The 127,933-nt window shown below is 41.6% G+C and overlaps 6 protein-coding genes across 11 annotated transcripts; 4 read left to right on the top strand and 2 right to left on the bottom strand.

The window, feature by feature from the left end:
- Nucleotides 1-15,490: 15,490 nt before the first annotated feature.
- plg (plasminogen) lies at nt 15,491-38,037 on the top strand. Its single transcript, XM_054760883.1, has 19 exons — nt 15,491-15,647; nt 19,441-19,576; nt 22,122-22,228; nt 23,377-23,491; nt 23,575-23,714; nt 23,781-23,901; nt 23,984-24,102; nt 24,194-24,356; nt 30,121-30,245; nt 30,316-30,475; nt 30,553-30,740; nt 30,807-30,955; nt 32,225-32,318; nt 32,387-32,501; nt 34,648-34,722; nt 34,806-34,946; nt 35,040-35,146; nt 36,030-36,175; nt 37,645-38,037. The coding sequence occupies exons 1-19, from the start codon at nt 15,599-15,601 to the stop codon at nt 37,804-37,806; spliced, it is 2,412 nt and encodes an 803-aa protein (XP_054616858.1). The 5' UTR covers nt 15,491-15,598; the 3' UTR covers nt 37,807-38,037.
- On the bottom strand, nt 24,138-41,855 carry slc22a2 (solute carrier family 22 member 2). 4 transcript variants are annotated; one of them, XM_054760888.1, is made up of 11 exons: nt 41,264-41,855; nt 41,019-41,122; nt 40,798-40,952; nt 40,559-40,727; nt 39,179-39,293; nt 38,997-39,100; nt 38,704-38,918; nt 38,525-38,633; nt 38,356-38,468; nt 38,191-38,290; nt 24,138-38,127 (listed from the first exon to the last, which is right to left on the bottom strand). In XM_054760888.1, exons 1-11 carry the CDS (start codon nt 41,660-41,662, stop codon nt 38,028-38,030), a joined length of 1,683 nt encoding a protein of 560 aa, XP_054616863.1. In that variant the 5' UTR covers nt 41,663-41,855; the 3' UTR covers nt 24,138-38,027. The 4 variants fall into 4 exon arrangements, with proteins under 4 accessions (XP_054616863.1, XP_054616862.1, XP_054616861.1 ...); XM_054760887.1 differs by having other exon boundaries at nt 38,704-39,100; nt 41,264-41,779; XM_054760886.1 differs by having other exon boundaries at nt 38,356-38,918; nt 41,264-41,779.
- A 1,925-nt stretch (nt 41,856-43,780) lies between these two features.
- On the bottom strand, nt 43,781-88,610 carry igf2r (insulin-like growth factor 2 receptor). The gene is made up of 51 exons (XM_054760882.1): nt 88,347-88,610; nt 85,552-85,691; nt 80,718-80,836; nt 77,421-77,519; nt 77,211-77,343; nt 73,981-74,092; nt 73,796-73,904; nt 73,560-73,719; nt 72,207-72,399; nt 72,027-72,130; nt 71,770-71,934; nt 71,517-71,663; nt 68,002-68,154; nt 66,877-67,014; nt 66,646-66,796; nt 66,261-66,429; nt 66,047-66,162; nt 65,804-65,963; nt 65,545-65,721; nt 65,379-65,474; nt 65,190-65,291; nt 64,916-65,078; nt 64,659-64,835; nt 64,435-64,581; nt 64,174-64,352; nt 63,878-63,965; nt 62,486-62,695; nt 62,273-62,403; nt 62,085-62,188; nt 61,846-61,979; nt 61,503-61,699; nt 61,302-61,428; nt 61,099-61,230; nt 57,419-57,578; nt 57,235-57,343; nt 57,046-57,127; nt 56,825-56,958; nt 56,606-56,752; nt 54,257-54,415; nt 53,961-54,171; nt 53,722-53,874; nt 53,396-53,630; nt 53,184-53,320; nt 50,304-50,421; nt 48,076-48,222; nt 46,282-46,466; nt 45,759-45,945; nt 45,541-45,681; nt 45,397-45,466; nt 44,702-44,956; nt 43,781-44,619 (listed from the first exon to the last, which is right to left on the bottom strand). Exons 1-51 carry the CDS (start codon nt 88,484-88,486, stop codon nt 44,470-44,472), a joined length of 7,452 nt encoding a protein of 2,483 aa, XP_054616857.1. The 5' UTR covers nt 88,487-88,610; the 3' UTR covers nt 43,781-44,469.
- Nucleotides 88,611-88,908: 298 nt separating this feature from the next.
- On the top strand, nt 88,909-95,251 carry LOC129171847 (zinc metalloproteinase nas-14-like). 2 transcript variants are annotated; one of them, XM_054760890.1, is made up of 13 exons: nt 88,909-88,950; nt 90,190-90,250; nt 90,317-90,370; nt 90,448-90,486; nt 90,565-90,606; nt 90,676-90,714; nt 90,790-90,836; nt 90,917-90,992; nt 91,072-91,186; nt 92,897-93,069; nt 94,484-94,565; nt 94,660-94,781; nt 95,126-95,251. In XM_054760890.1, exons 2-13 carry the CDS (start codon nt 90,214-90,216, stop codon nt 95,164-95,166), a joined length of 867 nt encoding a protein of 288 aa, XP_054616865.1. In that variant the 5' UTR covers nt 88,909-88,950; nt 90,190-90,213; the 3' UTR covers nt 95,167-95,251. The 2 variants fall into 2 exon arrangements, with proteins under 2 accessions (XP_054616865.1, XP_054616864.1); XM_054760889.1 differs by lacking the exon at nt 88,909-88,950 and having other exon boundaries at nt 89,710-90,250.
- Nucleotides 95,252-96,033: 782 nt separating this feature from the next.
- ttll2 (tubulin tyrosine ligase-like family, member 2) lies at nt 96,034-105,551 on the top strand. 2 transcript variants are annotated; one of them, XM_054761895.1, is made up of 5 exons: nt 96,034-96,331; nt 99,280-99,556; nt 100,933-102,074; nt 103,103-103,207; nt 104,849-105,551. In XM_054761895.1, the coding sequence occupies exons 2-5, from the start codon at nt 99,335-99,337 to the stop codon at nt 105,132-105,134; spliced, it is 1,755 nt and encodes a 584-aa protein (XP_054617870.1). In that variant the 5' UTR covers nt 96,034-96,331; nt 99,280-99,334; the 3' UTR covers nt 105,135-105,551. The 2 variants fall into 2 exon arrangements, with proteins under 2 accessions (XP_054617870.1, XP_054617872.1); XM_054761897.1 differs by lacking the exon at nt 96,034-96,331 and adding an exon at nt 97,557-97,691.
- An 8,484-nt stretch (nt 105,552-114,035) lies between these two features.
- LOC129172727 (12-(S)-hydroxy-5,8,10,14-eicosatetraenoic acid receptor-like) lies at nt 114,036-119,396 on the top strand. Its single transcript, XM_054762758.1, has 2 exons — nt 114,036-115,105; nt 117,711-119,396. Exons 1-2 carry the CDS (start codon nt 114,563-114,565, stop codon nt 118,173-118,175), a joined length of 1,008 nt encoding a protein of 335 aa, XP_054618733.1. The 5' UTR covers nt 114,036-114,562; the 3' UTR covers nt 118,176-119,396.
- Nucleotides 119,397-127,933: the final 8,537 nt, after the last annotated feature.

The following is a 127,933-nucleotide window of genomic DNA, read 5'->3' as shown; positions in this document are numbered from 1 at the left end:
TCTTATCAAATGCACTTCTGCCACCTGGTGGCCGTTTTAATGGCTTAAAACTACTCTACAGCCGCATGCATTAGTGGGGAGTCGCGTCATCATCTCTTTTAGCCTCTCACGTAAAAAAACCTAAAAGACGTATAAATACGTCTCTGGGATCGGGCGTTCGAGTTTATAAAAACGTATAATTACATTTTTGGTATTGAATGAGTTAATAAAACCTCCACAGACCGACCCCCCTCACCCCTCCTTGACAACATCAAGTGTCTCTTGAAGGTAAAAGCTTCTCCTTCCTTCTTGTCGGAGCCCACCTTCCTTCCTTCTGTGATCTCCACCATGAAAGCAGATCAGAGGCGACCCGTGCGCTCGAGTTTCTGGTCTGCGATGTTTGCACAGCAGGCAGAGCGTGACGGCCCTTCCACAATGCAGGAGAAAGAAGAAGATCTTTCTGCTCCACTCGCACACATTCTCCACATTACTAGCCGTGCCCAGAAAGGATTGTCTATGTCAGGGGTGTCCGAAGTGCGGCCCACGGCTGTTTTTGCCCACCCCACGTTCTAAAAATATAACTTACAAAGAAATCAGCAGTAATTTTACAAGAATTAAGTCAAAATATTAAAAGAAAAAAGTTGTAATCTAACAAAAAATAGTCGTAATTTACAAGAATAATGCTGCAGTATCATGAGGAAAAATAACATCATTTCAACATTTATTTCCGTGGGATCAAGTTGAAATATTAAAGAAACAAGATGTTTTTTCATAAGTCATAATAGCATGAGAAGCTAAACAACAAAAAAAGTTAGGTTGGAAAAAAAAAAGATCATGGAAAAAAACAGCTGTAATTTTATGAGAATAAAGTCAAAATATTATATATATTAAAAAATCGTATTCTAACAAGAAAAAAGTCAGAATTTTACAAGAATAAACTCGTAATGTTATGAGGAAAAATGTCATTTTAGTAGCATAACGTTGAAATATTAAAGAAAAAATTTAATTTTTTTTTTAAGTCATAATATGAGAAACAAACAAAACGACAAAGTTGTAATTTTTGGGAAATTAGGATGCAAAAATAGTTAAACTGTTACAAGAATAAAGTCAAAATATGATGGCAATATAGTCAGAATTATGAGAAGAAAATTCATAAGAATAAAGTTGAAATATTAAAAAAAGGAAAAAACAGTAGAAATTGAAAAAAAAACCAACAGTAATTTTATGACAATGTCAAAATATATTATAAATAATATATTTTAAAATTATTTATTAAAAGTTGTAATATTATATGAAACCAACAAAACAAGGAATAATGTTTTGGAAAATTAGGTTGGGGAAGAAGTGATAATATTACTGGAATAAAGTGAAAATATAGCAATAAAGTCAAAACTACAAGAAGAAAATTTACAAGATGAAAGATGAATTTAGAGATGCATCATATTTTTTTAATCTTGCTTCTCAAGACTGATCTTTTTTAAAAAATTTACTTTTACTTCTAATCTACTTTCTAAATATAGATTAAACTGTAATTTGTGCACACCTGGAGGTAAGAAGGACTGAAACAAATCAGAATTTGACCAAATATACCCGTTGATTTGTCCTATTCAAATATGGTGACATTCCTACTACCACATCATTACTATCAGGGGAACCACAGTATATAGCAGGGGGAGCCACCTGCTGTGGCCCAGCAAAGTGCACTATATGTGGACACATGCTCTGAGCAGCCAGTGTGATGCTACGGAGGTCAGGAGAATCGGAGTATAGAGCGGTAGGAGCCACCTGGCGTGGCCCAGCAAGGTGCACTGTATTCGGGCACAGGCTCCGAGCAGTGGGGTGACGCCACGGAGGTCTCTGGCAAAACTTTAACGGCAACGCCAGCTCGCTTCTACTTCCGCGACGAAGAGCTGCGGCCATGTTGTTTACGTAGGTGTTCTACAGCAGAAGAAGATGCGAGAGTCTTCGTCACATACCTGTACACAAGAATGGAGAGGCGGCAGTGCGCGGGGATACGACGAGAGACAAAAATAACGCGAGCAGTTTGTGAGGTCTGATTTTTTTCGAGTAGGCATTTCTGTGATGCAAATGTATTACTCTTTTGAACGCATATTGTTTTGAGAATCAAAACTCCTTACTTGTGAAACCCCAGCGACTACCCGGAACTACGTTCTTCATTACCGAACTCCGACCAGAACTGGACTTGGGAGACAAAGGGGGTGGTGAGTCTCTGTTGATGGACTACACTGCTGATGGGGATGTCATACAACTTCATGTCAAAAAATCCAAGCTATCCCTTGGAATATTTTCGTAGTTAGAGCATGGAAAACCTGTTTATGACCTTCTAAATGCTTTTTACAATTATTACATCCCTGTAGACATGAACTAACACCCTTGTAGTGACCTTTGTTTCCACCACAATGCTAATGCCCAGCCTACAGGATCATGGCATTGACACAAGAGACGGCTTTCACTTTACGCATAGCATGCTGGTGAGCTAACAAGTTAGCCTTCAATGTATTTATTCGAGACTTAAGATAGGATTTCAAATGGAGTGGGGAAGAAGGACAAAGGAAGAAGCCAAAAACTTACCACTTGGGAGGAAAACTTTTTTTTCACTCTATCATGTTGAACGCACCATGGCTGATGACATGCAGTGTGAAGGTAATCTAATCTAATCTAATATAATCTAATATAATCTAATCTCTCATCAATTTATTATGTCTCATCTATTAATAGTAAAAAAAAATTCATATTTAAGCAAATTCTCCTTTTGTCTCAATGAAGCATTTTTAAACATAAAAATGGTTAAATGAAATAAAATACAAGTATAAGGCATTCAGAAGACACATTCAAAGATGTTTATGTAGTGTTTTACACTGGTCGCTAGGTGTCAGTAATGTTACATTGATGCACAGAACAGGAAGTAAAGAACAACGAGGAACTCTCCCAATGCTAACATGTGAGTCTATATTATGTCTTATTTCATCTTATGTTGAGGTAATAGAAGTGTAAAGGTGACCATGGGGTGTTATTTCATGTCTAAAGGGCTCTAATAATGTTAAAAACCAAAGACAGACGTACCTGGGCAGGTAACCTGAGAGTAATCCCACCTTGACCGTCCTAATAGCCCTCAGCCCATTTCCTGCCCGAGTCCCACAAGTGTTAACAGGTACCGCCAGGCCTTGGGCTGTTTGTGTGTGTTCTTAATGGGGGGTGGGTTTTTGAAGAAGTGATTGGTGAGGTGTGAAGACGAACAAACCGGCTCGGACAGATGATGTACGAGCAGCTGGTGTAGACGGAAGAGTTGACCAGAAAGAGAGTTCTCTTTTGTTGCAGACTTTTTCAAAGCAGCCGTAGCCTGAAGGCGAGAGATTACTGGGTCAACACTTCAAATCCTAAAAAAGTCCTTCAAGCTGCAAAGAATGTGTACAAAGAAAAACACACTTAGGAGTAAACAACACATCTGATATGGTGGCTGACATAACAGCACAACACTGTTTGATTTAGCAATGAAACAAGAAGGTGTGTATTTATTTTAGTATAGACATTAAAATTGATGTCAGCATCGTCCCTCAGCAAGTTAGTTAATATCATAATGTAGTATCGTCCTGTAGCATTAATCATAGCTGTTGGGAGAATTGTTTAGTTTATCCGGCTCATTTCTGGGGCTTTTAAAATGATATTGGATACTTAAAAAAAAACAAAAAAAAACTCCATAAATATCAAGTTGTGTCCAGGATAAATCGGCATTCTTGTCCTCTGACATGGCCGACATGCTTGAATTCCGCAGGTTCCTTCCCCAACCACGCCTACTCTGTTGCAATTGGTCAGGGATTCACGGTCGCCTCCAGCCTCCATTACCATTCAGAGCTGCATAGCGAACGCCCCCCTCAAGCAGTTACATGCTAATGGCTAATTATCAGCAAAGAGTAAAAAAGAATTGGATGTAATTATGTATAATACGGTCGTCCCTCACTATATCGCGGTTTGTCAAAAAAGAATTAATAAATGATGGCCTATTATTAGTCAAAAACTATTGAAAGACAAGTCATGTAGTATTGTGGTCAATGGGCATCAGTAATGTTATGAGACATGACGTCAGATTACATTACCTTTCACACTGCATGGAGACTGGCTACTGATCTAGCAGAGCCCAGCCGACATGCCATGGCTGATATCGAGTGGGGGGAAAAAGGTTCTCCTGTCATTCTGTGTGGACGTGGTAAGTTTTTGGCTTCTTTGTCCCTCTGTTTGAAGAACTTTCTTAAGTTTACAATAAGTAAATTGGAGAGGCTAACTAGTTAGCTCGGTAGCTTAATATGCAAGCAGCAGCCATCTCTTATATCCCTGCAGTGATACCGTAGCCTGTGTAATTTTTCTTTTTTTTTTGGTTTAGTGTATTTGAACATGAAGGTTACAATGGAATACATCTCATGAATCATTCTTTCACAGTTCCACATGTCCAAAAGGAGTAGGAAGAAGCAAAGCTTATTTAATTGTACCCCCATCTATTCCACATCTTGTACAGTACATATTATTCACTTCCTGCATTCCATGTCATGTTTGCTATGATAATCAGAATAATAATATAAATAACAGTAAGAAGACAAAAAGAGTTATATATATGTATATATATATATATATATATATATATATATATATATATATATATGTATATGTGTGTGTGTGTATATATTGTATATATATATATATATATATATATATATACATATATATGTATATATATATATGTATATATATATATGTATATATATATATATGTATATATATATATGTATGTATATACAGTATATGTATATATGTATATATATGTGTATAAACTCCCAGATGTGTATTCTCCTAGCTTTACAAATTGTATTTGAATTTTATTTGAACACACATACAGTGGAATGGAATACATCACATACCGGTAGTACAATTCGAAGCTCCACATGTCCAAAAGGAGTAGGACGAACCAAAGCTTATTTAATCCTCCCCCCTCCCCATCCATTTTACATCATTACATTTTAATACATACAAAAATAATAAGTAATGTATCAATGTGGTAATATAACATTCAGGGTTTTCTCACAATCATAATAAAAGTTTTTTTCAAGGCAATCAGTTTGCATGTTTTTTTTAAGTAAGGATAACTAATGTATTTTACTGTGCATGGATCGTCTCGGGGTGGGGGACCCCTGGTCTAAAATGAAAGCGAGGGTAAGTTAAAAACACACCAAGCTCATGATGTGTCACTTCCACCTCATGCAGAGCAAGAGTAGAATATTTGAAACGTATAAATTGGATACATTTGAAACGTATAAATCGGATACGTCGCAAATGTAACATTTGACTCTCTTTAATGTTTTCAGCAGTTAATTGTTTGGACCTGCCTTTTATAGGAGTCCCCCCAGATTTTTGTGTTATACCAGCTGTGAAAAATGCTAAGTATCAAGACTTAATATTAAAAGAAACAAATACAATAAATTGTAATGCCAGCACTGGAGAGAACAATCAGCCCACCAGCCAAGGCCTAGCAAAGTCCAAGCTATCTCTAAAGTTAAACTGAGTTCCTCATCCTGCTGTTGAGGCGGCAGTGTTGCCAACTTGGCGATTTTGTCGCTAGATCTGGCGACATTCCAACATTCCAACCCCCCTTGATGACATATTTTCTCAAAAGCAACTTCTTCTGACCTCGTTGGGGAGTTTTCTAGTATGGTGAAAGCACGTATTCTGCATTTTGTTTTCCCACTGAGCAGCGGCAGGTGCTGTTGACAGGTCCGCCCCACCCAAAGGCAGTCACAAGCTGTCTGGAGCTCTATGCATTGAAAGTGTAAATAAATTGCAATTAGATTTATTCACCAGAAGAGTGCGATACGCACGAACCACACTGAGTCATGTTAATGTGAGCTATAGAATCTGTTATTCGCTGCTCAATTGTGCCAATTTAAAAAAGTTCTCAATAGCCAATGTGTGATGGGAGAACTTTGAGAGGCGCTGGCCAAGATTAAATATTAAAGTTATTTTATTTTATTTTTGATGAAATGATGGACAATTTGAAATTAACAAACCAAGAATCAAGTTTATTGTAGTTCTAAACGTAATTAAGTTGTTTTTACTCATTTTTTTTGTCTCTGCTATGAGGTTATGCTTTTTTTACAACATCAAATGCAACTGACATGCAAATTAGACTGACTTCTCGGACAGCCAATAGCTACTTTTCTTACCGAAAAGTTAGAAACAGTGTGAGGCGTCCCGAAGATCAGGAAACATCCTGTTAACTACTTGTTGGTGTTTTGGTCTGATCTGGCTGCAAACAATCCTAAGCGACTCAGTCAGAAGACAGAAAGGGTGACTGTGTGTGTGTGTGTGTGTGTGTGTGTGTGTGTGTGTGTGTGTCCATTCCTCCGTTCATCTGATTTCCTCCTTTGCTGTGGTCAAACGCACTTCAGCCACTAGAGGGCGACAGTCAGTTAAACACTTGCTCGTTGTTGCTTGTTATCATTTTGGCACTTAGCATCAATAAAAACTACATTTGTGAGTTAAAAAGCAGTTTCCAGCGTTGCAGCAGCGACGCACTAAATCATTTTGCAAGCGTTGTTTTCCATCAGCTGCCGTCCACCAGCCTCAGTGTTTGTCATCTCTCAGGCGTGACAAAGCAAAGTAACTCGATAGCCGAGCTGCAGCAGGAACTGTGATGAAAACTTCAAGCCGTACAAGATGAAGATAAATGTTGCGCCACACGTGAGAAGCAGGTCTCCTTCTCATACACGGTGGAAAAACGACATTTTTCAGTCTTAAAACTGAACACAGCAGCAAGAGTTGCACGTGAAGCGAGCCTCTTGAGCGTCCGCGTGATGACTGTGGAAGAACAGGTGGACATAGTTTGTGTCAAAGCCAGCCAGATTGATGGAGCAGGTCACAGCGCCAGCCCGGGTATTCTTACAGTAATGGACCAACACAGACAGCTGGACACTGTGTACTCGTGTGTATTAGTGTGTACTGGTGTGTCTACATGGAGATGCATTGTGCTGGAACAAGACAAGTTGTGACATGATGATGATAATACTGCATGCAGCAAAGGAAGATTACCGTAATATGTATAAGCCGCTACTTTTTTCTTAAACTTCGAACCCTGCGGCTTATACAGTAGTGCCCAGAAACATCCCATACGGGACAGGGCCTAAGAGACCAGGTTAACTTTAGGTTTGGGTTTAGAGTGAAGGTCAGGGTTAAGATTATAATTTGGTGTTAGGATTGTGTTCATTACTGGGGTTGGGGTCATGAGTTTTGTTTTTTGTTGGGTTTAGATTTATGCTTAGGGTTTTGGTAGGGGTGGACTTACGGTCAGAGTTTGGGGTTAGGGCTTTGGCTAGGGTTACAGGTATGGTTAGGGTTATGGTTTGGGTTACAGTTTGGGTTGAGGTTTAGGTTTTGGCAATGGTTCCAATTAGGGTCATGGTTTGGGTTAGGGATGGGGTTAGGGTTCATGTTAGGGTTAGGGTTAAGGTTTTGGCTAGGCTTACAATCAGGGTCATGGTTAACATTAGGGTTGGGTTTAGAGTAGAGAGGTTAGGGTTAAGATTAGAATTTGGTGTAAGAATTGGGTTCATGGCTGGGGTTGGGGTCAGGAGTTTTGGTTTTCGTTGGGGTTAGGGCTTTGTTAGGGATGGGTTTAGGGTCAGAGTTTGCGTTAGGTTCGGGGTTGGGGTGTTGGCTAGGGTGAGAGTTATGGTTAGGCTCATAGTTTGAGTTGGGGTTTAGGTTTTGGCTTGGGTTACAATCAGGGTCATGGTTTGGGATAGGGTTGGGGTAAGGGATGGGGTTAGGTTTCATGTTAGTGTCAGGGTTAAGGTTAAGGTTTGGTCTTGGGTTACAATCAGGGTCATGGTTTGGGACAGGGTTGAGGTTAGCTGTTGTGTTAGGGTTTTAGTTAGGGCCAGGTTAGAACTGGGGCTTAGTGTTATTGGTAGGCTCTTTCTTTCCAAGTGATGCAGATAATGAAAGAAATATCCGTGTTTGGCCAAGTCAATTTTATTTTGTTAACGCCAATTGACCACAGAAGAATATTGTCAAGGTACTCTCCTCATACACTGGGGGGAAAAAACCACAAGCAAACACGTTTGCAATATAATTGGCAGAGAGGAAACAAAGCTAAGCTGCTTAGCATCATCGTTGTTCCAAAGTGATGTGAGCAAGTCATCTCGGTGGTAAACGTAGTGAAGGAAATAGCAGCACTGTGTCTGATTTAGCGTGGGAGCGCACGAGCGGCAGCACAATGGAGCGGTCAAGGCCAAGTCTGTTAGAAGGACTTTAATCAAAGGAAAAATGTGCTCAATTTGACCAACAATCTCGTCAAAGGAAAGCGTTGAGGTGTTGTTGGACCTTCGGCCCGACCATAAAGAGGTTTTGAAGCAACAATAATTGAGTTTGTTTCACGTGAGAACGTCATGATGCTTCTTGTCTGGAGAATTCTGAGGCTTTGTGTCGCAAGTCAAGGCTGTTGGCTTGTTTGCAGCTCTTGTGCGATTGCTGCCGTTGCAGCCTGCAGGACTCACAAGACAAAAGACAAGCTCATCCTCAACAGTAAATAATAATAATTCCTTGAAAGATTCTCACACAAATATTAAATGGGTCTGCTACCTGTTGCTAACCTTTAGCCAGACATTTGACACCAACCTGGTGATTTTTGGGGTTTAAAGCAGAGGTGTCCAAAATTCTAAAAATATCATTTCACAAGAAAAAAAACCCAGCAAAAATCGAAAAATCTGCAGTAATTTTACAAGAATAAAGCCAAAATATTACGAGAAAAAAATGTAATCTAATGAGAAAAAGATGTATATCATAATTTGTACATCATAATGTACATACATACAGTACATACATGTATACAGATGCATACATATAGTACATACATGCAATACATACATACATACAGTACATACATAGATGCGTACATACATACATACATACATACAGTACATACATAGATGCATACATACAGCACATGCATACATACAGTACATACAGTACATAGATGCATACATACAGTACATGCATACATACAGTACATACAGTACATAGATGCATACATACAGTACATACATACAGTACATACAGTACATAGATGCATACATACAGTACATAGATGCATACATACAGTACATGCATACATTATGATCTAATGTCCTGTTTTCCCACATACTGTCCTGGCCATCCTGTTTTTTTTTTGTTTTGTTTTTTTAAAGTAATGAAAATTTTTGAGTTATGTATTCGTCCAGTATTAGAAAAGAGTATTGAAAAGAGAGCTTTTTTTTGGAATACAGAAGAGCCATTATTTATTTATCATTTAATTCCAGAGATTGTAAAGCCTTTTTGGACCAATGAAATGTATCAAAAGACATTTTTAGGCATAATAAAACATGTTGAGCAAGTATGAGATCATATTTTGCACTATAACCATTTTCTATCCATACAGAGGAGGCATACAGTAAATGTATTACATGAAAAGGCATCTTTGATTAAACTCCAGCTGAGTATCTCATTGCCAAGTGTCCTGGTATTCACTAATCGGTGTAGCCGCATTCATGTTTTGAATCTGGATGTGAAAAAAGTAATGTAAACCTACTGAACTGGTATCAAATAAACAAATAAGTCACACTGAAGAACTGCTAACACAGGCTAAATACTGCATTATCAGCATATAAATATATATAGATACGCATGTGTTAGAGCGGGTGAAATGCATCAAGAGGAGTTGGTTTCGTCACATAACATACGTAGCACCCTCTATTGGCCAACGCAGGAACTACACCTGCTGTACGTTTATCAAACCTAACAAGATTTTTCTTTTATTACTTCTTCTGTGGAATCACTTGATGATGTTTTCACTTATTTACATTTCACACAAGACCACCTTTTTATTTGATGAAGGAAGACATTTTGTTGGAAATGACACAAGAAAGTGACAAAGGATGAAGACAGCGTCACCTTTTTGAAAATGATACACTTCAGTAGAAATTCTACACTCCCAACATTAGCCATGCTTGTTCTGAGACTATCAAACACTTTGGGGAATAAAGTAAATTAGCATCATATACAGGAGATGAAGGAGATCCATGAGTGGCACTGGCACCCGGACAGGGCGTTCGAGTGCTGGGCCGCGGAGGAGTCCAAGGGCGACAACGTGGACGACGACTGACAGCTTACTTACTTACTGTAAGCAGGGGTGTCCAAGGTTTTTCCAGCGAGAGCAATATAGTGAAAATTGGAAGGATGCAACTTGGATGCCACTTTGATATTTTGTAATGTAGGTGTGCTAAGAAGTTATATATTATATACTGCTCAAAAAAATTAAAGGAACACTTCAAAAACACATCAGATCTAAACTGGGGGAAAATGATCTTGAATATCTTTCCTGATAAGTGGGTGATGTATTAGTAACAAAATGATGCCACATCATTTGATAGAAATGAAAATGATCTCCCTATTGAGGGGGGAAATCAAAGACACCCCAAAAACGAAAGTGAAAAAATGATGCAGCAGACTGGTCCATTTTGCTAAAATGTCATTGTAGCAACTCAAAATGATTCTCAGTAGTTTTTGTAGCCCCCACGTGCTTGTACGCATGCCTGACAACGTCGGGGCATGCTCCTAATGAGACTACGGATGGTGTCCTGGGGGATCTCCTCCCAGATCTGGACCAGGGCATCACTGCGGTACCTGGACGCATGGAGGAGATTCCAGGAGACAGGTAGTTACTCCATTGTTTTTTTTGTTGACGTTTTCTTGTTAAATTCTATTTTACAAATGTAAAATAGAATGTAAAAAAAAACAGTCATGGGCACCCAAATGCCCTGGGCCACACTTTGGACACCCCTGTCTTAGTCTCTAGTTTTCATTCAAAAAGTAAATATAAACTACATTCATAAATAGTGTTAGTAAGTACATACAGTATACAGTATGAGTGTCATGAAATGACCTATGAATGTTATCGCTAACCATGCATGTTTTGAATTCTGATGTTTCGGTACAGAGCCTTCACTTTGGTACTGATACCAATTTCCCCACACGGTGCACATTTCAAGTGAGACACTGGAAATCTCTTTGGTTACCAGCGATAGTGCCAAGGAGAAACCAGAGTTTGAAAACCCTTTTTTGTCATTAAAGTCTCCTGTTTTTGAACACTTGGTGAACGGTGAAAGTCAGTGTGCCGCCATTGACGGTAGGTACCATATAGGGCTGTAACGATTCCTTTGAACTCTTTCACTGCCAAAGACTATTGACTAAGTCTATTGACGTCTTTTGCTTTTTTCGTGGGAGCTACAGATCAAAGTCTTATTCCTCTTGTGTGTGAATTTCTGACTTGTAGGCAATGTATTTCTGTCCCAGTAGGGGGCAACAGTTCTCTTTTCCTCCAACCGGCAGCGACAGATTGTCTATGAAGAAGGCGGCTTGTGGGTTGAGAGAGGAAAATGGCGAAACACATGCAGAAATCAAGCGGAGACAAAAAATACAGGCAGCTGACACTGTCAAAGAGCTTGTCTGGCGGTGGATCTGCCTTTAGTAGTGATGCGATGGCGAAAGATAGAGGTGACATGGGTGATGTAGGTGACGTAGACACAAATGCAGTTGACAATGGCAGCCGAAACAACAAGCGAGTGGTTAGCGTTGCTGAGCCTGACACCGGAAGCAGTTCAGACTTGGGTGACTCAGAACCCGACCCCGACGAGTGGCTGCCGCCTGGATCGGTCAGCAGCAGGGATTCATCCCCACATCCAGCAGACCCCACCGTCAGTCTGCTTGAATTTGCTTCTCTGCAGAAAAAACTAGTTTTCTCTGTTTTTTGGTCAAAATCAGGTGTTTTTGATGAAACTACCCTATGTTCTACCGCCAATATCTAAAGACCCAAAAAGGCTAGAAACAAACTTTTTTTTTTCTGTTGAAAGAAGAGAGTCTAAAGTTTCTTTTCAATGTTTATGTAGTCCTAAAACTCTTCTTACAAATATTCTGTGGGTCTTGAAAGTTCAGCAAAAATGCCCAAAAACTCTGGCAGTATGGAGCTCTCTGCTCTAAACATGGCTGGCAGTCAATGGGTTAATAACGATTGGATTCGTATCACAATTAATGGTTGCCGATACGATTCAAGAACGATTTTGGTTCATTTCGAACGATACAATCCAAAACGATTCAGTAACTTTAAATCGATTCAGTAACTTTTTAGCCAAAAATTCAACCAGTGTCACTGTGAAATAAATACCTGGATACTGGACCGTTTCCTGGATTTGTGTTGTTTTTTGTAAGTGACTCAGGTATAAATTATTAATAATGCTGACATACTTAAGAATAAATTATCAATGAGTACAAAAAATTAGTTCATAATGCAATACAAAATTGGGATGAATAGAGGCTGGTATAGCTTGCCATGATGAAGTATTTACTTTAAATAGTGTAATCCAAACTTGCACTTTGCATCCAAAGGTGAGGGACGTTACGCAAATTCCTGAGCAAATGAATGTGGTATGGTATCTTCAATTAGGTGTTGCAACTTTCTCACCTGTACGGCCTGGCCTGATGGCAGAGGGGGCTTTTTCTTTTGTGCTAATAATCCTCCTGATCAGAGCAGCCATTTGAAAGAACGGTGCAGCAACTAGCAAGTAATGTGGCCTCCTTGCACCTTTTGCCGCTGAAAGAGTCGGGATGGATCCTCCATCTTTGATTTTTTTTTAAATAATTTTTATTTGAAACATTTATTTCATTCAACAAAGAAGAAAACAAACAATATTAAAACAATATGACATAAAAACAAACACTCTTCAAACCAGAATGAAAGGGAGCAGAAAGAAGACAAGTCTTATTATCGCTGCCCCTTTTTCAGCAACAAACGAGATCATATTTAAAAACAACAATATTAACAAAAAATATACATATATATTTACATATATGCAGATGGTTACGTATCTTCTCAATTACAACTCAACCAATTCCATTTCCCACAATAAAAATAACCATAGTATGACAGTCAATCCTAACTAACATATTTCATATTTCCTCAACACACTCATTTTAATCATTTTTAAAAATATGATATCAGACTTGGATTCTTTAGTTTCTTTATTCAGATTGTTCCATAAACTGACTCCTTTTACAGAAACACAACGTTCCATCATTTTAGTCGTGAATATTGTTTTGTTGAAAATCACTGTATCTTTTAACAAACACAGTAGACGCCCCTACAATGTAAATAATCCGTTCCGAGAACCTTTATGTTATAGGGTTTCTATGTTATACGAAGCCTAAAATACATGTAAATAGCCTAATCCGTTCCAAGATCTTCCCAAATTCACCCCTTTGGCCCTTCAAAATATTCAAAGTCCACCAAATATGGTGGGAAAATATAAGAAAACGTTAGCATAAACATAGTAGAGTAACATTCCAATATAAAATAAGGTAATAAATAAGATTACTGTAAATGAATAAAACTGAAAAACAAAAACAATCTTACCGTTAACGAGATGTCTTGATCAGGAGCGCAAGTGGAGACAGGAAGGAGGAGGAGGAGGACTAGCCTGAGTCGAAACGTGACTCAAGAGTGTAAGAGTCAGCTGGTCTCACAGACAAACGCACACACACTACACGATAATGCTGTGTGCAAAATTTTAATTTGTAACTTAATTGTTTAAGTTAGTTTAAGGGCGACTACAAAGAGGAAGGAGTTTGAAGGGAGAAGCCTGTCTCTCACACAAACTCACGTACGTGCTGTATAAGTCAGCCAATGAGATGAGAGCGTAGGCGGTGCCCCGATAATCATCCAATGAGATGAGAGCAGAGGCGGTGCCCCGATAATCAGCCAATGAGATGAGAGCGTAGGCGGTGCCCCGATAATCATCCAATGAGATGAGAGCGTAGGCGGTGCCCCGATAATCATCCAATGAGATGAGAGCAGAGGCGGTGCCCCGATAATCAGCCAATGAGATGAGAGCGTAGGCGGTGCCCCGATAATCATCCAATGAGATGAGAGCGGAGGCGGTGCCCCGATAATCAGCCAATGACAGCGTGAAGCATCAGAAGGCATCACCAAGTGTCAGTCTGAACTTGCACCGACTTGACGCTTTACGTTATAAGGAATTTCTTACGTAATACGATGCAAAAACTTTACATAAATTCTTTACGTGCAGTGGAATTTACAAAATAAATATTGAGTGTATGTTTTACAAGCATTTCCCCATACTTCAATGAAATAGGTCAGATATGGAACAATCATGGTGTTGTACAACATATACATTGCTTTGTTATCCAATGAATCCTTTACTTTATGTAACAATGCTACTATTTTGGATATTTTTACCTTTGTATACTGTATGTGTGATTTCCAACACAACCTCTCGTCCAGAATTACACCCAAAAACTTGGTTTCCCTTACTCTATTAATTTCAATACCATCTATATGAACTGAAGCACCAGAGTCTATCCCTCTGGACGATGACGTCACTACGCGTCACCGCCGCTCGACCGTAAACTACCGAGCATACAAAACGTCCATATTCTGCATATTGTCCCCATAAATGTCACTTAAAAAGAGTTTCAAATAAGCACTAATGAGTTAAATATGAATACTGAATGAAGTGAATCACCTGACCAAAAGAAGAAAAAGCGACTCAACTGTATTTCACAGGTCCCCTACAACTCCCATGACCACCACATACCCGGAAGACGATGACGTCACTGACACAGACTGAATCTCTTTTTCTTCTTTATCAAGCCTTTATCTTTAAAAGTGCTTAAAAAAACACACATCCATATAAAGCCTGCTGTGCTTTAATCCAATGTTTTATTTCCTAGTATCGATTCAAGCGATTGATTACCTTTTTTAAACGATGCTAGATCGATATTTGCCATCCAGAATGGAAACTTGCTAAACACACATCGACGTAGTTGGATCGTAGAAATATTAACTGATGCATCGATGCAGTGAATGAATCGTTACACCCCTAGTACCAAAGCGTGATGGTGGCGTCCCGTGTACAGTATGGCTATTTTTACGCTAAAAGCAAAACAGCGTAAGCGCAAAGCCGAGTTTGCTGCGAGGACAAGCAGCCGCGAGCATCTGGTTTTGTAATCGTGTTTGTGGACGAGGACATTGGTCCCTTTTGGCGCTGAACATTAACTACACGTATCGATCCACGTCTAGATGGACATCACATAGTGTTCAGCCATGAAAGTCACATCTAGTATAGATTGTGTCCCAGGCGCTCTTCAACATGTCTGAAGACTTTTTGATGAACGTCTCACACGGGATGAGTTCATCCACTCAACAGTCCTGATAGGAGAGGTCACATGACAAAGGATGGGGGTGGGAGGGCCTCCTCCTAGATTCTTTCTGCATCAGAAGATCTTCTGCGAAGGTGCAGAGCAAAAAGCCTTTGCAATTTGTGGTCATTGTCTTGAAAAGTGTTGCAAAATGTGCTTTTTGACCCGGGGCCCGTGTCGGCGTCCTTGTGGAGCCAATGATTGACTAGCGACTCGCTGTCCTATTTGACCTGCGGCACAGCGAGGAGTCCACCAAAGTAGCCTCTGGACTCAGCTGGCTGCGAGCCGCTAGCATCAGGACCCGGACATGGACCTGAACACTGCAGCTTTCCTCCTCACAGCGCTCGTCTGCGCCGGTAAGACACAAAGACACCTCCGCCTTCCTCGTCAAGACTTGGCGTTGTCGTCTATATTTCTATTTATTCGCCTTAAGCGCTTGGCTTAGCAACACCAATCAACAAATGATGTTTTTCCGAAGGCATGCTCTTTCACGTGAAAGTGCATCATCATTTCAACCATTCCTGCTGTTTGTTTGACCAAACGAACCATCCTGACAAGAATTTATTGGTCTACCGCCTCTGACATCATGAGCGTATTTCACACTCCCAACCAGCATAAAGAGTTACCACAGAATTGGTGTGCCCTTTTTGTTTGTTGAGAAAAAAGAAAATATTCTTTCTTGGCCTGATCCAAGCCAGCGTTTCATTCTCGGCAGTCATTACTTTTTTTGTATTTATTATGCAAACACAATATTAAAGTTAATTATTAATTAATTACAATTACATTTATAATATAACTGTAAATATATTATTAAATAAATTCTAATATTTAATGACATTATAAAAATAATATAATTTATTATAATAATAAAGTATTATAATGACTTTGAAAAGATAAAGTGAAATTCTAATAAAACCCTCATTAAAGTACAGTGTTCCTATTGCTCCATTCACCTTTCACGGACTCTCTTTTTCACTGATTTTTTTTAGTGCAATTTTAGTGCTTTTTTAAAATTAATTTATTTTTTTACAGTGTATGATTGCTGTTACAGGCCGAGCCTGGACCTTTAAGAAGAACTGCATTTGTGAGAACTTGAGTGTTGTAGTTGCAGCGGTGTCGCTATTCTCTCTCTTCCATCTGCACCGCCCATTGTCTTCTGCATCCTGATTGGCTGTAGACCATCGTCAATCAATCTCCTTCCTGCCGTTGCCTTTTGTTGTGGTCATGGCTACCACACTAGCTAACCGTGTAAGCTGCTCGCTAACAGACAATACTGTAAACCAGGGGTAGCCAACCTGTTGATCGTGAGCTACTAGTCGATCTTTTGGCCGGTCGATCGCGAGAACATTTTGAAAAAAATGTATTATATCAGTGCCCTCACCTCCTGGAGATCAACCAACAGGCACGCGTTTTGTCCACTGAACACGGGCCTACGCCTCGCCACTATCCAGGCAGCAACCCGCGAGCCCCAGCAAGGAGCACAGTTCCCAAAACCTGGCCGAAAGTACACTGGTACACTGGCTCGCCCCCCGCACAGACTCGCCACCCCCGTGCTAGCAAAAAGGTCGAGCGAGAGAGGGAGGGAGTGACAGCGCTGCTTGTGCACACAACAGTAATTATTGTAAGTTAGTAGGGCTTAAAGTCTGCCTTTGCTTCCTCAACGTTAGGGCACGAATATAACTCCATAGACATGCACCTCCAAAAAAATCTTTGAGCCACGACGCCCCCGCTCGTTAAGCGCTGACTATTGTAGCGCAATGACCAACCCCTCTCTTCTCAATCTGCATCGCTCGTCCACTACACTGAGCCAACAAGCCAAATTGTTGTGGTGTACTCGTGAAGCAGACCCCACAACCCCGACCCGGACCAAGAGCCACAAAAGTAGGGCTACCCAAAGTGCGGCTCAGGGGCCATCTGCTGCTCGTGGCTCATTTGTCATTGCACTACTGCAGAAACAACATAAAATTAAAAAAACAGCAAAATTGATAAAAATACAGCAAAAGGCTCAATTAGAAAAAGCTGAAATGTTGAAACCAACAACTAATAATAACAAAAAGCATATATATATATATATATATATATATATATATATATAGTCAAACCTGTCTTAGCGGCCACCTTTATAGAACGGCCACCTGCCTATAGCAGCCACTGAAAAATCCCCCGCAGCAAATTTACATGTTATAGACCCTGTGTATAGCAGTCACCTGTCCAACGCGGCCAGCGGCCACCCATTTTTTCCCCGCTGTGGGATAAATAAAGTAAAAATAAATAAATAAATAAAGTACAAATACAAAATACAATACAAATACACAAACTGTCAGTTGTTCAACATAAAAAAGCCGTCTTCTTTTGAGCTTGCTATTTCCTGGTCAAACATGTAACTTTAAGAGCATTTGCACCAAAACATTACCACAAAGTAGGCTGGGAACAGGACGTGCTCCCAGCGACGCTACAATAAAAAAAAAACATACGCTAGCATGCATGCGGCAGCGGGAGCAAAACTGAGATTGGTTGTACTTAATTGAAGTATTTTAGAATGTACTCACGTTATTTTTCATCAATCCTCATCCACAAATCCATCAAAGTCCTCATCTTCTGTATTCGACACAAAAAAAGCCGTCTTCTTTTCCGTTCGCTACTAGTCTGTTAACTTGTCAGTGTTATTCAGCTCCGAAGCAAAGAAGGAAACTTCTCCTGTTGCTTCTGCCAACTTTATTTATTGAACGCGGCCACCAGACAGCAGCTCAGAACACACACACATCTCTCAGCATCGTCTCTCCTTCCTGCTTGCCCACAAGACAAAGGTTAAACAAGCCCCACTACATAGCTGTCCAGCCAATGCCTGTAAGAAATGACACCGTTTATTTCCTGGTGTGCACTGGTCAATACTGTAATGCCGCTTGTTGTGGGGAAGGAGAGACTCACGTCGCCGATGCACTTTAATGGCTTTATTAACAGCGGAGAACACTGAAGGACTTTACATCCACGCCAACATAAACACACGTCCCAACTCTCTCGAAACTCACAGCTACCACTGAGCCTAGCTCTCCTGCTCGGGACGCCCACCGTCACTTCCCGTCACTTCCTGATGAACTAAAGCTGTAATGACACTCTGCCGTATAAAAAGTAAAATATTAAAAATAAGCGTAAGACATTACTAGCACAGCTTTGTTCTGTGGGTCGTGGATATATTCTATCAGTTATTATTAAGCCTCTAGCTTCCTTTTAGTAAGTAAAAACCTTGGCTATGATTGCACTACATTGTCATGTAGACCTACAAAGTACACTTGGAAGAACAAGAGGTGAATAAATGTATTGCAACTGATGTGAAACTGATGAGGGGTAGGATTAAATAAGCTTTGCTTCTTCCTACTCCTTTTTGGACATGCAAAACTGTGAATTGTACTATGTGATGTGCTACTGTTTGACTCATGCATGTTCAGGATGAATTAAAACCATGAACCATGATAATAACAAGCCTAGTAGTGCTGTACAACTTTTATCCGCAGTCCGCAGTGCCCTCTACAGTCAACATTATTATTTTTTTCCCCTTTTTTTTCTTTTTTTTCCTCTACTAGTCAACATTCAAACTGGACGCCAACCTGTGTATAGAGGCCACCTGTCTATAGCGGCCACTTTTGCAGACTCCCTCTAGTGGCCGCTATAGACAAGTTTGACTGTGTGTGTGTATATATATATATATATATATATATATATATATATATATATATATATATATATATATATATATATAAACAAGGATACAAAAACGCTACAGCCGAACGGCGCCAGGACGAAGTGGCACAGTCATAGGAGTGAAATAAACGTTAGTCACTTAATTTCTTGTATCCAACTGAGTAGGTTGATCATTAAAACTTAAGTGAAATTTTAACTTTGAGTGTTTCAACAAGAGAGAAATGTGGAAAATGTTAATGCCTGCCTGAGAAAAGTGTATAAAGTGTATGGTGAGGGGTTTTGCAGCCTTAAAACATATATAACAATTGTAAAAAAAAAAAAAAAGTTGTCTACTTTGCAGATTTCACTTATTGCGGGCTATTTTGCCAACCTATCCCCCGCGGAACACTGTATTTTGAGTTTTCACTCCAAATAAAAGACATGCGTGTTTTGAATAATTTTTTTGTCCAGCAGGTGGCACAGAGACGGGAAGCTACACCAAAACCGAGGGAGCGTGGCTAATCTCTTTGAACAAGCGTCAGTACTCCGTCAACACCGTGGACGAGTGCGCCGCTAAGTGTGATGCCGAAAACAGCTTCACATGCAGGTACACTCTGTTACCTTTTAAAGGAAATCGTTTTCAAAATAATGTAATGAATGGAATATTTTAGGTTTCCCCACAGGGCTGCAATGTATTTGTGGCAGGGTAAAATTTGATATGCTTTTGGATGGGGGTAGGGCTGCTTGTTGAGAAGAGCCAATATGTGCTTTCATGTTAGAGCAGGGGTGTCAAAAGTGCTGCACGGGGAACATTTATTATTACTGTTACATGCAGCCATATTATTTAACAAGAAAAGTAAAAAAAAAACAAAAAAAAACAACAGTAAACAAGAAAAATTAGCAATTTTATGAGAATAATGTAATATTATGAGGAAAAATAACATCACTTTAGTAGCATAAAGTTCAAATTTGAAAGAAAAAGTAGTGAGAAAAAGAAAAAAGTAATCACTTTCCAATAATGTAATATGAGGAAAAATAACGTCATTTTAGTAGCATAAATAGTCAGGAAAAAATATTTATTTTTAGAAAGTCATAATATGAGAACAAACAAAACAACAAATAAATTTGTAATTTTTTAAAAAATTAGCTTAGCTAGGCTGTTTATCACCTGATCAAAAGTTTAAGACCACAGGCTATAAAAGCCAAAATCTGCTCAAAATGTTCATTTTCTGTCAGGCATTCACACTGTCATGCCCTCCTGATGGCTAAAGCTAAGAAGCTTTCTCTTTTTCAACGTGGTCGGATTGTCGAGCTGCATAAGCGAGGCCTCTCGCAGAGTGCCATTGCTGCTGAGGTTGGGAGCAGTAAGACAGCCATTCTACATTTTTATGGAACATTATGGAACAAAAAAGTCAAGTGGTAGACCCAAAAAAAACACACCTGCACTGAGCCGGAAGATCCGATTGGCTGTCCATCAAGACACAGGGCGGTCTTTGACCCACATTAAGGCCCTTACTGGTGCCGACTGCAGCGCAATAACCATCAGACCACATTCAAAGACCTCGTCTCCTTCAACGCCACAAAACTGCCCGTTTAGACTTTGCCAGGGAGCATCAAACATGGGACATTGAAAGGTGGAAAAAAGTTGTATTCTCCGATGAGAAAAAATGTAACCTTGACGGTCCAGATGGCTTCCAACGTTACTGGCATGACAAGGAGATCCCACCTGAGATGTTTTCTACCCGGATCAGTGGAGGGGGGTTCATCATGATCTGGGGTGCTTTTTCATTCAGTGGAACACTTGAGCTTCAGGTGGTGCAGGGCTGCTTACGTGCAGATGTTGCAGCGGGCATCCCTCATGGCTGAGGGCCCTCGTCTGTGTGGTAACAGCTGGGTTCTTCAACAGGACAACGCTGCAGTTCACAATGCTCGCTTGACCAAGGACTTCTTCAGGGAAAATAACATCACTCTTTTGGACCATCCTGCATGTTCCCCTCATTTAAATCCCATAGTGAACATTTGAGGATGGATGGCAAGGGAAGTTTATAAAAATGGCCATCAGTTCCAGACAGTTGATGCCCTTGGTGAAGCCATCTTCACCACTTGGAGCAATGTTCCCACTAGCCTGCTGGAAACACTCGCATCAAGCCTGCCCAAACCAATTTTGAAGTGATTATTGAGTGATGGTCTTAAGCTTTTGATCAGGTGATAAACAGCCTATTTCAGTTTAATTGTTGTTTTCAATAAATTACTTTTTCAAAATGCTTTTTGTCTCACTCCCCCTTCTTGTTTTTTTTCATATTGTAGCTCTACTTAAAACCTCATTAAGATCCAAATGTACAAAATGCAAATTCTAGCAATTTTTCAACTGGTCTTAAGATTTTGATCAGGAGTGTATCTAAACGTATCTCAAAATTACTACGCTAAATGGGCACCTGAATGTATCACGGCAGCCGCTTAGCTTTGGGAGTAGTTGTCTTCGCACGGACCTTGTTTGATGTTGAAGCAACAGTGTGCGTCTATAAATGTGAGTCACTTGTTTATTTCCCACTTGTTTAATGTTAGACGCTGTTGTACCGTGGTAATATAGGAAAGTTGGTTGCCTTTTCCATCCAGCCGCCGATTTGGTTGCTGGCTGCTGGGCTAGTTAGCCTCGTTAGCATTATCACTAAATGCCTTGTCAGCTTGTTTGGACTAAATATGCCACCTTATATTGTTAGCGTGCCTTTTCAATGTGCTTATATAGTGTACTGCTAACTATTATTGGCTTATAAGTGTTTATGTTCACTGGTACTTTTTTTTTTGTATGTTTGTTCCCTTGTAGAAAACCACACACACTCAGCACATACATATACACACACCCACCTACCTGCGGCGTGTCACGTGGCTACAAATACATATAAGAAGACACAAATAACACGACACGAATGTGCTGTGTTAAGAAGCAGCGTTCCGATGTCCTCTACTGTACGGAGTTGGAATAACACGCTCCATTCACAGACCTAATGTGTTTATTTATAAGCGAGGGCCAACAGGTAGTGACAAATCACAAATTTGTGGCGATTCAAAATAATGAAATGAAAGTATGGGAGGAAACACGGGTATTTGTAAATGTGCGGGAGAGGTTAAAAGTTACGAAATTCCTCTGGCAGGTCGTTCATGTACGTGGAAAGGGATCAAGAATGTTGGACGGCCGGAGCAAACTCCAAAACAGAGTCGGTTCTTCGCAGAGCCAGCGCAGCTTTATATGAAAAAGGAGGCAAGTGTTTGTTTTGCACCTCTTCACTTAGGAATATTTAGTCGTATTTCATACAGAGCAGTGATTTCATTGCTATGTTAACATGTATAACAAGTGTCTTATAGTCTTAGCGCTGGTTTGGGAGCTGGTGTCCATCCTGTTGCGTTCTGTTCAACTTATAGTGGATGTGACTGAAATGTCTTGATATTATATACTATATTCTGCTTAGCAACAATTACAAGTTTTTTGTTTTGTTTTTTTAAATAATCATTTTTTGCAGTTAAATGAGTTTTAATATTATTTGTTTTAAATGTTGAAAATAAGCAATTTTGTTAAAATTATATATTTTTAAGTAGACAAAACAAAGCTGTAATTAGCTTTAATGAGGTTTACCTAAAATGTTAGCAGAAAATACGAATTCAAAAGGCATAATGATACAAGAAATTGTACATTTTTGGAGGGGTAATATACAGTAGTCATTTTTGGATATTATTTTTTGATGAGTTTTACAATTTTTCCTCTTAATACAAATATAATATAAAATTAAAGTTGTATTTTTATGTGAATTTTTTAAAGAAAAAAAATGTAATTTTATGTGCACAATTTAATCCAAACGCACTTTAAAATAACAAAATGCAAATATCATGATCGAAATGTTAGAAGATACAAATATTTAGTTCAAAAGAAAGTGGTCATTTTCGGTGTCCAAAGTTCTATTTTTTTTCATTACATTTGCTATTTTTCTTTTTAAAATATTGAAAATAAAAAATAAAGTGTTAATGTAATGAGAAAAAAAAGTTTTTTTCAGCGGATATTTTTCATGGATGGAAAACAATATTTTTTTCTTTTTCACGATTTTAATACTTTTTTTTATTACTTTTTTTTTTCCCAAATTCACTTTAAAATAATAAGAAGCAAATCTAATGATTGAAAACTCATAGTCTTATGAGACAAAAGTATTTTATTTTAGAAGAAAGTAGTCATTTAGCAGCCTAAAATTGTATACTACCCCTTTTTTCCTCAATGTAACATTTTTCTTTTTAGTGTGGCCCTAAAACTTTGAAGTACACATGGCAAATGACAAGTTTGTTGTGGTTTGATGAGAAATAATAAACATTTTCCTGTTATGTATCATATTATTATCTTTCTGTCATTTCGTTGTCTTGTAGATTACCTCCTGGAGTGTGTGAAGGGGATCGGGCAGGACTACAGAGGGACAAAGGCCAAAACAAAGTCAGGAAAGGAGTGTCAGCGCTGGGCAGCTAAATTCCCACACAGGCCGAAGTAAGCTGGAGCTGAGGTCGCACGTGTTTCATCACGTTGTCTCCTCATGTTGTCTCCTCACGTGTTGTCTTGTCATTGTCCAGCATCACGCCAGAGAGTCACCCGCTGGCCGACCTAGAGTCCAACTTGTGCAGAAACCCCGATGGAGACAGCGGGGGGCCCTGGTGTTACACCACCGACACCAACACCCGCTGGGAGCACTGCGGCGTGCCCAGCTGCACAGGTGGGACGCTCACGGCTTTGTGCATGTGTGCGAGTCAACACGAGTGACGCCATTGTGTCCTGGCAGAGGAGTGCATACACTGCAGCGGCGAGCACTACCGAGGGAAGGTTTCCACCACAGAGAGCGGCTACACCTGCCAGCGCTGGGACTCGCAGAAACCTCACAACCACGGCTACGTGCCCAGCGCGTGAGCCCCCGGAGACTCCCATTCCAAAATCAATAGATTGATGACAGCGTGCATTCATTCATGCTCCCCATGTGACCCGCAGGCTTCCACAGAAGTATCTGGAGGAGAACTACTGCAGGAACCCAGACGGAGATCCTCGGCCGTGGTGCTTCACAACCAACCCCACCAAGCGATGGGAGATCTGCTCCATCCCCCGCTGCAGTAAGCCCCGCCCCCTGTCAATCACACACATCGGAGACGAGCATCTGTGCTCATGCAGCAAATACGGCAAGGCTCCGTCTGTCCTCCTCAGCGTCAGAACCCCCCACCGTTGTCCCGGAGATGACCTGCACCACGGGCGAGGGCAGCGCCTACCGAGGCACCATCGCCGTCACCGAATCCGGCAAAACGTGTCAGAGTTGGTCAACTCAGACGCCGCACAAACACAACCGCACGCCTGACAACTACCCCTGCAGGTAAGCCGTTCAACAGTGAAGCTGCACTGTAGACCAAACTGGAGGTGGCCAAACTACTTCCAGCGAGGCCCACAGAGTGATTATTATATATATATACCCTTTCCAAAAAATTAGAATGTCATGCAAAAGTTGTTTAATTTCCATAATTCCATTCAAAAAGTTGAACTTTCATAGACAGGGGTAGAAATTGCCTAAATCCAGTGGAAGCAATTTGTTGCTTGTAGATTTTAACTTTACAAGCAAATTGATCATCTAAGAAGCAATTTTCAGGCAAAAAAAATCATGCACGTCATTATCATTGATGTATACTGTACACCTATTGCCTGTGATCGAATCCCCTGGTAATCAATCATGGTATGTTGTATTCGTGTAATATGCTGTCAAGAATAATTTGTCCATTTTTTCCAATGTTTTTTCATCAGCCCTTTTAAAGCCGTCTTCAATTGGAGTTGGTTTCTTGTTTGCTTCCAAATATTTGGTGTGCCTGGTTGCTAACGACCGTTGGTGGAGTGTTGATTTAATGTGTTGCTGTATTGCCTCCTTTTTCACCCTGTTGCTACCAGTCACAAGCGCCGACCCACGATCTGAACCAGTACCATGTTCCTTGCACACCTCACACCAAATTTCGTAAACACAATCGTCGTCCTTGACTTTATAACCAATGTCCGTGTTCAATTCTTTCTTCCACTTCCGAACTGTTTTTAACGAGCTGGTTATGGCGCCATGAGATGCACCAGGTCTCGGTGGCAGCTGTCGTCTATCACTCACCGTCGGCGTCCAGGAACTGTCAAGCCTGTGGAGGGGCTTGCTGAGGTTGAGGCCAACTGAGAAACCGCGGGCTTATCCAAGTCATCGGCCGTTGTTTTTTTGTTTTTTCGGAGGGTTGTTATTGTTGTGCCGCTCCGAGTGACATGAGTCCGCCTTGGCAAAATACTTAATAATCATCGTGTTCAGTCTGCAGATCGCCAGCTAAAACAGCAGCAGCAAATGACGATCTGCTGCAACACAGATTGTGATTGGATGGGAATATGTCTCACGACCAATCGGAGATCTACTTTCATACGCACCATGGCCGTAATACCGTAATACCGTGCTTCCCAGCGCAATTTGGTTTTCGCAAATTATATTGCGCCCTTATTCCCGTGACCAAACTGACCCGATGAAACGCAAAATAATTTTGACAGTTTTTGATTTTGACAGTTTTTGCACGCATTTAGCGTCTTGCGTCAGGTTAATTTCGGTCCCTGATAGATTATAGATTCAGGGCCCATAATTTAAACGATTTCAAGTGTTTATTTGTTTATTTTTACGTAATTTGGGCTTCCAGCTCATAAACCCCACGAAAACAGGAATTCAAAGAATTAGAATACTTCTCAGTTTTTGCAGGAAAAAAAAAGAAAGAAATTAGGATCACATCAAATCAATCAAAATATGGTAATTTCAAAACGATATGTCAATCTTCAATACTTGGTTGGGAATCCCTTTGCCTTAATCACTGCCTCGATGCGACGTGGCATTGAAGCAATCAGCCTGTGGCATTGCCTGGGAGTTATGGAAGCCCAGATTTCCTTGATGCTTGCTGTCAGCTCTTCTTTGTTGTTGGGTCTGGTGCCCCTCATTTTCCTCTTGAGAATACCCCATAGATTCTCAATGGGGTTTGGGCAGGGGCCAGGTCCTGCTGGAAGTTGAAATCTGCATCTCCATACAGATCCTCAGCAGAAGGAATCATGAAGTTCTCTAAAACATTCTGGTAGACTGTTGCGGTGACCTTGGATTTAAGAAAGCAGAGTTTACCAACACCTGCACCGGGCATTGCACCCCAAGTCATGACGGACTGTGGATATTTCACACTGGACCTCAGGCAGCTTGGGTTCTGTTCCTTACCCATCTTCTTCCAAACCCTTGGGCCTTGATTCCCAAATGAAAGGCACACTTTACTTTCATCGGAAAAGAGGACCTTGGACCACTGGCCAACAGTCCAGTCCTCCTTCTCCTTGGCCCAGTGGAGACGCTTCCTACGTTGGCTCAGGTTCAGAAGTGGCTTGACCCGAGGAACCCGACAGTTGTAGCCCATCTCCCGGATGCGTCTGAATGTGGTGGTTTTTGAAGCTGTGACTCCCGCCTCATTCCACTCTTCCTGGATCTCTGCCAGATTCTTGAATCTTCCCTGTTTGATAATCCGCTGAAGTCCACGGTCATCTCTTTTGCTGGTGCATCTTCTCATGCCACATTTTGCCCTTCCTCTAGACTTTCCATTGATATGCTGGACACAGCACTCAGTGAACAACCAGCCTCTTTAGCTATGAACTTTTGTGGCTTACCCATCCTATGGAGGGTATCAATGATGGTCTTCTGGCCAGTTGTCATGTCTGCAGTCTTCCCCATATTGAACCGAAATGAGACAATTGAACCAAACTGAAGCAATTTAATGACACAAGGGGAAGCCTGTGCAGGTGATTTGACTTTAGTAGATGATTAGTGTGTGACACTCAGTTTTAAACATTCATGCCCTGCAAAATTTGGGCTGATTTCTTCACAGTATTCAAATTTTTTGAATTCCTGTTTTCGTGGGTTTAATGAGCTGGAAGCCCAAATTATGTAAAAATAAACAAATAAATACTTGAAATCGTTTAAATTGTGAGCCCTGAATCTATAATCTATGAAAGTTTAACTTTTTGAATGGAATTATGGAAATTAAACAACTTTTCCATGACATTCTAATTTTTTGGAAAGGGTCTGTATATATATATATAAAAAAAAATTTTTCTTGTAAAATTGTGGCTTTTTTCAAATTTTATTACTTTTTTCTGTTAATATTTTGACTTAATTTGCGTTGTTTTGCTGTTGTTTTTGCTGTTGTTTTTGCTCATAATTATGACTTTATTCTCGTAATTTTGTAACTTTTTCCCTAACCTAATTTTCTAAAAAGTACAAGTTGATTCATTGTTTCATTTGTTAAGTAACATCTTATTTCTTTAATATCTCAACTCTATGCTACCAACATGACTACAGTATATCTCTCCTCATAATATTACGAGTTTATTCTTGTAAAATTGAGACTGTTTTTCTTGTTTGAACACACATTTTTTTGTTTTTATTCTCTTAAAATTACAGCATTTTTTTCATTTCTGCTGCTTTTTTTCCCAACTATTTAAACTTTCCTTTTGTAATTTTTTTCTCGTAATTATGACTACATACCCATAATATTTTGACTTTCTTCCTGTAAAATTGTAATTTTTTCCCAAAAATTACAGCTTTATTTTTTTCTTTTGTTTATTTCTCAAAATACCACTTAAAAATACATATATATTGTATATAACGTTTTTTTCTTTAATATTTCATATTATTTTTTCTCATAATATTACGAGTTTATTCTCGTAAAATTGCTACTTTTTTCTTGTTAGAATACAATTTTTTTTCTCTTAATATGTTTTTTTCCCCAACTACAGTAGACGCCCCTACAACGTAAATAATCCATTCCAAGAACCTTTTGTTATATGGATTTTATGTTATACGAAGCGTAAAATACATGTAAATAGCCTAATCCGTTCCAAGATCTTCCCAAACTCACACCTTTGGGCCTTCAAAATATTCAAAGTCCACCAAATATGGTGGGAAAATATAACAAAACAGCATAAACATAGTAGAGTAACATTCCAATATAAAATAAGGTAAATAAGGTATAACGGTCAATGGGGAACGGCCGTATAGTCTAGCAACATCACTTAATTTCATACCACCGTCATGCTTCTGGATCATTTCCTGCTTTGTTTCGATCGACAACTTTTCCCTTTTTTTCTTATCACTTACACTTGGTTTAGGGCCCATGACTACGGTAATTTGAACACAAAGAAAAGTAAACAAATTAAAAAGAGATTTCAATGCGTGCAAACTAGTTTAAGGGCGACTACGATGACGAACAGAGCAGCATGTCTCTCATAAACACACCGACGCGCTGGATTAGTCAGCCAATGAGATGAGAGCGTAGGCAGTGCTCCGATAATCAGCCAATGAGAGCATGAAGTGTCAGAATTTCTGCATATTTCTTACCACTTACACTTGGTTTAGAGCCCATGATTACGGTAATTTTAACACAAAGAAAAGTAACGAAATTAAGAAGAGATTTCAATGCGTGCAAACTACACTGCTCAAAAAAATTAGAGGAACACTTCGAAAACACATCAGATCTAAACTGGGGGAAAAATGATCTTGAATATCTTTCCTGATAATAAGTGGGTGATGTATTAGTAACAAAATGATGCCACATAATTTGATAGAAACGAAAATGATCACCCTATAGAGGGGGGAAATCAAAGACACCCCAAAAATGAAAGTGAAAAAATTATGCAGCAGACTGGTCCATTTTGCTAAAATGTCATTGTAGCAACTCAAAATGATTCTCAGTAGTTTGTTAACCCCCACGTGCTTGTACGCATGCCTGACAACGTCGGGGCATGCTCCTAATGAGACTACGGATGGTGTCCTGGGGGATCTCCTCCCAGATCAGGACCAGGGCATCAATGAGCTCCTGGACAGTCTGAGGAGCAACCTGGCGGCGCCGGATGGACCTAAACATAATGTCCCAGAGGTGTTCTATTTGTTTAGGTCAGGTGAAGTTTAGTTTAGATCTGATGTGTTTTCGAAGTGTTCCTCTAATTTTTTTGAGCAGTGTAGTTTAAGGGCGACTAAGATGAGGAAGGGAGCTCACATACAAACGTGGACGCGCTGGATAAGTCAGCCAATGAGATAAGAGCGTAGGCGGTGCCCCGATCATCAGCCAATGAGAGAAGAGCATAGGTGGTGCCCCGATAATCAGCCAATGAGAGCATGAAGCGTCAGAATTTGTGGATAACTTCCTGCTTCCTTTCGATCGACAACTTTTCCCTTTTTTCTTATCCCTTACACTTGGTTTAGGGCCCATGACCACGGTAATTTTAACACAAAGAAAAGTAATGAAATTAAGAAGAGATTTCAACGCATGCAAACTAGTTTAAGGGCGACTACGATGAGGAAGGGAGCTCACATACAAACTTGGATGCGCTGGATAAGTCAGCCAATGAGATAAGAGCGTAGGCGGCGCCCCGATAATCAGCCAATGAGATGAGAGCGTAGGCGGTGCCCCGATAATCAGCTAATGAGAGCATGAAGCCAGAAGGCGTCACCAAGTGTACTGTTAGTCTCTCTGTCGCTTTCACGGACTTGACGGTTTACGTTATATGGAATTCCTTACGTAATACGATGCGAAAAATTTACATAAATTCTTTACGTTCAGTGGAATTTACGTAAAAGGAGGTTTACGTTATGCGAGGTGCTACTGTATTTAAACTTTCCTCTTGTAAATTTTCTTCTTGTAATGATGACTTTATTCCCATAATTCTATAACTTTATTCCCAACCTTATTTTTCCTCATTACAACTTAAAAAAAATAAATAACTTTTTTTCTTTAATATTTAAACTTTATGCTACTGAAATGACATTTTCTTAATAAGAACTTCATTCTTGTGAAATTAAGACTTTTTCTCGTTTGATTTCAACAGTTTTCTCTTAATACTTTGATTCTTCTTTGATTCTTGTAAAATTACAGATGTTTTTTCATTATTGTATTTTTTTTTTGTTTTCTTGTTCAATTATATTTTTAGGGCATACCGCTGGTCACGTGCTACACTTTGGAAACCGTTGTTGTAGAACGTTCTGCAGCATGTGGCACCACACTGCCCCCAGTGGCCGGAAGTAGCTTTACATGTGTGTTGTTTCTTGTTTCCAGGGGTCTAGATGCTAACTACTGCCGTAATCCAGACAGTGAGAGAAAGCCATGGTGTTACACCACCGACTCTGAAACCCGCTGGGAGTACTGCAGTGTGCCCACGTGTGGGGATGGACCCGGACCAGGTACTGGACCCTGTGAGATGAAACAATACGGACTACTGACGTGATGCTGAGGCGTTGTCATCCGCTGCAGATGAGCCGGTGATTCCTCCAGAGGGAGATGACTGCTATGAGGGCAACGGTTCAAGTTACCGTGGGGTGACATCAGAGACCATCACTGGGAAGAAATGTCAGGCCTGGACCTCCATGAGTCCACACACCCACACCAAGACACCGGACAAATTCCCCGCAGCGTCAGTCGACGACAGCCTCCGGAAGAGTCTTTACATCATTTCCTGATTGTCGCTCATTGTCTCTTCTCTTCCATCAGCGACCTCCAGAGGAATTTGTGCAGGAACCCTGATGGAGACCGATCTCCTTGGTGCTACACCACTGATCCTCTAGTCCGCTGGGAGTACTGCAACATCGACAAATGTTCCAGTAAACCCCAAGAAGATGCCCCCACCACTGAACCCACCACACCCGAGAAACCTCCCACCCAGTCTCCAACCCAGAAAGGTAAATCCTTCTGCTTTTCTCTACGAAGCAGCTCCAACTTTTAGCAGCTTTTTCACCGTCTTTAAGACTGCAAGGTCGGGAACGGTACGGCTTACAGAGGGCCGACTTCCATCACCATCGTGGGCGTCACGTGCCAGGCTTGGAGCTCTCAGACGCCCCACCAACACAACAGATTCACCCCCGAAACACATCCCGACAAGGGCCTGGAGGGCAACGTGAGTCCTAATCCCAGAATCTTCTAAGTGTCGTTTGTTTCCCACGGAAGAGTGGCTCAAACTACTGAGCAAATCAATACTTTTATTATTATTATTACTCCAAAAATATGCATATTTAATCACATTTTTATTTATTGTTTTATTATTTGGATTTATTCGATTTATTTGTTTTTTTGTATTTATTTTATTATTTATTTGGTTTTATTATTTTATTTTTTTCATTTTCAAGCATAAAAATGGCTAAATTAAGTCAAATAGAAATACTGTATAAGGCATTCAGGAAACGCATTCAAAGACATGATGATATGTAGTATTCTACACTGGTCACTAGGTGTCAGTAATGCTACTGTAATGTTGGGTGAGACACAGGGTGTCTGAAACTACAGAGCAAATCAATCACTTTGAATCACGTGACCTATTATTAGTTTAAAAAATATGCATATTTAACAAATTTTTAAATGTATTATGTGTATTTGTTATTTATTAATTGTAATTTTTTTATTATTTTATATTGTTTTATTATTTTGTTATTTTTATCAATGTTGTAATTTATTTGGTTTTTGTTATTTTATTTTCATTTTTTTGCATTTTTATTTAATTTTAATTTTTTTTTGCCTAAATGAAGTACAGCATAAAAATGGCTAAATGAACTAAAATACAAATATAAGGCATTCAGAAGGCGTGATAATAATGTAGTATTCTAGTATTCAAGCAGCAGACTTGAATACAGTACAACAGGCTTTTATTGCAACTCTGAATTATACTGTTGCACTGCAACATAAAATATTGAGTTTGAGTCAATATAATGTCTTATTTGTGTCTTAAATGCCTTATATTCTCTTATTATGCCTACTATATTGGGTAATATGAGTGTAAAGGTCGACTATAGGGGTGTTATTTAATGTCTAGAGGGCTCTAATAATGTTAAAAAGTGAAGGTCATAGTTTTCTAAACCCCCATCTACCAAAATATTCCATCTATAAATAAGAAAGCCTACTTGGCGGAAATTCCCTTATCACGGTCAGCTCTGGAATCGATTAACCGGATAAAGGAGGGAGTACTGTACACTGTTAATTTAGGTATTTTGACTTCTAACGCGTGTTCTGTGTCCGCTAGCTTGTCTTCCACAGCCTTTTGACCACAACCTGAAGGGGGCGCCACACACGTCATTTAGTCATGTGGAAAAAAAAACAGTGTTGAATGTCTGCCATGATGTGTTTGGTCACACTGAGTCAGGAAAGTTGAGTTTTGAATTGTGTTCATCATCAGAGCTGCAGAAACCCGGATAACGACGTCAACGGACCGTGGTGCTACACGACGGATAGAAACACGCGATGGGACTTTTGTCAGATCCCCGACTGCGGTAAGTGAAGGCATCGCGTCTCCGTGACTAACGCACCCCTCCATTGACACCCCGCCCCTTCTTTGCAGCGAGCCTGTCTTGCGGGACACCCGTGGTCAAACCCAAGCGCTGTTTCGGTCGCATCGTTGGAGGCTGCGTGGCCAAAGCCCACTCGTGGCCCTGGCAGATCAGCCTGCGCACCAAGTGAGTACCATAACAATAACAATAGTATAGTGTAGTAGTAATAATAATAGTACCCCCATCATACTACGAGTTTATTCTGGAAAATTGTCTTTTTTTTTTTTTTCTTTCATTCAGTTACTTTTTCTTCTTTCTTTCAGCTTCTTGCGTCTCATAAATTTCAGCTCTTATTTCCAGCAATTTCAACTTTCCTCTGCTCGTAATTATGACTCGATTCCGATAATATTTTGATTTTATTCTTGTATTATTATAGCTTTGTCCCCAGTTTTCCTAATTTTCAAATACTTTAATCAAATAATTACTTTATTCTTTGTTTTTTCTCATATCACTTCTTTAAAAATATTTTTTTCTTTAATATTTCAACTGTGCTACTAAAATTAAAATTTAAAATTAAAATTTTCCTCATAACATTTCTGCTATTTTTTTTCCATTTCTGAATTTTTTTTTTTTTACAATTTTCCAAATATTTCAACTTTTTTCTTGTCAATTTGTTTCTTGTAATTTTGACTTTATTCTCATTATATAGTTATATATACTGTAATTATATAATAATTTTTTCTCAACCTAATTTTCCAAAAAAATACTTCATTTTGTTTATATTGTAATGTAATATTACGAGTCTAAAAAATATATTTTGTCTTAAATATTTAAACTTTGCTAATAAAATGACCTTTTTTAAAAATAATATGACTTTATTAACTTTTTTTCTTAATATTTAGATTTTATTCTTGTGTAAGATTTTTCCATTTTTGCTGTTGTTGTTTATTAGTTTTCTTCTTAAATTGCATGTATTTACAATGTGTCGCAGGCCAATAAAAAAACAGCCGCGGGCTGAGTCAGACAAAAACAAAAAAAACAAAAAAAAACAAGGGAATTTTTCCTAAAGGAAATACACTAAGTCCCCTACTAATGAACATCTGACGTGCAAACATTTGGAGATACGAACACAAGCAGACTGGTCTATTTTTTCATGTGTTTTGCCTTACAAGTCCATATTTATACTGTACATGCTTGACCAGCAGAGGGCACTATGACACTGCTAATGGGACCAACAGATACAGGAAGACGAGGAAGAGGAGAGAGGAAGGCTAAGAGTTTTATGATACAACCCAGACAGAGCGTGTGATTAAAGTTTATGAAGAGTTAATAGGCCTGCTTAATTCTACACCACCCACAGAACACTACATCTTTTAGAAGAGTCTAACGACGACGACCATTTGTCCTTTTTTTCAATAACTCCTCCTCCACGACAACGACGTATGCTCGACCACACCTCTTCAAAGGTAAATAACATTTATCATTACGTATTATTATATCATTTTTATTATTGTTTTTTTCATTAATTATCCTCGTTTAATATTACTACTGCATCCAAACTCATATTTACATACATACACATATACTGTATATGTATACACGTACATGTAGTACCTATATCATTGGTAATATTACCTTTTCCCCTACTTAAGACAATTCGACATAAGAACGGTCGTCTGGAACCAATTGTGTTCGTTAGTTGGGGACTTAGTGTAATGTAAATCCAATTAATTCCTTCCGGAATAAAATAAATTCCAAATTTCACAAATAGGACCAAGAGAGAGAATCATTATACAGTAGTTTTACATGCAGATTAAATTCAATAGTGTTTCTCACCATCTGCATTAAATTGCTCCCACTCTGAACTTTGTTTGGCCCCATGGCGGGTTATTTAGCAGCTCAACTCAATTAAAAAATGCACGGACAGTGAGTCAGCAGCATGTAAGGTGCTTTGTTTGGACACTGCATTTCCTGGAATCGTACAGTACAGTGCAAACGGGCTAGTTTGTTGTGTGCAATATTGTACAAAAACCGAGACAAATTTTCAGCAAACATTTTTGACAAAACCCAAATCATAAGAAAACTGGGGCGTACAAAAACTGAGTTGATGTTTGAAGTCAGATTGTAGCATAGATAGTCATGTAGGTGAATAACAGCTCTTCTTACTTTTGGTGAGTGTCATCATGATGTCCTCTTTGGCTGATACTCCTGAGAAATTGTAAAGACACAAAAAAAAAACATGTTTAATGGCAGATTCCACGTGTGACAAGACAAGTAGCTCGTCACTAGCTAGTATGGAAATACATTTCCAAGAACTTGTCTGCTCTTCCAGCACAGGAATCCACTTCTGTGGGGGAACTCTGATCAACTCCCAGTGGGTGGTGACGGCTACACACTGCCTGGATCGGTGAGTTAGCGTTATTCCAGCAGCATTATTCATGAAACACACACACGTCACACTGGCTTTAACGTGATCTAAACGTGCTGCAGGTCCAAGCGGCCCGCTGCCTACATGGTTGTCCTTGGTGTGCACACAGAGAGAGCTCAGGAGGCGTCCAAACAGGAGAGGGGGTTGGAGAAACTGGTGCTGGAACCCAGCGGGGCCGACATAGCACTGCTCAAACTGGACAGGTCAGTTGTGGACACGTGTGGTGAGCGTTGGTGGTGCTATTTAAGACCGGCGTGAAAGCATGAGGAGTAAAAGTGCGCTGCTGTGCGTTTCAGGCCGGCAGTCATCAATGACAAAGTCCTGCCAGCTTGTCTGCCAGAAAAGGATTACATCGTTCCCAGCGGAGCCGAGTGCTACGTCACTGGATGGGGCAAAACTCAAGGTACATGACACACTACACCGGGGGTGTCCAAAGGTATTTCCAGTCAGGGAAAAATGAAAGGATGCAAATTTGCCACTTTGATAAGTTATGTATTTAAAAAAAACACTGCATCTCGGCTTTGTGATGTAGGTAAAAAAGCATTGCTCTTTTTCCAATTTTCCAAAATATTTCAACATTCTTCTTAAGTAATCTTTGTCAATTTTCTTTTCGTAATATTAGGACTTTATTTCCATTGTATAATAACTTTTTCCCCACCTAATTTTCCAAAAATGGAATGTTGGTATCTCTCTCTTTAATATTCCAACCCTATGCTACTAACATGACATTTCCTCATATTATGAGTTTATTCTCATAATAATGCAACTTTTTTCCTCATATTTTGTCTTTATTCTTGCAAAACGCCAGGCTCAGCGTTCATAAGCTATAATAAGAAAAAGCACACAAAAAATCAGCGAAACCACAAAAGCCGAACTGCAATAGAGTAAGGGAACACGGTATTACGACTTAAAAAAAAAATAAGATATTTTTCTTTAATGTTTCAACCTTATGCAACTAAAATGAGCTTATTTTTCCTCATAATATTACATTACTGTAAAATTAAAGCTTTTTGGTCTTAATATTTCAACTTTATTCCTGTAAGTTTACTGCTGATTTTTTTATTTTTATTTTTTATTTTGTTGTTATATTTTTAGAATGTGCCACGGTTGGCAAATGGCATTTTTTGGCGATAGGAATGAAGTTTTTACAACTGAACATTAAAGACATTCAAAAGTAAGACCTTCAGGTGCACAAGCTAGCATCTCTTTACACGTGATGAGACGCTCGACATACCTTTAGCCAATCATGAGTATTTGGGAGCATTGACTGTTTGTCCGTGTGTCAGGTACGGGAGGAGAGGGCATCCTCAAGGAGACGGGCTTCCCCGTCATCGAGAACAAGGTCTGCAATCGTCCGTCGTACCTTAACGGCAGAGTTAAAGACCACGAGATGTGCGCCGGAAACATTGCCGGAGGCACCGACAGTTGCCAGGTAATAAAACTCCCCTAATGTTGTAGTAGTAGTAGCAGCACTTTGATACCGATATTGGCAGCAGCTCTTCCCTCACACTAATACGTGTGATGAACATATGATGCTTTTTTTTCTTTTTACTGTGATTCCACAAATAAACACTATTTGTGCACAATAAGACAAATACTGCAAATGGAAGTTATAGAAAAACTGACATATTTTAAACAAAATAGTCACAAAAAAAAATCATGACCACACTAAAATAACATGTTCTTCTACTATCAACAAGTAAGACAGGTTAGTCTGAAGACATTTACAAATAATCCAGCGAAATAATGCTGGCATTGATGCCGTTTGGAAAGCTGCACAGTTCGATGTGGCACAAACATCCGTATGAGAACAAAGTAAAGTGCAAAGTATGAAACGCTGGACTAAAATCAGTGAAATGTTAACTGGGCTCATTCAGCACATCTCGCATGCACGCAGCATGAAGGAAACAAAGTAATAAAGCTGGTGTGTCCAAAGTGCAGTGTGGGGGCCATTCATGGGCCGCGGCTGTTTGTGTTATTGGCCTTCAGCCCATTCTAAAAATATGATTCAACTAAAAAAAAAAAAAAAACAACAGCAAAAATGGAAAAAAACGTTAGTAGAATAATGTCATCATATTGTAAAAGTTGAAAAATTAAAGGATAAAGTGTGATAATATGTGAAACAAAACAAAGAATAAAGTTGCAATTTTTGGAAAAAGTTATATTGTAATAATAAAGTCAATATATTACAAAAAAAATGTACTAGAAGACAGCTTAACTATTTGTAAAAATACAAAAGTCTACTGTAGGAGAAAAAGTCCATGCTGATAATACGTTGTATGGTAGCAAAAGAAGTAGTAGTAGTAGTAATTGCAGTTCGATTATTGCTCCCTTGTTTTATTGCATAAAAAAAAATCAATTAATAAATTATCAGTTTCGTGGTTGACAATAGCATATTAGTCAAAAAATATCGAAAAAGGTATCTGTATTATTCCGGCTACTAGGTATCAGTAATTATTGAGTCATGACATTAGATTGCCGTCCCACTGCATGGACATGATAGTGAAAACAATTTCTCCCATTCCGTGTGGAAGTGGTAAGTTTTTGGCTTTTTTTCCCTTGCTTCCCCAGTCATTTTTAAACTCTTAAGTTTCAAAGGCAGTAAATGAATTGGAGGGTAACTAGTTAGCTCGCTAATGTTTAAAGCCCTGGCCGTCTCTCGTGTCCCTGCAGTGATCCCATAGCCTGCGCATTACAGTTGAGTAATGGGGTGTTATTTCATGTCTACAGGGCTCTAATAATGGTAAAAAAAACATTTAGAAAGTCATAAACAGGTTTTCTTCGCTCTAACTTATCACAGTTGGGTCTGGAACCAATTAACCATGATAAATGAGGGATGTCTATATTAGTAGTAGTAGTAGTAGTAGTAGGTATTCATGGTGTGCTCTTGTCTGCCTGCAGGGTGACAGCGGCGGTCCTCTGGTGTGTAAATCCAACAACAAGTTCATCCTGCAGGGCGTCACGTCGTGGGGTTTGGGCTGCGCCAACCCCATGAAGCCCGGCGTCTACGCTCGTGTGTCCAAGTTTATCGACTGGATCGAGCGAACCATCAGAGCCAATTAAAAGGGGAAGGGGGTGGGGGGATGGAAACGTTGAGCACTGATGTTGAAAGGAAGCAGAGGTATTTGATGGCCTGGTCTTCAATCATGAATGTCCATGGGCACATTAGAACACATCTTTATTCGGCAATCATCAACAACACAACTTAGTTATTTGTCTCATCTCACATGCTTTGTTTGGAGGTCATACAAGGTGAATAAATACTTGAGCAGAGGAGGAGGAGCTCAGACACTTGCCGGGTTTTGGTTGGTTGAAATGTTGGCGTTGGGGGCGGGGAGGAGGGTGTTCAACTGCTGGTTCTTCTGCATGCCTTTCAGCTTCACCCTAAAAACACAAAAGATCGGAGAGTGAGTACACGCCCACAAAAAGACACTTCCTGTCACTCACTTGTCAGGGAACTCGATGTCATGGATGGTCTCGGGCAGGGGGGCGCCTCGTGTTTCCGGAAGCAGCAAGACCAAAGCGCCGGCCAGGAAAGCCAGAATACCTGAACATTCCGAGCACGATCATCAACGCTCAGCTAGACGTGGAAGGTGGACGTGTAAAACCCACCAAAGATGATGAGGGGCAGCTCCAGCCAGATGACGGCCAGCCGGTAGAGTAGGAAGGGCGCCACGATGCCTCCGATGTCGCACAGCGTGGAGCACACGGACACGCCCAGGTTCCTGACGTCAGTCCACACATTGGCACACCTTCTCCAAAGTAGCACGACAAGGCTTACCTGACAAATGTGGGGTAGAGTTCCGTGTTGACGAAGACCACCATCTCGAAGGTCATGGTGATGCCCAGCCGGCCCACGCAGGCCACCGCCGTCTTCAACCAGGACACGCCTGCCGCGACAACACCAACCGTAAGGACATCCAAACATCTCCAATGAATGGAGCACACGGGTGTCCTCACTGTCAGGAAGGAAGGCGGTGATGAGGCAGGCGGCTCCCGCCACCACATTGGCGGCGGCAAAGGGGAGGCGGCGCCCGACGCGCTCGATGGTGAAGAGGATGAGAAAAGCGGCGGGAAACTCCACCAGAGCGGAGATGAGGAAGCTGATGTAGACGTTTCCTCCCAGGATGCCAAGCCGCATGATCAGACCCTGGTAGACCACCGCACTGGTGAACCTGCACGCAACGTTCACACAGCTGGACTTCATGGTCGTCATGAGTCGCTGCTGCCGGCTTTCACCGGCATGAACTGACCAGTTGTAGCTGAGGATGAACGTATGCTTCCTCATGTTGGGCGTTCTGATCAGGTCCATGAAGGAGGCGGTGGCCGAGGGGTCCGCGTTGTCATCCCTTAAAGTCTACAAAGTCAACATTGAGGACAACCTCTTCACCGCATTTCTACACGGAATATTACGTAACTGCAGTACTGACGCCACCTCGATGTTCTTGGACAAAGTCCTGTGGTTCTCCTTGGCCATGGCCTCCGTGATCTCCACAGCCTGTGACTTCCTGTTCTGGGACAGCAGCCATCTTGGAGACTCTGGAATGAACCTGCAAACATAAAAACAACAAAAACATTTACTGTTTGTTCACAATGATTTCATCAAGGAATGCCTTTGTGTGTACTACAAGCCTACACCTGCATGACTTCAGTAGTGTGTACATAATACCTTTCTACTACATACAGTATGTATGTATGTACCTTCCTGGTACTCCATGTATGTACCGTTAATTACGACAACTGTAGTACTACGCAGTATGTACACACTACTGTACAACTAAGTGACTTAGTAGTTATGTCATGTACACTTAGTAGTATGCACTATGTTGAAGCAGAAGTAGTGTGTGTACTACCAAGTGCACACTGCATACAACTAAGTGTATTCTACGTAGTGCGCACTACTAAACTACATAGTTACTTTGCAGTATGTGCACCCTACTAAACGTACGGTTTAGTAGGGTACTACGACAGTATGCAGCTATTTTGTATGTACTATTAAACAACTACTTGTAGTTTGTGTGTGTACCACTACGATGAGGAGTAGTAGTAGTACATAGTGTCATGTACACACTACAGTACTTTACTACTGCTGTGTTGTAGAAGTAGTACATAGTAGTATGTACAGTATATACTACTAAACTACTGCTGTGCTGCAATTGTATATACAGTAGTTTGCAGTATATACACTACTGTTGTTTAGTAGTCGTAGTAGTAGTACTACTACATAGTATGTACGCACCACTAAACTACTACTGTGGTGTTATAGTATATAGTTTGCAGTATATACACACACTACTGTTGCCTAGTAGTAGTAGTAGTAGTATGTACACACTACTAAACTACTACTATGGTACAGTAGTTCGTAGTTAGTGGTATATATGCACCACTAAACTACTACCGTGGCGTAATAGTATACAGTTTGCAGTATATACACACTACTGTTGTGTTGTAGCAGTAGTAGTAGTAGTAGTAGTAGTAGTAGTGGAAGACAGTAGTATGTACACACGACTAAACTACTGCTACGGTGTAGTAGTACATAGTTGGTATGTATGTATGTATGTACATAGTTTGTAGTACATACACACTATTGCTGTGTAGTATTGTGCACTTAGTATGTGCTGTGAAGTAGTAGTACATATAGTAGGTACTGGTATCCAACTACTGTAGTGTAGTAGTAGTAGTATGTGGTTAGTAGTATGTACTACTAAACTACTGCTATGGAGTATTAGTAGCAGTAGTAGTATGGCAATGGCATCATGATGATATCGTGATATGATGATGATATCGTAGTAGTATGACATCAGATGCGTCTCACCAGTAGTAGAAGACGTAGAGGAAGTAGGGCACAGTGATGACGACCTGCAGCCATCGCCAGTCAGTGATGAAGTACGCCAGCAGGGGGAGCACCAGGAGGCCCACGCTGAAGAACATCTGGTAAACCACACCCACCGTGCGCCGGTACTCCACGCCTACGATCTCGGTGACTGAGAGGGAAGAGCGGCACATTCACGTACGGCAACAGGAAGTTGGGGGGAGGGGAAAAGCAGTACCCACTCAGCACATATCCTGCCATCCAGCCTCCCTTCACGCCAAAGCCGAAGAGCATCCTGAAGATCAGCATGGACACGTAGTCGGGCGCCACGGCCACCAGGATCCCTGCGATCCCGTTGAACACGTTGGACATCAGGAAGCTCAACTTCCTGCCAAATCTGTGCAGGGAAGCCTCGTTAGTGATATGACACTCACGACCATGCATGGAGACATTAGTCGCTTACCTGTCGGCCAGGTAACCAATAGCGATGCTGCCCAGCAGGAAGCCGATGTTTAGCATGGCTTGGAACATGTCCATCAACCAGGCATCAGAGCACACCAGGTCAAACTGGGACAAAGGGGACGAGGTCAGTGACATCACACCAGAACCTGCTAGCATAACGAAATGCATCCAAGAACAGAACAGAACCGAGCCAGACAGGCTAAGGAAATGTTCTAGCTGTCAAGTCATGATTGAGAGTGGGGGTACCTCTGTCACAAAGGACCGCCTCCCCTCGTAGTCGTATTCCCAGCCGCTCTTGCAGGGTGTGGTGGGGGTCCCGCTCAGGTCCAGCTCTTGAGCATCGCAGGTGAGCGTGGCGTTCCAGTCCACGTCGTACTGCTCGCAGCTGCTGTGCTGTAGCTCGCCGGACACGTTAAGCAGCGGCGCCATCATCCTGCGACTGTCGGCCAAGCTCCGGCCGCACGCTTGCCTCCACTGCTCCACGCCGCTGTCCCGGCACCAGTGGTCCGGCGTGAAACCCTGGAACACGATGCCCACGTACACGCCGGCCCAGGGCATGGACACCACGCACAGCAGGGCGAAGATGCGCTTCTGGCTGCGCCCAAACTTGCCGACTTCCTCCAAGATGTCATCAAAGGATGTCATGGCAGCGGAGGCGAAGAGCACAAAGTAACAACTGGCCCGGTCCGTTTCATTTTTAAGAGGAGGGTTGAGAGCAAAGGTCAGCGGTTGTGCAGCAGAGCGTTACGCCATCCTCCTCCTTGGCCTCATGAACATACATAAACACACCGCAGGGACACGTGCACTGTGTCTACAGCTGAAGTCCATCAGGTTGTCAACCAGTGATGGCTGCAGTCTACTTTACTGTGTGGTGTTCTAGTGAAAGCACAAACGTGTCATTTATCTGGTATTTATTCAAATAAAGCAACAATCTTACATCCACATTCTTTTAAATAGCAAAAAAAAAAAAAAAAAAAAGAACAGACAACAAAAGCAGAATGATGATCAACATCGTACACAATCCTCACATCTTTCTTGTGCTTTTCTCCACCTTCTACCATCACGACAATCGTACCGCGCACTTGAGCCCCCACAAAGACGTTTGACGCAATGCAAATTTTTACAAAGCCAGTACCAAAGACGTGCTTGTCAAGCGAGATGATGGCAGACGGCAACGTTCACAGAGCTCCGCATGCCGAATGACAACACGATCAAGCCACTGGAGATCGACGAGAAGCTCATTGAAGCAATCGTGGCTGACTGAAACCTCCCTGATCCTGGCAGCCTGACAACACAAACGCCTTGCTTGTGTCAAATACTAAAGCAATGGCCGCAGGTAACACTTCTATTCTCCATCCTCAAATGTTTTGGACATCAGAAAATACCTAACATTCAACTACAAATAAAATGTGAAAGCGTTTTGAAAATCAACAACACACCAACTTCCCCCTAACACAAAGATTCAATTCTCAGTCATCCAGTCACTGAATTGACCAACTCAATGACGTGCTCGACAGGCTGAGACTTGCTGTTCGCTGCAAGAAGATCAGCGCGCCACTCTGGTGCAATACATGTCCTTCCCAAGTGCTTCGAAACAAACTAATCATTTTACAAATGTTGCCTTTATCAGGTTGATGATTGGCATGCATTTGGCTATGAAATGCTTCATTCCGGAAGAGGGAAAAAAAAAAAACTTGCCTAAAATCAGCAGGCCCAATCATCTCATCAGGTGCAGAAATATGGCTTCGGCGAGAAGGGGGCGGGCCTAAGGAACCACGGCCTCCGCTCTCAAAACAACTTCACCTTCCTCAACTGACATCCATTGGCAGAATCGGCTCACACACTTAAATAATCACAACAAAGAAATGACGCACAGAACGTACGGGATCCCAAACAAGACAATCCTCACGCTGGAAAGATGTAAACAGCGCAAGAAGACAAACACGCGTCTTCGTTCCCTTTAGAACAGGGGTGTCCAAACGTCTTCCAGTGAGGGCCACGTAGTGAAAAAAGAAAGGATGCAACTTTGCCACTTCGATATTTTTGGAAAGCAACACATGATTTGCGAAGACGTTTTATATCTTTCAAGAAAAACCTCATCTCAACTTTGTCAACGAGACGAAAAAGCCTATCATTAGTATCAACTTTGCTCTTTTCCCCATTTTTGCTGTTTTAAAATCTTCTCAAATAATCTTTGTAAATTTTCTTCTCAGAATATTATGACTTTATCTCCGTAATATCTGGACTTTATTTCCATAATATTATAACTTGTTCCCAACCTCATTTTCCAAAAATGACAACTTTATACTGTTTTGTTATAATTGTCATAATATTATGACTTTTTCTTTAATACCTTAACTCTATGCTACTAAAATAACGTTATTTTTTCTTGCAGTATTATGAGTTTATTCTCATAAAATTGAAAGTCTTGTCTCGTTCGAATACCTTTTTCGCTTAATATTTTGACTTTATTTTAGTAAAACGATGGCCGTTTTGTTCCATTTCTTCTGTTGTTTTTTGAAATTTTCCAACTAGTTCAACTTTCTTCTTGTATATTTGCTTCTTGGAATTCTGACTTCATTCCCCTCATATTTTGACGTTGTTCTCTTGATGTTGTAACTTTTTTCAGATATTCCAACTTTATCTGTTGGTTTGCTTTTCATAATAGTAGGACTTTTTAAAAAAACGTCTTTTTTCTTCAACAGTTCATCTTTATGCTACTAAAACAATGTTCTCATACAATCATGACTTTTTCTGGTTAGAGTACAACTTTCTTCTCTTAATATTTTGACTTTATGCTGGTAAAATGACTGCAGATTTTTTTTTTTTCTGTTTTCTGTTTAAATTATATTTTTAGAATGTGCTGAGGGCCCCGGGCTGCACTTTGGACACCCCTGCTTTGGAAGCTCTTCACTGACCTTCACTGCCTACGTCAGCTGGAGCTCCTTGTTTGACAGCCGTCATGACCCGTTTCACCACCGTGCCGCCTCGCCAGACAAGACGTCTTAAAAGTCCTAACAGGATGACCGAGAACAACCCAGATGTTTCCGTCCACTCTGCAAAGACACGGGCACACTTGCTGTGAGATCAAGTGCTGAAGGAAATGGCACAGATACAACCAAGTTCAAAAAGAAAAGTCAATGACATGTTGAGAAGAAACTTGTGTTTTTGGGTTGACTGGTGGCTTCTCGTCAGGCCTTAGCGGTCATTTTGAGACCAACGTGATCAGTGACGCCTTGTGGATCATTGACAAGACTCATGAGCCATGTTGAAGCACGTGAAATCAATCATCCATCAATAAATAAGGTGGCAACACGGTAGAGTCAGACTCCGTCAAAATGCATCCCAAAAAGAGAGGAGGAAAAGTGTCAGTATGCTGAGGGTGTTGCTATGGCGACATTCACTGAGAGAGAGTAGTCCTGATGGTGGGTGGGTGGGTGGGGGTTTATGCGTCACACCCTGAGGAGGTCCTCATCGCTGTCGTCGTCCTCCCGCCTCCCCTTGGCTACCGTGTCGCTGCGACCCGATGGCCGAGCTTTGCCGCTTTTTCTCTTCTTGTTGGGCTCGTCCAGGAGGCCCACCAGGTCCTCGTCGCTCTCCTCCTGGCCGGGAAAAGACCACCCAGGTGAGTGTTTTTCCTTTTTAAAACACTTCTGAATCAGCGCGTTGGACGAGGACGCTCACCTTCAGGAAGACGCTGCGATGGGCGGACGACGATTTGACCACACGCACGCCCGGGACGCTCAGCACCTCGTCCTCGCTGTCGTCTTCCTGCTCATCCAGCGAGAAGGAGCGCAGGCCGTCCGTGTTCACCGGTTTGGTCTTGATGTGACCGTTGCTGTGGTTACTTCGGACGTGGTGAGAAGACGCGGGCGGACCCTCGAGTTCCTCCATCAGCCACTCCATCTCATCCTCTCCTGCATCTTCGTCCATGTTGACCTAAGGAGCATCACACCTTCCTTCACCCACCCTCTGTGGACTTTAAACTTTGATTCATGTTGCGCTCCTTATCATTAGGTGCACGATAATTATCAGACCGATACGAGGGAATTAAGACACATCGATAAATCTGAAAATTGAAAAAAAAAAGCGATATCACCCATACTGTACGGGTGAGCAAATCAATCGCTCCTTTTTTCTGCTGCCTGTGACGTTAACGTCCTGTCGGTACTTCCCCTGAGCTCCCTTGTAAACAAACATTCACTTTCCGAGGAAGTGTTGTGTTCATGTCTCACATAAAATAAAAAACGTTTTCCTTTCATCTAAATTTAAAAAGGAGATATAAAAATCGGTTCCACATCGGGCTTGAAAAGCACACAGTTACCGGTATCGCTTTGAAAGAACAAGACTCATTTCCTCATTAGAAGAGCACACAGTACCTTAGAGTATTTATACGAGACTTGGTTGCCTCTCCTGCAGCATCCGGCAACCTTCTGAATCACCATCTCTCTGAAGTCATGAAAGACACGCATGCAAACGTTAAAAGAAGCCTATCAACTTGAGCACTTCCTTAGCGCCCTCACCTCCTCTCCCTCTTACACAGCACGAACGCCAGCAGACACGCCATCAGCCCCAGCAACAGGAGGCTCAGCAGCATCCCCGCCACCTGGCTCCTCCTGGTCCCTGGGACGCTGTCATCGTCAAGCCTCCCCGCGTCCACAGTCCTGCAAGACAAGCAAATCAACATGTCGGAGTTGTCTCAAGGGTGGTACGTCGCAGAGGGTCCAAGAGGTGTACTCACGTGAGGCCGCACACGGCGTCGGTGTGCCACACAAACAGATACTGGCATTCATACGTCTCCAGCATGAACTCAGGGATGCCCACGCCCGCTGACGGGTTACACTGGAACATGATGGTGGAAGACACCATTTGGGTCACCTCCCGCCCGCATGCAGACTCCGAGGGCACCATCACGTCCAGATTTCCACCTGACGTCAGTGATGAAGAAGGTATTTGATTGACAGCAGCGCAAACATGCTAAGCTACACGAGTACAGCCGAGTGCTAGCATTTTGAGCTAGTGTGCAACGTTATGTAATTGGATTCCATGAATTTTAAATGTGATGGTCACTTCCTTTAATGCTCTCCAATTATCTCCAAATGACATAATAAAAAAACTCCTTTTGACATTGATGAACAAAAGGATGATGGATTAACTTCCAGGAGGCTGAGCGTGCCAGATGTGATCATCCATGCAGAAGTTCTAAAGTACATATCCAGGCTGCAAACGTACCAGCTAAAGATGGGGGCAGGAAGGTTAAATACCTTTTATGAAATATTTGGCCTTGCTGGAGGAGCCAATTCGGCGCCTGTAGGCTCCGTTGAGTTTAACCTGGCAGATGTTGGCACCGACACAGCTGGGCAGGGAGCTGTTGGTGAGTCCAGACAACTGGATGTGGTAGATGTAGCGGTCACCATTGGGCCGGATGTCTCCAGAGGCCTGGTGAGGGCTGAGGACACGCATACAAAGTAAAGGGAAGGTGGAATCAATACAAAAATAAGGTTATCACTAGGAATGCCGCCGATACCGATCATCCAGGAGTGAAATCGGCCGATACTGATACAGATCACATAGATTAAGTGCAATTTTTTTATTTTACTATTGGCTATATCAGGGGTCACCAATGTTTTTTTCTTGTAAGAGCAACTTTTACAAAATGAAAATGGCCAAGAGCTACTCATTTTTGTAACATTTATTTTCGTAGCTTAGTCCAACCCAAACAAAGCCAATAAGCTTCTTTTCCCAGAAGATTAACAAAATGTTGGTATCCACATCTCACATTTTGTATTTCTTTCTAGTGTTCACACATTATTAACGGAAAACCTGAATGCAAAGCAGGCTTGCGGGCGCCTCATGTGGTACCCGCGGGCAGCACGTTGGTGGCCCCAACCATAAAATCACCTTCATTTAGACAAAACGTATTTGACGTATTTTTTTTAAATCACTGGTGAAACTTAGAGGATCCGACGCTTTCTATAAGGAGACTTTGGATGCGAGAGCACACAGCTTGATGGCGCTCCAGCAGGACCCCCCAGGCAGTCGGCAGACCCGGTTTCCTCCACTGCCGACGACAGCCGGCCATCACAGGTGGGACGAATCCAACCACTTTTCAGGCCATCCGCCTTAGACCTCCGACTGCCACGCACACACGGGCGAGCGTCAAGCATTTGGCTACATTAGCCGCCGCCCGACCGATGATCACAACGCGAGCCTTGAAAACTCATCACACCCTGCCAAGTGCCCGCCCCCCATATGTTGCACCAAACAAAATCTTTTAAATGCACTACCCTGGCGAGATATTTTCCGTGGCATGTGTTGCGGGGTGCAAAACTTGTATCGCTCTCACAACGACAGGTAAGTCCCACACGGCAGACATGTTTGTTTTGGCTTTGGTACGCCTGCGCAGGGTGAAGGGAAAGTGGGCGGGAGACGGTCGCTACAGGCTGGATGCTGCAGTAGTAGGGGGCGGAGTGGATCAGCGTTACAAGACATGTATCACACATGCCGATCACGCGCTTTTTCATGGAAATAATACTGATCGGTGGCCGATGGACCGGAGCACCCCTAGTTATAATAAAAACACCTGTTGAGCAGCTGGTCTCCTAATATCCATGACATCTGTATTAAAAGTATAGAAGGAGATACTCTACTTCACCGTGTTTGGGGATGTCCTAAATGCCAGCGATACTGGACGGGAGTGGGCCAGATCATGTCCAAAATCGTTGGAATTAATGTACTGTACCTCACCAAGCAATACTTTTTATACTATGGATCTACCCAAACGATTTTTTGGTTTGTTTAAATAAATCAACCTTGGCTGACTTTGTACTCCTCAAGCCAGGAGATTGATTGCACTATTCCTGAAAAAATGCTGTACTGTAAGCTATGACTTATGTTACTGGGGGAAGGACAGAGGGCTTTGAAGATATGTGGGCTACATCACACAATGTGCTGCACAGTCACCTGCACCGTGATGAGACGTGGAGTTGTGTGACGAGTGCAGTGTCATGTATCTTCATCAAGATATTGTTGGAAAAGATGGCAAACGCCTGCGCTACCTGAAGTAAAGCTCTCCCAGGCTGAGGGTGGTGCCGGTGTCAGGGTTCTGTATGGTTCCGTTCACCATCTCCACCTCACGCTGCTTGATGGCACACGCCCAGCGAGTCTCCCAGCCAATCACGAAGAGGCAGGACGCCGTGTTGACGCTGCACGCAAACATGTGGCATCAAACACTGTTCGGACTACAAATGACATTCATAATTGTATGATCCCATGCTTCGTAGACAATGAGGCCATGCCAATTCTTCCATACAGTCGTCCCTCGTTTATGGCGCTTAATTGGTTGCAGACTCGACACCGATAAGTGAATTTCCGCAAAGTAGGATTCAATATTATTGCATGGAGTATTTGCGTAGTTAGGGCATAGAAAACCTGTTTCTGATCTACTAAATAGAGTTTTAAACAATATTACAGCCATCTAGACCCATGTAGTCACCTTTACATTTGTGTTACCTAATATGTTAGATATAATCAGAGAAAATATGCCATATTAGACATAAATAAGCAGTTCCTTGCTTTCTTCTTCGGTGGCTGTTGACTCATCAGTGTATTGGTGGCTTTAAATGGTTCGTATTACCCGATATAGCAGACATAATAAGAGTAAATAAGACATTTAATATGTAACTCCTGCTTGTGTGTTCGTGTCGCAGTAAATGTGTTCCCTAGGGGACCTTTGTGGAAGGTGAACAGATGTGTAGAGGACAGGAAGTGATGTTGGAGGATCAGTGTTGAGTTTTACCTTGTCGTGGGCTATGGCCCCAACATTAGCCCGTGTTATTATTGATTATTATGTTATTAATATTGTGCCTGTTGTGAGAGCATTTAAACCTGCGATACACTCGTCCCTCACTCCATCACGGTTCAAACATTGCTCCCTCACTCTATCGCTCTTTTAAAAAAAATAATTAATTCATAAATGATCGCGGTTTGTGGTTGACTACGGCCTATTATTAGTAAAAAATAAATAAAATTAAAAAAATTGTACTTATTCTTGGTCTAAATTAAGCATTTTCAACCATAAAATAGCTACATGAACTAAGACACAAATACACGGCAGAATGAGCGTTGTGGCGCTGAGTAGTCGTCTCCCAACCTGAAGGTTGCAGATCCGATCCTCCGTCCTCCCATGATCATGTCGAAGTATCCTTGGGGAAGACTCTAGAGCCTGTTTTATGCTTTCCACCTCCGTGAGGTCCGTGTGGACAAAGGACGTCATTTTCACACCGATGTCCCCTCAAGCGGCCCTTTTCATGCAGGAAAATTCCCGCTCCACGCACCTCCCAATTTTTCTAACTACGCGGGCGGAGACATGAGTAAAAAAAATGGCAGGAGAGCAGGAGATCCTCGCCGCTGTTAAGTACAAAAACACCGGCAGTTATATGAGGCAGCCGACAAGGACGCGCAGTAGCTGAAGCATAAAGAAACACTGAAACAAGCTGTGTTTTAAGCCCAGTTGCTTGGTTTTTATTTTCTTTTGCTGTGTTCAGCGTGCCTGTTGTAAGCACATTCTCCTGCCGGGGTACAAGTCCCTGTGGCGGGGAGAATGACGAGCTGCACCTGCAGCACTCCTATTCAAGGGACGAGTGGACCACCTTCAATGTGGTAACAGTGGAACACATTTACCATTTGTGAATGAATGACGTGAATGTTGGCCCATTGCGGTGGCCCGCGATAGAGTGAGGGCGCAATGTTTGAACAGCGATGTAGCGAGGGACAACTGTACTGTAATGCTTCATAATGACACCATAAGGAGGCAAACTTTAACTTTAAAGGCAAACAGGCTTTGGGCATTAACTGTAAGTTAGAGAATGCTGAACTTGAAAGTAAATGAATGTTATCTGTAGGGTTGGGTATAGTTTACATATTACCCGATAACGGTACCAAATGTACCTCACATGTCGCTGGTGGGTACTGAGGAAGTGTTGCATGTTGGTGTGGATGTCAACGACGGAGGAGCGTGTGTGAGTTTACCGTGTTGGAATTAAGCACTGCTGTTGGCGTGTTAAGGTGTTACGTGGGCAATATGACCTTCAAGCATTTGTTGCAGGTGGCTGAGTCACGCATTCATCTGGCACCAAAAGCCACTTCGTTTTTCGGTCTGGTTACTGCCGTTTATGTTGGCGCTGGCGCCAAACAATACAGAGTTTGGGTACACATTAATAGTTATCTTAGAAGCATTTGGTTTGAGTTTGGGCCTATCCAGGGAGGCTGCATGTCAGGCATGTACCTGATGATGGTAGGGTGTCCCACTGTGGAGCCGCAGGTCAGCTGGATCTCCGTCTTTGCTGCCACGCTGTTGCCACACACGTCATCACCGGCTGAATAGCTGATGTAAATCTTTCCGTCTATAAGAGAAGGTAGAGGTGACATGCTTATATTTTGTATACACAGCAACTTGATCAGATCCCTTGAAGTGTTGCTTGTAAAGGGGTGATTCTTCCATAAGTGTTATACAGTATTAGATTAGACATATTAAAGGAGGACGCTTTACTCCCCCATCGCATAATCAGCTTCACAATCATTGCAAATTGCATATTTACAATCCAAAGGCAAAACTCGGAAATAATTCCAGGCTGCAGTCGTACTGAGCTAGCAAGCATTGCTCTGTGGAACACGGTGCAGTTTGATGAGGTTTCACTCATAAATGGATATTAATATCGGCAGAAAAACCGATGCTGATATGAGCTGATATCTCATTTTTAGGCTAATACCGGCCGACATCATCACTCTAGGGGTGTCTCAATCATATATTGATATCAGATATCAACAAAAAAAACGAGCATTGGATTATATTGGCCTGCATCTAAAATCTCCAATATTGGCACTCTGATACAAGCAGTCGATTCCAGACTCCAACGCAGCAGCAGCAGCTGGATACAACCCACGTCATCGCAACAAAAGCGTGTGCTAACATGTTAAGCATGGAGTAGGAGTGATGTCGGCGGTGTGTATTTTTCAGTCCGAAAAAGATGAGTGCAAAACTTGTCATGCACAAGCCGAATACGACCAAACTCATCGTGCATTTGAAGCAGCATCACATGGGAAACTCGGGTTTAATGGCTTAATTGAGCACCTCGAACATCGCTATATTGTGGATAAAACTACTGTATACCCTACATCAGTGGTTCCCAAACTTTCTACAGTCACGTACCCCTTCAGACATTTGACTTGAAGCCATGTACCCCCTGCTGCTGCACACTTAAAAAACATAAACCACTTTTACATTTCATTAAATTGATATGTTAAACATGATTAATTGGTTAATTTTATAGTAATTGTGCTTTGATCAATGTTTTACATGAGCACTGATACATAGATAAGATGTGACTTTCTCTTGGAGATGAATAGTATTTTAAGTATTTAAGTATTCGTCCTACATATCTTTTATTTCTGCCAGATGTTGGGATCCTTCCCTTTTTGAACTTGAGCTTCAATTTTGTCCACTTGCAATCGCTATGATTTAAATCTGCATATAAATTTGATACCAAATTGAACGGGAAAGTTGAACAAACATGATAAAACAGTATCCAAAGTTCAAAAGTACAATCAAGCAGCAAAAAGCCTCATTTTCAGGGGACTGTCCACTCTCTCATCCTGACACGCACATACATTGACAGGTTTTCACCTTGTGGGGATTGGAACACCAATATAAGTTAAACCTTCACGAGTAAACACTCTTAATACACAACATAATCGTCAAACTTAAGTGCTTATTCATAGAACTCACACAGCGCAATGAAACACTTCATGTCGTGTCTCCTTCCTTCTTTCTACTATGACCGCCGCTCTGTGCTATGAGGCGTTAAGGTGCGCTCGTAATTGTGAGTGTTAGGCGCTAATGGTGTTTCATTTTTATTCCCGTACCCCCAATTGGCGTACCCCACTTTGGGAACCTAGGCCCTACATGCTTTAAGAAGTAAATTGATCCGTTTTTATTGTTCTTATTGTTTTCTCTATGAGTAATATAATCTCATCAAGCCTTTTCTACCCTTCCACAAACAGTAAAACAGTTTTACAGTGTTCCCTCGCTACATCACGGTTCACGGTTTCATGGACTCGCTGTTTTGCGGAATTTTTTTTAGTGTTTTTTTCTTTTTTTCTTTAACAGCGTATGAACATGCATTGTGTTCTGCGTCCTGATTGGCTAAGGGGGAACCCACATGTTGTGTCTGCATCCTGACTGGCTAACGGACTGTAGATCATTGTCAATCAATCTCCTCTGTGCCTTCCTGTGCAGTACAGAATGCATTGGGCTTGCCAAATTGACATACAGTAAATGTTCCATCGCTAGCAGTGTGACTCTGCAGTGCTGTATGTTTGCAGGTTTTAACCCCGACAACACCCACAATGTCGATGAAACGTTCTGTACCATCGAAGGCACCTGCAGTCACACCCAAAAGGCAGAGGAGGATGCTAACCATCGCACAAAAAGTTGGGACATGCTGAAGGAAGGTAGGAGTTGCGGCGGTAGGGCGCCATTACGGAATAAATCAATCTTTGGTTCGAGGAGGAGGAAAATACAACGACAGGAGGAATATGTTTTAACAAGGATACAAAAACGCTACAGTACAGCGGAACGGCAGCAGGACGAAAAGGCTCTGGAGGAGTGAAATACATGTGAGTAACTTCAGAATTTCCTGTGTCCAACCTCGTAGGTTGATCATTAAAATTCAATCAAAGTTCTGAACTTTTTGAGTTAAAAAAAAAAAAGAGAGAAATGTGAGAAAATCCTCATGCCTGTCTGAGAAAAGTGTATAAAGTGCATGTTGAGGGGTTTTACAGGCATCATAATTGTAAAAAAAAAAAAATTATTACGTTGGCTACTTCGGGGATTTCACTTATTGCGAGGACTTATCCCCCGTGATAAATGAGGGAACACTGTATCGGAACACCCCTTATCACTTGTCCGATATTGTTTGTGTTTTTATTGTTTTTTTCTTGCTCCTGAATCACATTTTTCCATAGAGAGTGCCATTATGCAACGCAAGTAACGCTAACAGCGCTGTTAAACGGTGACATGGCTGTGACGTAAAAGAAACGGGAGCAAAAAGAGGTATTTCTATGTTGTATGAGGTAATCTAGCATAGAATATGTCATTATTTCCCACCAGTGTAGCTCATCTTCTGAGTGTAGACGCGGCCCAGCGTCTGGGTCCTTCCTGCCGCAGAGCGCCGACACACTGTGGCTCCCTCGGGACAATCTGTAAGTCCGCCGTGAATCCCCTGACACAGGTTGATGAAATAGCTGTGGGAGATGGAGATGGAGGGTGAGCCACAAGAAGAGCGTGCAGTAGATGTCTCATTGCCAAGACAGTCTTACGAGTCGCCTCGGTGGCTGAACTTCCACGGCTCAGTCAGGGAGGACAGGACTCGCAGGTCAAAGGTCTGATGCTGGCTGACCAGCTTGCACTCCATCTTCCGGGGGGGGCACACAGCGCTGGTACTCCACTGAAAGGTGGCTGAGCAACCTGCTGTTTCTGAGAGCAGCTGTGGGGAGCCATGGCCTGCAGAGGGGTCACATCTAAACAATATGGATGACTGCCGCTTGGCAGATGCTGCAGGGGAGAGAAAAAAATATATGAATAATATAAAAGCAGTCTTACTTCACCTGTTTCTCAGACAAAAGTAGATTTTGGGTCATTTCACCTGGCTCGCAGAACCCCCATTTCTTGTCCTGGTCATAATTGGCGGTGGTGGCACACCACTTCCTGCCATCGGTCCTGTCATCTGTGGTGCATTCAGTGTACAACCTCTTCATGGACGTGAAGGGGAACACGCAGGCCTCGCCCTCTTGTGTTACTAAAACACATGATGATGATTAGCATCATTGTGGAGTTGCACACAGTACAGCGTGTTACGACGCCACTTTTGTGGACAAGACACACCGGGAGGGCATGGATCGCCACCGCCATATTGCATCAGAACAGCCTGCTGCTCATGCTTGAAGTCCATCGTCATGGCCTTGCTGATGCCGAATGATGACGCCGATTTGTCGGAACCAGAGCCTGATACTCGGCAAACGGCGCTCCCTTTGCACGCGGGCTCAGCCACAGAGCTGCACACGTTGATGAGGTAGCTGCTGGAGCCTAGTGGGACCTATCACACACCAATAGCAACAATACCATCAACAGATACATTGCCCTACAGGACACAAAAAAAGAATAAACAAGTTTGTACTTACCTCCACTTCACCTGTGAGTGCCGACAGGTCAAAGGTGAACTGTAGCTGAGAGTCAGTGAGCTGGCATCCGCTTGTGTGGGTGACATCAGAGCAAACGACCGGCGTCGCCCATTCAAAAATGTACACGCAGCCCTGCAACCTGAGCATGCGAGGGGAGCCCTGGGAAGACAGAGAGTGGCAGTAAGTATGTGCCTGCTTAGGAAAGGTGTAGAGCAGGGGGGTGTCCAAAGTGTTTTTATTGGCCCGCAGCACATTCTAAACATACGATTTAAAAAACTAAACTAAAAACAACCATCAAAACTGGAAAAATCAACTGTAATTTTTCAAGAATAAAGCCAAAATAAAAAGTCGTGATCTAATGAGAAAAAGTACCAGAACAATGTCGTAATATTATGAGAAAAAATGATGTCATTTTAGTAGCATAAACTTGGAATATTTACTTTTTAAAAGTCATAATATTATGAAAAACAAACAAGCTCGATTTTCTCCGTGTACTCCGGTTTCCTCCCACGTTCCAAAAACATGCATGTTAGTTTAATTGGCGACTCTAAATTGTCCATAGGTATGAATGTGAGTGTGAATGGTTGTTTGTCTATATGTGCCCTGCCATTGGCTGGCGACCAGTCCAGGGTGTACCCCGCCTCTCGCCCGAAGTCAGCTGGGATAGGCTCCAGCATACCCGTGACCCTAATGAGGATAAGCAGCATAGAAGATGGATGGATAATTTAATTGGGGAACAAGTTATAATATTATGAGAATGAAGTCCATTTTGATGGGAATAAAGTCATATGAGAAGAAAATGTATGCAGATTATTTGAGAAGGAAGTTGAAATATCTTGAAAAAATAAAAAACAAAGCAAAAATGGCAGCCAAGATAGGACTTATACTGTACTAGTGGTTCCCAAACGTTTTACAGAGGTGTGCCCCTTCAGACATTTGAGTTGAAGCCATGTAGCCCCTACTCCTGGACACTTAAAAAAACTAACGTTTTTATGTTAATTAACTTAAAATGTTGAACATAATTAATTTGTTAATTAATTTTATAGTAATTCCGGGTCAAAAATGTGTGTTTTGCGATCACGATAAAGCAGTAACCAAGGTACAAATCTACATACAACTAATGTCAGGGCTCATTTTCTGGGGAACTCCCACTCACAGTGACGGGTTTTCACCGCTGTGCTGTGCAGGGATTGGAACACCAATATAAATGAAATTTTCATGATGAAACACACTTAATGGACAAAATATTGTATATTGTTCATATAATGCACACAGAGCAACAAGAACTTCATGCTCTGTCTCCTTTCTGCTCCATTCGGCATTCAGGTGGACTCCACTCGTAATTGTAAGTGTTCGGCACTAATTGTTTTTCATTTTTATTCACATACCCGCTATTACAATTGGTGTACCCCTGGGGGTTCGTGTACCCTACTTTGGGAACCTAGTTACTACACTTTTCCACCTATATGACAGAGCTGAGATGATTTTGCATGAAATATATTTAACGTCTTAACATATCTACATGTGTTGCTTTCATTTTTCACTCTGTGGCCCTCGTTGGAAAACGTTTGGAGACCCCTGATGTAACAAGAAAAAGTTGTACCAAGTAATACCAATAAAACTAATAATAATAATAATACACTTTGTCACCTAACACACAAAGCTGACTTGCAGATTGTTTTTTCTTTAAATATATATAACGTCTTGGCCTATCTACATGGGGTATGTTTTAGCCTGTTTTGCAAAATTATAAATATCAAAATGATTGCTACTCTTAAAAGTCTAAATTTCAAATGTTACTTCTTGTTTTGAAATGTTTGCACCTCACGGCCCCGCCTTATTTGGCTAAGCTGCTGAAGCCTTTTTACACTCCACCCAGAACCCTGAGGTCTGCAGAGCAGCTCCTGCTGGCCGTGCCCAGAACCAGGCTCACAACCAGAGATGGAGCCTATCCAGTGGCAGCCCCCAGACCGTAGAACAGCCTTCCTCTCCCTGGTAGATCCTCCCAGTCCTTGGAACAGTTTAAGTCCACACTGAAAACCCACTACTTCTCCCTGGCATTCAAATCTAGTTAGACAGGATGTCTTGCTTGATTCTATTCCCTTTTATTTCTCTTTTGAGCTCCTATTGTTATTTAGTATTTTCTTCACGATGCTGTCATAAATTGTATTTACTTACACTGTATTTACATTATTTTTAACTTTTATTTTATTTGTGTACAGCACTTTGGTCAACTGGGATTGTTTTAGATGTGCTATATTTGTTATATTTTATAATTGATTTTTCAGTATGTGGCCCACAATGGAAAAACTATGAACCCCCCTGGTGTCGAGGAAATAATGCACTGACCAGCTCCACGCCTCTCTGGCAGGTGAAGATGATGGTAGACGTGTAGTTCTGTGCTGGGTCCGACACACACTTGGTGAAGCTGGAGTAGGTGATGGACACATCGCCTGATGAGCTGATCTGAGGGCCACTGGTCATGCGGCCGATGTCCTTTCGTTTCAAGACAGCAATTACAAGTTTAGCATTCTGACAATTCCTCACATGTCCAAATTTGGGACTCACAATTGGGGGCCCATTGTCTGGGTCCATACAGACGGCTGCACCAGGAGGGCAGGTGACTCCTGGGATGGGGTTAAGAGGCTGGCAGATGTTGATGTAAAAGTCTGGAGAGTCATCGTTTTGATCCACATCGTCATCTAAAACAGGACGGAGAGAAAAAGATGTGAGGCTACAGGAAATATGGACCACATCAGGTTGGCTAGACATGACAAGTCTTCTCGGACCTGTGGCGGTGTAGTATCCGTTGACATGGATCAGAGGCGTCAGGTCAATAATGGCAGAGCCGTTCTGGACAGAACACGTTACCTGAGAGGTTGACATCAGGCGTCAATTAAGGTAAGCGGTGAGAAAATAACCAGAAACAGATTTAGGAACACACACATCTTTATCTATACACACGTAAATATACTCACAGGTTGTTCGCACACCAGCGGTGTGTGAAAAGCAAACAAGTGCGTGCAGGTGTCAGCACTGGAGTCGATAAGGACGGGTTCTGGAGGGGCTGAGCTCATGCTGGGTGGCCTACGGAACGCATCAGACATCTTCAGTTAGCCAGAAGTAGTGCTAGTTCAAGCGCAGAGGAGGAAGCGGCCATACTTGCAGATGAAGTGGATGACAGTGCTGTGTTGGCGGGCGGGGTCTGCAGGACACGGGCTTCCTCCTTCATACGTCAGCTCTACAACATGGTCCTTGTACGACAGTTTCCTACTGGACTGGCCGCCGCTGAGCACGCTGCTGCCATCTTTAATGCACACGGCTGCGACAAATGTGAATACACCTCAGTAAGAGTGTCACAATACACTCAACTCCCTAAAAGAGACTAAATGATATTTTGTCATTACTTTTAAGAAAACTACAAGGACAGAATATATGAATGTATACATTTTTAAATGTTTTATAACTTTGTATGCCTGACCTAAGCATGACACTTTTAACTGTTGAAATTTTTTCCACAAATTGAAACAAAAACTAAAAATGATAAAAGTTAAAATAATGACAGCAGTTGTCACTGCTGCTATTAGTCATTTATGTTGCTGCGTAGTTATGTAAAGGCTAGGCCCGTCAAAAATAGGGCGTTAACAGCGGTAACTAATTTATTTCATTAATTAAGTTACATTTTTTAGCGTAACTAACGCATGCGCATCATGGCGAGCACATCAACAGCAGTGCAATTCCAACAACATATATGTATCTCCAGCTCCAAACAAACACGTCTCGAGCCCGGAACGACACTTCCACATTGTCACTCGACTACCGCTAGATGCATTCACAGACAATCCGAACATCACAACAACGTCTTTATTATGGGTATACGTGTGGTCTAAATAAACAGAAAGACAAAGAAAAACAATAAGTGGATATTCTTTTCACTCACTGTACAACTCTTAATGAGCAAGTACAATTTTCTGCATTTAAGTATGCTTGGAAATCTGAGAAAATAAACTCAAAAAGTGAATTCAACTTGGTGGTACATGGTGGTGTCTTTGAATGCAACCCCTCTTTGCTCATAATAACACGGTTAACGTGTGAATCAAATGTTCTGCTATTTAAAAAAAAATAGTGTTAGGTAAATAGATTTTTAGGCATGTGTGCTATCTTTAAGCTTGATTTCAAGTTTCAGTTCATTTGGAGCTGTTAATACATACCAATATATTATAATCCTGTCCTGTCTTTTATCTTTCTTTCAATAAAATCCAGTAAAAATGGGCATATTTCAGACATAGTTGCAAATGGTGATTAATCATGATTACTTTGGAAACTGGGATTAACCTGATTAAAATGTTGTCAGGGAAATCCTTGCAGATAACCAAGACAAGTACTGGACTGTATAACTACTCAAAGGAACAGACTCATACCAGCCAAGATTGTCTTTCACTCGAGTGGGACAGCAGAGCTCATGTTTGCTCCTCCAGACTGTCAAAATTCCGCCGTCCGCGCCCGCTTTTTATTAAGTAGGAAGTAAAGTCACACAAAGAAATGGAAAATTACTGGAACAGGGTGAGGAGGGGGTCAGCTACAGGAGTAAGGTCAGGAGGGTGAGGAGGGGGTGCTGACCCATAACCTATGACCTTATGTTTAACACTAAAAGAAGTAGAGTTCCCATGATGTTTACAGTGCCGTTTCAGGAAGTAGTTAATTGGTATCTACTACTACGGACTACCATATGTTTTGACAGATGTCATATACGGGGATCGTCTTTTGACTGACAAATCCTAAGTAACTTTGATCAAATGTGGAATAACTTCAGCTTCTGCTTGGACATTCCTACCGCAGCAGCTGTTGACCCCAGATGGAAAATATTCGATTGAATTTGTCTGTGTAGGCTCTCAGTCGTACAGGAGTTGTCCATCGAGGAAAAGGCTTCTTGAGACGTCATCTGTACTTCTGTGAAGAAGGTGTCGGACATTTCGCTCCTCATCCGAAGAGCTTCGTCAGCGAACTAATAAGTGCTGGTAGCTTAGGCCTTAAATACAGTAAGAGTGGGCGGAATTGGTGTGCCAACACCCTCCTACTATTGGTTCCTTACACTAAGCCTGGGCGGAGTAGTGGTATAATCCTATCCTGCTGTTAACACCTCCGATAAAAGGGAAGTGTCGCTCCCTGAATTGGGTATGAACGACTCTGATACTGGCTCGTTAGCATCTATTGTTCTGGCTCGGCCCTGGCTTCACCTCATTCGCTGACGAAGCTCTTCGGATGAGGAGCGAAATGTCCGACACCTTCTTCACAGAAGTACAGATGATGTCTCAAGAAGCCTTTTCCTCGATTCAATTGAATTGTGAATTTGATCAGCTACTTTGATTACCTGTAAACTTTGAAACTGTGAATGTGGCATATTAATCATCAGTATTTTGTATAGTAGTTTAAAAGTCTACTGGTTAGATTTTATATATATGTTTTATACTAAGAGACAGATCATGTGGACTTAACTTGGGGTGCAACTTATAACTTGCACCCCATTAAATGTACAACGTGCATAAATATTAAATATATATTTAAATATATATTTTCTATATTTATAGTAGGAGTTAGATCTTTGGGACTTGGTCATTTTAAAAGTAGCTCGCAGGCTGAGAAAGTGTGAGCACCCCTGCCATAGCACAATCTCGCGAGGTCTTGTGTTACGAGATCCTGTCACAACCCTACACTTTAGCAGACACATATCACTTATGACTGTGGATGGTGGGGCAGTAGTGGTGAACAAGGCATCATGGGTAGCTTCCACGTGTTTGAAGTCGCCATTTAAAAAACAGCAGTGTCAAAGATGCATGACGTTATAACAGCTACTGAAACAGGAGTCAGTCATTTCAAATATTCTAGTACTTTGTTAGTCTCCCCTGATGTGCATTGTCTATTTGGTCATCCGAGCAGGACTAATCAGTAACTAGGACAGTGCTACACGTGCTTCATCACGCCTAAAAAAAGTCTGTTTGTTTTTTTTTAGAATTAGCAGTACAGTGCTACACTAAAGGGAAAAGCTCTGTGGTTATGCTTTTTTTTCGTTTGTTTGGACATAGTAGTCAAAGTACCTTGATGGAAATCAAAATACTTTGTAAGCAGCACGTTTGGCTGTAGGATGCATAAATTACTCCTACAGAGTTAAAGTCTCATCCGACTGCCTGCGTGGACGATTCAAGTAAATGCAAACGGGCAGGGAACTTTGAGCCCTTGAAGATTTTTTTTTTTTTTTTTTTTTTTTAAATAGGACCATTAAATATCAAATTGGGGGTGATTTGCAGATGGAGTCACCACAACATAAATGAGCTGATTTTAGAGTTTTAGATGTTTTCCATCCACCTTCTATCGCTTATCCGAGGTCGGCTTGCAGGGGCTGCAGTCTAAGCAGGGAAGCCCAGACTTCCCTCTCCCTGGCTACTTCGTCCAGCCCCTCCCGACTGGTCCCGAGGTGTTCCCAGGCCAGTTGACAGACCTAGTCTCTCCAACGTGTCCTGGGTCTTCCCTGAGGACTCCTACTGGTTGAATGTGCCCTGAACACCTTCCCAGGGAAGCGACCGGGAGGCATCCTGACCAGATGCCCGAGCCACCTCGTTTGGCTCCTCTCAATGCGGAAAAGCAGCGGTTCTACTCCGACTTTCTCCTGGATGACAGTGCTTCTCACTTTATCTCTAAGGGAGAGACAAGCCACCCTACAGAGAAAACTAATTTTGCCCGCTTGCATCCACCATCTTGTCCTTTCGGTCACTACCCAAAGCTTATGACCATGGAAATGTTATCTTTCAATAAATGCGAATATAAAGTTTGGCGGTGAGACATACCGGTTCCGGGGCTACATCCCGCATTGGCCATATCTCCACAAATGTTCATGCGGAACATCCTCCTGTGCTCATCATGGTCGTATACCGTGTAGCCTCCATCCCGGGTCAGTGTGTTCAGGTCAAACAAATGCCCTGTAGGGTAAAACCTTTATTAAGAATTACACAAGGACAAAAGTAAGAGGCATCTGAGTGACAAAGGTGACCTGTAGCGGGGTTGGCGACTCTACAGCCATCATGTTGGGTGCTGTTCAGGGGGCAGGCGGCGGCTGTTAACCACAGGAAAGTGTACAAACACTCCTCAATGGCAGAAATAAGGGTTGGCCGGGAGTCCTGAGAGGGTAAAGGACTATATGTTACATTGCTAATTAAGTCAAACAAAGCATCTCTATGCACTTTTAACGTACTACTTGTTCTCTGTCACACTTGAACCGAATAATGGTGCTCTTCTTGCGGACTCCGTCAGGACAGGAGTGGCCACTGGTGTACTGCAGCTTCAGCACACTCTTGTCCCACGTAGGACCCGTCTTCACTTCCCCCAAACTCTCATACTCATCTCCAACCTTCACGCAGGACGCAGCGTTGGATGGGCACTTCCATGAACCTACCAGGACATGAGAACACAACCTTTGCATGTATTTCACTGATAATAAAAGAAAATAATCACAGTTTGCAGAACTTTTCCTGCAACTATGCAACGCAAACTTGCACATGCCGTAGGTGTCAGAATGCGACAGGAGAACCACGCACCTCCCTGCGGCACCAGTGACCTGCAGACGTTAATGTAGAATCGTTTGCTGGTGTCGGCAGTCGATGGCTCCACTTCCCAGTTTTGAGTCTCCATGGCCAGAGGTGAGAGGTCATATGAGTGTCCCAGACTGTCACTAGGGACAGGACACGCCAACAACAATAACTATCAGCTATGAAAATCTAATACAATCAGTGCAACATGGAAATGGAGTGTCTTTGCTGGTTGAGCAGCATCTTACTGGTAGGAACAGCTAGTGCTTTTGACAGGAATACATGCAAGAGCAGTGGGCCAGGTAAACAGGTACGTGCAGTCTGGAGTCTCCTTGATGAACTCTGGTGCTCCCTTAAGCAACAAAAGCACATACATATTCATATTTGCTAAGGAGTAGAAGAACTGTGGTATTTGTGTTGGAAGTGTGAAACCCACGGGGTTCCTGTCAGGGTGACAGGAAAAGTAGATCTCTGTGGATCTTTGGTATATCTGGTGGCACTTCTCTCCATTGGTGTAGTTCAGGATGAGCTGATCTCCCACGTAACTCAGACGCTGGTTCGCCATTCCTGCACACACATAAATGATAATTACATACAATTCACACACCAAAGATGTGACAAATGTATTTACACCTGTGCAAATGGCCACCTGCTATCTTGTGGGAGCTTCCGTCCACTTGGCACGAGGAGACAACGTCACTTCCCGTGTCTTTGTCAGTGCAAACACCTCTCTGGAGCCCCGTGCAGACCGACAGGTGGTAGATGTACTTGTCACGTCTCACTGGGTAGTCTTTCCCCTTCAGGGAGCTCAGGTTGAACTCGTAGCCACTCCTTGGGTCACGGACACGACACTCATCCCCTGAGAAGACAAGCACAGAGCAAGCACTACTGTTTAATAGGGATGTGTACCAAAATTCAGTACTGTTATGGCGTAACCGAACTGAAAAACTAAGTAGCTATCGGTGCCTCATTTGGGTGTTGAATGAATAGAGACTCAGCCACCGGCAACAAGTGCATGAAGGTGATATTGTCTAAGTAACTGCTGTAAGTAATGCAACATCCCGACAGAGACACACAGAGTCTGGTGCAATTTTTAAACCTTAATGCTGACTTAATACACCAATAGCAGAGCTCAGTTCCAATACGCTAAACGCGTACACGTTCCTCCGCCACTCTCCACTCCATCACACAATACAACACTTCCTCATTATCAGCCAACGGTGAGCTGGGTACATTCACAATACATGCACTTTAAGTACTGCAAAATCTTGCAGATTTTTTGCACATTTGTGTTCAATGACAATTTGTTGTGGATTTCATTTCATATTGGTGATTTTATGACTTTGCTATCATTTTATGTATATTATTGTAAGTTAAAATTATTGTTAAGTATTTAAATTACTATTGTGTTCAAATTGCATGTCACAAAATTCTGTAAAAATAAAAAGGCACTGATTTTGGATAAAAGTATCATGTTTTCCATTTTTAAAGTACCTGTTCAAGCCAATGATTTACAAAAACATAACTACGTCTTTGGTATTGAATGAGTTATCAGTGGTTTTTCTGCAGCAGCTGGCTGCAGGTTTTTTTTCCCCCCTAATCGATCAGAATGTTTGGAATGCTGTTTAAGAATATTTAGAATGTAGTCAGAGTGCAGTCAGAATACCTTTTGAATCTTATTCGATATTTTTCCACTTCCAATCCACCTCAAAAGGTTTTTAGCATGCTAAAAACATTCGGGCCGGCCACCAGAATAGGCCCTAATATTTGGAATGCACGCAGAACGCAGTCAGAATTATTACAATGCACCTTGAATATCCAGGAAGAAAGCAAGATTTTTCATTCCGATGGCATTCTGGCTCATTCTGCGTCTAGTGTGACGAGGGTATAAGTGATTTATGACTGTACACTGCCATAATGTATGCTACAGTACATCCACCAACGGCGTTATTAGTTGTGTCTTGGCTTTAGAGGTCTGCATAGTAAAAGTTGGTGCTTAATTACTGTTTCGGTTATTCACTATTCTCAGAGTCTGACTAACCTTGGGACTTCCTGACGGGACAGGCCTCAGATGTCCTCCAGATAAAGACATACTCACAACCGTCCTGCCGGTCGAACATTGGGGAGCCCTGAAATCGCAAACCCACAAAGAAACAATGGTGATCTTTTAACAATGACAATAAGAACTAAAGAGGAGTTAAAAATTTGTCTAACAGGGACACTATCAGTTACATTTTCAGCTTAGAAGGAATAAATAAATAAAATATGAAGTGGTAGCTGACATAGCAATAACCTAAATGGCAACATTGCTGATCAATGCTGTAATTGATTACTCACAGGGCTGTCGTCACACAGCAGAATGATGCGTGTCGAGAAGCGAGACGAAGCACCGCAAGGGTCGCCGTTATGATAGAGGATGCTGATGGAGCCATCCTCCGCCACCTGGGGGCTGGCCTGGACCAGACCCAGGTTGTAACTGGTGCTCCCAATCACCTGGCATGCACCCAAAGGACCAACTAGAGCGAGACATTAGTGCATTTTTTTAAAAGACCAACGTTTGGCTGTGTAGTAGAATACAAAGACGACGTCGACACTGACCGGGACAGTCCTTCAGAGAGGGGAGGGGTTTGCAGACGTTGATGTAGAAGCTGCGTGATGTTACTACGTCTGTATCTATGGCAACCCAGGGTCTGTCCTCTCCGTCTCGGACCAGGTGACTCAGGTCATACTCGTTGCCATGGGAATCTAGAGGCCACACCGGCACGTTTACTGAAAGATGATCTTCTGAGGTTATGGTATGTGGGACTGCATTGTGTCCATACCGATAACGCGGCAGTCCACCGGGGCAGGGACGCAGGCCAGTGCGGTGGAGAACTCAAAGAGGACGTTGTGGACCACGTGGCTGGGCAAAGTGCTCAAGTCCTCCCGCAGCAGCTTCAGTGAGCCGGGGTGAGTGGTTTGATTGCAAACAAAATTAATGCTGAAGGTGTCCCGAGTTGCTGAAAGAGAAAAGAAGGAAGCAAACACTTTCAGAAAGAGAAACACTAATCTGAAACATTTGTGTATCGTATCACATTACCTGTAGAATCATCCCGAGGTCCCTTGTACGTTAGCTTCAGTAGGCCATCTGTGGAGTACTGCAGTGTCTTCTCCACCCCCACCGGGCTGACGGGATGCCCGTCTTCCATCTCACAGCCCGCCATTCCCGGCCCACATTCTGCCACATCTGCACAGATGTTCACCTACAAGATGGGACAGAGGTAATGTACTCTTAATGAAGTGCTTTCTTTTGCCAAGTGTGAATGCATTCGAGACTTGATGCAAATATTTTTGCGTGCATGTGTAGGTCATACCAGGAAGTCCTTTCCATTGGCTCTGGTCTTGTATCCAGTCTTGGAGGCCAGTGGCTGCAGGTTGAATTCCAAGCCGGTGTTGGGGTCCATCACAGCACAACTCTGAGGAAAAAAAGGTCCATCATTTTGCAGTGTGTCATCATTCCAAACTCCAGCAACCAGGTACAGTACGTGCGAGAAGCAACTCACATTGTTCCTGGTGGTGGTGATGGCGCAGGCGGCCCTGGTCTCCCATATGAAGTTGGAGGTACAGTTCTGGTACATGAGGAATCGCGGGCCCATTGACTGAGTGGTGATGGATACAAAGTAAGTAACTCATGCACGATGTTGGGCCGCCAACATAGCCTAAACGTACCAAAGTTCCCCTGGAGCACACCAGGTGGATGCGTGTAGAGTACGTCAACTTTTGGCCCTCAGACTCGCAGGGGGCGCCATCAGTGAACTCCAGCAGCAGCCGGTCCCGCCCTTCGATGATTGGGCGACGCTTGGAAATACCCATGTTGCTGACAGACACCACTTCCTTTGGATAGCCCTGGAACAGACCATTATTATCTTTTGAAGACAAACTACTATTGTTTATCGGTCTCCACGTCTCAAAGGACAGCAGTTCACACCTGCGTGGTGGTGTACTGCATTTGGCAGACAGAGGCGTGGCGGTCGCAGCCTGTGACGGCGTTGATGGGTCGACAGATGTTGATGTAATACTTCTTCAGGCTCGTGGTGTCAGACAGGTCCATGGCTTGCCAGTTGCCGGCGGAGGATGTGCGAGACAAGCTGAAGACAGCAGGCGAAAAGACTGATGGTTGGTGTACACCTGGTTTGAACATGAGCGCTTCGATAATAATTAATGGCTGTACCTGGATAGGTCATACTGGTCCAGAGTGTTGGGATCCGTCACCAAACACTCATGAGGCCTTTCAGGACATGCATACGACGTATACCAGCGGAAGTTATACGTGTACTTGTCCTCCACCTGCATTGAGTGAATATTATCACAAAAGATCAGAAGCTGCTTGGAAGAAATGAGAGGAAAAAAAAAAAACAAAGCAACATGCAAGCGAGGTGATCTACCTGGAATTCAGGTTTTCCGGCGCCGGCTTCATGGTCACAGAGGAAGGAGATGAGTGTGGATCGGAGTGTGTGTTGCTCATTGTTGTACTGGGAACCATTGGTGTAGGACAACTGGATCAGGCCGTCATAGTAGGACAGTCTGGAGTTTGCTTGCCCAAGACTCCAACTACTAAAATGGCAAAAACATAGAAGACATGTAAATAAGCAAATATAGAGGTCAGGTTGAACAATAGGATCAGAACAGGATTAGGATTGTACATCATCTTCCATATCCACCTTCTGCATACGTCTGAATTAAGATTGACGCTTCAGTTGCTGGGAAATTAAAAAAATATCTTCTGAGAAGACGTATGAAATAAAATAAGTACAAGTATATTTTATTTACCTTTTTTCTACTTGGCAAGCGCCTGCATTTTCAGGACATGTGGCGGCTTTCACTGGGCCGCATACGTTGATGTAGTAGTCGTAGTTGTCGTTGGTCAGGTTGTAGAAGCCGCCGTCGGCCTTAGAGAGCGGCGACAAGTCAAACGAAAAGCCTGGCAAGAAAAAGTGTTGAATGACTCTCTTCCCATCACATTCAAGATTCAAATGGCACACTGAAACGTGTGACGCCTACCAGCCTGTGTGTCCTCCACCTTGCAGTTGTCCCCCCGTGTCTTGGAGAGGACACAAGCGGCGGCAGTGTACCACTCCAGCTCATACACGCAGCGATCAGACGAAATGCTGCGGAGGACAGGGGCGCTCTCCAGATTGCCTGTAAAGACAGACAAAAGTTCAACAGATCACCAGGACAGTGGAACCTCCGTTTTCCTCATTAATGCGTTCCAAAAGGTTTGACAAAAACTGAAACGTACAAAAAGGGAGGCAATTTTTCCCATAGGAAAACAATTTTTGTTTGCACCTGAGAATTTCCAACGGTCGGTGAGGCCCCGCCCACAAACTGGTAGCAGGTTGGGGACACCTGCTTTACACCATCAACACATGTTAAAAACTTGGGCGTTATTTTTTATTCTGAGCTGAGTTTTTATCCACATATTCAAATATACCAAAAATTGGTTTTGTATCATCGTAACAATATAGCCCTAGTCTCTGTCAAGGCAACACTGAGATGCTTTTTATTGTTATTCTGTTTCTCTATTATTCTATTTATATTCTATCTTGTTTATTTATTTATTATCCTATTTTATCCTGTTTATTTAAAATTGTTATTCAATTTTATATTCTTATTTTCATTTTAAATTTTAATCATATGTTTATTATTCATTTTAATCTTATATTTCTATTAATAGTCCTATGTGTATTTTATGTTTATGAGTTTGATTAGTTTTATCTTCCAGTGTTCCTCAGAGGAGGATGCCTCCCGGACACCTCACTGCTCACTGGGGAGGTGTTCAGGCCACGTCCAACCGGGTGAAGGTCTCAGGGTAGATCCAGGACACATTGGAGAGAATATGTCTCTCAACTGGCCTGGGAATGCCTTGGGATTGCCAGGAGGAGCTGGACAAAGTGGCCAGAAAGAGGGAAGTCTGGGCTCCTGGTGCAGACGGCTCCTATCATAGTGTTTCCTCAACTGGCTCCTCTGTGCTCAGCCATATTTTCATATTTTAGATGCACACAAAAACATCACAAGCTGGGAGATTTTTAACTTCTGTTAGGATGTCAGGAGATAAGAGCAATTTGGCAGTTGGCGGCTCTGCACATAACACAGCATGATTCGTATTCATATTATTATCCAACACACCTGGTTTGCATTTGAGTGTCAGGATAGTTTGAATCTTTGTCGTTTTGCTGCATAAATCTCCATCAGTGTACACTAGTCTGATGTCATTTCCTTTTTCAGTCTTCTGGGGGGAGGAGAGGAAGCTGCCCAGGCTGATGACCTTCTGGTCTTTATCTAAAACACAAACACATTGACATTCAATATTTTCGGCAACAACAAATGATCTTGATGCAACATACTGTATTTTCCAGACTATAAAAGGCACTTTTTGTCATAGTCTGGTTGGTCCTTCAACTTATAGTCAGGTGTGACTTATATCAAAATACACTCCTGATCAAAATTTTACAACCAGTTGAACAATTGCCAGAATTTACGTTTTGTAAAGTTGGATCTTAAGGAGGTTCTAAGTAGAGCTCCAAAACATAAAAAGACCCCTAAATGAAAACAAAATGTTCACAAAATGAGTGAGTAAATGGAGCAAATGGCTATGACTTGTGGGGTTCCCCAGGGGTCAATCCTAGGACCTCTATTGTTCAATCTGTACATGCTTCCTTTAGGCCAACTAATACGCAGCTGCAACGACACTGTCCTACCACAACTATGCAGACAACACTCAAATCTACGTGTCACTAACGGCCGGTGAACACGGTCCTGCATATTTACTTTGTCACTGCATCAAACATATCAGTGTGTAGATGCAAAACAACTTTCTCCAGCTCAACTCAGACAAAACTGAAATAATTGTTTTTGGCCCACAGAAATAAGGAGAAAGTGTTATCAGTCACCTAGAGATGCTTTCTCTAAAACCTAATCATCAGGTTAGAAATCTAGGAGTAATAATGACCTCAGACCTGAATTTTAACAGCCACATTAAATCAATAGCTTTATACCATCTGAAACACATTGCCAAAATCAAGGGAATAGCGTCTAAGCCAGATTTAGAGAGACTAATCCATGCCTTTGTCTCCAGCAGGCTAGACTACTGTAACGGCCTTGTCACTGGGCTCTCTAAATGAGCAGTAAAGCAGCTGCAGTACATCCAGAATGCTGCTGCTCGAGTCCTGACTAGAACCAGGAAATATGACCATATTAGTCCAGTACTCAGGTCTGTGCACAGGCGTATTGTTGCTCAGAAAATAGACTTTAAAACAGCTCTGCTTTTCATGGTCAAAGTACATCTCTGATTTGTTGGAGTCACATAAACCAACTCGAGGTCTGACAAGTTCAGGAAGTTGTCGCCTGCGTTTCAGTTTTATGCTGCCAAAATCTGGAACAATCTTCCAGAAGATGTGCGACAATCCTCAACTTTGGCAATGCTCAAATCCAAGCTGAAAACACTTCTATTCAACTGCGCATATGACAACTCAAAGTATTTTAACTGCACTCTTCATTCTTAGTCTTTTTTGTTTTGGAATGATCTATGGAATTTTATGTAATGATTTTAGAATGATGTTATGTTTTTATAGAATGATTTTATGAAGTAATTTTACCCTTCTTTTCTGTAAAGCACTTTGAATTACCTTTTGTATGAATTGTGCTCTATAAATAAACATGCCTTGCCTTAATGAGCAGCTGTGCCATTCTTGTTAATCAGCTGAAAATGGGTTTGGGCATGCTTGATGCAAGTGTTTCCAGGAGGCTAGTGCGAATGTTGATCCAGGTGGTGAAGATGGCTACACGGAGGGCATCTATTTTCTGGAACAGATGTCCATTTTTGTAAACTTCCCTTGCCATCCATCCCCCAAATGTTCTCCATTGGATTTAGATGAGGGGAACACACAAGATGGTCCAAAATAGTGAGCTTGTTTTTCTGGAAGAAGTCCTTTGTGAAGTGCAGCGTTGTCCTGTTGAAAAAGCCAGTCATTACCACACAGACGAGGGCCTTCAGCCATGAGGGACGCCCCCAGCAACATCTTCACATAGCCATTTGACGCCCCTGCACAACCTGAAGCTCCATTGTTCCATTGAAGGATCATGATGGTGCCCGCCCCCACAAAACAACTCGGGTGGGATCTCCTTGTCATGCCAGTGTTGTTGGAAGCCATCAGGACCACCAAGGTAAAATGTTTTTCTCATTAGAGAAAAAAAACTCTCTTACACCTTTCAATGTCCCATGTTTGGTGCTCTCCTGCAAATTCCAAAAGGGCAATTTTGTGGTGTTGAAGGAGATGAGGCCTTTGAAAACCTTTTCTCTTCTTAAAAGCCTTCTCTGGCAGATGGTGTCTGATGGTTATTGGACTGCAATCGCCACCAGTAACAACCTTCATTTGGGCCGAGGATGGTCTCCTGTCTTGACAAACAGCCAATGGGATCCTCCGGGTCAGGATGTTTGAAGAAGTTTGAAATGACTGTTTTACTGTGTCCAACCTCATCAGCAATGGAGCGCTGCGAGAGACATTGCTTACGCAGCTCAACAATACCAACGCATTCAAAGAGAAAAAGCGCTTTTTTGATTTTGCCATCAAGAGACCATGACAGAGACACTAAATGACATTGTTGGCAACATTTAGACTTTTCAAAGATGTGCTCTCAAACATTTGATCAGCTGATTTTGATCAGGGGTGTATTTAGAGTATATATCATGGAACACAAGGGTGTCCAAACTTTTCCCAGCGAGGGCCATATAGTGAAAAATGAAAGGATGCAACTATGTCACTTTGGTATGCTAGGAAGTTATATACTGTATATTTCAAGAAAAACCTGCATCAGCTTTGTGATATAGGTGGAAAAGCCTAGTATTAGTATCAGCTTCACTCTTCCCCTTTTTTCCCCTATTTTTGTCGTGAAAATATTTCAACTTGCTTCTTAAGTAATCTTTGTAAATTTTCTTTTCATAATATTCTGAATTTATTCCCATAATATAACTTTTTCCGTAACCTAATTTTCCAAAAAATACAAAATTTTTTTGGTTTTTGCAACTCTTTCGAATTTTTTCTCTTAACATTTTGACTTTATTTGTGTCAAATTATAGCAGATTTTTCCATTTTTTTTTTTTTTTTTTTAGTTTTCTTGTTAAATCATGTTTTTAAAATGTGATGCGGGCCGATAAAAAAAAAAACAGCCGTGGGCCACACTTTGAACATGTTTTGAAATGTTAATTCATACTGACTGACATGAACCAGGAAGCGAACATTACTGTCAAGAGCCGTGAGAGGGGGCTCTAGGCTTGTGCCAACTACGGGTGTAAGCTGCTGCTGCCATCCAGCAATGCGGAATAAGATCGGGCGCTAGGTGAAGCTGCTTACTGCGAACTTGCTTGTTGGTCTCGCTGCCTTGTTATGTTAATTTAGCCTATTCGGCCTCCCTGGTATGTTCTTTATGCTGTTGTGTAGTTGAATAAGTTGCCTTTCCAGATTAAATGATTTGAATTTTGTGAAATAAATTTGAAAATAAATGGGCCATATACCTGTAGTACAGTGCGAATATTTTTTCTTCTCAAAACACATTTTTTGGCTGCAGCAACTTGTACTCTGGAGCGACTTAATGGTCCGAAAAATAGTGTATATGGAAATTTCTGTGTGAATCTCTCTTCTTACCTACGGCACAAAAGGCAGCGTTCTCCGGGCAGCCGGCGGCTCCTCCCTCCTGGATAACTTTGTGGCAAACGTTGAGGTAAAAGCGTTTTGAATCAAGTTCTGGAGATTCTGCATTTACCACCTCCCAGTTCAAGTTCAGCCCTGACTCTGAAACATTTCGGACACAAAGAGGACAACTTGTTTGATTTGTTTTCAATCCATCATTCAGTTCCTGTGCAGTCAGGTGGAATAAAAACTGAATTTCCAAACTCACCAGGGTATCTGGTGAGGGGTGAAAGGTCATAATGCTTTCTGCCATCGGTGACCCGGCACAGGAGATCCTCCTTCTCCTTGACGCAGGCGTGCGCCGTCTGCCAGTCAAAGTAGTATGTGCAGTCGGTCTCACCAACAAATACTGGAGCTCCTACACCCCCATTGGCTGAGCACAACACAGCCAAGCAGAAAAGGATAAGCTGCCCTGTTCCTGCCAACAAGCCACGCTTCATCTTATGTTGAACTCAAGCTTCTTACTTGCGTTCCTGTTGCATTCAAAGCTGATGATGGTCATCCTTTGGAAACCCGTGGAGCACATGGCGCCATCAGGGTAGATCAAAGTCAGATCTCCATCAGAATAACTAAATGAGATAGGAGGCATGTTAAAAGAGCTGTTTTCCAACGTGCATAAATAAAAGCTATTTAAGCACACATTACCGCAGGGTCTGGTTCTGGTATCTTCCAGCCACCTTTTTAATGTCACTTGTTTTCTTCACCTGGCAGGACGAAACAAACTCCCCTAAGCTGCTGCATTCGTCCGTGGGGACTTTTCCACACACGTTCAAGTAGTAGATGTAGCTTTCTGTCCCGTCACTGTTTGAAGAATGGGCGTAGTATGGATGGTCCGTAGCTAGACAAACGCACAGAACACAGCATCAACAAAACTGCATTTAGATTACATAATAGTGAGCCAAATTATTTTGAAATATGGGATTCATTCTATGAATTTATTATAACTATTATATAAACTTAAAATATATGTTTTCTCCCTTATGTGAATAGTCTTGTATGATTTCAAAGTGTTGAATTAATGAATAATGAATAATGGCTACTGTGTGGTGCTCTGGAGAACTTGTTGGGTTTGTGAGATGCAATGCAGGGTTAAGCCATTATGACTGTTAATGATTATTATTTATGATAATGGTAACAATGACAAGTGGTAAACAGATGGTTGTAATTTATTTTTATGTATTTTTGTGTTGTTTTTTGTTTGTTAGTGTTGGTTAAATGCTTAAAAAAACAGATTGTTGTTATTATTATTGCTGTTATTGTTTTAGTTATTTTTTGTTTGTTTTGTGTGGACTTTTTGGGTGTTGTGGGGCTGGGTTTGGGTTGGAGTTGGGGTTGTTCCTTTTTCTTTTGTTAAATAAATTGTTGCATTATTCTTAAAAAAAAAAAAAAAAAAACACACACACACACAAAACCCCCAAAACTGTCCATACGAATACAGATTTTAAACGCAAGGCCTTTTGACCTCTCGTCCACACACAAACGTCTGTTTTTGTCCTTGAAAACAAGCTTTCAGAAAAGTGGAGTGGAGATTATCAAAAACTTGACATGATCTCATGTTTTTCAAGCATATTTCATACCAACATGAACATGAAGTTATTCACTTATGGCTGGTAGACACATGCACGGGCAAAAAAACAAAAATTACACATTCATGATGTTTCCTGGGTTCCATGTGAGCCAGCACTGGTTTTAAACATATGATGTAATGTACACATCATCGTTTAACTAATATCTCACCATACTGATGAACAGAGGCATTATAATGCACGACCAAGGCAGCTGTGGTTGAGTTTTCAGGCTTCTGATTGGCGAAAAATGTGCATGCCACCGTGAATGTGTTTTTATGTGGACAGACAAATGTCTATTTTCATGAGGGTGTCACCTAATTGTTTTGATATTTTGTCTTCTAAGAGTAGTTCTCTCCCTCTGACGATATGCCAAGCTTCTTTCTGGAATCTGACAATGACTTTAGTGGACCAGCATCTCAGTGGTACTTACAGCTCAAGGTGAGAGGGGTCAAGTCGACGGAGATGTCATGCTGCTGGCTGGTGAGTTTGCATGTGTGGCTCTCCAAATAATCTCTGTGACAAGCGTACTCCGTGGCCCACTCCACCTCATAGCGGCAGTTGGCCTCCGCCGTCATCTTAGGAGTGCTGCCCTGTGACAACAAAAGAGTTAGGAGCAACAGGAAGTCTTATACGCAGCAGTTGTAAACGTGTGCGTGCGTAACCTACTGAATGTCTGCTTGAGGGACAGATGAAGGTGATGGTGACAGCAGGAGTGTGTCCGTTGCAGAAGACTGGAGGAGTGGCATCGGCACTCACTTGGTACTGCAACCTCAGTCTGCAAAAGCAGATGAAATGCTAAGCACTTCAAACATGATTGTAAATGGCACATGGCTCATGAGATCATCAGCTACCTGTCATTGGATAAGAGCTGTAAGGGCTGGGTGGGAGAGCCCATGTCGTAGGCCACGTTCTTGGTCACCAGGCAGGCTGCAGAACCTCCTGGACAACGTGCTTCTGGAGCGTCTGACAGAGAGCAAGAGCATGTGTGAGGCCTGGTTAGCCATGTCACTTCAAATACAATCTCAAGCATTTACACTCCTGATGAAAATGTTAAGACCAGCTGAAAAATGGTAAGAATTTACATTTTGCACTGTTGGATCTCAAGGAGGCTTTAAGTGGGATCTGGGGTTCCGGGAGTGGTAAAGACTACTCATAGCACGTAGGGCTGGGTGATATGGACCAAACCTCATATCCCGATATATTCGTGTAGAATATCGATATACGATATATATCCCGATATTTTTTCCACAAAGTGAGTTTATACAAAGTCAAAGTCAAATATGCGTGTGAAGTTGTTTCATTCAAATGTTTAAAATCTTATAGAAATAAATAAATATTGAAATACATATTGAAAGGGCCGCACGGTGGTCTGGTGGTTAGCATGTTGGCCACACAGGAACAGCCTGGAGATCGGGAAGACCTGGGTTCGTATATCCGTTCGGCATGTCTGTGTGGAGTTTGCATGTTCTCCGAGTACTCCGGTTTCCTCCCACATTCCAAAAACATGCGTGTTAGGTTAATTGGCGACTCTAAATTGTCCATAGGTATGAATGTGAGTGTGAATGGTTGTTTGTCTACAGTATATGTGCCCTGTGATTGGCTGGCGACCAGTCCAGGGTGTACCCCACCTCTGTCCAGGGTGTACCCCACCTCTTGCCCGAAGTCAGCTGGGATAGGCTACAGCATGCCCCCGCAACCCTAATGAGGAGAAGCGGTATAAAAAATGGATGGATGGATACTGAAAAAAGGTAAAATATAATCAAACATTTAGCTATGCTCAAATCCTTAGCACAAAATATGAGAAAGTGCCCTGTTTAAGCAGCAACTCAAAAATAGTAGTTACGATTACTTGTTTAACTTGTTTAACACATCGTTCTTCCATCACACGTTCTGACACACTGACAGGTAAGTGGCCAAGTCCGAATGAGGCTCGAGTGTACTGAGTAGTCTTTAATGAAGATTAAGAAACCCGGTCTGTAAAACATGGCGAGATCCACCCCAGCGGCATCGTGCCTTGAAGATGCATGGATCTCCACTATGTGTGTAGCGGGTGCTTTACTTTCACTTTTATGTTCCTAAACACCAGAGAACTCTCCAGCGACGCCAGAAAAAGTAGCTACATTTGTCACTAGGAGGGTTTGAAATGGCGCTGGGTCTAGCACGGAGCACGGAGCTAAGGAACGCTGACACAGCAGTGATGAGTGAGACAGACCTCCGTGTCAAGATACAAGAGAACAGCGTAAATCCAGTCTCTATCAATATGAACGATAATGTATTTTTCATACCATGCTTGAAAAACATATTTGATATTATAAAAATATCGATATATCGCCCAGCCCTAAAAGCACATTTTCAGGTCCTTTTTGTTGATAATACGGTCATATCATTCCAGCAACTAACAGAAAAAGGTCAAGTGGTAGACCCAAAAAAATGTCTCCAGCCCTCCTGCCGGCCCACCTCCCGGGCCGGTAAAGTGTAGTTTCAGCTCTTGAAAAAATGCAATTTCGCGACAGTGCCGGCACTGAAAAAACGTGCAAAATTGACCCCTCTGAAAAGTTGGGTTTTTTGCCATCTTTGAGTCCTGCCGGGACTCCCGATGAATATTTGAGCAGGAGGATCCCATTGGCTGTCCGTCACACATGGGACCATTCGGCCCAAATGATCGTTGTTACTGGTGCCGAGTGCAGTCCAATAACCATCAGATGCCATCTGCCAGAGAAGGCTTTTAAGAAGAAAAAAGGTCTTCAAAGGCCTCGTCTCCTTCAGCTCTACATGCTGTAATTGCCCATTTGGATTTTGCAGGAGAGGACCAAACATGGGACATTGAAAGATGGAAAAATGTTGTATTCTCTGATGAGAAATTTTTTTTACTTTGACCGTCCTGATGGCTTCCACCGTTACTGACATGACGAGGAGATCCCACCTGAGATGTTTTCCACACGGCACAGTGGTGGGGGCGCCACCATGATCCTTCAATGGAACAATGCAGCTTCAGGTTGTTCAGGGGCGTCAAACGGCAGATGGCTATGTGGAGATGTTGTATTACTGAAGGCCCTCATCTGTGTGGCTTTTTCCAACAGGACAACGTTGCACTTCACAAAAGGACTACAAGAGGAATAGGCTCACTCTTTTGGACCATCCTGCGTGCTCCCCTGATCTAAATCCAATGGAGAACATTTGGAGGTGGATGGCAAGGGAAGTTTACAAAAATGGACATCGTTTTTTTTGGGCTATGGTGTTCAAACTTTTGATCAGACTGTTGGACATCCTATTTCAGTAAATCAATTTACAATAAATGGCTTACTCCCAACATTTTTTCTCTCATTCCCATTTCTTCCTTTTGCATTTAAAGCTCTACCTCGAACCTCCTTAAGATCCAACAGTGCAAGGAGTAAATTCTTGTAATTTTTCAATAGGTCTTAAAATTTTGATCAGGAAATGAATGCCAAAGTCAAACCCACAGCACACCCGCTCAACCATTTGTGTGCGTAATAAAGATTTAATAAATGTGATCGCTCCTCCATCTATCATCTTCTATGCTGCTTATCCTCATTAGGGTCGCAGGGGTATGCTGGAGCCTATCCCAGCTGACTTCGGGCGAGAGGCGGGGTACACCCTGGACTGATCGCCAGCCAATTGCAGGGCACATATAGACAAACAACCATTCACACTCACATTCATACCTATGGACAATTTAGAGTCGCCAATTAATCTAACATGCATGTTTTTGGAATGTGGGAGGAAACCGCAGTACCCGGAGAAAACCCACACATGCAAACTCTGCGATCGCTCCTCTTACAAGTAATTCATGACAGACAGCACCTTCCACAGTAGAAACAAAAACGACTCGAAATAATATTGCATTTAAATAACTATTGCAGAATAGAAGTGATGAGACAAGCAAGCAGGCCATAGCATGAATGCTCAATGTTTGTGCATGCTAGCGGGGGGCCACGAGAGGGAGGGCAAATCACGCCCAAGTTCAGTGCAGCACGAATAACCTTTTGTTTTGTTTTTTTCCATTTGAAACACAAGGAGCGACAATGACTGACTGTATCTTAAAAAGTGCTTAGTGACTTACTGAGGCTACGGCAGATGTTGACGTAGAAGTCCACGCTGTCGTCGCCGTCGTCCACCAGGTAGCTGTCACTTATTTTGATGAGAGGGCTGAGGTCGTGCTTCTTACCGTCCGAGTCAAAGGCGAAGCAGGGCACCTGCATACAGCCGAGAAACGTTGAACACTAATATCTTAACCATTTCACATTCTGGGTTTGTTCGTGTGACCTCGTACCTCTTTGTGAGGCTTGAACTTGTCGCTCGTGCAGGCGGCGTAGGTCCTCCACTCAAAGTAATGCATGCACTGAGACACAGCCACAAATTCTGGGGTCCCCTATAAAGACAAAACAAGGGCCACAAACGTCGGTGACGTCTGACCTCTTCAACACTCCAAACATTTCTGTCCCCTAGTGGGGGCATGACAGAAAATAATTGAGAACCACTGGTGAAGCACACGACACACACAGCTAGTGAGTGCACACAGAGTGCAGCTGCGCCCCGCCTCTCCCCATTGGGACAAAGAGACTGAATGACTGACTGGAGGGCTTGCTCACTCTGTTCATTCTGCTAGAGAACCAACACGCCCAGGTGTTGTGACAGATGCACAGAGACCCCTTTTCCGCTGTGCCTGGTTCGGAGCTTTTTTGGAGCTGGTTCTCAGAGGTTTGCTTTCCCATTGTCATGGTTCCAATTGGTTCAAACTGAAGTTGTCTTTTTTGGTTCAACTCTGGCTCCAAAAGCTTGTTGGGCCGAGTAGGACGAACCGTTTGCATAGTGAGTTGGGCGGGGCTACCTAAAAAAAAAAGTCAGTGAATCACCTCCATCTTTATTACACTGCATTGCAAACTAACAATGGAAAACACTCCGAAAACATGGACACCAGAGGAGACCTGCTGTCTCTTGTCCATTTGGGCATGCAAAGAAGTGCAGAAGAAATTTGAAATGGTGACAAGAACCCGGCCAATGGGCTCCTGGAATGCACCAGAGGAGAGATGGCTGCTGTGGGTTTTTTTCAGTCTTTCAAACAAATAAATAACAAACTTAAGGAATTAAAGAAGGACTCCAAGAGACCAAAAGAAAGACCTAGGCGGGAGTGGCTGTGGTCGTAGGAGAGTAATGCCTTATTTTTTCCAATTTTGAGGAGCTCAACAAAGTTTTGGGTCACAAGGGGGGGTCAGCAACTGGCTGGTGAAATAAACTCCACCAAAACCCTGGAGGCCATCACAAAAGAAGACCCAGGCACAAGTCAGACCTGCATGGACGCCCGTAAGTTGTATCTGTTTTTCTAATGTAGAATTTATGTTCACGGCACAGGTTTGGGTGTAAATACTAGCCTGCTGTTAACGCTAGCATGCTAGCTTGCTATTGTTGAATGAATGAAAGCCTCGCCACCCTCCCCTTCTCATTTGTGCATACAGCAGTAAACTAGTTTAATTGTAAACCTGTTTCATATTAGGAAATAATAGATTCTGAGATGCATTGCGATGCGGACAATCACGATTATGAATTGATTCAAAAATGTCAATAATCGATGCTGACGGAACAAAAAAACAACAACAAAAAGACGATGAAGTAAAGAAGTGCCGCCCGGACAGTTAATGGTGGTGCACTTAAGATGCTACCAGAATGGCTGAGGGTAAATTCTGACCCACACCCCCAAGCGTCTGGAAGCACTTTGGCTTTCATGTAGTTAAAAGTAAAAATGAGCTGGACAAGAGCCAGACAATATGCAAGCTTTGTTAAACAAGCTTAAAATAAGCTGTTGCTGCCAACCAGAGAACAATCCAGCAGGTGACAACTAATTTTCCACCCAACTCAGAAAAGGCGTTGCTATGTCACCGTAACAGCGCACTTCATTACTGATGACTGGAAGCCAGCGTGTTATGTGCTACAAACGACAGGAATGAATGAGAGCCATATGGGTGCGAATACGGCTGAGAGGCTCAATAATATTGCAGAGGCATGTTGAATATTCATTTGTATTTTTTGGATTATTTGTGAATAAGCGCAACCTACTTTTTTTGGTTATTCATCATGTGCTGAAGTCTGCAAGTGTTATTCTTGTATGAGAGCTGCTGGTATAGTCATCTATATTTTGCATGAAAGATATTTTTGCTAGCTATTTTTGAAAGCTATGTTTGTCAGAGATTCTATGAAGAGCATTTTTGTTTGACTTGAGAAGTCTTTATTATTTATTTATGAATAATGGCAGATTTTTTTATGTTTGCAATTCAGAATATGCTGAAGTTTGTGTTAATTTTATACATGCCGCTACTGGCACAAGTTACTTTTCCTGCTGGTTCTGTACAATGGGAAATATGTCGGTAGATGTAACCTTCCAATTATTAAAATAATGGAAGGAATTCATCTGTTTCCTGTTTATTTTAACTGTGGATCATTACAAATATGCTTTGTTTTAGTAGTGCACAGTAAGTAAAAAAAAACAATTATATAGAAAAAATTACGCATAAAAAAATTGACAAGTATTGATCACAAAAAAAAAAGATGCGTTGAGATCACACTTCCACTTTCTGTCTTTTTTTTGTTGTTTCCTGACCGGAGGCGTAACCCCTGTGATGTCATGCCACGGCTCCCCAGGACAATAGAAAATGTAACTGGTGTTGGAGTCAGTTCACATGCAACATGGTTCCACCCTGGCCTCAAACTTAATGTAGCACCAACACCAAAGTTTGTTACAGTGGAAAAGGCGTAAGAGTGAACCCTCCTTCCATCCAGCCTGTTTGTTAGAGAGAGAGGAGGGAAACAAACACGCATGCACATGTCAATATATTGATGCCGGCAAAATGACCGACTTTGTTTTTATTTATTGTGCCGTTAAATGATTTATTGATTATCGTGGAAGGCCTAGCGGAAGCTGAGAGTGTAAAGTCGAATTTTCACCTGAGCAACTGACATTATTGATCTGTGCTCCACAGACGGACATGGGACAGAAGAACATGACATGAGTAATGTAACATGCAGGTCTAATTTAGACCAGCAAGACTCATACCAGGTCTAAATGTAGACTTTCTTCAGCTTCCTCACAGACACTTTACTTCCTTTCCTCACAAGTCAACTGCTTCTTGTTAGCGCTTTATCACATTTGTCAGCCTGCAGCGCTCTGTGTTGTCTTCGTGCTGCACTGCTGCTGATAAGCACCACTGCAGACTTCTACTTCTGGAGGCGCGACTTTCAGCACGCCGCCAATGTTCCCACTCGACCCACAAAGAATGCGGCATACATTCTGCAGAAGCACTTCTTTATGACGCGACAGGACGTGATAATTGTCTTTCCCGACACACTGCTAACATCCAAGCCACAGACTGAGACACAAGAAGTTAACAGGTGGTCGCTATTGTCACATTCACTTCCTGTCATTTTAGCGAAGTGGATGCTTTGACTTTCAAGGCCAACTATCACACATTGGTTTACTTTCTGTTTTACATATCATAAAGATTAATCAACTGACAAGATGCTAGCATCTATGGCCACCACAGCATAAAGAGAAGCATGTAAGTGTCTCAGACCTTACCATGGTTTTCCCACATTGGAAGCCGATGGTGGTCCGGATGTTGTTGTCACTTGCCGGACATTTAACCGTGCTGTTGTAATCCAACACGGTGCCCGACAGCCTCTGCAGGGACAGCTCACCTGAAGGGCAGAGGTGGAGAAGAGGTCATTGTGAGGAATTCTAAGAAAATAAAAAGAAGAAATGAGGACAGGCATGTTGGTGTGAGCTGGTAAGAAGGAAAAAACTAAGCATTTTGTCGCTCAAAGTCCGTCTACGGCACCCTAGAAACCCTCCAAACCAGCAGGTGGCACTATTCTCAGTTCTCAATGATGTCAGATTATGTCAGGGGTGTCCAAAGTACGACCCAGGGGCTATACATGGCCCACTGGTGTTTTTTATTGGCCTCTGGCACATTCTAAAAAAAAATTTTAACAAAAAAAAAATATGGAAAAATATGGAAAAATCGGCAGCAATTTCCCAAAAATAAGTCAAAACATGGAGACAAAAAATGATGATAAAAATGAGAATAAGTCATAATATTATGAGGAAAAATAACATCATTTCAGTAGCACAAACATGAACTATTAAAGGGAAAAAAATATGTTTTTTTAAGCTGTAATATTCTGACATGACAAGCAAACAAAACAAAATAAAGCTTCATTTTGGGGGGGGAAATTAAGTTGCAGAAAAAGTTAAAATATTAAGGGAATATCAAAATATTATGGGAAGAAAGTCATAATAATAATAATAATAAAAATTTACAAGAAGAAAGGTGAAATCGGTGGAAAAAAATGGCAGAAATGGAGAAAAAAACCAGCCATAATTTTATAAGAATGAAGTCGGATTTCAAAGAGGAAAAACATTTTAGGAGATTAAACTCGTAAATATTATGTGGAAACATAATGTCATTTTAGTAGCATAGAGAGGAAATAGTAAAAGAAAAATGTTACATTTATATTTATATTCAAAACATGTTATCAGTAAAAGAAAAATGTCATTTACATTTATATTCAAATTATGTTAAAAGTAAAGTAAAAGAAAAATGTTAGATTTATATTTATATTCAAAACATGTTATAAGTAAAAGAAAAATGTTATTGACATTTATATTCAAAATAGGCTTATAAGTCATAATATTATTAGAAACAAAAAAAGGTTAATTCAGTTTAAAACCAAAGTATTCCCACTCTGTGGCTGTCGGCTGTGGCATTTGCCTCAGAAACCATCGCTTCTGCGCCTTCATTCATGTTAGCGTATGCTGCTAACACTCTGTACCCACTCACTAGTAGCCCCGCCTCCACAAAGAGGCTGAATGAGATGAGGGCTCACGCTCTCTGTTCATGTCACTATATAACCAATGTGCACAGACAGATGCGGAGTGAACCCTCTTGTCATCCAGCCTGTGTGGTGCAGAGAGACAGCAGATGAAACACACATGCATACATGACATGTCAATTTATACAGGGCGTCGTAATTATCGTGACAGTCCTAATAATGACAAATAAATAATAATAATAAACTATGTTGATGATTTATAGACCTGCATGTCTTGAAAAAGAACATTCACACTCTCCTCCCCCAGCTGAGCCGCTGCCCTTTAAAAAAACATGTCTGGTGGACTATGTGGTCCCTGCTGCCATGCATCATGTCAACATGCACATACACAGCAGTGGGAAGCCATCTGCAGAATCAACAACACGCCAAGATGCTCTCATGTTGCTAAATAAGGCAACCAAAAACAGTGCAGTTAAATAAATATGGCTCACACAGTGCCAGTTAAAACTAGGTGATTTTTTCAGGGCATTGGTGGAGAAGTAGCAACTTTATTGGCGCGCTACGCTCTTTGTCGCCACATTAGTGTGAACTTTTGTCCTATATATCAAACGCAGACATCTTTGTGATAGGCCTTTGGTGGTCAAAGGTGTGTCATCGCGTTTGCTGCTGTGATGATAAGGAATGTTACATAATCCGGTGACCTGCAAAGCTACTGCGTCTGCATAAAAAGGCTCGGGTCCTCCTCAGTGCTTTCACCTCCACAAAAGTGGCTTTAGAAAGATGCATGATTATCTGACACTACGGGTATCACCATGCTTGTACTTTGCGGCGCTTATTAGAAACAGCTGTCAGTAGGATAACAGTACAACACTGCAAACTGTAACCACAATAATAAACACCCGTTAAACTACAAATGCATGGCTGTGGACTACAATGCACAACGTGTCTACAACGTGTCAACAACGTTGCGGTATCAAACAAGAAATAGATCATGTCATCACAATGGCCGGCCTCTTGGCACAACAACACAACCTACTGTGTGTTCTTGTTGGCCCGCAGTGAGACTAAAGAGCGGTAAATGGCCTTTGCTGTGCGTCAGTCATGAGACCCGAGGGTGAGGCTACACGCATAAAGCAATCTATGCCATAACATAATAAAATGTCAGCCTGGACGGACGACTGGGACAGTATTGCCACAGGACTACAATCTACTGTATATGTGTATATGTGAATGTATATATGAAGTATGAATGAAGTCATTGTCAAATGTGCATAATCGTCCTTGAGGCATTTGCAAAACGTGAGTAAAAAGATGAAAAGCAAAACACTAATGTTTACAACAGGGGTGTCCTAACTTTTCCCAGCGAGGGCCACATATTGAAAAATGAAAGGATGCAACTTTTCCATTTTGATGTTTTGTAAAAAACTGCATCTCAGCTTTGCGATAAAGGTGAAAAAGCATATTAGTATCAACTTAGCTCTTTTTTTTTTCCTTTTTTCATTTTCCACATACTTGTATTTCAACTGTCTTCTTAAATATATGACTTTATTCCCATAATCGATTAATTAATTGATTTTTATTTTGTGTTGTTTGTTTCTTATAAACCATTCATTCATTCATTTAATCCTCACTAGGGTCGCGAGGGTATGCTGGAGCCTATCCCAGCTGACTTCAGGTGAGAGGTGGGCTACACCCTGGACAGGTCGCCAGTCAATGGCAGGGCACATTTAGACAACCATTCACACTCACATTCATACCTATGGGCAATTTCATGTCGCTAATCAACCTAACATGCATGTTTTTGGAATGTGGGAGGGAACTGGAGCACCTGGAGAAACTCCATGCATGCACTCATGCATGGGGAGAACATGCAAACTCCACACAGAGATGCCCAAGCAGATCTCCTGACTGTGTGGCCAACATGCTAACCACTAGGCCACCATGCAGCCTGTTTTTATCTTTTTTTAATTTATTTTTTAAAGTCATAATGTTTCTTATAACATTATGACTTTTAAAAAATAACATATTACAACTGTATGCGACTAAAATAATTATTTTTCCTCTTATTATGAGTTTATTTTGTAAAATTGCACCATTTTGTGTTGAGAACTTTTGCCTCTAAATATTTGGACTTTATTCTTGTAAAATTACAGCTGTTTTTTTCTGCTGCTGTGGGTTTTTGTTTCTTCCAACTATTTCTTATAAATTTTCTTCTCGCAATTATGACATTATTCCCATAATATTTTGGCTTTATTCTCAAAACATTATAACTTCATCCCCAACCTAATGTTCCAAAAAATACTACTTTATTCATTGTTTTGTTCTCATAAAGTTATGACTTGAAAAGATACTGACTTTTTTTTAATGATTCTAATATTCTTGTATTATTTCAAATTGATGTTACTAGAATGACGTTATTTTTCCTCATAATATCACAATGTTGTTCTCATAAAATGTATTTTTCTTGTCAGATTCTAACTTCTCTTAACATGTTGATGTTACTCTTGTAAAATTACTGCTGATTTTGCCATTTTTGCTATCGCTCTTATTTTTTTTAATGTTTTTTTTAGTTTTAAAATTATATTAAATTAGATTTTTAGAATGTGCCACAGGCCAATTCAAAAATAAATTAATTATTTTAAAAAACAGCAGAGGGCCACAAATGCCACCCAGGCGGCACTTTGGACCCCCTCGCTCTAAAATAACTGTCATATCTGCATAACTGCGTTCACAAAAAGTGATTTAATAAACATGAAAAGCAAAAGAATGAAATGTTTAGAAGTACAAATGAACTTCGCTTCTTTTTGTTTTGTTTTTTTTTAAACGTCACAAACAAGACAGAGCAGCCTCTGAGGGGCTAGCCACGCGGAAACGTTTTCAGGTCAAAACGGCAAAGTATTTTATCGTTTCTGTGTGACTTGAATAAAGCGGGAAAATCTGAAAAGGCCGGCTTGTCGTTTCCGTACAGACGGCCAAACCCAGAAACAGAAACCACATCACAGACCCGTCACTGTCACGTGACCAGAAGTGAGCTTTGACAACAAGCCAACATAATATCTGATACAATCAATATTTCGACGGCCATGATTCCCCCCAGTGGACGTTCTCCTGATATTTGGTGGTCTTATTCTCCGAAATTGAATCGTAGAAGTAATTCCACTTCGTAGTAAGTCTAGATGAGTTTTGGAAACTGGAAGACGACGGATTTATGCACACGCGTCCTTTCTTCTTCTATGGTTTGGTGCGTCACATGGTTCCATCTGCGTGTCTGTTTAGAGCGCCACACGTAGGTGTGCTTTGTGTATTACATCCTTTTCACCCAGTGATCCGTTCCTGTCCGGATGCAACTATTTACTAATCCGGCACAGTGCGGACGCAACTTTTTTTCAACCCGCTTGTTAGCGCTTTGTCACATCACAAGTTGGCAACATCGATCCCTCCTGCTCCGTCCTCTTTATCTCTGGCAGACGAGTTGCGTTATATTGTGTTTATGAGCGAGGGCAAACAGGTAGTGCCAAACGAATGCATGGGAAGCACGGTACGGGGAGTGAAATGCAGAACAAGACAAGACGCAGACTTACCGACAGATTGGTAAATGTCACTGGTCAGGTCGTGGGCACAGACGGCCGTGCCGTCGCCACACATGGTGGACGGGGAAGAATCGCACAGCTTGAGCGTGTAGCTAATTTTATTATCCAGGTCCATGGCCTCCCATTTGTAGCTGCAAGAGAAGCAATAAAGTCAAGAGGATGATTAGATGATTATTTGGCGCTCGGGTGAAATTTCTTTTTGGTCCTGTCCGGCCGTTAGGGCGGATAGTATTGTTGATCTAAATGCCCTTACGCGCTCAACAGATTTGCTCTGCCAGGGAAAAGTGTAAGATCCTCTTCCCCTGTTATACAGAATTTATTTGACTTTATTTGATGTTTTGTTGTTATGCAAATTTGGAGCGGCCAGATCGGACCAGGAGGTGATAGAGAAGAAGAGAAAAGACAACAGACGGGTGGTGGAGGTACAATACAGCAACAGCAACAACAAATTTCAGGATGGGTGAAATTTCAGGATGAAGCTAAAATAACTTGTGACCTTTTACAGGTCAACTTCAGTTGGGCTACCTGAAACTTTCAGATGCACGTGTTCAACGGTTCAACCTTTCAGTAAGAGCAAGATGAAGAGGAACGTAAATGCCAAATCTAATTCAATTACTGATCCATTCAAGGACGCCAAATCAGTTCCTTTTAGACAACAGGAAGTTGAAAAAGTACTGAAACATTCAACAGCCCTTACAGTTAACACCTTAACATTAATTTCTTTTCCAGTTTTGCAAATTGACATAGATGTCCCAAGCTGTTCCGTACCTTGACTAAACTAACATTATGATATTTTCAGGGTTTCGGCTACATGTGATTGATCGTGGTGTACCGCCACGGTTTATTTGTTTAGTGTTTTTTTTTTTACTTGACAACAATGTTAAGTAATATATTGTATGTGAATGGATGCATATGCTATATAGATACAGTACATACTGTATGTAGCTTATTATTTACGCACATATTGACCACAATTAGTTTGGAAAAAAATATATCATAAAAATGTTTCTCTATGCTTTATTTTGATAATCATGCAACGGAATTCGCCTGTCTGCCGTGTTGGCACTTGCAACATGGCAAGTGGAAAAAGTTAATAAATAAATAAGTCGTACTATTATTGATAACATTTGTGATAATAAACAAAATTTGCTGTCACAGCAGCAGCATGACACTGCGGCAGCAGTCCGCCCTCCCATGCTGCCCACCGCCACAGCTTCAAAGAAACCCTGTAAATATTATATTATATAAAGTAAATAGTCACTCTTGACACATTAACATAAACAGTCTGATGCTGTAAACACACATCAATTCTACTTTGTCACATACTGTATGAAGAACAAATACAAGGAAATTATAATGTGAACATTTGTTGGAATTAGTTAGAAGCACTTTTAAGCACAGTACTTCATGTTATAGTCCAGGGGCGTCCAAACTTTTTCCAGCAAGCGCCACATACAAAAATGAAAGGATGCAAGAGCCACTTTGATATCTAGTATAATAAGAAGTTATTCATTCTTTCAAGAAAAAAACTGCTATTCAAGTGAATTTCTCTTACTGATCAATAAAGTATCTATCTATCAATTAGTATCCACCTTTGTCTTTTTTTCAGTTTTTGCTGTTTCTTTCTTATTAAATAATCTTCAGACATTTTTTTTCCTCATAATATGACTTTATTCCCATAATATTTTGATTTTATTCCCATAATATTAGAACTTTTTCCCCAACCCAATTTTCCAAAAATGACAACTTTATTTTGTTTTGGTTGTTTTTCATAATATTAAGACGTTTAAAAAAGTTTTTAAAAAAAATTATTTTAATATTTAAACTCTATGCTACTAAAATGACATTATTTTTCTTCATAATATTATGAGTTTATTCTCTTTTTTTCCTCTCATTATTTACATTTTTACTGCAGATTTTTCCATGTTTTCTGTTTTTTTAGTCATCTTGTTAAATGATGTTTTAGAATGTGCCGTGTGCCACAAATGGCCCCCGGGCCGCACTTTGGACACCACTGCTTTAACACATGAACAGTCTGATGCTGTAAACACACACCGATTTTATTTTGTCACAGATGGACAACAAATACATGAAAACCATAATGTGAGAGTTTGTTTTAATTAGCTAGAAGCAGGTGTAAGCACAATTTGGTATATTATAGCCTGTTGCTGAGTAAATGAACTAATTTAAGTAACTTTGTAACAAGTAACCTTGTTAAGTCTTACTAGCGAAAATGTAGTACAATTAGCATGATTGATCACGTTCCCAACCCTTCATATGGCTCAAAAGTTGATTGTGCGTCTTCTTCGGTCTAATCATCGGCTGGCTCAGGGACGTGTCAATATTTGCTCAGCAGGATCTCCTTTGACAGAGCAAATTAACATTTTGAAAGGTCACTGTCGAATAAAGCCGCGCCATAATAGGTAAGTGTCATGTTGTTGGCCAGTTAGCCATGGCAGTTTAAGCTAGCTCGCTGCTTTAGCTTGACCACAGGCTCAATAGATAATGACATGTGATGGCGATAAATAAAGCCAAAACACACAAACTGCGTTGTAGGATCACCGCGGAGGTGTCGGCGCAATGACAAAAGGATTCAATGAGGTTTAGAAATAAAAAGTTGACAAGACAAATACAATGGCTGACTCATGTTCACGAGACCTTTGAATGTCAAGAGACGCGCACTCATGATCAGCCGACATATTTAATATTCTGCTGATAAATACAAATGCAGACGCTAATATAAGCCAACATGGGCTTGTTTGTTTGCACAGGAGGTGTGTTTGTACCTGCAGAGATCCTGGTACCACAGGCTTCCCTCCGCCGCCGTCGCTGCTCCGCACTGGAGCTGCAAACATCCCATACACGCCACCAAGCAAAGCAGCCGCCCGAGAGGCGAGCGAAGCCGGCCTTTGTTCGGTAAAAACATGCTTGACTGGGCTGGATGTCTTGTAAGGAGCCCACTAGGACGACATGATAGGACAGAGGAGTGAAGCGGCGCTGAGGTGAATTGGAAGGAAGTGACTGCGCCACATGACTCCACGTCACATGACTGTCATGTTGCTGAACTGTGATGCCTTCAAGGACAGTGGGACACTCTCATAACTACTAACTACTGTTTTTTGTTTTGGTTTTATGGAACTCCAGCTCACATATTTGCGCAAAAGCACTCATCATCATTAAATGTATTTAACTGTAATAGCAATACGATAGAAATAGTGTGATAATAAGTCTTTTTCAATCACCACTGAAGTGAACAGCATTGATAATGCTGCGTTCCCGAAAACTCTGACATTTTTAGCTCCAAACTAGAACGCATTTGAAAGCCGCGCAAAGTCCAGGTGGAGTGTAATGCTTTTTCCCAATACTCCAGAACGCACCATACGGTGAAGGGTAAGTCTTTCAATGATCAAATTTGACCGAGTCGTAACATTCTAAAAATGCAAATTTACAAAAAACTAAAAAAAAAAAAAAAACGGAAAAAATTAGGAATCAAGCAGTCATTTTACAAATTCAAAATATTAAGTTTCAATCTTAACATTAAACATTTATTTTATTAAAAAAACATCATAATATTATGAAAAAGTTGTAATCTAACAATATTTTTTAAATGAGAATAGCATCGTAATATGTATTATGAGGAAAAATAATTTTAGCACCATAAAGTTGAAATATAAAAAAATGGCATTGTTTTTTAAGTTGTAATATGACAAAAAACAAAACAATGAATAAAGTTGTAATTTTTGGAAAATATTATAATGTTAATAGAATACAGTCCAAATATTATGGGAATACATTTATAATTACAAGAAGAAAATCTCCAAGAAGAAAGTTGAATAAGTTGGAAAATTTAAATAAAAAACAGCAGCAGAAATGGAAAAAAACAAGAATAAAGTCAAAATATTTACAGTAAAAGTCGCAGTCTAATGGGGAAAAATACTCAGTTTTACAATAATAAATATATTATATTTGGAGGAAAAATTATGTAATTTTAGTAGCACAGAGTTGAAACATTAAATCATTTTAAAACAAAAAAGTCTTAACATTCTGAGAAACAAACAAAACAAAACAAAAAAGTTGCGATTTCTGGAAAATTAGGTTGGGGAAAAAGTTATAGAGATAAAGTAAAAAGATTACAAAAAGAGAATTTACCAAGACTAGTTAAGAAGAAAGTTGAAATATTTGAAAAACAAAACAGAAACAGCAAAAATGGGGGAAAAAGAGCAAAAACAGAAGTGGATACTAATGATGGGCTTTTTCATCTACATCACGAAGCTGAGGTTCGTTTTTTTCTTGCGTCCTTTCATTTTTCAGTATGTGGCCCACGCTGGAAAAAGTTTGGACACCCCTGTCTTAAACTGTCAAACACTGAGGCTATTGAACTCTCCTGCCCAATAGCGACCCCTGGTGTCGACAATAACGCATGACCTCATTTCGTCTTACATTACAGTAGTTATGATCACGCGTCTGCCTAACCGGGTTATTAGAACTTTAAAAATGATTACATTAAGTTTTCAAGCCAACAGATTTTTTCAAAGCCAACATAATTTACAAATTAGAATTTTTTCAAAATATATACACATGCATTGGGAAATGGCTGTGATGATTGAAAATGGCTTCACCTGTTGCCAGTGTGAGGAGATCAGTTGGAGCAACATGTTCCTGCTGCTCTTGCTCGCGTGCACGCTGCCAGGTACAAACAATTTGATAGAAGTCTGGTCTCGTTCTTGTTTTATTAACTTGATTATTTGTGTTTCAGTCGGCGCTGTCCTCAGAAATGACACCCAGCATGCTAGCATCAGTCCCGCCACAGGTCAGTTTCCAAGCTTTAGTTGGATTCCATTGACATGCAATGTGCAGAATAGTCACTTTAAAAGTTCTTTTATTTAGGCAACGTTACCTCCGAGACTTTGGTGTCTCAACCAGAAGGTGAGTATATTTACTAAAGACACAGAATGTGAAAACACGAAAAAAATTGAGTGTATTGAATTAGACGTGTCTTTTTAGGCGTGTCCTTGAATGCAACACAAAATATGTCGCTCACCCAAGGTTTGACTCGGTTTCTATTAAACTTGGTTGTTTTAAAATTGGGATCTCAAACCCTGTCCTCTGTTGTAGACCCGCTGAAAGAGCAAGACAGTGCAGAGACGTTAGAAGGTAAACTTTTCGGACTTGGAAGTACAGTGTGCTTAAACAGGTTTTGTCATTTGTACGTCTGACTGCATGGCGCAGATCTTGAAAACGACACGGGAGTCCTGGAGGGGGACATTTTGACGCAGGTAGGACACCATTTCACCTGCCTGAATGTGCAAGAAGATCCTATGAATATTGACGACTCGTTTGCGTTTTGATTTGAAAGCCCCATGAGGACAGAAACGCCGTGAGCGTGGTGTGGTCGGACGCCACTATGCCTTACACCATCAGCCACAGCCTGAGTGGGTCCTCTCGCATTTGTTTTTCCACCGTTTTTGGGGTGCAGAAGGTGCAAAATGAGCTGTTCTCTCCTCTTGGCAGAACGACAAGAGAAGAACATCCTCAGCGCCATGAAGATGATCTCTGATGTCACGTGCATTCGCTTCAAGAAGCACAGCAACGAGATGAACTACGTCAAGTTCAAGAAGGGCAGAGGGTGACGTTACCAAACACTTTCCCCCCTTTTTCTTTGGCTACTTTTGACTGCCAGTGTATGGCAGCCCGTTTCTGCCACTGAAAGGAAAAAAAAATGGTAAGTCATAATTATAAGATACAAAGTCGAAATTATGAGATTTGGAAAAAGTCAATTATTTGATTTTAAGAAAATCGAAGTGACAAGATAAAAAGTCAGTCATAATTCAGTAAAACAAGTCATGACGAAAAAATTTGAAATTATGGTCCATCCATCCATCATCTACCGCTTATCTGAGATCGGGTCGCGAGGGCAGCAGCCTAAGCATGGAGGCCCAGATTTTCCTCTCCCCGGCCACTTCGTCCAGCTCCTCCTGGCGGATCCTGAGGCGTTCCCAGGCCAGTTGGGAGACTCTCCAACGGGTCCTGGGTCTTCCCCGAGGCCTTCTACCGGTCGGACTTGCCCTGAACACCTCCCCAGGGAGGCGTCCGGGAGGCATCCTGACCAGATGCCCAAGCCACCTCATCTGGCTCCTCTCAATGCGGAGGAGTAGCGGTTCTGTTCAGAGTTTCTCCCGGATGACAGTGCTTCTCACCTTATCTGTAAAGGGAGAGCCCAGCCATCCTACAGAGAAAACTCATTTCGGCTGCTTGTACCCGCGATCTTGTCCTTTCGGTCACTACCCAAAGCTCATGACCATAGGTGAGGGTAGAAACGTAGATCGACCGGTAAATTGAGAGCTTTGCCTTTCGGCTTAGCTCTCTCTTCACCACAGCAGACCGATAGTCCGCATCACTGCAGACGCCGCACCAATTCGCCTGTCGATCTCGCGTTCCATCCTTCCCTCACTCGTGAACAAGACCCCGAGGTACCTAAAACTCCTCCACTTGGGGCAGGATCTCATTCCCGACCCGGAGATGGCACTCCACCCTTTTCCGGGCGAGAACCATGGACTCGGACTTGGAGGTGCCGCAGCCACCAAACCGGAACCCCTCAATGCCCTGCCTGCGCCTAGAAATTCTGTCCATAAAATTATGGGTCATTGTGAGATAAAGGTGAAATTACGAAAGTCATGAGCTGAAAAGTTGAAATTGTGAAAAGTAAAAATTACGGTCATAATTATGGGGGGGGAAATCAAAATAATTCATAATTATGAGGAAAGTCATAAGATAAAGTCTTAAAGTCAAAATTATGAGAAGTTAATTGAAATAAAGTCATGAGGGGGGAAAAGTCGAAATGACAAGTCAAAATTATGAGATGAAAGTCATGAGAAAGTTGAAATTCCGAGAGTTTAAATTGAGTCATAATTATGAGATGAAGTTGAAAGCCGAAATTATGAAGTCATAATTATGATAGTCAAAATTAAGACGAGTCACAATTATGAGGAAAAAGTTGAAATTGAAAAGTCAAAATTCTGAGACGCAAACTGAGCATGTGCTGAAGGCTCCAGAGAAGAAGGCGGCACACGCGCATTTTCCATCCATTTTCTATGCCGCTTATCCTAATTGGGGTTGCTTGGTATGCTGGAGCCTATCCCAGCTGACTTCGGGGGTACACCCTGGATGGGCGCCAGCCAGTCGCAGGACACATCTGTAGACAAACAACCGTTCACACGCAGTTTTTCAGTGGCAGGAACAGGCTTCCATATTAAGTGCATGTTCCTCAGAGAGGAAAACCCAGAATTGAGACGAGGCCTCCACCTGCTGACCTGAAAGGCTCACTTGTGTGTTGTAGGTGTGCATCGTTTGTCGGGTGTCGGGGAGGAGCGCAGCCGGTGTATTACTCCAAGACGTGCAGTGTGGGGAATCTGTGCCACGAGATCATGCACGCGCTGGGTCTGCACCACGAGCACACCCGCAAGGACCGCAACAAGTACATCACCATTCAGTGGAACAACATCAAGCAGGGTACATTTTTACCCTCTAACTCGGGGGGGGGGGTCAAACTCGTGCCATGGAGGGCCGAGACACTGCAGGTTTTCGGCCCTCCAGGGCATGTGTTTGACACACGTGCTCTAACTACTCGTCAGCACCACTTACAGAAAACACTTCAGCGCTCCATCCTGCTCAAAATGGAGGATCGTTGTACAGTATTATAGAAGTCATTTGTTCCCCTCATATTCGCAGATTGAATATTTAATGTCGTCTCCCTTTTATGCTAACGTAAATAGAAAGTGGTTTGATGACACCATCCGCGGGTGGGGGTGGGGGGGGGGGGGGAATGCAGCAGAGGGCGCAGTCTCAAGTCAATGCACTTAAAGCAGGAGCGTCCTTTTTTTTTTTTTAAATTTGGTCCGTGGCACAGTCTAAAAATACAATTTGAACAAAAACCTGCAAAAATAGAAACATCGGCATTGATTTTACCATAGGAAATGGTAATGTCGGAAATGTCTTTTTGTAGCACAAAGTTCAAATATTTAAAAAAAAAAAAAAAGTAGTCATATGAGAAGAAAATTTACAAATATTTACGAAAGTTGAGATACTTGAGAAATTAAACACAATTTTAAAGAAAATTAAGAGAAAGTTGCAATTTTACAAGAAAACTCAATGTGAGGAAAAATGTCATTTTAGTAGAGTTGAAATATTAAAGAATTTTTTGTGGGGGAGGGGGGGTTTTGGTTGTAAATGAGAAACAAGAGTTGTAATTTTTGGAAAATTTGGCTTGCAGAAAGTTATATTATGGGAATAAAGTCATAATTATGAGACAAACTTACAAGAAATTGAAATAGTTGTGATTTTTAGAAGAATAGTCAAAATATTTCAGTAGAAGTCCCAATTTTACAAAAACAAACTTTAGTCGTATTGGAACGAGAAACGTCGCAAATTTACAAAAAAAAGTCATTTTTCATTGATTTTTGTGGGTCTTCATTTAGCGCTTTTATTCTGAATTTTTTTTTTTTTTATTCAGCGGGATGTTTATCAGTACTCCTAAAGGTGGCTACAACGCTCTGTAGTCTTGTATTTGAAGGCTACTGTCATGTTTATTAGTCTACAGCCATTAAGATGTTGAGTGTTCTCTTCTCCTCCCCCGCCCCCTCTTGTTGGTGTTTGAAATCTTTACACTTTTTTTCTTAAAATAACTCATTAAATGAGAGATTTGGGGGAACTCTGCAGCCACACCAATTGAGAGCCACCGGATTAAAAGTAGGTATTTGTAAGTTGTGTTTTTTTGTGTGTGTGCGCGCGCGCGCAGCCGTTATTTGCATTTTTTTTACCATCCACTGGGGGTCTTGCTACATAAAACCCACCGTGATCTACGAGACTCAAGAGCCAGGATGTCCTAAATTAGAAACACAAAATAAAACTACTTTCGTTCTGGCAGGAAAGAAAAAACACTTCAAGATGAAACGTGGGAACACCTTTAACCTTCCCTATGACCTTGAGTCCATCATGCACTACGGGAAGTATGTATAGTATGCCTTTCTGCCGCATGTCAACGTTGAATTACTGGCATCTAAAGGAGTCTCGTATCATTCACAGTTTGTTTTTTGGTGTTAGATATTTCTTCAGTGCAAATGGACGCCCGACGCTGTTGCCCAAGAAACGCAGAGCCCGCATTGGCCAGAGGACTCACCTCAGCAAGCTGGACGCTCAGAGGCTCAACAAACTCTACCACTGTGGTAACCACCTCATTTCCATACTCGCTGTAAAGCAGGGGTGTCAAACTCGTACCGTGGGGGGCCGAGACACTGCAGGTTTTCTTTCCACTAAAGCAGCTGATTTTAATGATCAACTCCTCCAATTTGAGGGAAGGAGCTCATCAATTAAATCACCTGCTGGAGAAACTGGGAGAGAAAACCTGCAGTGTCTTGGCCCTCCACTGACACGTGCTGTACAGGAAGTACAGTATACTGTATGTCCGTATATGCTATGTTTACCACAGCAGCACTCTGCTGCCACCATGTGGCCATGGAAGTTATGGCAGATGTATTTTAATTCAGTAATATCCATCTTCTATGTGCAGCGGCAAGGAGGAGAGACCGTGCAAGAGGCCGTGCATTTTGAAGAATGCTTCAAGCAGCTCTCAGAACTCAGTCCCTTCAAGTCATCATGTCAACTTGACTAAAGTTGCAAAATAAATAAGCTTTGCACATCAGCGATGGCTCCTTCACATGTTTACCTCAGGGCTGTCCAAAGTGCAGCCCAGGCACTGTTTTAGTACAGTGGTTCCCTATTTTCTGTCATGCCCGACTGGAGGACAGATGTTCACTGATACCTATTTTATCTGTACTGTACAGAATCAACTCCAAGCTGAAACAGCGAAATGCAACAAAATGGAGAGCAGTGAAGCATTCAAGAGTGAAATTGCAGGCCGAGTACTACAAATTCATACATGTCGGCAGGTCTGCACTAATACTGACACTCCTCCCTGCCGCCCCCGCCCCACTATTTGAGAAGCACTGTTTTAGTAGCATGAAATTGAAATATTAAAAAGTTGTAGAAAGAGAAACAAAGTTGTAATTAAAAAAAAAAAAAAAAAAAGTTTGCAGAAAAAGCCATTACAAAAAGTCAAACTGTTGGAAAATCAAAAAGCGAAAACAAAATGGGGGAAAAAAATACGTCTGTAGAAAAAGTGAAATCTTAAAAAGAAATTTACATTTCGAACAGCTCTCCAAAAATGTCAAACTTGATCACAAAATAAAACCAAAGCAAAACTGCAGAGAAAAGAAACTGGAATCTGTATAAATTAGGGGTTCTCTGCCACCCCCTTGAAAAAGCAAGTATCAGCATATGCCGATATTTTCTTTATGACGCCAATCACCTTCGCCGACCAGCTCCGCCCCCATTGCAGCATCCAGCCTATTGCAACCGTCTCCCGCCCACTTTCCCTTCCAAAGCCATAACAAGCATGTCTGCCGAGTGGGACTTACCTGTCGTCGTGAGGGTGATATGCGTCTTGTACCCTGCAAAACACGCCTTAAAAAGCTTTAGTTTGGTGTGGCATTTAGGGATGGGCACTTGGCAGGGTGTGGTGAGTTTTCGGGGGTCGCGATGTGATCGGTCGGGTGGCGGCTAATTAGCCAAAATGCGGGACACGAGCCGGTTGAATTCATCGGGTTTGCCGACTGCCTGGAGTCCTGCTGGAGCGCCATCAAGCTGCTCTTGCATCCTTAAAGTCTCCTTAAAGAAGGCGCCCCATCCTCTAAGTTTCACCAGTGAGTCTGAAAAAGTAAGACATGTTTTGTCTCAATTTTCTGGTTCCCCTTTCATATGGTCACCAACGTGAGCCCCCCACGACCACGTGCCTGCTTTTCATTCAAGTTTTCAGTTAATGTGAGAACACTAGAAACAAATACATTCCGAAATACAAAGTGTGAGCTGTGGATACCAGCATTTATTAATGTTAATGTTCTGGTAAAACAAGCATATTCTTTGTTTGGCTTGAAATAAGCGATGAAAATGTGAGTAGTTCTTGGCCATTTTCATTTTATAAAAGTGGTTAGCATGTTAGCCACACAGTCACAGTCTGGAGATCGAGAAGACCTGGGTTCGATTCTCCCTTTCTGTGTGGAGTTTGCATGTTCGCCCCGTGCATGCGTGGGTTTTCTCCGGGTACTCCGGTTTCCTCCCACATTCCAAAAACATGCATGTTAGGTTAATTGGCGACTCTAAATTGTCTATAGGTTGACTAATAGGGGCGATTGGCTGGCGACCAGTCCAGGGTGTACCCTGCCTGTTGCTCAAAGTCAGCTGGGATAGGCTCCAGCATACCCCCGCGACTCTGAGGAGAAGCGGCATAGAAAATGGGTGGATGGAGCTCTCTCAAAAATATGATATAGCGAATTATTACATTTAAACACTCCATCTATCTGATCGGTATCATCCGATTTCACTCATGGATGATCGGTATCAGCAGCATAAAAACCTGATCGGAGCGTCGCTAGTATAAATAAATACGGTTCACTTCCAATTTGTAGTGGAATAATACATAATAGTAATAATACATAATTAGTTAAATGTTTGTTTTTGTCACAGCTTGTGTTGAAGAGCCGCATGGTGGGGGGATGATCTGCTCAGTCATTCGGTAGAGCAGAGCAGTGATAGTAATCGGCCACTGAAACTGCTCTTCTGTCGGGAGATGATGCTGTGCATTGGATGATGCACACTGAGCCTCCTCGGTGTCCTTTGCTCTGCCACAGATGTCAGGCTGTCCAGCTCAGTGCCAATGACAGAGCCTGCCTACCTCACCAGTTTGTCCAGGCGTGTGGCGTCTGTCTTCTTGAGGCTGCTCCCCCAGCAAGCTACTGCGTACAGGAGGGCACAATTTGGCAAGGATAAACTTGTCATTCAATCGAGGGAAAGGCTTCTTGAGACATCATCTGTACTTCTGTGAAGAAGGTGTCGGACGTTTCGCTCCTCATCCGAAGAGCTTCGTCAGCGAACTAATAAGTGCTGGTAGCCTAGGCCTTAAATACAGTAAGAGTGGGCGGAATTGGTGTGCCAACACCCTCCTTCTATTGGTTCCTTACACTAAGCCTGGGCGGAGTAGTGGTATAATCCTCTCCTGCCATTAGCACCTCCGATAAAAGGTAAGTGTCGCTCCCTGAGTTGGGTATGAACGACTCTGATACTGGCTCCTTAGCATCTATTGTTCTGGCTCGGCCCTGGTTCCACCTCATTTGCAAGACTAAGAGCTGTGGGTTTTGGTCTCAGTAACCTGCTGAACACAGGGTCCAAATTAAACCTCAAACCACCATTCCGATTCAATGATGGGTTCTGTTGTTTGACAAAAATAGCTTCCTTTACTCCTCTTTCAAACCATCTGTTTTCTTTGGCCAAAATCTTTACATCGCTGTCAATGTTTTTCAATGTTTCAATGTTTGTTGAAGTTGTAAAATGAGAAACTACGTTGAAATTTGGAAAAGTTAGGTTGGGGAAAGTTATGAGAAATCAAAATCTGACTAATTTCATACGATTTGTGGGGGAAAAAATGTGCACAGATTAAGAAGTTTGGAAAATGTAAAAAACTAAACGCAAAAGCTTTAATTTTACAAGAATAAAGTCGTATTCTAATGAGATAAAGTAGCAATATTACAAGAATAAACTCATGAGGAAAGCTAGTGATTTTAGTAGCATGGAGTTGCAATACTTACAGGAAAAAATACATTCAAAAAAAATTATATGAGCTTTTAAAAATGAGGTTAGGGTAAAGTAATTGAGAATAAAGTCAAACTATGGGATTAATGTCATATGAAAAGAAAAATACAAAGATTAAGAAGAAAGTTGAAATAATTGGAAAATTAAAAAGCACAACCTATAATGGTGAGAAAAAAGTATTCTAATGAGAAAGTCCCGATCTTATGAGAATAAATACGTAATATGGGGACAAATCAAATCATTTTAGCAGCAAAGATTGGAAATACGAAAAAATGTAAGTTGTAATATGAGAAATATATATGAGGAATATTTTGGAAAATGTGAAAAAAAAAACGTAAAATTAAAAAAGAGCAGCGTGAAGTTGATACTAAAAACGCTTTTTCACCAATATCACATTTTTTCTTGATATCTGTAACTTCTTAGCATATCTTAGAAAATATCAAAGTGGCAAAGTTGCATCCTTTAATTTTTCAAAGCGAGTGGGCCTCACTGAAAAAAAAGGCCTGCCCCCCCCCCTGCAAGCGTACATTGGAACCCAAGCACCCGCGTACCTTCTTTTGATGCAACTTCTTTGTGAGCCACCTGGTGGGAGTTGGCGTCCTTTGTGATGTCACTGATGCGCGAGTGATGAGGCGTAAGAGTTCCAGAGCGACGGGTATGCGCGCTCTATGTCATATGACCCTCTCTGCAAAGGTAAAAAGTCCACGTCTTCGTTTCAGGCTTCGCTGTCTTAGTTGGGATAGAATGTTCTACACCACACTGCCACGTGCAAAGAGCATGATCTAGTTGGTAATTTTCTGGATTCCACAAAGTGTTTTCAGTAGAAGGAGCTTGCAGTGTTCTTGAGGATATACTTTGTATTAAGTTTGCATCAGTGTGTGTTTCTGCAAGTGAGGAGTTTTGGCCGAATGCTTTTGTAGCAAGTGTCAACAAGGCAGCGGCGTAGAGTGTAATTGTGATCCTGCCATGCGTACTCATAAGAAGAGCAGGGTCAGGTCTTCTTTCTTTTTGCCTTCTCAGTTTCACCGGGTCAAAGATTCACCACCTCACGCCATCATGAAGATGCTGCTGCTGCATGGCGGCCGCTCTGGTTTTCAGACTGCACGACGGAGGGCCTGAGCTGCTGCGACAGGTCCTCCTGGAGCGAGGATGGGAGGAACACCATGCCGGCCGACGGGGGCAGGAAGACTGGAACCTCTACTGGCGGGGAGCTGACTTTCCCATTTCGGAATATCGTAACCTGATGCCGTGGCAGCGCCTCAACCACCATCCCCAATCTGTTGGTGTCACGCGAAAGGTCGCAATCCTCTCTTTCTACTTTTTCATGCTGTTAAATACAAAGGTTTGAACCAGGGGTGTCCAAAGGGCAGCCCGGGTGCCGTTTGCTGCCTGCGGCTGTTTTTTTATTTACACTTTTCAAAATAGAATTGAACAGAAATGGAAAAATCAGTAGTAATTTTACAAGAATAAAGTCAAAACATGGGGCCGCACGGTGGTCTAGTGGTTAGCACACAGTAACAGTCAGGAGATCGGAAGACCTGGGTTCAATTCCTCTTGGGCATTTCTGTGTGGAGTTTGCATGTTCTCCCCATGTGTGTGTGGGTTTTCTCCGGGTACTCCGGTTTCCTCCCACATTCCAAAAACATGCATGTTAGGTTAATTGGCGACTCTAAATTGTCCATAGGTATGAATGTGAGTGTGAATGGTTGTTTGTCTATATGTGCCCTGTGATTGGCTGGCGACCAGTCCAGGGTGTACCCCGCCTCTCGCCCGAAGTCAGCTGGGATAGGCTCCAGCATACCCGCGACCCTAATGAGGAGAAGTGGCATAGAAAATGGATGAATGGAAAGTCCAAACATTAATAAGCTTGTAATTAATGAGAAAAAGTTGTCATTTTACAATAATAACGCAATATTAGGAGGAAAATAATGTCATTTTAGTTGCATAGAGTTGAAATATGAAAGGGAAAAAAGACAACACATTTTTGTTGAATAAATTTGGGAAGATTATTTAAGAAGAAAGGATTGGGAAAATGTACAAAAAAACAGCAAAAACGGCTGTAATTGTACAAGAACAAGGTGAAAGTATTAAGAGGGAAAAGTCGCACTTGATGAGGAAAAATAAATGTCACTTAAAATAATGTCACTTTAGTAACAGAGTTGAAATATTGAAAGAAAATTTAAAAAATTTAGTCGTACTATGAAAAACAAAACAAAATAAAGCTGTAATTTTTGGAAAATTGGCTTGCGGAAACATAACGTCAACATATTATGGGAATAAAGTCATAATTATGGGAAGACAATACAGTACGTCGGAATGCCCACAACAGCAGAAATAGGAAAAACAGTAATTTTACAAGTAGAAAGTCCAAATATTAAGAGAAAAAAAAGTTGTATTTTTGTGTTCAGTTGTGTTGTCACTGACTAATATTTAAATTTCTTTGGTGATCTGAAACATTTAAGTGTGACAAACATGCAAAAAATAAGAAATCAGGAAGGGGGCAAACACTCTTTCACACCACTGTGTGTATAACTTGTTAGTGTTGTTAGTGTGGCATCCTTTCATTTTTCACGATGTGTCCCCACGGTGTAAAAACGTTGGACACCTCTTGATGAAGCACTTGCAGGAAATGAAGACTACAATGATGATGATCTCCTCTGATGATCTGTGTAGGACCGCCTGGAGCGCAACCTGAGGAGAATGAGGGCGACCTTCGGATCGTCGCTGTATGATTTCAGTCCGGCCGCCTTCATCCTCCCCAACGACTTCACTCGCTTCCTGGCCGAGTACTACAAGCCGCGTCTACAAGGAACGCCGCCGCTCTTCTGGATCTGTAAGCCGGTGGGCCTCTCTAGAGGCAGGGGGATCTTCATCTTCGAGAAGGTGCGGGACCTCCTGTACGACTGCGCCGTGATCGTGCAGAAGTACATCAGCGAGCCTCTGCTGATCTCGGGCTACAAGTTTGACTTGAGGATCTACGTGTGCGTGAAGAGCTTCCACCCGCTCATCGTGTACATCCACCAGGAGGGGCTGGTGCGCTTTGCTACAGAGAAGTACTCCCAGTCTTCGCTGCAGAACCCCTACATCCATCTCACCAACGCCAGCATCAACAAGCTGGGACCCTTCTACCATGCCACCAAGGATGGCGTGGGCCGAGGCTGCAAGTGGACCCTGAGCAAGTTCCGCCACTTCCTCCACAGCCAAAACATCAACGAGCTTCTCCTCTGGCAGAGGATCAGCAACATCGTCACCCTCACCCTGCTCACTATCGCCCCCTCCGGCCCCGCCTGCCACAACTGCGTGGAGCTGCTGGGCTTCGACATCCTACTGGACGTCACCTTCAAACCTTGGCTGCTGGAGGTCAACCACAACCCCGCACTGAACCCCGACTGCCCGGCCGACCTGGCTGTGAAGAAGAAACTTATCGGAGACCTGATAGACCTTATGAGTTACACCTGCACGGACCACCTGAGGGGAGGGGCCCTGCTCCCAAAGGTGTCTTCACACACACTCCCGCGGATTCAAACCCGGCCCGAGAAAAGCATCCAGAACAAGAGCAGCTGTCATAGACATCATCGTTGCCTCCCCCCAGTCCACTTGGACAGGACATCCCGACTCATTAGCGCCACGAGCGAGACCCTACACCCGATAATGGGCCCACACTCGAGGACCATCAGGAGCGTGTCTGAGGTTACACACAGCCAATCCGAGGACGAGCTCTCAGACGTTCCGTCAACATTACCTGATACCTCATGGCGGGGGCAGGGTTTGCGGTGCCCTGATGTGACCTGGCGACTCCCAGACATCACACACAGGTAAGACGGAAATGTTCCTTCTCTAACATTCTAGCGCAGGGGTGTCTAAAGGTTTCTAAGGCGAGGGACCACATAGTGAAAAATGACAGGATGATGTTTTGTCAAGCAACACATGTAGATTTGCTAAGAAGCTATTTCTAAATAAAACTGCATCTCAGCTTTATCATGTAAGTGAAAAAGGCCGTTATTAATATCAGATCACTCTGCTCTTTTTTTCCCCATTTTTGCATTTTTTGTATTTTCCAAATATTTCTTCTTCAATATTCTTGTAAATTTTCTTTTCGTCATATTATGACTTTATTCCTATAATATTTGGACTTTATTCCAATATGACAACCTTTTCCCCAAGCTAATTCCCCAATTGTTTTGTTTCTGGTCTGATAGGTTTTTTTTTCTTTAATATTTAAAATCTATGCAATTAAAATGACATTATTTTTCCTCAAAATATTGCAAGTTTATTCTCATAAAATGGTAACTTTTTTTCCTTGTTAGAATACGACTTTTTTCTTTTAATATTTTGACTTTATTGTTGTAAAATTACTGCTGGGTTTTTTCCCATTTTTGATGTTGTTTATTTTTTCTTCATTTTCCAAATATTTCAACTTTCTTCATAAGTAGTATTGGCAAATTTTCTTCTTGTAATATTCTGACTTTATTCTTATAATATTTAGATTTTATTCCCATATTATAACTTTATCCCCAACCTACTTCTCCAAAAACTACAACTTTATTTTTTCTTTGTTTCTCATATTACAATTAAAAAAATAAAAAATAAAAATTTTAACTTTATTTTCTTTTGTTTGTTTCTCACATTGCAACTAAAAAAATATATATTTTCTTAAATATTTCAACTTTATGCTGCTTATTTTTCCTCTTACTGTTACAAGTTTATTGTCATAAAATAGTGATTTTTTTTTTCTTTTCATCAGAATACAACTTTTCTCCTAATATTTTGGATTGATTGTTGTAAAATTACAGATTTTTTTTCCCGCAAAAAAATTAAAAATAAATGTTCGTTCAATTCCTAGTGTCACAGTGCCCTCTACTGGTCAAGCTGCAAATATATCTGCAAATGCAAACAGCCTCCATCTCCTCTCAGCCAACGCTCGCCAAGAAGACAGTTTTGTCTCAAGGTATGTTGACGTATTACGACTTGTACGTAACTTACAAATAACGTGTGTGAACGGGCGTCAATGATCGCATAACTTATTGCCCGTGGATGCCGGACGTATGAATCATACGTTGACATACGTCGAAAAGTTTTATGCAGGCACAACATTTTTGGACGACTTCGACGTACTACGACGTATGCCGGCGTGCTTCAGCGTGCTGTTAACTTATACAAAACTTAAACATAACTTATTCGACATACGCCAGCGTATTGGCCACATTTTTCATACGTTGGCTAAATCGTCAAGGTGTGACAAGCGTTGGGCATAAGTTGTGAACGCCGGCAACACGCTACGCATTCGTTGATATAAGTTGTCTATAAGTTAGACAAAAGTTCTATATAAGTTACTAATACGTCATGTATACGTCGAACGCGTTAAGAATACGCTATGTATACGCCCAAAATTGCAAAAAAAAAAAAACGTCGGCAGTTCAACGTATGCCATCAAAATGATCACGTCAGGCATGCGCTGGCTAAACCACACCCACTTCCTGCTTATGCCCCGCCCACTCCGAGTACAGATCTATATATTTAGATGGGTGAACAGATACAGATACAGATAGTGGTGTACTCGCTAATTCCTACTCAACACCTCCAAATCTGAGGCCATGGTTCTCAGTTGGAAAAGGGTGGATTGCTCCCTCCGGGTTGGGAATGAGGTCCTGCCCCTGGTGGAGGAGTTCAAGTATCTCGGGGTCTTGTTCACGAGTGAGGGAAGGTTGGAGCGTGAGGTCGACAGGCGGAACGGCGCAGCGTCTGCAGTCATGCGGTCGCTGTACCTGGACCGTCGTGGTGAAGAGAGAGCTGAGACGGAAGGCAAAGCTCTCAGTTTACCGATCGATCTATGTTCCCACCCTCACCTATGGTCATGAGCTTTGGGTCGTGACTGAAAGAATGAGATTGCGGATACAAGCGACTGAAATGAGTTTCCTCCGTAGGGTGGCTGGACTCACCCTAAGAGACAGGGTGAGGAGCTCGGTCATCCGGGAGGAGCTCAGAGTAGAGCCGCTGCTCCTTCACATCGAGAGGAGCCAGTTGAGGTGGCTTGGGCATTTAGCCCGGATGCCTCCCGGACGCCTCCCTGGTGAGGTGTTCCAGGCATGCCCAGCTGGGAGAAGACCCTGGGGCAGACCTACTGAAGGACACGCTGGAGGGATTATGTCTCACAGCTGGCCTGGGAGCTCCCGGTGGAGCTGGAAGAGGTGGCCGGGAACCGTGAAGTCAGGGCTTCCCTACCGAGACTGCTTCCCCAGCGACCCGGACCCGGATAAGCAGAAGAAAATGGGTGGATGGAATGTGTTATTAAAGAAAAGGATTCTTCTAATATCCAGCTCATTTATAAAAATCAGATAGGAGCTCAGAAGATAAACAGTAACAACACAAACATTCAAGTAAATGGTCTTTCACTTCCATGGCGCTTTTCCACCTCCAAGGCACTCAAAGAGCTTTGACACTGCTAGCGCAAGTCAGACATAATCTCCAGTGATAAAGACGCATACGTGGTGAGACGTGAGGAATTTTGTCCAAAGATATTGTGCTTCAAGATCATTCAGTTGGAGTTAGTGGCTTCTCTATGTTGAGACTCTTCCTGTTTGATTGACAGATTCAAAGTTGTCCAAACACCCCTTCAAGGACACGCCCCTCCTCCACCGCTCCGAGTGGGAGACTTCATTCGGACCTTCCCGTTTAACATGGCCACCCTGAAGGCCTCGCGCCGCCAGCTGGACCTGAAGGCGGTGATGAGGGAAATCCGCAAGCTGACCCGTCAGCTGGATGCCAGTCAGTCGACCACGATGGGACCCGACATCAGCGACAAACAGGAAGACTTGGATTCGCTCCTCTGGGGGCCAAAAGACCCCCCGCTGCTACGTCACTGCTTCAAGGCTTGACTGGACCGGCTCACAGGAACAACGAGAACAGCTAACAAGAAAACAAAAAAATGTGTACAAGCATAAAGTCAAAATATTGAGGGGAAAAAATAAGATCATTTGAGTAACATAAAGTTGGAATATTAAAGAAAAAATTACATTTTTTAAAGTCGGATATATGAAAAGAACATAGTCGTAAATTTAGGTTCTGGAAAAAGTTATGTAACGGGAATAAAGTCATGAATACAAGAACAAAATTTACAAGAAGAACGTTGAAATAAAAAATAAAAAACACACCAGCAGAAATGGAAAAAAAACGTATCTCGTAATTTTCCGAGAATAAAATCAATATAGAAGACAATAAAGTCGTCTTCTAACAAGAAAAGCTTTACGAGGATAAACTCAGAATATTATGAGGAAAAATGTCATTTTAGAAGTATAGAGGAAAAAGTCCTAATGTTAGGAAAAGAACATGTACAAAGATTACTTCAGAAGAAAGTTGAAATATTTGGGGAAAAAAAAAAAAAACAGCAAAAAGTCGATACCAATAATAGGCCTTTTCACCGATATCACAAAGCTGAGATGTATTTTTTTCTTGAAATATGCACAACTTCTTAACATATCTACATGTTACCTCACAAAACATCATCCTTTCATTTTTCACTGTGTGGCCCTCGCTGGAAAAAGCTTTGGGCACCCCTGATGAGACTCCACCTTCCATGAGCTCGTTAGCTCAACATCTCCGATGAATGAAGAAACCCACAGGGAGCCTGCCATTCAAACATCGACGTCTTACAAAGACGACTAAGTAGGACCAGATGAGGGCAGCATGACTCCATCTGTCACCTCACACGTGGTCATTTTAAAATGTCCTCCTCCCACACGTTGAGTTTGTTTTTAAATGGAGTGAGGTGTGTGACAAGGTCGTACAGTAAGTATGTGTGCCGTATTAGCAAGACAACTGCTTAAGTCAACACACTGTAAACACGTTGTAAGGCCCGAGGACCAGAACGTTCCAGATCCACTAGGGAATGGACCAAAGATATGCAAATTAGGACTCCTGTATAGTGCGTGTCCATACGTTTTGTATGGAGGAGGTTGACCTTTCCAGCATAAACATATCAAGTAATAAAACAAAACGGCTAAATATTTAACACGGTTGCAGACAAGCTGAGTGTGTTTGTGTGTGTGTGTGTGTGTGTGTGTGTGTGTGAGTCAAGCTCTGACATCACAGCGTGGGAGTGTGTTTGCAAATGTTTGCCTCCCTGTGCTCTCAATCACACCTGCTGTCCACAAGTCCATCATTCAAGTTCAGCGCCTCCATGCAAAGTGAAACAGCATGTGTCCCACTTGTTGTCAATAAAATAGGAATTACCCGACAATATATACAGTAGAAGACATACACTCCTGATCAAAATGTCAAGAACGTACATTTTGCACTGTTGGACATTAAGGAGGTTCTAAGTAGAGCTTCAAAATGCAAAAAGAAGAAATGGGAGTGAGGCCATTTTTTTTAGAGTAAGCAATTTGTTGCAAAGAAGTATTAAAGTGAAATAAATAGGCTGAAATAAAGAAGAGCACAGCCTTTAAAAGGCAAAATCTTGAATGTGACTTAGTGTCAGGTGTTCACACTGTCATGATCTCTTGATGGCAAAGGCAAGAAAGCTTTCTCTCTTTTAAAACTGCACGATTGTTGAGCTGCATAAGCAAGGCCTCTCGCACTGTGCCGTTGCTGATGAGGTTGGACACAGTGAGACAGTCATTTGAAACTTCTACAAACATCCTGAGGCTCATGGAACAAAAGAATCAAGTGGTAGACCCAAACAAATGTCATGGGACCTGACCAGGAGGATCCCATTGGCTGTCCGTTAAGACACAGGAGATCCTCGGCCCAAATGAAGGTTGTTACTGGTGCGGAGTGCAGTCCAATAACCATCAGACACCATCTGCCAAGAAGGCTTTTAAGAAGAGAGGCCTCGTCTCCTTCAACACCACAAAATTTCCCTTTTGGAATTTGCAGGAGAGCATCAAACATGGGACATTGAAAGGTGTAAGAAAGTTTTTTTCTCCTAATGAGAAAAAAATATCACTTTGACAGTCCTGATGGCTTCCAACGTTACTGGCATGACAAGGAGATCCCACCTGAGATGTTTTCCACACGGCACAGTGGAGGGGGCACCATCATGATCCTTCAATGGAACGATGGAGCTTCAGGTTGTGCAGGGGCGTCAAACGGCAGATGGCTATGTGGAGATGTTGCAGGTGACATCCCTCATGACTGAAGGTCCCCATCTGTGTGGTAATGACTGGCTTCTTCTACAGGACAACACTGCACTTCACAAAGGACTTCTTGCAGAGGAATAAGCTCACTCTTTTGGACCATCCTGCGTGTTCCCCTCATCTAAATCCAATGGAAAACATTTGGAGATGGATGGCAAGGGAAGTTTACAAAAATGGATATCAGTTCCAGACAGTGGATGCCCTCCGTGAAGCCATCTTCACCACCTGGAGCAACATTCCCACTAGCCTCCTGGAAACGCTGACATCAAGCATGCCCACACCCATTTTTCATCTGATTGACAAGAACGGTCATGCTACTTACTACTCACCTTTCTTCAACATTTTATTTCAGTTTCAGTGTTTTTTTTGGCTATGGTCCTAAAGTTTAGATCAGCTGATGAACAGCCTATTTCACTTTAATGCTTCTCTGCAATAAATTGCTTACTCTAAACATTTTGTGTCTCGCTCCCATTAATTCTTTTTGCATTTCGAAGCTCTACTTAGAACCTCCTTAAGATCCAACAGTGTAAAATGTACGTACATGGTCTTAAAATTGTGATCAGGAGTGTATTTTGCTTCAGTCAAGCTTTCATGGAGTTGAGCTAAGCGACAACATCAGCGTGCAACAACTCGCTTTGGGAAGGAGGGGAAAAAAATGCTCACGTACACACACACACACACACACACACACCACACCACACCACACCACACCACACCACAAAATAGTTTTGTGCAGAGCTTGAATTATTGCCTCAGAGCGCTTTGAGAAAAGCAATTATGCTTCATTCTTTATGGACAAGCCAGTTTCACGCTGACGATATCTCAGAAATCCACTTGTATTTAGCATTTGCATGCACTCGAATGTCGCAAAACATCCGCGAGAGAGAGAGAGAGAGAGAGAGAGATGTCAATCACAATCAGTCGTGACAAAGAAAGGTTCGGCCTGCAGGCTGATCAGGATATGTTGCAGGCGTGGCTTTCAGACAGCGTGACCCGCTTTTAAAAGGCGGGGAGGCGCTGGCATGAACGTGAGATAATAAAAAGCTGATCAAAATCACTTCCTGACACACCAGATGGTTTTGGATGCACTTATCTGTGTGACTCAATACCACAGAAAACACACACGAGCTGTTCTTTTTTTTTTTTTTAAATGAAATAACCTTCATGTCTTTGCTTATCTGCTCTGTCACCTTCCAAACATGAAATGACAACATGTTCAATGGCTTGTAATGATTATTGTTACATTCCTTTACAGCCACACTGCAGCATTCACCCAACATGATGAAAAGAATGAAGTAATGATTATAGAGCAGGGGTGTAACGGTACACGGTAAAGCCGTAGTTCTTTGGTCTTCGGTCTGTTCATTGTGAAGCGCTATGGTTGCATGAAAAGCGCTATATGAATCTAATCCTTTATTATTATTAATATTTGGATTTTAAGCATCAGAACTTTTTCCCCAACCTAATTTTCCGAACGTTAGAACTTTATTTGTTTCTCATAATATTACCACTTCAAGAAAAAAAACAGTTTTTCTTGAATATTTCAAATCTGTGTTTTCCTAATATTATGTTATTCTCATAAAATTGGGATTTTTTTTTCGGCTTACAACTTCTTTCTCTTAATATTTTGACGTTGTTCTTGTAAAATTGTAAAATTAATACAGATTTTTCCATTTGTGTTATTGTTGGGGTTTTTTGTTTTTAGTTTTCTTGTTAAATTTTGTTTTTTGCAATGTGCACGTTGGACACCCCTGATATGCACAGACAGCAGCTGTCAAAGTACAGCAGTAAGTGTTAACATCCATCCATCCATTTTCTACGCCGCTTATACTCATTAGGGTCGTGGGGGGTATGCTGGAGCCTATCCCAGCTGACTTTGGGAGAGAGGCGGGGTACACCCCGGGCTGGTCGCCAGCCAATGGCAGGGCACATATAGACAAACAACCATTCACACTCACATTCATACCTATGGACTATTTAGAGTCGCCAATTAATCTGTTTTTGGAATGTGGGAGGAAACCCACGCACGCACGGGGAGAACATGCAAACTCCACACAGAGATGCAAAACGGGGATTCGAACCCAGGTCTTCCCGATCTCCTTGACATATGACCACATTGACACATTCCAACAGCCACTCAAGCTCCTCTGAACATGAAGCCAAGATACGAGCCCTTTAGCCGCCTCACTTATAAGAAGACGCGTGCTTAAGAAACTTTTACTTCTCTGCGGTTGACTCACCATCATCCACTACAAAAAGCATTGAATGGCGTCGGGAAGTGTTGACACTTGTGGCTTTTTTTTTTTTTTCTCCGACCTGAGACGGCCTGTGACCCTCTTTCACTTCCTGGTCTTGTGGTTTCATCAGCGCTTGCGGACTTTCCATCCGCTGGCTTAAAAACTAACAAGAACTTCCTGAGTTCTCAAGGCCCCGGGGGGACCTTCTGCTGACCCTCCCAGGGGTGCAAAAGTCAGCTATGGAGGCCAAGTTGGAGTCCACACTAATAAGGGGATTCTGAGCCATCACGAAGGTTGGAATACGAGCAGTATTTCAGGCATGTGTACGGAAAAAAAGAAAGTTTTGCATGCAAGCTGGCAGCTGAATGTGGGCAGATGTGGACCAAAAGTCTCATTCTCCTGTGAGACTGCACGCCAGGGGAACTTTAATGGAGTCACAGGTCGTCTGACACCCGCACTACACAAACTGAGGGTTGTTGGTCCAGTTTTTCCCAAAGGAAATCAACTGTTCCAGGGTCAAACTGTCACCAATTATTATATTTTATGCTGAAAGAATGGCTAATTGCAACCAAATGCAAATGTTTACTTTTGAAACATTTTCAGATATCATACATATTTATATGATATTTCAGGGTGCAATATTTCAGTGCATCCTGGGGATCTTTTGCAGCCTGCGGCTGTTTTTTTATTGGCCCGACGCGCTTTCTAAAAACATAATTTAACAAGAAAACAAACAAAAAAAAACATAAAAAAATGGAAAAAATCAGCAGTAATTTTACAAGAATAAAGACAAAATATGAAGAGAAAAAAGTTGTAATAGACCAAGAAAAAGTCATACTTTTATGAGAATGCTATGTAATACTATGAGGAAAAATAATCTCATTTCAGTAGCATAAAGTTGAAATATTACAAATATTTTATTTTTTTTAAGTCATAACCCATCCATTTTCTATACCGCTTATCCAGACTAGGGTCGCGGGTATGCTGGAGCCTATCCCAGCTGACTTTGGTCGCCAGCCAATGGCAGGGCACATATAGACAAACAACCATTCACACTCACATTCAAGCCTGTGGACAATTTAAAGTCGCCAGTGAACCTAACATGCATGTTTTTGGAATGTGGGAGGAAAAACCCACGCATGCACGGGGAGAACATGCAAACTCCACACAGAGATGCCCAACGGAGATTCGAACCCAAGTCGTCCCGATCTCCTGACTGCGTGGCCAACATGCTCAGGCTGGGATAAAGTTATAATGTTGGAATAAAGTCAAAAAGTATGAGAACAAGAAACAAAAACAACAGCAGAAATGGACAAAACAGCTGTAATTTTATGAGAATAAAGTCCAAATATTAAGATTAAAGAAGTCATATTCTAATTACATTTTTTTTTTCCGAAAATAAACTTAATAAAGCTATAATGTTATGAGGAAACATATTGTCATTTCAATAACGTTGAAATATGGAAGAAATGTGTTTTTAATTTTTTTTTTTTATTTGTACTATTATGAGATACAAACAAAATAAAGTTGTAATTTTTCCGAATATTTGGTTGGGAAAAAAGTTACAATATTATGGGAGTAAAATCAAAAATTTAGAGAAGAAAATTTACAAAAAGACAGTTGAAATAGTGAAATAGAAAAAAAAAAACCCAAAAAACCCAGCAGAAATGGAAAAAAAATTATGGTAATTTTATGAGAATAAAATCAAAATATTAAGAAAAAAAGTTGTATTTTAATGAGAAAAAGTTGTAATTTTATGAGAATAATCTGGTAGTGTTATGAGGAAAAATAATTTCAGTATCATAAAGTTGAGTTAGTTATTTATTTTATTAGTTAGTTAGTTAGTAAGTTATTTAGCATTATAAGAAACAAACAAAACAAAATAGAATTGTTGTTTCTGAAAAATAAGGCTGGGGAAAAAAGTTCTCATAATATCATGGGAACAACATTTCCGAAGAATTTTGGAAAATTTTGAAAAAAAAAAAAAACGGCAGCAAAAATGGGAAAAAACAACTTTAATTTGTACGAGAATAATGTCAAAATATGATGGCAATAAAGTCATAATATTCCGAAGGTAAAATTTACAAAGATTATTTAAGAAGAAAGCTCAAATATTTGGAAAATACATTTTTTTAAAAAGCAAAAATGAGTGAAAAAAGAGCAAATAGTGAAGTTGACATCGATAATATGCTTTTTCATCTATATGACAAAGCTGGGAGACATTTTTTCTTGAAATATATCAAACTTCTTAGCATATCGGCATGTGTTGCTTTACAAAGTGGCAAAGTTGCATCCTTTCATTCTTCACTATGACGTTTGGACACCCTGTCATATACTTATCATATCATTCTTTGTCTTTGCGGATTGGCTGGGACGTGTCGTACGTTCTACAGCCTGTTGAAGTGAGCCCCCACCTCAGCTGCTAAATATAAAGTCCTCAGCAGTGATAAAATACACAGCAGAGCTCAGTGGGGCTCAGAATTCCAAGCTTTAAAAAAAGGCTTTCAGAGTTTCTGCATCAAGTCTGCAAGCGCTGATTGAGACACGTTTGACTTTCCTTTGATATCAGCACGTCGTCAATCAAAGACTTCTTAGGGGCAAACGGCGAGGCAGGAATGAAAGATTTAATAAGAGAACTGACAACCGGCTGACAAACATCCTCCTCAATGGATGATTAAATTAAACCCTCCGGACCACAGCGACGCCTCCACAGTATCACAACCAAGTCACTTTGTAGTGTGTTTCTTTGCATGACGCAGGGGTCAAGCGAGGGCCACATGGTGATAAATGAACTTATAATACCACTTTTAATACCACATTGATATTTTATAAAGCAACACATGTACAGTAGATATGCTAAGAACTTCTATGTATTTCATCCCAGCTTTGTCATACAGGTGAAAAAACTATTTTATTAATATCAACTTCACTCTTTGCCCTTTTTTCACATTTTTCTTTTTTCGCATTCTCAAAATATTTCAACTTTCTTCTTAAATAATCTTCCCACAATATTATGACATAATATTATAACTTTTTTCTCAACCTAATTTGACAAAAATGACAACTTTATTTTGTTTTGTTTGTTGGTCATATTGCGACTTCAAAGAAATGACTTTAATATATTTTTAGAATAAAATTTCTTTAACATTTCAACTTAATGCTGCTAAAATAACAGTATTTTTCCTCATAATATTACGAGTTTATTCTTGTAAAATTGTGACTTTATTCCTCGTTTGTGTTTGTGTTTAATTTTACTTTAACATTTTTTGTTTTGTTTCTCATACTATTACTTAAAAAAAACATATTTTTTAAATACTTCAGCTTTATGCTACTAAAATGACGTTATTTTTCCTCATAATACGGTATTACGTTATTCTCGTAAAATTATGACTTTTCTTGTTAGATTACAACTTTTTTCTTTTAATATTTTGACTTCATTCTTGTAAAATTCCTGTTGATTTTTCCATTTTTGCTGTTGTTGTTTTTCTAAATTGCTGTTTAAATTGATATTTTTAGAAATGCAAATGCAAAACTTTTTTTCTTGGTAGAAGACTTTTTTCTCTTAATATTTTGACTTTATTTTTGTAAAATTACAGCTGTTTTTCTTCTTCAGGCTCACTTCTTATTTCTTAAAATTACAACTTTTTTCATTATAGCGTTTCTTCTCTTAACATTTTGACTTTCTTCTTGTAAAATTACTGCAGATTTTTTCTGCTATCATTATTGGCAGAAAAAAATCATACATATATGATCCAATATCGCATTTTGGACCAATATCAGCCGATATTATGGGACATCGCTGGTGACAAGGATGAGTAAGTCAGCCTTCATAGCATTACACTCCATAAAAGTGGCAACTAGTCATTAGTCAACTGCTCACGACCTTTCATGAGTGACTTTTATGAGCATCCCGGCACTCACCCCCCCCCCACCCAGTGAGACAAATAAAGCTTTGTCTACGGAAGGATGGGGTCAAAGATCAACTACTAAGAAAACAGAGTGGAAGACAAAGACGGCCAAGGTTCAAGTCCAAGTAGCGATGAATGGGGTGAATGCACGCGAGGCAGCACAGGCTCTTTACGTTTGGTGGAGATGTGTTGGGGCCGAGGGTCAAGTCGGGCGTGTCTCTTCCATGCCTGACTGGAGAAAGTCTGGGATTCAATGAGTTGTCCGGACTTGTCGGAGGCATGCGGGGTTGTGCGCTTTCTGAGGTCGAAGCTTTTCTCCTCCTCCTCTTCCCTGAGGAACGCCACATTCCATGCTAGCTCCTTGGCTTCTCCTTCCACAGTAGCTAACCCAGGCAGCGACATCGGACCGACTGGGAATATCCCACTTTGGAGTCGGTAGCATCGGCAGGGTGAGTGGTGGTGGTGGGGGGGCTTGGGTTGGGAAGCTGTCACTCATGAGAAACTATGTCAGCTACATGCTAGCTTGTGGGAGTTACCAACGCTAGGAATAGCTTCACAGACAGTTCTCACACTTTGTGCCAACAAAATGCAGGATGTGTCACATGAGCGACCGTCCGTCATACAGACAATGAGAAGTACAATCACTGGCTTTCATCAGATTATTCATGCTAATGTTGAGCCATCCGACTTGCATGCTTTAAGCTCCGCTGGTTCCACACTGACTCATCTCCTCGGGCTATAAAAGGAGGAGCTTTGGGCTTGGAGGCTGAACAGCAAAACACAGAACTAGTCGCTCCCCGCTCTACCGGTCAATCACTTCCAGAGCCGGACCTCGCTCGCTTGAACAGAACCACAGCAAACCAGTGAAGACGTGGGAAAAGACAAGAAACTTTGGAGAGAATTCCAGTGCAGAAACCTGTTGGACAGGATTGGGGGGTTGCGAGACAAGCTCTGTGATTTCACGTGTGAGTCGGTTTGCTTGTTGACGTGAGTGAAGAGCCGCGAGAACTTCCAGGCCGTCCAAATGGCTAACGGCTCCGATTACCAGCTCATCGAGGACTGCGAGGCCACGCACAAGGCACTCTACAAGTTCTACGCGGCGGTCATGATTGTCATTTTCATCCTGGCTCTCCCGCTCAACGTGTCTGTCCTGCACCTCTTCATTTTCAAGCTGAAGTTCTGGAAGTCCAACACCAACAACGTCTTCCTCTTCAACCTGGTGCTGGCCGACATCCTCCTGCTCTTCTGCCTGCCCATCAAGGCTCACAACTTCATCCAGGGCGAGCGCAGGAGCGGCAACGACGCCGTGTGCAAAGCCATGCTCTTCATGCTGTTCCTCAACCGAGGAGCCAGCATCGCCTTCCTCACGGTCACCTCCATCGACCGCTACTTCAACGTGGTGCACCCGGGCCGCAAGAACCTACTGAAGGCTCTCAAGAAGTCGCCGCACATCTCCATCTTCATATGGGTGCTCCTCCTGCCCCTCACCATTCCCACCATGCTCAAGAACTTTGAGTGCTGCAACAGCCACAAGAGCGACGACAACAAGGAGGACACCTTGATCAAGGTACTGGACCGCCGCATGTGTCTCAACATACATTAGCTCCGTATAGATCCACATGGACACGTAGCAGCACTGAGCTCTTTTAGGCCATCGGCCGCTGAGGTGATAAAACAAGTCAACGCTGTGACCTCATGGGAAGAAGCTTTGCTTCTTTGCGGGTACACAAACTTCATTCCATCGTCCAGAAGCATACATTCATCACGCTAGACCAGGGGTGTCCAAAGTGTGGCCTGGGGGCCATTTGTCACACGTGCCACATTGTAAAAATACAATTTATCGAGAAAACTAAAAAAAAAACAAAAAAACCCAGCAAAAATCGAAAAATCTGCAGTAAATTTACCAGAATAAAGTCAAAATATAAATTAAAAAAATCGTAATCTAACGAGAAAAAGTCAGTATTTTACGAGAATAACATTGTAATATTATGAGGAAAAATCACATCCTTTTAGTAGCATAACGTTGAAATATTAAAGACAAAATACGATTTTGTTTGAAGTCGGAATATTATGAGAAACATACAAACAAATCAAGTTGTCATTTTTCGAAAATTAGGTCACAAAAAAAGCTATATGTACAAGAATAAAGTCAAAATATGATGGGAATCAAGTCATAATGGCAAGAAGAAAATGTACAAGAAGAAAGGTGAAATAGCTGGAAATGTAAAAAAAACCCAAAAAACAATAGCTGAAATGTGAAAAATTAAAATAATTAAATATGAATATTCACAATATTAACAGAAAAAAATCAGAATTTTATGAGAATAAACTTGCAATATTATGATCTAAAATAGTGTCATTTTAGTAGCATAGAGTTGAAATATTAAAGATACGTTTTTTTAAAGCCATAATATAAGAAACAAACAAAAGCGGGCATTTGGAAAAATAGGTTGAGGAAAAAGTTATAATATGGGAATAAAGAAAAAATATTATGGTATTAAAGTCATAAAAATACCTGAAAAAGAATTTACGAGGATTATTTGAGAAGAAAGTTTAAATATCTGGAAAATTAAAAAAAAAAACAGCAAAAAATGGAAAAATAAGAGCAAAGAGTGACGTTGATATTAATAATAAAATTTTTTTTTTACTTATATCACAAAGCTGAGATGCAGTTTTTCCGTGAAATACTCAATATACTGTATATAAATATTCTTTCCTTTTTCAGTGTGTGACCCTTGGCGGAAAAAGTTTGGACACCCCTGATCTAGGCTGTCTTCCAGGTTTACTAAGATAGTGTACGTACGTTAGGTTGGTTGCAGAATCCTCACAGACGTTTACAAACTACATTTTCATCAGTGTTTACAAAGACATAGGTTGGCTTCATTCACCGCTGCAAATTGTCGTAGATGTTTGCAAAAATGGAGGTGAGGCTCACTGAAGACCCTAAATCGTCTCCGATGTTTACAAAAATGTACATTAGACTCCCTGAAGACTAAATGATCTCCAATGTTTGAAACAAATATTACGTCGGTAGGTTTATGGAAGACTCTAAATCGTCTTTGATGTTTACAAAAACGTACAGTACGTACAGTACGTGGAAACTGCACCGCCATTGATCACAGGTGTCCCCAAAAACTGAAGGATGTGGGGGGGAGGGCACTTTGGCACAAAGCGATCCAACGTAGCGTAAAGTGTTCAACTACAGAGTCACATCTAATTAAAAAATAGTAGTGTGATAAAATACAGTGATATCTCAGTTTTCATCATTAATTGGTTCCAAAAGGTCCGCCGAAACCCCAAACATACAAAACCAGAGGTCATTTTTCCCTTAGGAAATCCAATTAATCAACTATACACACCCACAAATATGAACGAAAAATACATTTTGATAGAGAATGCTTTTAGTTTTACATGCAGAAAACAATGTGAAATAATTCAAAATGATGAATTTTATTTTTTATTAGCTTTAATTGGCCCCGTGGCGGGTTGTTTAGCAGAAAATAGCAGTCATTAAAAAAAAATGCACGGGCGGTGAATCAGCAACGCATAAGGTGCTTGTTTGGGCGCTGGATTTTGCGGAACGATACAGTACTACGGTTTCCTCCCACATTCCAAAAACACCAGCATACCCCCGTGACCCTAGTGAGGACAAGCGGCATGGAAAATGGATGGATACAGTACGGGACCAATGGACTACTTTTTTACGTGTGGTGTGTTGTACGAAAACCGAGGCAATGTACAAAAACATGGGCAAGATTTGAGCAAAAATGTTTACAAAATTTGACTGTATCTCATTAATAGTTCATGAAATTTTCAGAATATGCAGAGTGCCAATAAAAAAAAAAGCACTTTGGGCCATAAACATCCAGTATGTGTCATTCAGAATGAAAGTACTGTAAGTCAAGGCCTTCTGCCCTTACTGATGTTCACAGTGTATGTAGGGTAAAGGTCAGCTGTTTATGTTGAGCGTGTAGAGTAAACAAATACTAGAGTGTCCCAGGAGCTAATTTAGCATCATTGCTGAGACAAAAGTTGCTAGACCACCTGGAGTGTGTCAGCAGCAGCACACACACATGCCAACATGCCAACATGCCAACATGCCAGGGCACACAAGGGCACAATCAACAGTCAATGCCTACAATAACACAATGTGCTCTGTCTTCATTTGCAAGGACGTGGTGGACAGCTTGCGGGAAGCGGTTTTCTTCACGCAGATCATCATCCCCTTCGTCATCCTGGTCTACTGCACCGTGCACATCGTCAACCGGCTCAGGAAGAAGACCGTCGGGGACAAGACCAAGCTGAGGAGAGCCGTCTTCCTGGTGACCTCGGTCATGGTGGTCTTCTCGCTATGCTTCCTGCCCTGCACCATCTCCAGGGTGGTCCTGCTGGTGGCCCGGGTTCAGGAGTGGCGGGAGTCCGCCCAGGACAAAGCGGCCGTGGCCTTCGACGGCCTCATGGTGCTGTCCTACGTGGACTGCCTGCTGGACCCGCTGGTCTACTGCTTCTGCAGCACCAAGTTCAAGGCGCTCTACGTCTCCAATTATTTCCCCTTTTTCAGCAAAGACGGTCCTCTTCAGCTGGACAGCTCCTCCACGGCACACACTTCAAATGCCAAACGCAACAATGTCATCTGAAGGTCAACCAGACAGACAGACAGACAGACCCAGAGCCCCTCATGTGGACTTGATTTGTTAAAGGGGACGCCTAAGTATTTGTATCCATCATGAAGCCGTGACTTTCATGCAATGTTCATGTTCATTTGCGTTCAGTGCAAGGATTCATTACCTCCGCCAAGCACACTTTTACTTGTGTCCTTTTTAATGTACATTACTGCCACCTACAGGACCAGAGTGGGGCAACATCTCAGGGCGTCTTGATTTCCATTCTAACAAGTCAGACGGACATCCATCCATCCATCTTCTATGCCGCTTATCCTCACTAGGGTCGCGGGTATGCTGGACCAGCTGACTTTGGGTGAGAGGGGTACACCCTGGACTGGTCGCCAGCCAATGGCAGGGCACATAGAGACAAACAACCATTCACACTCACATTCATACCGATGGACAATTTAGAGTCGCCAATTAACCTAACATGCATGTTTTTGGAATGTGGGAGGAAATCGGAGTACCCGGAGAAAATCCACACACAAACGGGGAGAACATGCAAACTCCACACAGAGATGCCCAAGCGGACATTGGAACCCAGGTCTTCCCAATCTCCTGACTGTGTGGCCAACATGCTAACCTCTGACCATGCGGCCACAGACGAACATGTTTATGTTTAAAGTTGTCCTGCTTTTGTTTTAAATGGGAAGGCCTTGTCCTTCCTCACAGAACATTTAATAGAATGCGTTTGGCTTTTTTGCCGATAACCGATATGACGATATTGTCCAACCCCCAATTTCCGATTACGATACCAACCAATACCGATGCATGTAACATCACATATCTTTTTCTTGAGTAAAATTGTTGTAAAGCAACAATACTCTTAAATGAGTACAGTTGTTTTGTTGGCTACTCCAGCCATCTCTGACAGCAGATAATTCATGTATTACATATTTTATATAAGAATACATTTGTGTTCCTTGTGCCTTGATTTATGTTATTTTTCGAAATATTTTATTTATTTTTAGTTAAAGGGTAAAACACATGAATCTGCTGATTATTATTTTGATTGATAACTTTCATGTTCTTATTTTATATTCGTATTTCACTGCATTAAAACTACTATATATATATATATATATACTGTGTATGTTTTTTTGGCACTACTTTGTGCCGTTTAGCTGATGTAATGTGAATTACTACTGTGTGGGATCAATAAAGTTGTTATCTTAGCCATCTGAGAAGATCAAATACACAGTTTTTGGTTGTTGTTCTGTTTCCCACGTATATTAGTGTGCGTGTGAATGTATTAACGAGCGGCATTAACTTAAATTTCTTTGTAGAAAGGCGCTTTATGAAAGTAAGTACATTTATTTGTATTCACTTACAGCGCAGCCTTGCCTCATCCTGTATGGCGGCGAGGTTGTGGCGTCTACGTACAGTATATGGTTTTGACAACAGCACTTCCTGTTTCCCAGCGTGATTTGCTGTACTGTTGTTGTGAATAGCCGCTAAGTTACATGTTTAGAGCTCACATAGTTGTTGATTATTCAGCATTAATCGTTGGTAGTGTCTCGTCTGTTGTTATTTACCTGTTATGTTGCTGTGGGGTGTTTTTTTTTAGCTCTTTCTTTAAATACACTGTGAGTAGCAATAGTATGTGGAATGGTAAAGCCCCAATACAAGTGTTGGCCCATATGACATTTTTATGCCAATATCGTGCCGATATTATCGGACATTCCTAGTGAATACTGTATCTATCCAAACTACTTTCAGAGTAAGGCAGGGGTGTCCAAACGTTTTTACAGTGAGGGCCACATAGTGAAAAATGAAAGGACGCAAGGGCCACTTTAATATTTTGTAATGCTAAGAAGTTATATATACAGTATTTCAAGAAAAAAGTGCATCTCAGCTTTGTCATAAAGGTGAAAAAGCATATTATTAATATAAACTTCACTCTATGCTCTTTTTTACACATTTTTGCTTTTGCTGTTTTTAAATTTTTATTTCAACTTTCTTTGTGTAAATTTTCTTCTTGAAATACAACTCCCAAAACAATAATTCCCATAATATTTAGACTTTATTCCCATAATATTATTATTATTACCTTTTCCCCAACCGTCCCCAAAATTCTAAAATTCTATTTTCCTAAAATAATAACTTTTATTTTGTTTTGTTTGTTTATCATAATATTCAGAGTTTTTAAAAAATAGCATTTTTCTTTAATATTCTAATTCTATGCTACTAAAATGACAGTATTTTTCCTCATAAGATTTTATTTTGGAAAATTGGGACTTATTTTCTCGTTAGAATATGGCTTTTTTTCTTAATAGTTTGACTTTATTCTTGTAAAATTACAGCTGTTTTTTCCATTTCTGCTGTTGTTTTTTTTATTTTTCATTTCCTAACTATTTCAATATTTTGACTTTATTCCTATAACATAAATAATAACAGTTTTATTTTGTTTTGTTTGTTTATCATAATATTCTGAGTTTAAAAAAATGGCATTTTTCTTTAATATTCTAATTCTATGCTACTAAAATGACAGTATTTTTCCTCATAAGATTATAGCATTTTCCTCAACCCGATTTTTCAAAAATAACACCTAATTTTGTATTTTTCTTTTAACAGTCCAACTTATGTTTTGGCGTTATTTTTTCCTCATAATATTACTGGTTTATTCTCGTAAAATTAAGGCTTTTTTCTCCTAATATTTTGATTTTATTCTTGTTGCTGTTGTTTTTTTTTTAGTTTTCTTGTTAAATTATATTTTTAGAATGTGCCGCGGGCCAATTAAAAAAAAACAGAGGACCGCACTTTGGACACCCCTGCGCAAAACTGACAGAAAAACCTGATATCCCACTTTTTTCTCCTCCTAACCTTCTATATTTCTATCTTTTGTGTGTGGTCCTAATACGGGGCCACAAACTGTCCCCGGGCCAGACTCTGGACACCCCTGCCTTAACTTTTGTGAAAACAAAAAACAATGTTCTAACATTGTCACGTGTCTCCTGCGGGCTTTGTGTTATTTGAAGTGTTTACACTTGATCAGCCACGACCTCCTTTAGCTATGCAAGAGTTGTCAGAATAATAGAGTACAGCTGCACAAAGCACAATAATAAACATATTGTTAAATGAATACCTTTCAGACAGTGAAAAAAGTCTTTTTGCTGCAGGGTCTCATTAGATCGTGTAATGGAATAAAGGAAATAATGAAATATGTGCTCCTGTGTGTGACACACGTCACCAAATAGACGACAATCCGGCATGACTTCACATTTTGTGTTGTGCAACAATTAAAAGCTCCTAACTGGAAGCTGCTTATTCATATCACTTGTCACTGGGATATTTTTCCATGACGCACAGACTAGCATCTTTTTTTTGGTGGAGGTGGGGGGGGGGGGGGGGGGGGGGGGGGGGTATGCAGTGTTTCCTACAGGACTGCAAACCACAGGTGGGTTAGGAAGTTCCGTTCCTAGACTGTGACGTAAGTGGAGTTTTAGCGTAAGTGGGATCTTCTACCTTGATGACACCTAAATGAACTCCTAAGTCACTCACGCTGTAGGAAGGATGAAATGAAATGAAAGCGTAATAAACATGGAACAAGTCCGCACGTTTACCCCTGTACACTTGCTTAAATAAACGTGGGTCGCGACTGAATGGCCGCTGTAAAGGTTGAGACCTTTTGAGAACCCCTGAATTCAACCATGACCGTTACCTACTGACCACCTTAATAAAGAAAATAGAACAATAAGACACTTTGTAAACACAACAAGATGGTCAATGTTACATTACTGGAAACTTTGGTTTCAAAAATGATTTGCTGAAATCCTGCCCATCAATGAAAAAATAAAATTACATAAAAAATAGGAAACCATTATAAAAACATTTTCCGATGCTGATGTTATTTTTTTTATGTTATATACACTATGTGTGGATTAATGGCAACATCCTTTTATAAAAGTATTGAAATTATTGACATAAATTAATACAACTAGTCAATTGATTTAGCGGCAATAACATAAAATGAGGATTTTTTTATTATTATTATTTGAAGCGCGGCAGGAATCAGAGCAAACATGATGGCCACCTGGAGGAGTCACCTTGATGATGTCATTCAGATGGTGAGTGTGCGCGTGTGTCGCTTTATTCTCTTAAAACTAAAACTTTTTCTTTAGATTCTTTTTTATTTTTATTTTATTCTTCTAAAATTGCAGCTGTTTTTTTCATTTCTGCTGGAGTTTCTTTTAATTTTCCAAATATTTCAAGAACTTTACTCAAAATATTATGACTTTATCCCCATAATATTGTAGCTGCTTCCCCGATGTAATTTTCCAAAAATTACACCTTTTTTTGTTTTGTTTCTCATTAATATTATGACTTTTAAAAAATGGCATTTTTAAAAAAATATAGGCACAAGGGGCCAATGAGTTTTCTCTGTAGGGTGGCTGGGCTCTCCCTTAGAGATAAGGTGAGAAGCACTGTCATCCGGGAGAAACTCGAAGTACAACCGCTGCTCCTCCATATTGAGAGGATTCAGCTGAGTTGGCTCGGCCATTTGGTCAGGATGCCTCCCGGACACCTCCCTGGGGAGATGTTCAGGGTATGTCCGACCAGTAGAAGGCCTCTGGGAAGACCCAGGACACGTTGGAGAGTCTCTCAACTGGCATTGGAATGCCTCTGGATCCGCCGAGAGGAGCTGGATGAAGTAGATGGCGAGCAGGAAGTCTGGGTTTCCCTGCTTATTTTATCTCAATGCTACTAAAACGGCATTTTTTTTCTCATATTATGATTTTATTCTTGTAAATTTGAGACTTTTTTTCTCGTCAGACTACACCTTTTTTCTTAATATTTTGACTTTATTTTCCTAAAATTGCGATGGTGTTGAACCTTTGACCTGGAGGAGTTACCTGGATGATGTCACATGACACGTCACCTGATGTCATCCAGACGATGAGTGTGTGTGTGTGTGTGTGTGTGTGCTGCTGGCAGGGTGTCTAAAAATAGAGCAGATTTGATTCAGTTAGGTGTGTCATCACTTTATGACTTCTTCTCATAGTGCAGAGTGTGTGTGTGTGTGTGTGTACGTGTGTGTGTGTGTGTACGTGTGTGTGTGTGTGTGCGCGCATTACGATGTCATCTCTGGTGCATTTTGACTGGAAATGGAAAGACGTGGAAGAGCATTTCCCGTAAAGGAAAACTCGTGAAGAATGAAATATAATACAGTATATTTGACCTAAATAGCATTTTGTTAATAAGGAAAAACAACACAGGGCAGAAGGGACGGGACTTAAGTACCTCTCTCTCTCGCTCTCTCTGTCTATGTAAAAGGCATACAGTAACTAATCCTATCTTATGCTGTGTGGTGAGGCTGTAAACAGTCATGTGATGCAGTGGGGGATTGTTGTGTGGTTCCAGGCCCAGCTGGGGCATGTCGGGACACAAACACCCTCGGGTCGGTTTCGGTTCGATGGCGGAACTGATGCTGGGAATGATGGGATGTGTATGGGCACGCAGGGAGCCTGAAAGTCCGCTGGGTGAGCGTGACAATTTCACAAAGAGGACGTGGCTCGTGTTGAACTGTGGCCACCCAAAACATTTAACATTTTCAAGATTCAAGAGAGTTTAAGTGTAGAGGCAATGTTTTAAGTCAATCCAGGTCATGGTGCCATAGAAAACCTGTTTATAACCTTCTAAATATGTTTTTTCACAGCATCAGAACCCTCGAGACATGAAATAACACCCCTCTAGTCACCTTTACACTTCCATTACCCAATATAGTCGATATAACAAGAGAAAATCAGACATAAATAAGACTTGTGCTCATGTGAGTTACTGTAAATGTGAACCACAGTGAGAGCCATTATCCACAAATGACGAAAACATGGGACAGTGGCGAACCTTTGCAGGAGTCGCTGGCCAACCAAAATTACCCCAAAAGCACAGCTACGACTCATCCAAGAGGTCACAAAAGACCCCACAACAACATCTAAAGAACTGCAGGCCTCACTTGCCTCAGTTAAGGTCAGTGTTCATGACTCCACCATAAGAAAGACACTGGGCAAAAACAGCCTACATGGCAGAGTTCCAAGACGAAAACCACTGCTCAACTAAAAGAACATTAAGGCTCGTCTCAATTTTGCCAGAAAGCATCTTGATGATCCCCAAGACTTCTGACAAGACAAAAGTTGAAGGTGTGTGTCCCATTACATCTGGAGGAAAAGTAACGCCACATTTCAGAAAAAGAACATCATACCAACAGTAAAATGTGGTGGTGGTAGTGTGGTAGTCTGGGGCTGTTTTGCTGCATCAGGACCTGGAAGACTTGCTGTGATAAATGGAACCATGAATTCTGATGTCTACCAAAAAATCCTGAAGCAGAATGTCCAGACATCCGTTGGTGACCTCAAGTTGAAACCAACTTGGGTTCTGCAGCAGGACAATGATCCAAAACACACAAGCAAATCCACCTCTGAATGGCTGAAGAAAAACAAAATGAAGACTTTGGAGTGGCCTAGTCAAAGTCCTGACCTGAATCCTATAGAGATGCTGTGGATGACCTTAAAAAGGCCCTTCATGCTGGAAAGGCCTCCAATGTGGCTGAATGACAACAATTCTGCAAAGATGAGTGGGACAAAATCCCTCCACAGCGCTGTAAGAGACTCATTACAAGTTATCACAAATGCTTGATTGCAGTTGTTGCTGCTCAGGGCGGCCCAACCAGTTATTAGGTTTAGGGGGCAATCACTTTTTCACACAGGGACATGTAGGTTTGGATTTTTTTTCTCCCTTAATAATAAAAAGTTTCATTTAAAAACTGCATTTTGTGTTCAGTTGTGTTGTCATTGACTGATATTTGTTTGATGATGAAACATTTAAGTGTGACAAACATGCAAAAAAAAAAGAAATCAGGAAAGGGGCAAACACTTTTTCACACTAAGGTTTTTAAATGCCCATATAAATTCTTCCAATGATAAGAAAATCACTTATACTGGTAAAAATTAGAATTTTAAACGGAAAAAAGCACAGTTGATGACGTGTTTTTCCTGCGACTGCATGCCATGGCGCACTGTGTTGACGCATTGGCGCCTCATGTGTACCATGTCACCGGAGTAAAGCAGAGCAGAGACAACAAACGACAAAATGAGCATGGCTGAAGGCCATGTTGCTCAACGGGGAGGTACCTCTGTAATATGGAAGTGGTTTAGTTTTGATCGGGCCGATGTGAAGCAAGGGACCATAATATGCATATTTAAATCAACAGTGGCGGCAAAAGGGAGGAACACAACAAATTTGTTCTATACCATCGCAAGCGCAAACAGAGTTGAGTACGAAGAGTGTGTCATGAAACGTGAGACAGTCACCGAGCACGTCTACACTACCCCAATCAAAAAATACAAAATGCTTTAGGTCATGGCCTTCATTACGACAAGAAAAGCAAATGATGGCATGAACTGACTGATGCAGCGTCATATTATTTAGCCAAATACATAATGCCGTTATACTCCATCCATCTATTTTCTATACCGCTTATCCTCATTAGGGTCGCGGGGGCATGCTGGAGCCTATGCCAGCTGACTTTGGGCGAGAGGCGGGGTACACCCTGGACTGGTCGCCAGCCAATCGCAGGGCACATATAGACAAACAATCATTCACACTCACATTCATACCTATGGACAATTTAGAGTCTCCAGTTAACCTAACATGCATGTTTTTGGAATGTGGGAGGAAACCGGAGAAAACCCACGCACACACGGGGAGAACATGCAAACTCCACACAGAAATGCGAACCCAGGTCTTCCCGATCTGTGTGGCCAACCTGCTAACCACTAGACCACCGTGCGGCCCGCCTTTATACTCGAAAAGGACAATATTTAGCTGTGAAACTGTTTGGCAATTTGCAGTTGCTGTCAGGATCTGTTTGTTGCTCTGCTGCCACCTGTCGGTTATGTGTTGCAGCACACTGCCGTGCCTGCTAGGGCGGAGACAACCATACACACCTTCAAGCAATCTATTACCTTGAGTATTTTAGCCTGGTGCGTGGATTCATTCGGTGCCAGATTGTCCCTCCACACACGCTTGTTATCCACGCTGCCTTCCTCGTGTATCCTCACTTGAGTTGTATGCCTTCTGGTCTTTTGTTGTGCACTGTGAGTATCCCTGCCCTGTTTGGCTGTTCCAACAGTGGTTAGTCTGTTTCCAGCTACCATTTATTTCCAGCCCGTGGAATGCACTTGGTGTATTCCACAGTTTATTACCACTAAGTCAATAGATGTGCTTTACAATTTGAGAAAAGTGTATTTAATTATATGGGTTAAGACTGATAAATAAAAATAATAACCTGCCAGACACAGCTGTTGCCCTCTATTCCATTTATGACCAGCATCTTGGGCTGGATGGCTAGCAGTTGGTACAAAAACAATACAGGTTGCCACAGTGAAATGGCCACTTTTTTACATCACTAAGTACAACCGTTGAGCTTCCTCCATTCATATGTACTGTACTTTATGTTTTTAATAGCCAGTAACACTAGACAATTGGCTGTTTTTCTCCACATTTATGACAATTAACAAAACAACAAAATAATTTAGATTGTAGCTAAAGTTCCATCCACCGAACACTGACCCATGTTAGCTTGAACTGCATTTAACAATTTCTACCCAATCACGCCTACTGAACTCTATACATGGAATGGCCTCGATCGCTTGCTTCGCAATGGAGGCGTGAAGCCACCGGAAGTATAGAAGTCGCCATGTTGTTTCACCCAAAACAAGAAAGCCTAAGAACTAAGAGGAGTTCGAGATGCCGTTTTGTGCTGCTATTAATTGCACAAATCGTGATACTCAGAGTGTTCCATTGCTGCTGAGGTTGGATGCAGTGAGACAGTCATTTAAAAAACTCACAACAAACATCCCGAGGCTCATGGAACAAAAAGATCAAGTGGTAGACCCCAAAAAATTCTAATTGTATGTCCGTCAGGACACCGAACGATCCTCGGCCCAAATGAAGGTTGTTACTGGTGCCGCGTGCAGTCCAATAATCATCAGACGGCAACTGCAAAAGAAGGCTTTTAAGAAGAAAAATGTTTTCAAAGGCCTCGTCTCCTTTAATGCCACAAAACTGCCTATTTGAAATATGCAGGAGAGCACCAAACATGGGGCATTGAAAGGTGGAAGAAAGTTTTATGGTCCTGATGGCTTCTAATGTTACTGGCATGAAAAGGAGATCGCACCTGTGATGTTTTCCACATGGCACAGTGGAGGGGGAACCATCATCTTTCAATGAAACAATCGAGCTTCAAGTTGTGCAGGGGCGTGAAACGGTAGCTGGCTATGTGGAGATGTTGCAGGGGGCGTCCCTCATGACTGAAGGTCCCCATCTGTGTGGTAATGACTGGCTTTTTCAACAGGACAACGCTGCACTTCACAAAAGGACTTCTTCCAGAGGAATAAGCTCACTCTTTTGGACCATCCTGCGTGTTCCCCTGCTCAAAATCCAATGGAGAACATTTGGGAATGAATGGCAAGGGAAGTTTACAAAAATGGAAATCAGTTCCAGACAGTGGATGCCCTCCGTGAAGCCACTTTCATCTTCATCTAGCACGCCCAAACCCAAGAATGCCCCTCCTCCCACTTTCGTCTGCTTGACACAAACGAGCAAGCTTGTCCATCGGCGTGGTCACATCAGACAGGAAGCAGCGAGCATCATTGGGGTGAGATTGTCAAAAAAGATTGGTCGTTTTCTAGACCTGCTGTACACAAGAAACAACTTCCTGCTACTTGAAACTG

This window comes from Dunckerocampus dactyliophorus, chromosome 19 (assembly GCF_027744805.1).
Source record: "Dunckerocampus dactyliophorus isolate RoL2022-P2 chromosome 19, RoL_Ddac_1.1, whole genome shotgun sequence".
NCBI lineage: Eukaryota > Metazoa > Chordata > Actinopteri > Syngnathiformes > Syngnathidae > Dunckerocampus > Dunckerocampus dactyliophorus.
Note: the sequence above shows the minus strand (reverse complement) of the source record. Positions and strands in the feature narration are given on the sequence as shown.

Bases quoted from the DNA above. Each gene is read 5' to 3' on its own strand.
- igf2r (XM_054760882.1), bottom strand. From the start codon at position 88,486: ATGTTTTTACCGAACAAAGGCCGGCTTCGCTCGCCTCTCGGGCGGCTG. The intron at 74,093-77,210 runs GTAAGTCACTAA...GCTCTCTGTCAG, and splicing joins CAACATCTGCCGTAGCCTCA to ACGCTCCAGAAGCACGTTGT. The intron at 54,416-56,605 runs GTCAGTGCATTA...CTGTCTTCCCAG, and splicing joins GCCAGAGAGGCGTGGAGCTG to GGCTCCCCTCGCATGCTCAG.
- LOC129172727 (XM_054762758.1), top strand. From the start codon at position 114,563: ATGGCTAACGGCTCCGATTACCAGCTCATCGAGGACTGCGAGGCCACG. The intron at 115,106-117,710 runs GTACTGGACCGC...TTCATTTGCAAG, and splicing joins AGGAGGACACCTTGATCAAG to GACGTGGTGGACAGCTTGCG.
- plg (XM_054760883.1), top strand. From the start codon at position 15,599: ATGGACCTGAACACTGCAGCTTTCCTCCTCACAGCGCTCGTCTGCGCC. The intron at 30,476-30,552 runs GTCAGTCGACGA...CTCTTCCATCAG, and splicing joins CCGGACAAATTCCCCGCAGC to CGACCTCCAGAGGAATTTGT. The intron at 34,947-35,039 runs GTCAGTTGTGGA...TGTGCGTTTCAG, and splicing joins GCACTGCTCAAACTGGACAG to GCCGGCAGTCATCAATGACA.
- slc22a2 (XM_054760885.1), bottom strand. From the start codon at position 41,662: ATGACATCCTTTGATGACATCTTGGAGGAAGTCGGCAAGTTTGGGCGC. The intron at 41,123-41,263 runs GTACCCCCACTC...CCTTTGTCCCAG, and splicing joins GGCGGTCCTTTGTGACAGAG to TTTGACCTGGTGTGCTCTGA. The intron at 40,953-41,018 runs GTAAGCGACTAA...TTCCCTGCACAG, and splicing joins ATTGGTTACCTGGCCGACAG to ATTTGGCAGGAAGTTGAGCT.
- LOC129171847 (XM_054760889.1), top strand. From the start codon at position 90,013: ATGATCACGCGTCTGCCTAACCGGGTTATTAGAACTTTAAAAATGATT. The intron at 91,187-92,896 runs GTGACGTTACCA...TGTGTGTTGTAG, and splicing joins AAGTTCAAGAAGGGCAGAGG to GTGTGCATCGTTTGTCGGGT. The intron at 94,782-95,125 runs GTAACCACCTCA...TTCTATGTGCAG, and splicing joins CAACAAACTCTACCACTGTG to CGGCAAGGAGGAGAGACCGT.
- ttll2 (XM_054761895.1), top strand. From the start codon at position 99,335: ATGGCGGCCGCTCTGGTTTTCAGACTGCACGACGGAGGGCCTGAGCTG. The intron at 99,557-100,932 runs GTCGCAATCCTC...TGATCTGTGTAG, and splicing joins CTGTTGGTGTCACGCGAAAG to GACCGCCTGGAGCGCAACCT. The intron at 103,208-104,848 runs GTATGTTGACGT...TTTGATTGACAG, and splicing joins GAAGACAGTTTTGTCTCAAG to ATTCAAAGTTGTCCAAACAC.